At 44.7% G+C, this 114,014-nt stretch overlaps 1 protein-coding gene across 1 annotated transcript; it reads right to left on the reverse strand.

Annotated features, from left to right (window-relative positions):
• Positions 1-4,152: 4,152 nt before the first annotated feature.
• On the reverse strand, positions 4,153-96,945 carry TCTN1 (tectonic family member 1). The gene is made up of 15 exons (XM_082243690.1): positions 96,597-96,945; positions 92,534-92,654; positions 61,871-62,001; positions 55,363-55,520; positions 50,222-50,309; positions 48,243-48,349; positions 48,125-48,145; positions 47,699-47,824; positions 32,069-32,188; positions 24,578-24,657; positions 24,168-24,305; positions 17,073-17,261; positions 16,809-16,992; positions 14,175-14,300; positions 4,153-4,347 (listed from the first exon to the last, which is right to left on the reverse strand). Exons 1-15 carry the CDS (start codon positions 96,892-96,894, stop codon positions 4,204-4,206), a joined length of 2,031 nt encoding a protein of 676 aa, XP_082099816.1. The 5' UTR covers positions 96,895-96,945; the 3' UTR covers positions 4,153-4,203.
• Positions 96,946-114,014: the final 17,069 nt, after the last annotated feature.

Consider the following 114,014-nt stretch of genomic DNA (forward strand, 5'->3'; position numbering starts at 1 on the left):
TAAATCATCATAACAGAAACTATTCAAATGACCCTGATCAAAAGTTTGCATACCCTGGTGATTTTGGCCTGATAACATGCACACAAGCTGACACAAAGGGGTTTTGAATGGCTATTAAAGGTAACCATCCTCACCTGTGATCTGTTTGACCTTTTATACGCACACACTAATTACAAGCAATGAGTTTCTGGCCTCCTGACAGACCCTTGCATCTTTCATCCAGTGCTGCACTGATGTTTCTGGATTCTGAGTCATGGGGAAAGCAAAAGAATTGTCAAGGATCTGTGGGAAAAGGTAGTTGAACTGTATAAAACAGGAAAGGTATATAAAATGGCATTCTCCATTCCTTGGATACCTATCAGCAGTATTCAAACTCTAATCAAGAAGTGGAAAATGAGGGGTTCTGTTGAAACCAAACCACAGTCAGGTAGACCAACTAAAATTTCAGCCACAACTGCCAGGAAAATTGTTTGGGATGCAAAGAAAAATCCACAAATAACTCTTCAGGTGAAATACAGGACTCTCTGAAAACATGTGGTGTGACCGTTTCAAGATACACTAAGGAGGCACTTGAAGAAAGATGCGCTGCATGATTAAGTCACCAGAAGAAAGCCAGTACAACAAAATGCCACAAAGTATCCCGCTTACAATACCCCAAACAGCACAGAGACAAGCCTTAAACCTTCTGGCACAGTCATTTGGAGTGATGAGACCAAAATTGAGCTTTTTGGCCACAACCATAAACGCTACATTTGGAGAGGAGTCAACCATTCCTACTGGGAAACACGGAGGTGGATCACTGATGTTTTGGGGATGTGTGAGCTACAAAAGGCACAGGGAATTTGGTCAGAATTGATGGCAAGATTAATGCGGTATGTTCTCAAAAAATACTGGAGGAAAATTTGCATTCATCAGCCCGGAAGCTGCGCATGGGACGTACTTGGAAATTCCAACATGACAATGATCCTAAACACACAAGGCCAAGTCGACTTGTCATTGACTACAGGAGAATAAAGTGAAGGCTCTGGAGTGGCCATCTTAGTCTCCGGACCTCCAATACATTGAGCCACTCTGGGGAGATCTCAAACGTGTAGTTCATGCAAGACAGCCCAAGAATTTACAGGAACTGGAGGCTTTTTTAACAAGAAGAATGGGCAGCTTTACAATCTGAGTAGATAAAGAGCCTCATCCACAAATACCACAAACAACTTCAAGCTGTCATTGACGTTAAAGGGGGCAATACACCGTATTAAGAACTGAGGTATGTAAACTTTTGATTAGGGTCATTTGGGTAGTTTCTGTTGTCATTATGATTTAAAAAGAGTAAACACAGTTGATTGATAATAAATGGCTTCAGCCAAATACTAACCATGAGTGAAAGAAAAGTTTTTGTATTATCATTCATATTCTCTGAAAAATGGCCAAGAAATCAAATCCTGCCAGGGTATGTAAACCTATGAGCACAACTGTATATATACACTTTAAAAGAGTGGTAAAGTGAAATGTATACAAATCTCTTCATAAAAATCCATATGGGAACTTTGTGCTTTTTTAAATAGAACATTTCTATATGGATAGTAGAATAGTGGGGCCCCCACCTCTTTTCTATCTTTGAAACCCACAAAGCTCAATGTGCCCAGCATGCCAGGATACTGAAGCGCTCACTGACCATTTGCATAGTTTTGTTTTTCCATTATATTCACCATTATTACCTTCTGATCAAGAACTGCTCAGTCTGTGGGTAACATCCAAAAGTGTGGTCCAGTTACAAATACTGTTCCAGGGTACAGTAATGTAGTAATATATCATCTGTTTAAGTGTTTACTGTAATTCAAATAAAGTTGAACTCTAATTTAGTTCTTAGTTTGTGACCCTTCTAGGACAGGATCCTTCCAATGGAGGACCGATTGCAAAACAGGTTTAACCATTTCCACTATATCTAAAACTAACAAAAGATTAAGCTGGAGTTTCCATCTTAGTGATGTACAAAGACTTCCTCTAACCACAGATGCCAGTACTAATTTCTGAAAATGTGAGAAGTTTTAAACAACAGTAGCTGCTATGGGACACCCCTCCCCTCCTATGACATCAGTTACCTAACTCATCATGCACATGTGATAAGGCAGAAATATATGTACAGTCACAGTGCTTGCTAAACACATGTAGCCCCCATGCTCCTTCCCAGAACCAACAAACTATCATTAATTCATTATATTGTCCCATTTGTGGCGATTACTATTCTACCACTCCATGAAGATAATGCCTGCATACTTAAAGTACTCACCCCGGTAATAGTAGAATCATAAAGCACAATATAAACTTGTGACTACATTAGCTTTGTGAGGAAAAGCAGATTTAGCGGTCTCCTAGCTTAAAGTATTCAATATTAATCTAGGGTCAGTATAAACATGGAAAGACATGCCTACTTTTGTAAAATCCACAGTATAGCTAAACCTGCAGAAGCAGGAATATAAATTATTTATATATTCACTTCCTGGCAGTGGCAGTACTCTCCTCTTGGTTACAGGTTCATCTCAGCACAGCCACCATGAATGTTGAAAAGTAACTTGTGTGGCTACTGAAGAATGAAACAGTGTTGCAATATAGTTCAAACAAAAGCAGACACTCCTTTTTACATTCAGCTACAATGTTATGGCATATTACAACATATTTATTTCATTCTTCCCACCAGCAGACACTTTTTGAAGGCAAGCAGATTACATCCCTTCTTCACAATTATTGACTAAGTTCTATAGCATTATGGTCTATCACACCTGGGCTACATCTGAACAACTGTCTGGGTTTACATATATGTAAGTCCGGTTTCCATTCACTGGGTCAGGTGCGAATTCGACACTTAAATTGCACCTGAACTGGACTGAAAAACGCACAGACAGGGCACCTTAATGAATGCACACCGTAATCGGCTCCATTGAGTCTGGTTCACATGTTATGCAAATCAGATGCGGTTCAAAATGCATCCTATTAGCATATACGTGAACCGAGGACTGGTACTATTGGACCAGCATGACAGCTAGCCAAATCTTTATTCAATCCCTCTACAGCAGGGTTCGCCAAACCCCGTGCCGATGACGGACAGCCAGCCCGGACCACGAAGGCTGCACTGACCGAAGGGTGACGGGCAAGAAGAGAGATGACATAATCTCTCACCATCTGCCCTGCATCACCGCTGTTCCGCCATCACTCTAGGTTAGGCTCAAACCCAGCAACTGTGCATGTGTTGGTTTCCCCGCTCTGAGGCAGTAGTGCTGGGGAGAGGCTCAGAGAAGAGCCTTTTACAGCAGAAAAAAAAACCCTAAAAAATTGCCCTAAATTATTAAAGTGATGCTGCATCTGGTGGCAGGCGAGGGTGGCCAGCGACACGCTGCATCCGGTGGCCAGTGACACGGGAGTTGAACTATTTTATTATATTATACAATGCTATAATAGAAAAATGCACTTTAATAATCCTGACACTATATCAACCATGATGTTGTGATAATTGAAGCGCTAACACCAGCCATTGCCCTGTGGAGACTGCCTCCATCATCGCCATAACCCCTGCCCACCCTAGTTCCCCCTACACCCCCAGGGGTTCTTGGCAAAATTTTCTTACACAGAACCAGTTGCTGGTGATAAAATGGTTGGGGACAGCTTCTCTACAGTCAAACAGTTAGTATTGAAGATAGTTTGTTTGGGCCAGCTTGGCACAAATAAACTAGTTAAGGGATATTAAACCTTGAACTCAACTTTAACTGCAGTTAAGCTCAAGGCTAGATCCTAAAGTATGAATAAATAAGCCCCTGGAATGTCTTTTTAATAATACCTTTTTTCTTTCTAACCATTTCCCACTTCACTTAGATCCCGGATACCCTTTTATTGTTTAAAAATAAAGGGAGTATTCCATTCCATATCATGTTGTTTACATTAAAATAAAACTTTCCTGAATAAAGAAAATCTTTTCCTAATCCCTATATCTACACTACTGAATTATGTTACCAACAAAATGACAGTTCTGCTTCTCAAGATTGTATTATGCAAATAAATTCATCTTTAAAATTTTCAGTTTAAAACAATTTCAGAGTATCATGATTGCAGCAGGCTTACAGTAATGGTTATGCACCCTACTGTCTTATCATTAACAAATCACAATGTTTGTAAAAGCAGAAATAAATAACCAACTAATGAGTTACCTGCTAGTTTTTATGCAAAGGGGAAGAAGAAATCAAAGGGCAACTTGGCATCAATAGTTGGCTGAGCTTTGTAACCAGGGCTCGCAGCCTGAGACACATCAAGGAACGTCACAGCAGTAGAGATCTGCACAGTCCTGTCACTTCCCAAGTTGTTCTACAAACAAAGAACATTATATATCTAGATCTTATTACAACTAATTCACTGACGCTGTTGGAAGATCAACATTTTCAAGAGGTTATTTTAATAATCAATTAGCCAAACAAAAATATTGACTTCAGTTAAAGCATACATACAATTAGGGGATTAAACAATCAAGCTATTATTTATGTGGTCAGTTAAAGCTGTTCTCTGGATACAGTAAAAAAACACCCACCGGCAGCTGTGAGCAAGGTGACCCGATATCCTTACTTTCCCCTCTGAAGGTCTAGAGAGGTGAGTGCTGAGGTCATCTGTAGTGGTGCAGTGCATTCAAACTTCTCTCCCAGCACCTGGCTATGAATAACTCCACCCAGGGCCAGACTGGGAATAAAATTCAGCCCTGGAAATAAATTTCATACCAGCCCCATAGCATTATTATACCAGCCCAATAGCATAACGCCATTAATTTCTTGTTCATAAAAGGGAAAACTATACATTTAAAGCACATTTGAAGAGTGTATTATATATAGATAAGACAGATATGAAAGCGCATAGGGCTTATCTATCTATCTATCTATCTATCTATCTATCTATCTATCTATCTCAGAGCAAATTCAGGTTAAAAGTGCGGACATGGTACAGGAGATGCAGGGGCTGTGTGGGCATGGTACATGAGATGCAGGGGCTGTGTGGGCATGGTACATGAGATGCAGGGGCTGTGTGGGCATGGTGCAGGAGATGCAGGGGCTGTGTGGGGCAGGGGCTGTGTGGGCATGGTGCAGGAGATGCAGGGGCTGCGGACATGGTGCAGGAGATGCAGGGGCTGTGTGGACATGGTGCAGGAGATGCAGGGGCTGTGTGGGCATGGTGCAGGAGATGCAGGGGCTGTGTGGGGCAGGGGCTGTGTGGGCATGGTGCAGGAGATGCAGGGGCTGTGTGGGCATGGTGCAGGGGCTGTGTGGGGCAGGGGCTGTGTGGGCATGGGGCAGGAGATGCAGGGGCTGTGTGGGCATGGTGCAGGAGATGCAGGGGCTGTGTGGGCATGGTGCAGGAGATGCAGGGGCTGTGTGGACATGGTGCAGGAGATGCAGGGGCTGCAGACATGGTGCAGGAGATGCAGGGGCTGTGTGGACATGGTGCAGGAGATGCAGGGGCTGTGTGGGGCAGGGGCTGTGTGGGCATGGTGCAGGAGATGCAGGGGCTGTGTGGGCATGGTGCAGGAGATGCAGGGGCTGTGTGGGCATGGTGCAGGAGATGCAGGGGCTGTGTGGACATGGTGCAGGAGATGCAGGGGCTGTGTGGACATGGTGCAGGAGATGCAGGGGCTGTGTGGACATGGTGCAGGAGATGCAGGGGCTGTGTGGACATGGTGCAGGAGATGCAGGGGCTGTGTGGACATGGTGCAGGAGATGCAGGGGCTGTGTGGACATGGTGCAGGAGATGCAGGGGCTGTGTGGACATGGTGCAGGAGATGCGGACATGGTGCAGGAGATACAGGGGCTGCGGACATGGTGCAGGAGATGCAGGGGCTGTGTGGGCATGGTGCAGGAGATGCAGGGGCTGTGTGGACATGGTGCAGGAGATGCGGACATGGTGCAGGAGATACAGGGGCTGTGGGCATGGTGCAGGAGATGCAGGGGCTGTGTGGGCATGGTGCAGGAGATGCAGGGGCTGTGTGGACATGGTGCAGGAGATGCAGGGGCTGTGTGGACATGGTGCAGGAGATGCAGGGGCTGCAGACATGGTGCAGGAGATACAGGGGCTGCAGACATGGTGCAGGAGATGCAGGGGCTGTGTGGACATGGTGCAGGAGATGCAGGGGCTGTGTGGGCATGGTGCAGGAGATGCAGGGGCTGTGTGGGCATGGTGCAGGAGATGCAGGGGCTGTGTGGGCATGGTGCAGGAGATGCAGGGGCTGCAGACATGGTGCAGGAGATGCAGGGGCTGTGTGGACATGGTGCAGGAGATGCAGGGGCTGTGTGGACATGGTGCAGGAGATGCAGGGGCTGTGTGGACATGGTGCAGGAGATGCAGGGGCTGTGTGGACATGGTGCAGGAGATGCAGGGGCTGTGTGGACATGGTGCAGGAGATGCAGGGGCTGTGTGGACATGGTGCAGGAGATGCAGGGGCTGTGTGGACATGGTGCAGGAGATGCGGACATGGTGCAGGAGATACAGGGGCTGCGGACATGGTGCAGGAGATGCAGGGGCTGTGTGGACATGGTGCAGGGGCTGCAGACATGGTGCAGGAGATGCGGACATGGTGAAGGAGATGCAGGGGCTGTGTGGACATGGTGCAGGGGCTGCAGACATGGTGCAGGAGATGCGGACATGGTGCAGGAGATGCGGACATGGTGCAGGAGATGCAGCGGCTGCGGACATGGTGCAGGAGATGCAGCGGCTGCGGACATGGTGCAGGAGATGCAGCGGGTGCGGACATGGTGCAGGAGATGCAGCGGCTGCGGACATGGTGCAGGAGATGCAGCGGCTGCGGACATGGTGCAGGAGATGCAGCGGCTGCGGACATGGTGCAGGAGATGCAGCGGCTGCGGACATGGTGCAGGAGATGCAGCGGCTGCGGACATGGTGCAGGAGATGCAGCGGCTGCGGACATGGTGCAGGAGATGCAGCGGCTGCGGACATGGTGCAGGAGATGCAGCGGCTGCGGACATGGTGCAGGAGATGCAGCGGCTGCGGACATGGTGCAGGAGATGCAGCGGCTGCGGACATGGTGCAGGAGATGCAGCGGCTGCGGACATGGTGCAGGAGATGCAGCGGCTGCGGACATGGTGCAGGAGATGCAGCGGCTGCGGACATGGTGCAGGAGATGCAGCGGCTGCGGACATGGTGCAGGAGATGCAGCGGCTGCGGACATGGTGCAGGAGATGCAGCGGCTGCGGACATGGTGCAGGAGATGCAGCGGCTGCGGACATGGTGCAGGAGATGCAGCGGCTGCGGACATGGTGCAGGAGATGCAGCGGCTGCGGACATGGTGCAGGAGATTCAGCGGCTGCGGACATGGTGCAGGAGATGCAGCGGTTGCGGACATGGTGCAGGAGATGCAGCGGCTGCGGACATGGTGCAGGAGGACATGTCAGAGGCTGCGGACTTGGTACAGGAGGACATGTCAGAGGCTGCGGACATGGTACAGGAGAACATGTCAGAGGCTGCGGACATGGTACAGGAGAACATGTCAGAGGCTGCGGGCATGGTGCAGGAGATGCAGGGGCTGCGGACATGGTGCAGGAGATGCAGCGGCTGCGGACATGGTGCAGGAGATGCAGCGGCTGCGGACATGGTGCAGGAGATGCAGCGGCTGCGGACATGGTGCAGGAGATGCAGCGGCTGCGGACATGGTGCAGGAGATGCAGCGGCTGCGGACATGGTGCAGGAGATGCAGCGGCTGCGGACATGGTGCAGGAGATGCAGCGGCTGCGGACATGGTGCAGGAGATGCAGCGGCTGCGGACATGGTGCAGGAGATGCAGCGGCTGCGGACATGGTGCAGGAGATTCAGCGGCTGCGGACATGGTGCAGGAGATGCAGCGGTTGCGGACATGGTGCAGGAGATGCAGCGGCTGCGGACATGGTGCAGGAGGACATGTCAGAGGCTGCGGACTTGGTACAGGAGGACATGTCAGAGGCTGCGGACATGGTACAGGAGAACATGTCAGAGGCTGCGGGCATGGTGCAGGAGATGCAGGGGCTGCGGGCATGGTGCAGGAGATGCAGGGGCAGCGGGCATGGTGCAGGAGATGCAGGGGCAGCGGGCATGGTGCAGGAGATGCAGGGGCAGCGGGCATGGTGCAGGAGATGCAGGGGCAGCGGGCATGGTGCAGGAGATGCAGGGGCAGCGGGCATGGTGCAGGAGATGCAGGGGCAGCGGGCATGGTGCAGGAGATGCAGGGGCAGCAGGCATGGTGCAGGAGATGCAGGAGCAGCAGGCATGGTGCAGGAGATGCAGGGGCTGCGGGCATGGTACAGGAGATGCAAGGGCTGTGGGCATGGTGCAGGGGCTGCGGGCATGTGCAGTAGATGCAGGGGCTGCGGGTATAGTGCAGGGGCTGCGGACATGGTACAGGAGATGCAGAGCTGTGGGCATGGTACAGGGGCTGCGGGCATGGTGCAGGAGATGCAGGGGCTGCGGGCATGGTGCAGGGGCTGCGGACATGGTACAGGAGATTCAGGGGCTGTGGGCATGTACAGGAGATGCAGGGCTGTGGGCATAGTACAGGAGATGCAGGGCTGTAGGCATAGTACAGGAGATGCAGGGCTGTAAGCATAGTACAGGAGATGCAGGGCTGCAGGCATAGTACAGGAGATGCAGGGCTGCAGGCATAGTACAGGAGATGCAGGGCTGCAGGCATGGTACAGGAGAATCTCTTGTACTATGCCCGCAGCACTGCATCTCCTGAGGAGTCTCCCTTACCTTTTGGTGAGGCACCTTACATTTAAAAATGGCGCCACCTGGCACCAACACGTCACTGGGCATGCGCCGTCTGCCCGGGAATAGCCAAACTTGTACGAAGTACGCATGTCAGGCCGGCCGCAGACATTTTTTTATACAGGTCCTTAGCAGCCCCAGAGCAGGGGGAACTTGCCGACCTACCGGGAAATTTCCCAGGAGGCCAGTCCGGCCCTGACTCCACCCCATCTCCCTGGCATATATTCCCATCATCACCTGTGCCCATTCTAGACTCTAGCAGCTAAAAGATAATTTGAGTCCTTGTGATAACACCATAGGGCAGCCATTCTCAACCAGGGTTCCTCCAGAGGTTGCTAGGAGTTCCTTGGGCCATGACTGACTGACCTCCTATTGGATGTCATCTTCATAGTTGCAAGACCAATGCCACTTGGCAAAGCCAGCAACATGACACCAATGAGCTTTTGAGCTACCTTTAAGGGTGACATTCGGACCACTACTGTAAGGGCTTTATAAATCCTACTGACTACCAATGAATAAGACATTTTTCCATTTTCCCCGGATAAATGTATTTAAGTAAGGGTTTCCTGAGACCTGAAAATTATTTTTGAGGTTCCTCTGTGGTTAAAAAAAAAAAAAAAGGTTGAGAAGGCTGCCATAGGGACTAAGAAGGGAAAATTAACAATGCTAGGACAAGGTAAGGGAAGAGAAAAGGAGGTCCTTCAGCAGGGGTTAAGAGGTGGGGTCCTCGGACCCTGAGGCAGACATGGCTGCCACAGACGTAGCCCACCCTGAGGGGTCGGTGTCTTCGTATTCTGACGTGTCCTCTTCAGCCGCCACGTGGGAATGCGCATTGGTGGAAGCCCTTATAGTTTCAGTGTGGGAAACTTTAAAATTGGCTTATGACTCCACAGTGCCGGGTACGCAGGTGTCTTTTGGCTCTCACAAATCCCATTAATCGGGCAAGGGTTCATAATATTGTGGATGAATAATGGCGGCGCATTAAGCACATGCTGGTGGTGCCTAAGCGTTTTGCACACCGTTACCCCTTTGCGGATGCAGTGTCCACTCGGTGGACTGTACCGCCGAAGGTGGATCAATCAGTATCCTGGTTAAATAAAGCAACTGGTACCAGTGGAAGAGTTTTCAACTTTTGCGACTCCCATGGATAAACGGGTGGAGTCTTTGTCCTGCGATCTACACGTAATAGCGGGTTCCATTTTTAAGACTACCTTCGTGAACAACTACTGCAAGGTATTTTTCAGGCTGCTGTTTAAAGAGAATCTTTTTTTGTTTCTCTTTGAGGGTGTATTTTTGTTCAAAGTAAGCTCCAGTTGTTTCTGGTTTGGCTTCATGTTACCTGGTTGGCTAGGTTTAGCCTTTGGGGAATTACATCTTCTTGCGGTGTCTGCCCACCCCTCATGTTTATACTGCTTTGGGCCATCCCATTGGTCTAAAGATGATGGAGCTGTGTCTGTCGATGAACGATAGAGAAAACTGGATTTTTGTAAGAACTTACCGTAAAATCCTTTTCTCTGAAGTTCATCAACAGACGCAGCACCTGCCCCTCTACTTCTGAGTGAATGGGGTTTTCTTGTCTTCTAAACACTGCTTGCAACTATACTGATTGCTGAGTGTGAGGGGTTATGCCTGCAGGGACAGCCCTATAGGCGTAGTTAAACTTTTTTCCTGCCTAGTGCCTATTCCTGGTAGGAAGAGCATAACCCATTGGTCTAAAGATGGAGCTGCATCTGTCAAACTTCAGAGAAAAGGATTTTACAGTAAGTTTTTACAAAAATCCAGTTTTTTGTGTTTACCATAAAATCTATTTCTTTGCGTTAAAGGACACATTCAGAAACATTTGGGTTATTCCGTCACAACACCTACTGGAGGATTTGGACACTGGCAAAAAGAAAAAAAAAAGTCACCAGTCTAGTATAACCAGTCCCACTCCCAGTATGTCTCAGTTTTTAGAAAAGGAGTATGATCACAAAACAGAGGGGTAGGACCTGTGTCCCATAATGAACTCTAAGAAATGGATTTTACAGCAAGTACAAAAATCACATTTTCTTTTTTGTTCATTAAATGATACAGAATTGAGAGACAATTTGGATGCCCAAACAGCAGTCCAACTGAGAATTGGGCAACAGTAACAAAAACACGAACAGGCCTACATAAAACTGGCGGCTCCCTGCAGAACAAAACACTAATTGAAGTACCTTATGCCCAAAGCTGGCATCAGATGAGGCCTGAACATCTACCTATTAACACTTGTGTACAGAAAATGGAACAGGTGACAGCCTTGCAAATTTGGGAAACAGTTCCTTGATGCTAAAAAGCCTAAGTGGCACTCACAGATGTAATAAAGTGTGCTTAAACAGGAAAGATGGAACAACCCAGCCACGTACGACAAAAAGTAGGTTCCCTTTTATGGGGACCATCAAAAATGTGAGAGAGCGAATCATGAGAAAGAGAGAGAGCGAGAAAGAGAGAGAGAGCGAGAAAGAGAGAGAGAGCGAGAAAGAGAGAGAGAGCGAGAAAGAGAGAGAGAGCGAGAAAGAGAGAGAGAGCGAGAAAGAGAGAGAGAGCGAGAAAGAGAGAGAGAGCGAGAAAGAGAGAGAGAGCGAGAAAGAGAGAGAGAGCGAGAAAGAGAGAGAGCAAGAGCGAGAAAGAGAGCGAGAGCGAGAGCGAGAGAGAGAGCGAGAGCGAGAAAGAGAGAGAGAGAGAGAGAGAGAGAGAGAGAGAGAGAGCGAATCATGAGAGAGAGAGAGAGAGAGAGAGAGAGAGAGAGAGCGAATCATGAGAGAGAGAGAGAGAGAGAGAGAGAGAGCGAATCATGAGAGAGAGAGAGAGAGAGAGAGAGAGAGCGAATCATGAGAGAGAGAGAGAGAGAGAGAGAGAGAGAGAGAGAGAGAGAGAGCGAATCATGAGAGAGAGAGAGAGAGAGAGAGAGAGAGAGAGAGAGAGCGAATCATGAGAGAGAGCGAATCATGAGAGAGAGAGAGAGAGAGAGAGAATCATGAGAGAGAGAGAATCATGAGAGAGAGAGAGAGAGAGAGAGAGAGAGAGAGTGAATCATGAGAGAGAGAGAGCGAATCATGAGAGAGAGAGAGCGAATCATGAGAGAGAGAGAGAGAGAGCGAGAGAGAGAGCGAGAGAGAGAGCGAGAGAGAGCCAGAGAGAGAGCGAGAGAGAGAGCGAGAGAGAGAGCGAGAGCGAGAGAGAGAGCGAGAGAGAGAGAGAGCGAGAGCGAGAGAGAGAGAGAGCGAGAGCGAGAGAGAGAGCGAGAGCGAGAGAGAGAGCGAGAGCGAGAGAGAGAGCGAGAGCGAGAGAGAGAGCGAGAGCGAGAGAGAGAGCGAGAGCGAGAGAGAGAGCGAAAGAGAGCGAGAGAGAGAGCGAGAGAGAGCGAGAGAGAGCGAGAGCGAGAGAGAGAGAGCGAGAGAGAGAGCGAGAGCGAGCGAGCGAGCGAGAGAGAGCGAGAGCGAGAGAGAGAAAAAATCATGAAAGAGAGAGAGAGAGCGAGAGCGAGAGAGAATCATTCTTGAGAGAGAGCGAATCGAGAGAGAGCGAATCGAGAGAGCGAGAGCGAGAGACTGAACAGCCTACTAACAAAGTGAGTCTCCAGAAACAAGGAAGGCGTAGGAGGAAATTCCATCAGGTCTTTACCTGCAAAGTACCAGACACCACCCCCATCACTCCCCCCGCCCCCCCCCCCCCCCCCAAGCTAAGGGATCGGCCAGATACCTACAAGTTAGTGGCTAAAACTGCTATTTGTTTAACTTATTACTTAAAGTGGCACTGAAGGTTTTTTTTTTTACCTTCATGCATTCTACGCATGAAGGTAAAAAACCTTCAGTATGCTGCTTCGCCCGCATCCCCATAATACTTACCTGAGCCAAATCGCAATCCAGCAATGTGCACAAGAGCAGCTGCTCTCCTGGGTCTCTACCATTGGCTCTCACTGCGGTCAATTACAGCCAGGAGGGAGTGGGGGCAGCGCCTAGCCCCATTCTGTGTGTGTTGTGGACACACAGAGTAGGGCTTGGGGCCACTCGGAGAAGAGGAGGAGCCAGGAATGGCAGCAGGGGACCAGAGAAGAGGAGGATCGAAGCTGCTCTGTGCAAAACCATTCCACAGTGCAGGTGAGTATGACATGTTTATTTTATTAAAGTGGAGTTCCACCCATTTTTGGAACTTTAGATCTATGTAATCCCCTTTAAAATGGCTTTTACCAATGGAAACTTTTTTTTTTTTTTGCTAGTAAATACCTTAATTTCTGCTTTATTCCTCCTCTCCTCACTTCCGGGTCCGATCGGCGATGACGTCATTCGGCGATTCGCAGTGTCTGCTGGGATGTATTCTATTCCAGAAATCTCGCAGTAGCTGAGCTGTACTGAGCCATGCCTGCCCCGCCTCCGCCCCGCCTCCTCTCATTGAGTTGTATTGTATGCAATGTATTAAGGCCTCCTCCGCCCCGCCTCCCTCGAGGCGGGGCGGAGGCGGGGCAGAGAACGGCCTTAATACATTGCATACAATACAACTCAATGAGAGGAGGCGGGGCAGAGAACGGCCTTAATACATTCATACAATACAACTCAATGAGAGGAGGCGGGGAGGAGGCGGGGCAGAGAATGGCCTTAATACATTGCATACAATACAACTCAATGAGAGGAGGCGGGGCGGAGGCAGGGCAGAGAACGGCCTTAATACATTCATACAATACAACTCAATGAGAGGAGGCGGGGCGGAGGCGGGGCAGAGAACGGCCTTAATACATTCATACAATACAACTCAATGAGAGGAGGCGGGGCGGAGGCGGGGCAGAGAACGGCCTTAATACATTCATACAATACAACTCAATGAGAGGAGGCGGGGCGGAGGCGGGGCAGAGAACGGCCTTAATACATTCATACAATACAACTCAATGAGAGGAGGCGGGGCAGGCACGGCTCAGTACAGCTCAGCTACTGCGAGATTTCTGGAATAGAATACATCCCAGCAGACACTGCGAATCGCCGAATGACGTCATCGCCGATCGGACCCGGAAGTGAGGAGAGGAGGAATAAAGCAGAAATTAAGGTATTTACTAGCAAAAAAAAAAAAAAAAAAAGTTTCCATTGGTAAAAGCCGTTTTAAAGGGGATTACATAGATCTATGTATTCCAACCTATTAAAAATAGGTGGAACTCCGCTTTAAAAATAAACTTTAAGTCACTATATCAGTAAAGTATCAGTACAGGTATTTGCGGATTGAAAATAATGGTATACATTTGGTGTAAAGACTGCAGAATGCACCACAGCTGCATTTTTGTAATCCTGCCATGTGTATTCTACAGTATAACCCCTTATGAAACCTTTAGGTATATCCCACATTAAATTTGTAAATAAAATTAAATCAATATTAAATAGAAAAACACTTACGGGGATAAATGCGTAAGAAATTGTTTCAGTCACATTTACAATCTGTGCTTGAGGGTTTACTAAAGAACCAAATTTTGTCCACCTGACTTCCAACGCCAAAGAAACTGGGATTTTACACATACTTGCCTTTGAGAAAAAGAAGAAGCAATCAAGAATCGGAAATTTGGCAATAAAAATGAAATATGCATAACAAAGCAGCATCCGTGACATGGCATCCTGTGATGACAACTTTATAAAAACCTTTTTCTTTTCACGTACTTCAGTCAAGCAGAACTAACCAAGAAGAGGTTTTGTTTGCAATCTATAAGCTGCAAGTTCCTGCCCTAAGAAAGAACAGCAGTCCTGGTAAAACACTTAACCATTGTAAAATACTTGCAGAGCCGCTATTTACCAAATTTTGTCTTCTATAAAGGAAGTACTTTTAAACAGATAGCTAGGAACAATGCTAACAGATGAGCACAGGAAGAAAAGTATAGGAAGTTGTCAACCCAAGATTTTAGGTAGGATCAATAGGAAGTTTTCTGCACTTATTCAGATATAATAATTTAAATTATAAATAAATGGTAGGGAGCAAAAAAAAAAAAAAAAAGTATTTTTTCAAAACTTTACATACAGTTAATGTAGATGTAAATCTCAGATAAAACATATCCCTCTATAGTGTGTGCTTGTCTTAATCAAAGTGTCATTTCTGTTTGCTGCCTGGGTCTACTGATATCTGCAGGAATCACTTTTGCTAAGTTTTCTTGACACCAAATAGGTAAAAAGATGAAGTTTGCAGAAACAAAGGCAAAACTATGTATGTACAAACACTTTTTATCACTCTTTGTGACTCAAAAACTGCATATATCTTCAATAACTGAATTGTTATTGTTCATGCATTTCAGACTGGGTGACAAATCTTTGAAAAAGGCTATATTACAGCCGAAACGCGTCAGAAACTGGATGAACTCTGAATTACTACTTTCCTGGAATCCTCTCAGGAAACACAGAGACAACATCCACATATTTGTCACTATAAACCACATATGTCACAGATTCTTTTGAATCTTTTTTCCTACTTCTTCTTCACACTGGGCTTTCAACCCAAGCACTAATTTCACCTCAAAATATGTATATATGTATTATATATGATTAATGGAATAAATCCAAAATTTGTTTTACTCTTTTGTATCTACATTATTACTTGCCCACAAAGTCCCATCCCATTGGCCTGAGACACCAAAAACCACTCTCTTTCAATAGTTAAAAAAATAACAGGGGAGGGAGCTCCAGCACACCATCTGTGATTTACAGCCTTAGCTCTGTTCCTGTGTGCAGTGTGAAAGGGATGTGTGTCCCTTCCCTCCAATTAGCTCTCACTGAGCTCTGCAGAATGAACCTTCAGCTCCTCACCACCTGCTTTCTGAAAGCTCAGACAAGCTTTAAAATTCAGCGCTTTGAATAGATGTAAAGAGAAGAATGCAGATAAACAGGCACAACGTATATAGGATTGGTTTCATCTCTATGTACCATCTGAGGCTTGTCACTTCACTTGGTATATGTAAAACAGGAGTTCCCAAACTGGGTCAGGTGGGTCGCGAGCTGCGTATGAGTGGGTCGCGCTGAGCCGGAAATCACTGAGAGCGGGCCCGCTTAACTTGTGCTGTACGAACCTGCTCAAATTACAGAGAGCCAAAGCAGTAAAATCATGATGGATTCAGGACCCCGCCCACACTGTTTACGGAGGCTGGTCTGCATTTCCCGCAAGGAGGATACTTGCATCAGTGAGTACGTATGTGGGCTGTTCTATACGATATGTTCATGGGGTGCAGAGTCAGCTCCTCAGTCCTGCTGGTGGCAGCGGTGGTGGCTAGACTGGTATCGGGATTCTCTCAGCTATAGCGGACAGAGACAGCAGCCTCTGTGTCATAGAAGGACCAGGTGGCCCGGCGGTGTCAGGAGTTCATGGCAGCTTCTGTGACCCCAGTAGAGGATCTGAAGGAGAAGAGCCAGGACACCAAGACCAGCATAGAGCTCCTGATCATGGAGACTCTGGGTGAGGTGTGCTGGGCCCTGGAGAGGGCAAACAGGGGCTTCACCTTCACTGTGGACCGCTGGGAGAGGAAGGAGGGCGAGTGCCATATAGCATGCTGATCACTGTCCTGGGGTGGTTGATTTCTGTCCTCTGCCTGCCTTATACTGTCTATGAGGGTGCTTCTTACTTACAACTCCGCTTATATGCCACAGGTTTCTGACCCCTCACTTCGAACATCTGGCAAGTGTATTCAAAAATAAATTGAAAAGTAGTAAATTGATATTTTTTATTTGACATCCCCCTCCCCTTTAAAATATGCATTATTATTATTTGCATTTATATAGCGCCAACAAATTCTGTAGCGCTTTACAATATTCAATTACAAGCAAGTGGGCCCCGAAAAATAAATCTATTCAGAAGTGGGTCTAGGCCCAAAAGAGTTTGGGAAGCCTTGATGTAAAGGGTTTACAACCACTTTAAAGGAACATGCTCATTCAACCACACAACAGTAAGGAATCTGCTACTAAACTGATTTAAATGATAGAGAAAAAAAAATATTGACAGACAGGGCAAACTTTGGTGGGTTGTAATTGCATACTTTTAACAAACAAAGAGCATACCTGGGTACTGGCTTGCTGTCCAGGGCTGACCGTATTGATTGCAACCCAATCTAAAACATTCTCTGGCTGGGAATTTCCAAACTGGGCCACATACTCTGGAACCTGCTGCCCTTTAAGTGCATTCAAAATGGTATCTCCTGCAAGCTGGCAAAATGCAGCTATGGTATAATTTAAACTATTTAAACTGTAAAATACACAAATAGAAAAAAATTAATAAAAGCAGAAACTGCGACATGAAGTAACAAACAAAATGAATCTATTTACCGGAGTTTGCAGCCAGACATCATGTTATATCCAAATAACACAGCAGCCCGATTCCCTTCTTCTGTTAGACAGCTCTGGTCTATGGAGCTCTTGAGCAGGGTGAGTTGTCCAAATCTGTTGGTGCTTTGAACAATGCCAGATTTAAAGAGGTGCATTAAGGAGAAATAAGATGAACGAAGATACGAATCTCTGAATGTATAGAACACACACACACTATATATATATATATAAAGAGATATAGATATATATATATATATACACATATATATATATATATATATATATATATATATATATATATACACACACATATATATATATATATATATATATATATATATATATATATATACACATATACATATATATATATATATATATATATATATATATATATATATATAATCTCTATCCCCTGCATTTTTATAGTGCAAAAGAGATTTTTCAGTTATTTTCAGAACGCATACAACCACTAACCTTAGTCCCTGCAATGTTAAGAAAATTATAAATTAATCTCTATCCCTCAATAATAACTCCTAGCAGGTTTCTGGACCGTGGGCATAAAGCCCCAAAAAACGTAGGCAGGACATACCAACAGTATCTTTGAAACAAATCTCAGATCTCAGGTTTGCAAGGCCACAGTTCCATTTCCAAAACTATTGTGCTCCCCAAAGAATGTTTACATCCTACCCAGTTGGGTAATCATGTTGGAATATGGTCATCAGGAACAAACAATAAAAATGTTTTAGGTGGTCCCATGAGGTCCTAGGGACCCAGATATATTTAAAAATGTGTATTCTGATGCTATGACTTATTAATGTGTCCCCACATGACACCACTAAAGGCTTCACAAAGCTAGTACACTGACCGTGATCTCAACTTCGTGAACTTTGTTCTTTGTGAGACATTTCTACCTCTTCCAGTAAAACCACCCACCTCAATTCATTCATGGCTAAGGAATTCCAGGGCTTTTACTTATTGTTTACTAAAGACAAAACAGTACAGGTGTGTATGTGTACAGAAAGCATACTGACCATCCATTACAACATGGCTTGGAAAAATTAGGACAGTTGAAGGGAACATACAGAACAAATCATGTCTCCAAAGATTTAATTAAAGACACCTTAAAACTGAAGTTTCATTAACATTTTTTTTTGGGGGGGGGGGGGGCAGATACAGCACCATACACTATAGTGACTCAACAGTGTGGGTAAAAAAAATCAAGTTGGTGAACTTGAGATTTGGAATCAGTATAGCCCAAACATATGCAGGAGCAAGAAATGTGCAACGCCCTGCTGAACTTATCCACAGATATCCCTATGTATAGAAATATCATGACATCATTATGCATGTTACATCTTCCATGCTCAGCTGATCAGGAATTGTCTGAAACCCAAACTGTGGATGCCCAGTAAATAAATAATATTTGTTCATGGGAGCTGGCCACAATTTCCCAAGAGCAAACACAATCAGGTAGAACCCGCCCCCCCCTTTTTTTTTTTTAACAAACTGTTGGCAACCCTGCACACCCTTAAAAGGGATGTTTTTTAGGCTGTGAGTAGAGGTCTCAGACTTTAGAATATATAGGAGTGTAACCAGCCCATTTCCTGAGGCGACACATGCTCTCTGTGCTTCAGAGACCTCAGACCTGATTCTAAATTGTCAGGAGCAGTAAGAAAGAGATTTTTAGGCAAACACATCATTTAACAATATTTTGGGGTTTTCGAGTTGAGCGGGTAAGAATTAAAATGTTTGCCTTATTTCGGTCTGTGACCCTAAAGACGAGAAATAGCCACTTTAGGACTGGGAGATTTTCCCCCTTCATGACCAGGCCCTATTATGCGATTCGGCACTGCGTTAATTTAATGGACAATTGCGTGGTCGTGCGACGCTTTACCCAAATAAAATTGACATCCTTTTTTTCCCACAAATAGAGCTTTCTTTTGGTGGTATTTGATCACCTGTGCAATTTATATCAATTTTTTTTTAACATTTTAGGCCAATTTGTTTTCTGCTACATATTTTTGGTAAAAAAATAAATAAAATCGCAATAAATAAAATCGCAAAAAGCGTATTTTGATTGGTTTGCGCAAAAGTTATTGCATCTACTAACTACTGAAAAGATTTAGGTCGTTTTTATGGGGTTTTTTTATTTTTTTACTAGTAATGGTGGTGATCTGTGATTTTTAGCGGGATTGCGACATTGCGGCCGACAGATCAGACCCTTAACTGATATTTTTGACACTTTTGGGGGTACCAGTGACATTTCAGAAAATAGCCAAAGACTATCTGCAGCGCTTGCTAGTAGCCCAATACAACGTATAAGTGTATAACCCCTATTATTGGCCTGGAAGGCCTTCAAGCGTATTTGGTCTTAGTGCTATACAGCACAGAAGACCCACTACCTCTGGTAAGTGATCCACTTTTTACCATACGCCACTGGAAAAAGGAACCCACGCCACGAAAGTCACAAACTTTTGGAATATTGAGCACGAAGCACCTGCACTTTGATATAGATCCTGGCAAAGACTGTTTATTTGTCACTTTGTTGGACTATAATTTGGACTAATATTTGCACTATTTGTCATATACTATAATATTTGCCACCATTTATTTATTATTCATCATATATGTATTTTGAATTCACTGAATTTTAATCTATTTTATCTTAACTATTATTATTCATATTTATTTAAATAATTTAATAATCATACACTTATACGTTGTATTAGGCTACTAGCAAGCGCTGCAGATAGTCTTTGGCTATTTTCTGACATTCACTACAATCCTACAGCTGCTGCTATTCACACTTAATTTTGTTAATTTATTAATTTGCAAATTTTGAGCACAGCAATCCACCTAGGCGCGGGGAGATACACCCCAGTGTATCAGAGTTCAGTGTTCTCTTCTTTCTACCAGTGACATTACTACAGTAATCAGTGCTAAAAATATGCACTGTTACTGTAATAATGCCATTGGCAGGGAAGGGGTTAACAGTATAGGTGATCAAGGGATTAAAGCGGTTGTAAACCCTATAAAAAAAAAAATAAAAAAAAAAACCTGCAAGACAAAGGCATAATGAGCTAGTATGCATCGCATACTAGCCCATTATGTGTAACTTACCTTAAAACGAAGCCCCGACACGGACCCCCGGACATCGATGCGGGCGCTGCCATGATCCCTCGTCGTCTCTTCCGGGTTCGGCGGCTCCGGCACGCTGATTGGCCGGAAGAGACGGCTCCAGCGCGCTGATTGGCCGGAGCCGCGATGACGTCACTCCCGCGCATGCGCGCGGGAGTGATTTTTCCGGGAAGCTCCCGGCAACTTAATTGAAGGTCCCCCCGGACCTTCAGAGCGCATGCGCCGCTCGCGCAAGCGGCTGCATGCACTGTAAATATCTCCTAAACCATGCCGGTTTAGGAGATATTATTTGTACCTACAGGTAAGCCTTATTATAGGCTTACCTGTAGGTAAAAGTGTCAAAAAGCGGGATACAACCGCTTTAAATGTCACCCTAGGGGAGTGATTCTAACTGTATGGAGGCTGGGCTTCTGAGATGACCATAGAGACATGTGATCCTATATAGCAGGATCACATGAGCTCTGTGACCGTCCCAGGGAGAAGAAGGACGGTCGGCTGTTTTTACAACAGCCGACCGTCCTCTCTCAGCGGGGAACGATCGAGAGTGTCAGGCAGCAATCGGAGCCGCCTGACACACACATCGGCTTCCCTGCTGACGAGCAGGGGCGGGAGCGCGCTGGCGGCGGCGGCGCGCGCTCGCCCCCTAGCTCTTCCCAGGCAAATCAAGCATGCATACGTGGTTTTGCCTGGGAGAGCCACTCTGCCGCCTTATATATACAGTATGCGGTCGGCAAGTGGATAGAAAGAGCAATGTATGTCAGCTGTGAACTCTCTAAAGGTCCCCCTTCGCCTAAGCTTTCTAATCAGGTCTGCCTGTCAGTTTTTCACGTGGACCTGATTGGAAGCTCCATGCAGCTCTATGGACAGGCGGATGTAAACAGACTTGTGTCTGTTTACATCTGCCCACCTCTGTGTCCATCCCTGACTTGAAGAAACATGATGGATTGGAGGTAACTTGAAGTAAACAGACACAAATCCTTTTACATCTGGCAGCCGATAAAGCCATCACATGGTCTGCCAAAGTCCGCTGTCAAAATGCGGGCACAAACTGGATGGAACAGGCATGGATGTCACCAAACTGACATTCATCCCATTTCACTCTAATTTACAGAGGATCCTCATCTAAAGCTGGCCATACTTTAAACAATTTACTTACTCAATTTGCTTCAGATTTACCTTCAACTGTGTAGTTCAGGGGTCTGCCTGATTACATATGTAGCACTGCCCCCTTGAGGACTGCTGAATTCTTCAACTTTTTAGGTCCCTCTGGGTTACCGTTAGCAACTGCATGCACAAACTTAACACTTTAGTTTACGGGTCAGTCAATGATCAGTCTAGGGGTTGTAGTTTTTTTTTTTTTTTAATAGGGATGGGAGAAGGGATAGAGTGGGATACTTCAGAAATGAACTATTCAGAGTTGATGAGGACTCCTGTCTGTACATGCAGCCAAGCTGTGGATTCACCTTGCCACAAAAATAATTTTGGAATGAAGTAGAAGACTTGATTAAGCAACTATCTTCAAGGTACTCGCCTAGCACCCCCTTTCTCTCCACCAGCTGACACCCGTCCTCTGACTACTCTACTCCGGAGTGGCCCCCTTCCTTGTCAGGCCCTTAGACATGATCCCCTGTACTTAAGATACTGTTTTTCTAAAGTCTCCAGTATCTCAACCCCTCTAGTCAGCTCTCCTGGACCTCTGGGTTCAGCTCCTTCATTCTGGTTCCCCAGGCTGACTGCCTGTGACCACGTGCCACCTGCTACAGAGGAGGAGGCAGCCATCACCCTCCTTCCGGGACTCTGCTCACCAGCCAAAGACCCCAAGCACATGTGCTCCTGGGTTTTATACCAAACCCCAGAATGCACCAAGACAACCAGTCTGTGGCAATCACTAAGGCTGTATCAAAGCATGTGTATCCATTGGTCAGGTTTTCTCCACTGTCCAATATGCCTCCCTATTGGACCAGCATGAAACACTCCCCTAGACCACATGAATCACACACTGAGCACCATGAGCAGACCTAACTCACAGATCCTGCTCTCTGTTAAGCAGAAAGCAATATAGAATTTGCCTGCTGCTCCTCTGACAGGCAGACAGAGCAAAACTACACTCACTCTCTAGCACCTACCTAGGAGGGTGCTACACATACAAATTGAAAGTGTGCTCTTTGGTAAACTTCAGGTGTGCAGCAATGTTGTTTTTTGGGAGAGCAGAGGCTTTCTATGTGGTTTTCTGCCGTGAACGGTGCCAGTTCAAAGACTTGCATATGGAAGACTCAAACAGGATGTTTTCCAGTTCCCGTGATATCTTCAAGCCTTTAGTGGTTACTCGTGGGTTCTTCTTTACCTCATTGAGGATTCCGAGTTGTGCCTTGGGAGTCATCTTGGCTGGGCACCCACTGCAAGAAAAGGTAGTCCTAGTACTAAACTGTCTCCATTCATACACAATTTGTCTAACAGTTGATTGATGGATGCCTAAACACTTTGAGATTGCCTTGTATCCCCGTCCAGCTGTCACGTACCTTGAGATGGTGCCTGACGTGGACAGGAAGGCGATCTCTTACACCTCTGGCCAGGCACGAGTGACTAGAAGTTAAGATGGTGAAGGCTGCAGATGTGAGGTCTGTGCGTACTTGGATGCAGACTGAATCGTGACGCAGGGCAGCAGGTACTTGGCAGGCTGGCGGGTGGCAGAAAGCAGGTACTTGGCAGACTGGCTGGTCACAGGCAGCAGATGCTTAGCAGGCTGGCAGGTCACAGGCAGTAGGCACTTGGCAGGCTGGCAGGAAGCAGACAGCAGATGTCAGGATGACTGAACACACAGCAGGGTCAGGCAAGCCAGGTCGGTAACTAGCAGGCACGTCAGGAACAAAGTGGTAGGCAGCAGAGTAGTCAGGTTCAGGCTGGAGTTGGAAACAGAAAACAGGCAGACAGAGGGATCAAGCAGAGACGTGGTCGAGCAGCAAGCCAGGGGTGGGTTCAGGCAGAGTACAAGCGTGGTCAGATGGATCAGGACGGGAACAGAGTTTAAACACCAGGAACAGGTAGCAGAATGCTGTAGACCATAAGACAAGGTCCTAGTGCAGCAGAGGTGTTTATATAGCCCACTTGGCGCCACTTTATTGGCAGGCGTGAACGCTGGTGCGCATAGGAGCATGCATGTTTGCGAGTCATGTGAACAGGAATTCACTGTCCATGGGTTTGGCTAATAGGTTTTCTCTGTCTGTGGATTTGGCTAACAGACATTCTCCGTCTGCACATAAATATGTGCCTGGGCTTATTTTTTTTTTCCCCGACACCAGCCTTATGCAGATCAACTACTCTTAAATGTATGTCTTCAGAGAGCTCCTTTTTGTGAGGCAAGTTGCGCATCAGCAAATGCTTCTTGTGAACAGCAATCTTAAAATGTTTGAGTGTCTTTTGTCAATCAACATAGCTCTAAACCACACCTCCAAACTAATTTCTTTAATTGGACACAAAGTGTGCACACTACTGACTCCAATCAGCTTTCATAGAAGCAATTAAACTGTGGGTTCACTTATTTTTTCCTCCAGCACTGTGAATGTTTAATGAGTGTTTAATCAAGACACGAGAAATTAGAATTGTGTGTGTGATCAGCTTAAGCACATTGTGTCTGTATATTGTTGTGACTTAGATGAGGATCAGACACATTTTATGGCAAATTACTGCAGAAAACGAGTTAACTCCAAAGGATTCACATAGTTTTTCTTGCTGCCTTATGCGGTTAAATCCAAGGCGTGTGCTTTTTTCACCTTGCAAAACAGACCCAGTTTACAGAGCAATTCTAGGCAACAAAATGAATTACCCCTGCTAAAGAAACTACATTTTACCTAAATGTGAGTTCTGTGTAATCCACTACAGCCAGATTACAGGAAGTTCCTCAATTGAGGGCTCAGTGGGTCTGCTGCCAAAAAGTATTTTGTAAGATCCTCTCACTCTGCTTTATGTATCACCAATCTGATTAATCTTTCCATAGTAGATTTGAATCTGACTGGTGGCTGTACAAAATTCTGTTCTGACATTTGTACACATATGGCTTTCTGTAGGTGAGGAACAGCAATGGGGATACCTGTTCTGCAATACAAACAAAACAAGTAAAGATCACCATATTACTGACAAAAGGCACTGGAACAGCAAATGCTTATCATGGATGAAAATCTGGAAGCCTACATAGGTGGGCGGAGCCCTATATACAATTTCTACAGGAAAGTACCTTCATTGCAAACATAACAAACAATACTGTAATGTGTTAATGCTATGTACAATGTTAAGCAGTCATTGTATGCCTAAATATAATTTAGGGTTATATACGGTTTTATGAAATATAAAAAAAAAAAGGATATTGTGGCAACTTATAGCCAGCAATTAGAGGCATCCCAAATACATAGCCTGGGTTTCCGCTGAGAGCGCCTGGTGTTGTGCCTTCCTATAATGGAACAGAAAGTTACAGCTGCGGTTAGATATAGATTGAGATAATGCTTCTATCAACAAAACACTGTTGACTATTCAGCATTAATATTTCTTATTCCTTTTCAACGTACAAAATGGTATTTACATGAGAAGCACAATCTGCGCTGGCTGTGGTGAGCAATCAGCAACAGTAACTAGGATAAGTTAATGATTTCACACATGAAACTTGCATAAACGTTGATCCCTTCTTCAATTAATCACATTATCTTACATGGGATGACAGGATCTGGATAAGTATGTGTCCTGTAACTATTACTTTTACAGCTTCTGCACCAAGGTTCAATTGTATGGTGTCCAAGACGGTAGCACAGGATAACAAATTTATAATAAAGGAAAATGTGCCGATGGAGGAGGCATTTTCAATCAAAACTGCCATTCCACGGTTATAGTCATTTCTCCTAAAACTTTTAAGGCAAAACAGCACTTACCTGTCCTGGGATCCGATGTCATCCTCACCTGGGCTAGTTCTTCATTAAGGCCCGTACACACGATAAGAAAATCTGAAGGGAAAATTCGTCCGATCTGCCGATTTTCGGATTGTTAGTATGGTGCTTTCGACAGCCGACTGACTTTTCGGCTGACAAAATCCTGATGTGCAGGCTATATAATTTTTGTCATCCGTCAAAACAACGTCCGATTTTCGTCTCATTAGTACAGATTTCGACAGAAAAAAATCTTAAGCGCAAGACTAGGCATGCTCAGAGACGAAAGAACGCATACAAAATAATCCAGCACATGACATCACTTCTGAAGTAGAATTCTGTCGTACGGGAAAATTTGTATAAAAATAACCTCTTCACTTTCCACATCAGACTAGCATGCCACAAAAAACGGACGACAGATCGTTTGATAATCTGATCGTGTGTACATGGCTTTAGTCTATAAAACCCAAGCGCTCACCTAGTTAGGAACCATAGGTGTGCTGCTCTCCTCAAGTGGGGAAACTCCAGAATACTGCAAACAAAAAAGGAGGCGCAAAACGCCTAGTGCATTACCTTTTGACACCTTTAAAAAAATGTTATTGAAAAGCCAAAAACATACTCACAAAACATGAAGAATAAAATCGCATATTGACTCCAGATTGCCAGAAGTCTGCCAAGCAAAATAGGTTGGGCTAGCAGAAGCCAGCAGTGGGATTAGCAGAGAGGGGCAGCAGCCACTGAACAGTTAAAGTGGATCCAAGCACAGGGACGAATCCTCCCCCACATAGGAGGCCAAGCACAGGGACGTGTCCTACTCCACATAGGAGTCGATATGTGATATGCGATTTTATTCTTCATGTTTTGGGAGTATGTTTTAGGCTTTTCAATAAAAATGTTTAAAGGTGTCAAAAGATAATGCACTAGGCGTTTGCGCCTCCTTTTTTGTTTGTTTGAGGTAGTTCTTCATTAGCCTTCAGTTACCCCCCGGCGCCAGCATCCTAACTGTGGGCAGCCGGCTATGTTGCTTTTGGCTTCACAGCCTGCTGTCCACTGTGCATGCGCGAGCCACGCTTTGTGAATGGTCCCTCAGTCTTCTGGGACCCGTGATGTGCCCCAAAAGACTGCGAGGAGGAAGGGGGGAGGAGAACTTCCGCTCAGATCACCTAGACGATCCAAGTGGAAGTGGGAGCAGGTTACCTGTCAAAACTAGGTACCCGCTCCCCCACCCCCACAAATGCCATGCAAAATATGGGAGGGGGGGGAGGAATTTTGGTTGAAGTTCCACTTTAAGGAATACAGTGGTGTCCCCTCCCCAGCTGCAGCCTGCCAGATGGATAATTGACGAGCAGCAATACACTGACAAAGCAGAAACTCTTCGCCCCCTGTTAGCATGTTCCCTGTAAACCAGGCATGTCCAACCTGCGGCCCGGAACCGCAGGCAATGGGGCCCACTGCCCCCTGACCATTTTTTTTTTTTGCTGGGGAGGAAGGAATTTTAGTCGGGGGTACGGCCACAGCCGCTTCCAACTGTAGGCAGAGGCTGCCTCGGAGGGGAGGGGAGGGGGGGCAGCCGCTGTCATACGAAGCCCCGCCTCCTGGACCAGCTCCTATGGTAGACAGCACATTGGTGACATCTATCATAGGAGTCGGTCCAGGAGGCAGGACTTCGTTAGACAGCGGTCGGCGGGTACACGGGAGATCCCCGCTCTGTGTAATCCAGCGGCTCTCCTCTCTCTTCATTGCAGACTGCATTGGATGGGCATGCACTGGTGAGGCTGCATTGATGGGCACTGATCAGGCTGCACTGGATGGGCATGCACTGGTGAGGCTGCATTGATGGGCACTGATCAGGCTGCACTGGATGGGCATGCACTGGTGAGGCTGCATTGGATGACCACTGTTTAGGCTGCAAGTGCCATGCGATCTCCTGTCTGCCGTGGGAGACTTAGGATGTCTGCAGTCAGTGACAGAGCCACTGCTTCCTGTATAGTTCCGGCTCTGTCACAGGCGGGGTAATATGAAATGCACTCCGCCTGTGACAGGAGCCATACATGAAGCAGCAGCTCTGCTCTCTACTGCAGCCGCTGCTTCCTCCAGCAGTACGCAATGTCATGACCAGCAGTACCCGCATGACCAGCAGTACCTGCCAGCAGTAACTGCCCCAGTAGTACCCGCCAGCAGTAACTGCCAGCAGTCTGCAAAATAAGTAGAAAAGGTATGTGCATTAGCGTGTGTAAATTGTTGCAATATGTTTTTTAATAACTAGTTGTGTTTTGTCATAATATGTCATGTCCTATGTCATATTTGATATGTGATAGGGGTGCGAAGGGTGTGAAGTCATATGTGATAGGGGTGCAACTAGACCCCAGCACATAACTAAATATCCCAGCACATGCAGTGTTTCTGACTCCTACCACCATGACCACTTCAAATCACTAAAGTGGTCATGGTGGTTAGAGTGTTCCTTTAATATCCCTCAGAAGAAGTAAACCTCTGTATACCGATTCCATTTCATTTGATCATCCTCTAGTCGTGTTAAACTAGTGTGTGTGTGTGGGGGGGGGTTGCGCGGCGGCGTTTTATTACTTAGATACCTTAACTATAGTATATATTTTATATGCGGCCCGAGAAAATTTCTCTACACTTAATGTGGCCGGAGAAGCCAAAAGGTTGGACACCCATGCAACAAATGCACAAGCAGCAGAGCTTTACAGGGTTCTATTACATCCCCTTCTTCTCATAGCGCAAATTCAGCTAACAGGAGATCAATATAAAGATAGGCCAAGTTATTTATTTTGAAAGAATTCAAAAATGCATTGAATGGTGTTTTAACAAGTGATCGACCGATATCGTTTTTTTTTTCATTGCTGATACCGATATTTTAGTCATCGCATATTGGTAACGGCCGATATTTTCGTACATTAAAACACTTTTTATTTATTAATTTTTTACAAGTACTCTCGTCTCCTCCTGCTCCTTGTAATGAGAGCCGAGTGGCTTTTCAGCCGCATCAGTTGTCATTACAAGACAGTCGACTATGGATGCTCTAGCTGCAGGCATCACTCCAGTATATGCACTTTCCCGAAATATCTGCAATATCGGTAACCTCAGGGGCCGATTCCGATATATCGGGGAAAGTGCAGATCGGCCCTCGATATATCGGCTTTGCCGATAATCGGTCAATCTCTAGTTTTAACATCTGCCTGAAGTTCAATGTTAATGCAAACATGTGCTTTAGCCATTTAGGGGAGTGCATAGCCCTGAAAAAGCTGCAACTCTGGCAAACTGTAGTGTACACAGGAATTTCCTTTGCTCTTGCATACAAAATCAGAACAAGGGATTGAAAAGAAGGTAACCATTAAAAGCTAGAGGGATTGTGGTCCCTTTGCGCCATCTTCACAATTGGAGGAGGTGTGAATCTTTAAAAAGCCTGAGGCACTGCTGCTTTAGAGTCATCTGAAATTCACTATTACACCCCTCTAGGGGTGATGGGTTTTGCTGCAGGGCAACTGCCAGGTTGTGGCCCTCATACAAACCTATTTAAATGGAAGCTGACCAGGGAAAGAACCCGAACAAAAGTAAAAAAGGGACAGGCAGCAGTCAAGCATGATCAAATACAAGGATAAAGTCCATAACCAAATAAACAGGAATTTAGGCACACTGGATTTGAAGGCACTTGAGGACACAGGGTCATTGAAGGCACAGACTGCATTGGCTACTGGAGACAGTGGGGTAAGAGAAATGTACAGTGTTAAATGGGAGCACTGAGATGCTAAAAAACACAGGAACACTGAGGTTAGGGTTTCTTGCAGCACAAGGGTGCTGGGAACACAGGAGTGAGAAAATAACAGTCACTGGAGACCCCAAGGTGCAGAGATCACTGGAGGCTCCAAGGTGCAGGGATCACTGGAAGCACTGGGGTTACAGAAATGCTTGGAATAAAGGAACTGGAAGCCATTGCCACTCTGAACCATTGAACCAGGGGTCTTCAGCTAGGCACACAACATGTTGCTCCAGCACCGAAAGACGGTCTGAGCACATTTTAAATAGAGAATAAGATAGTGGCTAAACAGGAAGTGGCCTTACACCAAGCTAAATTAATCAGCAGGTGAAATGCAGACACACCATTCCAGTGCAAGACCAGACCTTATGTTTGTAGAACTACAAGTGACAGAATAGCCTTGCTGTTGATCTGTGGACCCACAAGTATTAGATCAGCTGCAAAGCTGATTTGTGACAGTGACTATATGCTGCCAGAGAGCTGAATTAAAGTGAACCCTGCATGAGAAAAGCATAGATGCTTTTTCAAATAATCTTAAAAAGGTAAATACCTCTGCATGTTAAAATACATGTACCTGTGAATGTCATTAAAAAACTGAAGCCTAATTGAGCAGTAGGACATTTTTTGTAATAAGAAGCTGTGGAAATGTGACATTCATAATATGAAAGTTCTACTTCTGTTCAAAATACTTAAAGTGAAATGAAGTGTGCCACCAGTCACCTGAACAACATTAGTTCGGAACGCACACAAATCTGCAACAGAATAAATTCAATGGAAGAAAGAATATATGCTCCTCTGGGGACAACTATACAAGGTAACATTCACATGGGTCAATAGTTTGTTGTGTTCAGAGTTGCCTAAAGGACTCCTGAATTTAACTGCTCTCTGTATTATGGCCACAAACTGGCTGGTTAGCTGCAGACAGCTCATATGAGGCCAGAAACTTTGAAGAAATGTCATCCCTGGACTGCTCGAATGAGAGGTTACGTGCAAAAAGCTGTGGCCCGGCCATTGATTTGTAGAGTCCAAATCTGAAAGGCCACATTTGGGCGGAACTTTGCATACAGAAACAAAACTATGCCTCACCGCGTGAAATGCCGAGTTGCGCATGCGCGGTGATGTGACACACGCAACGACATGACGTCACTGGACGGCTCCAATCACAAAGCTGTTTGGCACCAGTGGCGATCATGGGGGGATAAACACCAGCTCACAGGCAGTGTCTATCTGTGGTGGAGGACAAGAGAACACACATGCAGGGAGACATCTTCAGGTTAGGAAGCAATCATTTAGACATAGAGGAGAATATTGAAGCTCTGAGGGAGTTATGTTGCAGGCGATTCAAGCATACGTTTCTGTTATACAGGGACACATGCATGTAGCTGTAAACCTTGGGATCCAAACAAATCTATGGGGGATTGGCCTATCGATACCCGAGTAAACACATTGGATGGGATCTGTATTGAGATGTACCCTAAGGTAGGTACAGTGATTGCATCAATATAGACAGGTTAATTGGCATAGAGCAGTGATGGCAAACCTTGGCACCCCAGATGTTTTGGAACTACATTTCTTATGATGCTTTTGCACTCTGCAGTATAAAAGAGTATCATGGGAAATGTAGTTCGAAAACATCTGGGGTGCCAAGGTTTGCCATCACTGGCATAGAGGCATTCAGGATTAATACATTCAGGACTAACAAGGGGACACTTTGTCTATTTGCCCCCCCCCCCCTCACCTTTTTCCCCTCCATATATAGGGGAATTTGAAGTACATACCGAGTAGAACTGCGGTTCATAGACTCCCTCCTGCATATCATGCTGTATTACGACCAAGCCATTAAAACAATACTCCAAATAAAGGAGAACCTTAAGGTATGTAAAGTGGTTAAACATATGGGTCATTGGGATCAAATATACTATAAAAAACATATTTTAGCATTAATAAAATTTCACTTAATATAGGTGAAGAAGGCACGAGTGTGCAGTAACAAGTGTCCTTACTCTATTTCTTCACAAAAATACCAGGTAAAATAGCTTATATCATAACATGTATATATAAAAACACATGTGAACATGAGTGAGATATTGAACTGGATAACATGTCTAATTAGGGGAACGCTTATGCAGGTCCAGCCATATAACTAATGGACAGGAGTGAGGCGCTAGACCTCTGTGTCCACCCCAGACATAGGCGACACCTTGTGCATGCAAGTGCTGACTGTGATAAAACTCATAGAAATTGTTGGAAAAAAAAAAAGTTGTACATTGTACGAACATATTTGTTTAAGATTACTAGATTGTGATACACCTGCTGTTGATCCTGAAGAAGCATATCGCGAAACGCGTCGACCAGCAACAAGGAAAATTCACCTCAATCATTGGATATAATGAGTATAGGTGTTCACAGTGATATTATTAGCAATATCATATGAGCTTGATATGCATTTTAAATAGTTTTCCTAGGGCGCTTATTGTTGTTTTTTACATCTAATAAAAGATAATATTTTACAAATAGATTAAGTCTGTCTCATGTTAGTGCCACTAAAATCCACCATAGCAGGATTGTGTATTGCATTTTTTTGTTAGTATATTATTCACATAGGTCAATAGCCTGTTCAGAGTTTGCTAAAGGACTCCTCTGGATGTAGCTGCTCTCTGTATTATGGACACAAACTGGCTGGTTAGCTGCAGAGAGCTTGTATGAGGCCAAAAACTTTGAAGAAATGTCATTCCTGGACTGCTCACATGAGAGGTTACGTGCAAAAAGCTGTGGCCCCTGCCATTGATTTGTAGAGTCCAAATCGGACAGGCGATACTGACAGCTTCTGCTTCCAGCACACACTGTGTGCATGCAGCTTTGAGATTCACCGGAAATAATCCGAATTCTTGCCAGTCGCTGCCCAATTGAATGTAGCCTAAAGGTGTAATTTCCCTTAACTCTCTGTCCAGCTGACACCCAGGGTAACCAGAGCAAATAGAAAATGTGAATCTCCACATTGGGAACACAGCAATGAAAACCCAACAAGGGTTGTAACCATTCCCTACTATATCCAAATCCTAAATCCATCTGTTGGTTATAGATACACTTTACACGGTACATGGTGTGAAAAGCAAAAAGCCTTCCTGGAAAGTAAGGGCTGTATGTATTGCAGAATTTCATACCTCTTTGAAACTGATCTGGAAGGATTGCTGAAAAGGGTTCCCGCTGATTGTTCCAAGGGTGAAAGATGCCAGGACACTTGTTATCTCCCCCTGAGCTGTGTAAATTATGGAGTAACTTCCCTACAGAGAAGAAAATGTCAAAGTGATCAGACCAAAATGAAAATCAGATAACACATTTCAACACTACTTCACTGAGCAAGAATCAGAATTTACTATGTATTAGAGTTGTGGGCCAGATCAAAACAGAACTATGTGTTTTAGGTTATCGAAAAAGGAAATATGCATACAAATGTAAATTTTATGAAATTTAAACACATAAATGTAATTTACTACTCCATTAACCACTTTACCTCCGCTCACATGGAGGCTACTGTGGCAAAGTGCCGCGATCCCGTCCAGCGACGTAGACCTACGTCGCTGGACTCCGCCCCTTGTGGGCGGCGCTCGCGCGCCGCCGGAGGCTCGCTCCCGCTGTGTTCATTCACAGCGGGAGTCGGGCCAGCGGAGGAGCAGCGGCGATTGCCGCTGCTCTGCCCCGATCGTCGGGGATCGAGTCTGGAGATCCGCCCGCTGTGTGTAAACACAGCGGGCGGATCTCCATAGTGACACGGACTGACAGATCGGAGTGTTCAGCATAGCTGGACATCCGATCTGTCCTTCTGTCACACAGTCACCCCCCCCCCCACACGTCAGTAAGCACCAGGTATACATTAACCCCTCCCTCTCCAATAAAATTAACCCCTTCCCTGCCAGTGTCATTTTTACAGTAACAGTGCATATATATAGCACTGATTACTGTAGAAATGTCACTGGTACCCCCAAAAGTGTCAAAAATGTCAGTCAAGGGTCCGATCTGTCCGCCGCAATGTCGCAGTCCCGCAAAAAAAAAAAAAAAAAAAAATCGCAGATCACCGCCATTACGCGTTAAAAAAAAAAAACACCAAAAATGACAGAAATCTTTCCCTTAGTTAGTAAACGCAATAACTTTTGCGCAAACCAATCAAAATACGCTTATTGCGATTTTTTTTACTAAACATAGGTAGCAGAAAACAAATTGGCCAAAAATGTAAAAAAAATTTGATTTTTACATTTTTTTTGGGGGGAATTTCATATAAAAAAAATGTGAAAAATATTGTTATTTTTTCAAAATAAACGCTCTTTTTTTGTTTATAGCGCAAAAAGTAAAAATCGCACAGGTGATCAAATACCACCAAAAGAAAGCTCTGTTTGTGGGAAAAAAAGGACGTAAATTTCGTTTGGGTACGGCGTCGCACGACCGCGCAATTGTCAGTTAAAGTCGCACAGCGCCGAATCGCAAAAAGTGGCCTGGACGGAAGACAGCAAAATCCTCCGGTGGTAAAGTGGTTAAAAGGTGCAGAGGTTCAATTAATATTGCATGCTCGAATATCTAAAAAAAAAAACTTTAATATGGTTTTAGAGTGGAAATAAAGTGTTACTAAACCCACAACAGTAAAATCAGTGTTTATGCAGTAAAGCAGGCTTGTCATACTTACTGTGGAACCTAAGGGGTTAATCCTCTTCATTGTACACTGCTCAAAAAAAATTAAAGGAACGCTTTTTATTCAGAGCATAGCAAGTCAATTAAACTCCCGGGGTATTGATCTGGTCAGGTGATTAGCAAAGGGGGTTGTTAATCAGTTTCAGCTGGTTTGGTGTTCATTTAATTTACAGGTGCACTAGATGGGCAACAATGAGACAACATGGTTTTACAGGTGACATTTCTTTTACTACTCATCTTTTCTGACTGTTTTTCACTAGTTTTGCATTTGGCTAGGGCAAGTGTCACCACTGGTAGCATGAGGTAATACCTGGACCCTATAGAGGTTGCACAGGCAGTCAAACTCCTCTAGGATGGCATATCAATATGTGCCATTGCCATAATGTTTCCTGTATCTCCCAGCACAGTCTCAAGAGCATGGAGGAGATTCCAGGAGATAGGCAGTTACTCTAGAGCTAGACAGGGCCATAGAAGGTCCATAACCCATTAGCAGGACCGGTATCTGCTCCTTTGGGCAAGGAGGAACAGAATGAGCACTGCCAGAGCCCTACAAAATTACCTCCAGCAGGCCACTAGTGTGAATGTCTCTGACAAAACAATCAGAAACAGACTTTATGAGGGTGACATAAGGGCCCGACGTCCTCTAATGGGTCCTGTGCTCACTGCCCAATTGGCATTTGCCATTGAACACCAGAATTGGTAGGTCCGCCACTGGCAACCTGTGCTTTTCACAGAGGAGATCAGATTCACCCTGAGCACATGTGACAGACGCGAAAGGGTCTGGAGAAGCCATGGAGAACGTTATGCTGCCTATAACATTGTTCAACATGACCGGTTTGGTGGTGGATCAGTGATGGTCTGGGGAGGCAAATCCATGGAGAGTTGCACAGACCTCTACAGGCTAGATAATGGCACCCTGTCTGCCTTTGAGACATTATGTTTTAGTCCATCTGACACCGCCAGGTTGCACCTCTGTCTGTTCAGGAGCTCAGTGATACTCTGGTCCAGATCTGGGAGAAAATACCCCAGGACACCATCCGTCATCTCATTAGGAGCATGCCCGGACATTGTCAGGCATGCATACAAGCATTTGGGGGCAATATAAACTACGGAGTACCATTTTGAGTTGCTGCAATGAAATTTCAGCACAATGGACTAGCCTGCTGCATCACTTTTTCACTGATTTTCGGGGTGTCTTTGAATTCAGCCCTCTGTAGGTTAATAATTTTCATTTTCATCAAAGGATGTGACATCCTTTCCTTCCTAACACATTACCCAGTTCATATCAGTATATTTTCCCCATTGAGATCGGATATGTTCCTTTAATTTTTTGGAGCAGTGTATATAAAGGCTGTGTGATCCGGTCTCTCTGATCCTCCTTCTTTAAATGACTCCAAACCACCTCGATAGAACAGAGCCTAAGGAGTCAGGCTGCACACGCTCAGTTTGGTGTGTATTGCTAGAGAGTTTTTCTTTTTTCTTGGGAGAGTGCATGTGATCAGAAAAGGGCCAATCAGCACTGTCCAGACAGAGGATCAGGGGAGAATGAAAACTCCTCCTACAAGCTTTACTAGAAACTGATACAAGTCACAAGACTGCTATTTACTGATGATGAGAAAAAGGTATTTAGCAGTTTATATTTACTAAAATAATTGCATTTCCATGTTCTGTGTACTGTGGGAGACCAGATCTAGTAAATGCAGATTATGGGTTTAGTAACACTTTAAATTCTCTCAGTCAACATTAAACTATTTTAATCCTTTTGCTGCTAACATTAGCAAATAGATAGGAAGGTATATTATATTTGTTGGTTTTACTTTTTTTTTTTTTACAGTCCTTTCTGGTTTCTGGCCTAAGCCAAAATTAGATCATATATCCCAGGAGTCTTCATGGGCATTTTCTTTTCTTTCATTTGGAGGAGGGGCTCTCAGCTAAGCAAGTCCTCTTGCATGCATGCCTAAACTAAATGCAGAGAGATTCCAGGAAGTAAATTCTACATGAATCATCTGCCCTTACTCAAGATGGCCACAGCTAAAAATACTAGGTGGATGGGTGTTGGGGGAGGGAGATTCAAAGTGATTTCTCAACAAATAATACATAGAGACATAGATGGATGGGTAATTTTGTTCTGAATATTTAAGATGAATTAAATAGCTTTTCAGTTTGTGTTGCTCAAGTATTAAGTTCTGCTTTAAGGATGGAAACCAGGGACAACCTTAGGAACGAATGACTGACAAGGGCAAAGCACCACTTTATCTCGGTGAATCATCAACTAAGGTGAATGACAAGACAAAGCTGCCAGCTCTGACACCCTGCGTGCAGAAGTAATCACCACCAAGAAGGCTACCTTCTGGGACAATGTAAGCAGAGGAATCTCGCAAATATTTTTGAAAGGCTGAAAGGCTGTTTCTGAAGAACCGACAACACCAAATTGAGATCCCACGGGGGTAACGGATACCGCACAGGGGGAGCCAAGTGGCGAACGCCCTGAACAAAGGTGCGAACCAATGAATGCGTACAATGAATGCGTAGCCAAAGGACATTGAAAGAAAAAATCGCCAGGTTATTGATGGTACCAAAGGCCAGGCACTGTTCCACACCTCTTTAGAGGAATGCCAAAATTCGAGCCACCGAAAAGGAACAGGGAGAAACCCTCACGCCACGCAATGTACGACTTCCAAACACGATGGCAAATCTCCCTAGAGGTAGATTTTCTGGCTTTTAACAGCGTGGGGATCACAGAGTCAGACAACCACCTATCCTCCAGCACCTGGCTTTCAAAAGCCAAGCCGTTAAACCAGGGACTGTAAAGCAGGATGGAAGATCAGCCCTTGAGCCAATAGGTCTTCTTTGAGAGGGAGTCACCAAGGGACATTGGCGACCAGCCATACTAGATCTGCTTACCAAGACTAGCGAGGCCAGTCTGGGGCCACTAAGATGACCAGAATTACTTCTGCCTCGATCCTTCGCAGAAGTCTTGGCAGAGGTTTTAGAGGGGGAAAGAGGTATACAAGATGGTACTGGCCCCAAGGAGCCACCAGTGCATTTGTGGCAACGACCAGAGGATCCAGAGACCTTGCCACGAATTTCTGCACTTTCCTGTTGAGACAAGAGGCCAACAGGTTCATCTCAGGCGACATAGCTGATGAAACCTCTCCGGATGAAGTGACCATTCTCCCTGGTCCAACGTCTGTCGACTGCACAGCAGAGAGGACTGGAACAAAACATTCCGCCCATCTTAGAATACCGGCTACTTCCCGAGCCACAAGGACACTATTTGTGCCCCCTTGGTGATTGACATATGCCACGGCCATGGCATTGTCCGATTGAATCCGTGCCAGACACCCCTGAAGACGAACTGTAAAATGGGTCAGACAGTCTGTTTGCCAGAAGTTCCAGTACATTGATCAGTAAAGTCTGGGACTCCTCCAGAGTCCAAACCCCCTGAGCACAATTCATGCCCAAGACACCTCCCCACCCAGAAAGGTTGGCATCTGTAGTGACCACTGTCCAGTACAGGGGGAGAATGGATTTTCCCTGTCGAAGAACCGAAGAGTGAAGCCACCAAATCAGGAACGCCCTTGTACCTGGGCTCAGCAGAATCAGATTGTCTAGAGACTGTGGATTCTTGTCCCACTTGGCAAGAATCTCTCTCTGCAGAGGTTTCTTGTGGAACTGTGCAAACGAAACCGCTTAGAAGGTAGGACACCAACAGGCCCAGCACCCGCATGCCAGTCCTGAGAGATGACAAACTGCTGGAAAACGAAAGTCGAATGGCATCCTGCAGCTTCTGGAGCTTGTCCAGCAGAAGAAACACCATGGCTGAAGCAGAGTCCAGAGTCAAACCCAGATAGTCCAACTTGGTGGGCGGAATCAGAACAGACTTTTGAAAATTCAATGTCCAACCGAACTCCTGCAGAGTCCGTACGGTGATGTCCAGGTTGCCCTTTAGAGCAGTCACAGACTCTGCTCGCAGAAGAAGATTGTCCAGGTACCCCAGTACTACAATCCCCCACTATTGCAATAATAACACCAGGGCTAACACTTTCGCAAATACCCGAGGAGCTGAGGCGAGACCAAAGGGTAACGCTACAAATTGATAATGCTCCTCACCCACAGCAAAGCGGAGGAAGCGCTAATGCCCGACATAGAGGCCAGAAGATCCCCTTGATGAAGGGATGCCACTACTGTACGAATGGACTATCCATTTGTGGCTTGAGGTCCAGGATTGGATGAACTTTGCATTCCTTCCTGGGAACTATAAACTGGTTAAAATAAAAACCGTGAAAACGTTCTGAGTTTGGAACCGGTACAACCACCCTTTGCAGTAGCAAATCTTGTACCGCCCTGAAGAGACCACAGAAGAGGTCTGGGGACAAACGCAGGTTAGAAGGAAAAAACCTCTGAAGTATAAGACCGAAATTCGATCTTGGAGCCAGACCGAATCAGCTCGTGGACCCAACGGTTTTGAATCAGGCAAAAAAAGCAAAGACGTCCCCCCACTCCAGATACGAGTGAGGGTGCCCCTTCAGGCAGAAGAGTGCTTATCTGCAGGTCTGGAAGGACCTACTCTTGGCTTACCTTTCCAGGACCTCTTGGAACCTCCCGAAACAGTCCTAACAGATTTGGATCCTTTGTCTTGAGACCTGGGGAATGAAAAAGCCTCTTATGAGCCAAGGAAACAGGACCACGTCTGCGACGAGACTCCTTGTCCCTGGAAGCCTGTGGGAGAAGAGCACTCTTCCCTCCGGTCTTCCCTGGATGAAATCATTAAGGGACTTACAGAACAGGCGATCCCCCACAAAGGGGAAATCCGATAAGGCCTTCTTGGAAGCCTGGTCTGTAGAACAGCATTTCAGCCATATCACGCGTCGAAGGACCATTGTTGCCACAGACAGCCTAGAAACAAGGAGAGCCGCATCCAGAGAGGGCAGCACAAATAAACTGTAACCCCTGGACCAACTGGTCCGCCAGCCCCGCAAAGGCAGGGGGAAGCTGTTCCCCCTCCAGATCCTGGCGCAAAAGCTAAGCCCACTCCATCAAGGTCTGGGACACCAAGACAATGGCAAACACCAGCCTAAAGAACTGAACCGGCCATAGCAAACGTGCCAGGAAAAGGTCTCTGCTTTGCTATCAAACGGGTCCTTAAAAGCTGCAGACTCCTGCACCGGAATTAGAGTGGATTTGTTTAGCCTGGAAACCTGAGAATCCACCACAGGTGGGACTGTCCACTTTAACAGGGACTCGTCAAAGGGGTACCGTCTAGCGAAAGGCTTAGGTACCGCCATATTGCGTTTAGGGCAAGCCCACTGACTCGCAACAATTTTGTCAAAATAGGCGGGAAAAAGTAAAACCTTTGCCACTTTTGAGAAAATTCGGGTACCGAAGTTGACCGGCGCCTCCGACGCAGCCGCATCCTCCATTTTTAAAGTTTCCCACACTGATACAATCAATGCATCCACCAGCGCTTACTCATGCGCGGCTGTAGTAGACCAGGAATCATCCTGCCGATCAGAGCACTCGGGGTGAGAGGACGCAGACCCAGCAGGGTGACTCACTTCCGCAGTGGCCAGATCAGTCTCAGAATCTGATTAGATGCTTTTTGCTGGTCCGTTTTTTGCAGGATCATATCAACCTTGGACACCAAGGACACCAGAGCCATTGCAGACAGGGTGGACTGGGACCCAGAAGGGCCGCCGTCTCTGCAAAGGGGATCAGGTGGTTTAATTTGCTCCAGGGACTCCATGGTTAACTAGGGAACCACACAGGCAAAGTGAGAAAAAAAACACTGTTAAGTGAAACACAGCCCCACAGGTCCCAGCAACAGAAGCCGCTGCTATAGCAGAGAGATTAGGTGAAAAAATATCCTATAGCTTTTTTTTTTTTTTTTTTTTTTTTTAATTCATTTAAAAAGAAAATAGAAGGATTTACAACTGTTTGATAATCGGACAAGCTTAAAAGATACCAACACATAAGCACATATAAATGTCTACTGATTTACAATCTGAGTATGCAATGTCCATAGTGATTCAGCAAACTGTCAGGTCAAATGTCCATAGACATACATTAGCTCAGTGCTATAACTCCAGTTGGGTAGGTAAGGAAAAGCTATGACCTATGTTAAAACTGTTCTCTTTCTTTTGGGAGGGTAGGGGGAACAGATTGTAAAGATGGGAAAGGGGGGGGGGGCAATAAAGAAAGAACTAAAAGACAATATATGGGATAGTCACGTGAGAGTCACGTGAGGGGCACATCGGTGGTGTCTCCAATGCAATCCATCTGTCTAGGTATTGGTATGCAGGAGTTATGAGACTGTATGGTTGTGATTTTCTGGTTGACTCCGGGTTGCAGTATCCTTGAAAAAGGTCAAGGGCATCCAAGTGCAGAAGTATTTTTTTTCTTGATTTCTCAAAGCCAATCCTGATATTCTGATGCATCACTGTGTCTTAGCTCTTTTTTTTCCCTACATTACTGGTAAACATGCTATAGCTGCAGTTAGAAGATGTTTGAGTGTTAGAGAAGGGGCTTTTTGTAATTCTTTAATGGTAAAGATGTATAGTAAATTAGGTAGTTTGATGTTTTGTCCACAAGGGAAACCCCTATCTAGGTTTCAGTAGTGGTTTTTATTGTATTCCACAACTTCTGCAGTTTGGGACAGTCCCAGGATATTTGAAGGAATGCGCCCTCTGCTCACAGCAGTGCCAGCTTAGTTGGTAGACCTGAGGGTATAGCCAATGTAGCCTCGATGGCGTTCTATTCCAATATGTCAAAAATTTGTATCCACTCCCTTGATATTTGTGAAAAGAATGAAAGGACATTTCTCAGTGGAAGAGTAGAATGGAAGATGTGGGTCCACTCCTTATTAGGAACTTTTTCATAGAAGACCCAAAACTATTAACCCCCACAGCACTGGAAGTCCAGACAGGAGAAGAGGAAGGGGCCTTGTGGTGAAGATTTCTCCAAGATCCACCTGCCTGCACGATGTGGAACATCCTTCATTTACAGGTAAGTTTTCTCACTAAATCTATAGAGAATGTTCTTTGGCTTTAAGAAGTAGCAGTTTTAATAAGCAGCATACAGCTGCACCTTGCAAGTTATGACACAAAATTAGAGTACTGTGTAATCATGTGAGAAGGATTGCTATTGCATGCAACTACAAGCTCCTGGTGTAGCTTTTTTCATAGGAAGTCACGTTTTCCATCTGTCTACCAATTAGTTACTACTACTCCTAATGATTAATCACTAGCAATTTTGGTGCTTCGATTTAGCGGCTTAAAATCTCCTGTGTACCTCCAGTCTAATGATGAGACATTTTATCACTTAACTTACGTTTCTTAAACTTAAGATTTCACATCTAAACCCTTCATCTCCCCTACTGAATAAGAACTGAATGGAACAGATGTCAGTGTCTCAACATCTGTGCCTGTTCAGTTTGTGCCTACTCTTACACAGCGGAGAGATGATGGCACTAGGGGCAGTCAGTTTACATCGGGCTATCTCCAATCCATAACGTTTAGGTCTGGAAAAACAGAAAAGGACCCATTCCAGATTCAGAAGTAAAATGGCGTAAATGGACATGCACCTTTCAATGGACCTTGCAATCAGGTCAACCCGAAAAAACAGCCAGGCGGCCCTAATATGAATGTCATAGCTGGTTAAAATTTAGTAATAATTGATATATTAGCAGAGCAGAAAGCAATGAAAGACAGAAATTATGATAAAGAAAAAAAAAAGAAAAAAAAAAAAAGGAGTACTAGCCATGAAATATTCATGTAGCAGTTTTCCTAATCCAAAAGCTAACTCTAGTTCTTTACCATGTATAATGCTATCATGTCAATACATGAAGAGAAATATAAATATGAATTGTTAGGTTTCTGGGCGGCAGCAAGGGCACTGTGTACCACATATGGTAGACATGCCCAAGAACACATTGATTCTCAATTCGGATTTTTAATCTCATCTACTAAGTAACAGGGGGGTCAATATTGTAAAAATTGCTTAGATAGCATTGTTTAAACGGTCTTTCGGACAAGATACCCAAATACTTATGCACCCTCATTCTTATTATCCTCTTAGCCGCAAAAATGACGATATCCTGGGTGTGGAAATCATGAATGTTAGACTGTGTTGTCACTAAAAACATATATCATGGATCATGCTCCATGAAAAATGGGTAAGCAGAAATTTACCAATTTTCTGAACAATTTTCTTGTTCTTTCTGGGTAATGTAGTCCTACATAGACTCGTTTGTATTTATATGGCTCTCCTAAACCCATTAGTTAGCTGGAAAAAGGAGTGCCCAAGCCCATAATTGACATTGGGCATGTTCTGAAAAACGTCACGCATCCCCGCCCCCCCCCCCCCTCCTCCAGGTTACATCATCTTGCTGGCACTCTGTCAGATTGTTTACTTCTGCTGCAAATTTGGATGAGAGTGGCCGGCTTCCTCTCTCCTTGCAGCAGTAGAAATGGTTTGGCAGGTTATCCAGTGGATGTTTCCCATGTAGATGACCCTGTATCTTTTATTTATGCGAGTGGTCAATTTGGATTTTGTTTAATAAATGTTTTATAAATACCTCACCTAGAGGCGCTTTTCTCCTTTCTCTTAAAAATTGTTAAGCATCCTGAGGGACAAGCAAGCTAAAATTTAATAGGTTGGGGTCTTCCTTGGCTTAAATATTCAGTAGCCCACATAGCGATGGAGTGTGGGTGGGTACGGGTCAACGGGAGTGATGCCAGACACTTCTCTTTCCTTCACTTTCTTTCATGAGATCGATTGCTATTGCATGCAACTACTTTTTACTCGATGTCTCCGCTGACATCCGCTGCCCCATAGGGGTGCATGGAGCATCCGATCAGGTCCGCCTAAAAAACTGACAGGCGGATCTAATCGGATCGCACATGTGAAAAGGACCATTAGAGTTAACAGAATGGTATAAAACCAGTGATTGCCAGCTCTTGAGAAAGTCTGTTTAAACAAAACATGTTGAGTATATGTACAGTATGTGATGAAATCACATTGGGCAAGTGAAATGTGGAAATGTTCAGGAGATTGCGCAGTGGAAAGAGGCACCAGACAAAACTCTGAACTTGTGTGCACCACACAATAGGAGTTTTATTAATGTTTTCATACATTTTCAATAAAGAGGTAGTTTTACACAATGGAGAAGTGTTTTAGGTTTGTGACGTTATATGGCATTGGTATTGGAAGAACAAATACCCCCAATCCTCAAATTAGGAAACTGACAGTAAGACCAATATTGAGCTGGCGTACAGACATATGCCACTACTCAGAGCGGGCCATGCCTGTGCTGGGATCTGTTATGTATGTGACAGCTTCCAGCACAGAGCGGTTTCACTGGCCCTTTTCAGCTGTTGGCCAGGAAGTGTGGGGGCCTTAGAAACCACTAAAACCATAGTTTCAGGTTCTTTTTTTTTTATACATATTTAATCTTGTTTCTTTAAGTTTTCAACGTAAGAAAGTACAAAAAGAACACTGTACATGATAGACCATAAAGACATAAGTAGGTCAATATAAAAAGTTAACAGAGACCTACCAACGCATGTTAATAGTGTACAATTAGGTAACTGACAACAGCAGTTGTCACACATGACCAGATCCCGGAGGTATTTTCACTCTGAAATAGGGCTGCAACTAACAATTATATTCATAATTGATTAGTTGTCTGATTATTGATTCGATTAATGGGATAAAAATAAAAAATAAAAAACTCAAAAGTGTGGCGTTAAATTTAGTTAAGTAAAGTTTAAAAAAAAAAAAAAAAAAAAAACACAATTTATTTGTGAATATCTCTATGCAGTATAAATGCAAATAACCAGCTAAATAATTAGAAAAAGATATACCTGTGCTTAAATCCCAATAGCTTTTACACGTATTCAAACTATCAGGTGCTAAAGGAGTGTGACCACATATTAACAATACAAATTCTGGAAGGACCCTCTGCACACGGCTTTACAACCTTTCCAGCAAACTATGCAATGAAAAATAGGAATATTTAGTTCACATATATTGCAATACATGTTTGAGCTGACCAACTGCGTCAAAGTAATACCTCTTATGGCCAGTCCTACACTGCTTTGCCACTGCAAATGGTACGATGGACACCATGCCAACCGGGGGCATAGAGACACAAGGTTAGGGAGAGCTACTAGGTTCAGGTCTGGTCACTGACCTGCATTACAACAGAGAAAAGATATTCCTGTACTCAGATCCCAATAGCTTGTACATGCATTTAAACTATCAGGTGCTAAAGGCGTGTGACCACATATTACCACAAAAAAATTCTGGATGGAATATATGTGGACTAAATATCCCTTTTTTTATTGCATAGTTTGCTGGAAAGGGTGTAGCAGTGTGCAGGGGATTTCTTTCAGAATTTGTAGCTATGTGGTGGGGGAACACAATATCTAATCTATTCTAATAACAGACGGAATATTAGATAGATAGAGTATCTCATGGTCTTGGACAAGGTGCTGCAGCTCAGTTTCGGGGTCTTGGAAACCTTCTTATAGCCTAGGCCACCTTTATGTAGAGCAACAATTCTTTTTTTCAGATCCTCAGAGAGTTCTTTGCCATGAGGTGCCATATTGAACTTCCAGTGACCAGTATGAGAGAGTGAGAGCGATAACACCAAATTTAAACACACCTGCTCACCATTCACACCGGAGACCTTGTAACACTAATGAGTCATATGACACCAGGGAAGGAAAATAGATAATAGGGCCTCAGTTTGGACATTTTCACTTAGGGGTGTACGTGTACTCACTTTTATTGCCAGCGGTTTAGACAATAATGACTGTGTGTTGAGTTATTTTGAGGGGACAGCAAATTTACACTGTTATAAAAGCTGTACACGTACTACTACTTTACATTGTAGCAAAGTGTCATTCCTTCAGTGTGGTCACATGAAAAGATATAACAAAATATTTACAAAAATGTGATGGGTGTACTCACTTTTCTGAGATACTGTATGTGTATATATAAATGAAGTCGCAAGCCACAAAGAATTTAGAGAGGTCCAAATTGCACTGATCTGCAGGTTTGAAATCAGGCTGAAGTAGCGCAATTTCAAAGCCACAGAAAACCGGTTCTTCATAATTGTAAAGAAACGATGATAATTTTTCATTAGTCAAAAAAAAAAAAAAAAACTGTCATGACAATAAAAATAAGTATCGGTAATGGATATCGGGGAGTACTTGAGACAAGCACTCATACTTCCTGTTCTGGGGTGCCCTGTCGCCACTTCTTGCTCCTCCTGTATTAAGAGTGCCCCTATAGCAAGCAGCAAAGTATAATATAGAGTTCCCCTATAGCAAGGTATGGGACTACATGTCCCATGAGGCATTGCTCCTCACACATTCACAAGCTTACTGACATATATGGAGGATGTACTGAGCTGTATGTGTGCTGCACTGTGTATACTGACATGTATAGAGGGTGTACTGAGCTGTATTTGTGCTGCACTATCATGTATGGAGGGTGTACTGAGCTGTATGTGTGCTGCACTGTGTATACTGACATGTATGGAGGGTAGGAATGGGCTCGGGCGTGTTCAGGATCCTGCCAACACAGAGACAGGCAGTGAGACAGATCCCGATCTGCAGCTGCACAGATTGGGAAATGTCTCACTGCCTGTGATTGGCTGTCTGCAGTGTCGGCTTCCTGGTGGGATCGGGCAGGTGGGATCCCAAACACGCCCAAACCCATCTCTAATGGAGGGTTACTGAGCAGCATGTGTGCTGCACTGTGTATACTGACATGTATGGAGGGTGTACTGAGCTGTAGGTGTGCTGCACTATGTATACAGACCTTTGTAGAGGGTGTAGTGAGCTGTATGTGTGCCGCACTTTGTATACTGACATGTATTGGGGGGGGGGGGGGGGTACTGAGCTGTATGTGTTTTGCACTCTGTATACTGACATATATGGGGCATAAACTAAGCTGTATGTTTGCTCCGAGTGTATACCGACATGTATGGAGGGTGTGCTGAGCTGTATGTGTGCTGCGCTGTGTATACTGACATGTGTAGGGGATAAACTGTGCTGTATGTGTGCTCCGAGTGTATACTGACATGTATGGATGGTGTGCAGACCTGTATGTGTGCTGCACTGTATTTCCTGATATGTAAACAAATAATGCATTCTGTATGCAGGCCAACTAATCGGCTAACCAACGAATCGATTATGAAAATAGTCATAATCGATTAGTTGTCGATTAATCGATTTGTTGTTTTAGCCCTATTCTGCAACCTTAGTGGAGATAAAAGGCACAAAACTGGAAGAGTAACGAAAATGGTTCCAAACAGACCAGGTAAGGCAGTGGGCCTGAGATTTAGCCTGCTCACAAGCAAGCATAATTTTCCATATATTCAATATAGTTCACTTCACAAGCCCAGGCAACGAGTGACGGGGGCTCAGGCTGGAGTCAGCTTCTGGCAATAACAGAGTGAGCTGCTGTCAAAAAGTGTCTGAATAAACTTTTCGTAATTTGTTTGTAGGATCATCACAGCAAGGAGAGTACCACAATTTGAGGTTGATTAGGGTATTTGTCTCCCACCCAAGAGGCACTAAGCGCCCGAGTAGAAATGTACCTTAGAGGAAAAGAAGGAACCTGACCCCTAATAGAACAGGCCTGCACCACCGTCTGTCTGATCCATTTGGAAAATTGTCGCGGCAGACGCGGCCAACCCTTTTCAGGGTCCATCCGTAAGAACAAAAAGGTGAGTCTGATTTCCAAAACGACTCGATAGCCACCAGGTACATCCTGATTGTCCAGACCATATCCAGAGAATGCCAGGCAATCTCCTAAGGATGTTTAGGCTTGGGACACAGGGAAGACAAGACTGTGTCTTCATGCAGATGGAAGCCAAAAAAAACCTTAGATAGGAAAGACTGACAGGGGCGAAGCACCACTTTATCTCTGTGAATATCTAGTCCGTCACACAGTCCAACGGTGTATTGTAGTTCTCACAGAAACAGAAAATAACAAAAGAGGAAAAAAATCAGTTTAAAATAGAAAAAAAATGCTAGGACCAGAGAAATCCCAGCAAGGAACTAGATCCTTACTCCTGACTAGGCAGAAAAAAAAACTGAATGCCTATAGCAGGAAGTGGGAGTATACCCTCTGGGACTGCCCCATAGGCGTGGTAAAGCTTATTCCTGCCTAGTGTCCTACTCCTGTAGTGGGCAGCATAACCCAATGGTTAAGAAGATTCTGGAGCGGTGTCCATCAATGAACGAAAGAGAAATTACAGTTTCTACGACAATGGTAGTACTCTGTCCCAGTCCATTTCATCTGCCGATATATTCAAATCCCGCTCCCACTTGAAAAGAAATGAAGGCGAGTTCGGATTAGATTCTAGCAGCAACATTTTGTATATCAGAGAGCGAACAATCAGGCCTGGTGTCTTTGTTGTGATTTTTGAAGAGGATTAACTATTTTACAGTACATGCAGCTAGAGAAGTCAGTGATGGCTTGTTTTAAACGTCTTTCAAAGCTAGTTAAGAATATGTAAATACTATGTTCATAGTTTGGGTACAAGCAGTCTTTAAAGATCTACTATCTTTATAGAGCTCATTCTAAAGACGGAATATCTTTCTAATGGGAGTGCACAGGTGGAAAGATACACCAAAGTGCATTATGCATAGCACGGAAATCGAGATACGAAAAACACTGGGACTGTTTTTGAAACGAAGGGTGTTTTTTTTTCCCCTCACATGGTGCTTGTAGAATACTACCAAATTGAGGTTTGTTATTTGACTATATATTCTAGATTGTAAGCTCTAACGAGCAGGGCCCTCTAAATCCTCCTGTATTGAATTGTATTGTAACTGAATTGTCTTCCCTCATATTGTAAAGCGCTGCGCAAACTGACGGCGCTATATAAATCCTGTATAATAATATATATGACACTGTTTATTTATAGATTCCAGATTTTTTATCTTGGATCTAGCTTTAAGGGGGTGGCTGCGCTATTTTGTGGATTAGACGATTTATGACATACGCCTGTTCATGAACAGTCTAGGACTAACGTTTCACAGATATTTAAATCATGTAAGAAGAAAAAAAAAAAAAAAAAAAAAAAAACTTACCCCCAGAACCACATTGGTACAGATCTGTGTACTACTGTTATAGGATGGTGTCTGGTCACTAAAATTTCCTCTAACAAGAGTGCCATCAATAGACTGCATTGTAACAACCTGCACAGTCACATTAATCTGCAGTGAAAAATAACAATGAGGACATAAATGATTATTCCGGAGTACAAGCACAGTATTATTTGATATACTGGTAATTTAGGTAATAAAAAAAGCCGATTCTTTAATAAAAAAAATTATCTGCCTAGATAATTGCCATCAACTGCATTATGTTTTTTAAAGTGTCAACATTTAAACACATTTTTTTTTCTTGTTCATCAAAAATTATATTTATTTTTGCTTTTATTTATTTTTTATACAAGTTTAAATTTGACTAAGAGCACTACAATCAAGATATGCAGTATATGATATAGCACTTACCCCACTTTGTGAATTTGGTACCTGTTAAAAAAAAAAAAAGTCAAGTATCAAATGTTGCAAGGCACCCAAACCAACAGGTTTCCACTTCAAAAATACATATAACATTTTTACCACTTACAGGTAAAATCTGAATGCCTGTATAAGTTCTCAGGGTCAGGACAGGGACTGAACAATTCTCTAGCTGTACATCTTGAGTGCATGTAGAATTCTGTCTCACCAAAAAGCCTATTAAACAAAAATAATTTATTGATGGTTATAAAAAATAAAAAAATAAAAACAGCACAAAGGAACTTGTGATTCATTTTCTGACTACTTAATCCAGAGAAGGCCAATACAGTACTTTTCTGCCTCGCTACAATAATTTTCAATCGGTTTTTAAAAAGGAACACAAGGAATTGACACTCCCTGTTTATGTTGTGGATTCTGGCACGCGGTTTCCTAAAAGGGCTATTTCACACTGCCGGGACAGAATAGGAGTCTATGAAACAGAGTACACTGCGCTGCCCCTGTGCACGCTTCACACTTTACGATTTGGTATTGTGAGCAGAATTGCTAAAATTCTGCCTGGGATTCCATGTTGCGTGGCTATCAGCACAAGACGCGGTGTAAGTTTGGTACCATTAACCTTCAATGGCACCAGAAATGTGATGCAATTGTTGCATGACATGACTATGCTGCAATCACGGCAAACCATGCCTATTAAGGCCCCGTTCACATTATCTGCCCTGTCCATCAGTCCTTCTGCCCTACTGCTGCTCTCCTCCCTTGTAAAATGACAGTTGGGAGTTGCCGTGCAAATCCAGTAGCTGTTGACGTATCTGCTGTCATAAAACTGACTCAAGTGTTAAACACTGTTCAGAAGGGAGATAGAGGGATACACGGCAACCGTGTTACTTTTGTAACTACTGATCATTAATCTTCAGATCAAAAAGGTATGAGAATAATCTGTATATATTGTCAGTAAGGACCCATTTACATTAACACGTAGTGGGAATGAGCGTACCCACTAGGCAATTTTGACAGCACGATTTTCACATGATTCTGCATGTCGCATGGGCTACCCTATGTGCATTTGTCATCCGAAAAGAAGCTCTTGCTCCTTTCCAGGCAAAAAGCTTCATACAATTTAAAAGGCACGGTTTGCCACAATAGCCAATTGATCCTGTTGCAGGTCAATCGCGGCAGAATCACATCATGTTTGGGGTAACATTGTAGGATAATGACACCCAACTGCGCACCAGCGATTGCCATGCAATTTAGAGTCACAGGCAACATTGTGGCATTTCTGCCTGCGATTCCAAATCGCTAAGTATGAATAGAGCCTAAAAATTCCGTGAAGCTTGTCATCCGAAAAGGAGCAGGAGCTTCTTTTCGGGTGACAAACGTGAATAAGGCTGCCCTATCTCGTTCCCGCTACGTGAGATAAGGTGAACAGGACCTTACTGAAAACATATAGAGATTGAAGCTCATGGCTTTGATCTGCAGAATGAATACAAATGATACAAAAGCAACATTGTTCCTGAGTATCTCTCCATCTCTATTCTGAACAGGGTTTATAAACTCTGAATCAGTTTTATGACAGCAGATACTTCAAAAGCAGCTGATAATACACAGCAACTTCCAAATAGGATTTTATAAGGGAGGAGAGCAGCAGAAGGGCAGTAAGACTGGATATATTACACACACCCTGTATAATTCACATTTTTTTTTTTTAAATGTGTAGCATGTCCAAAACTGTTTAATAAAGCAGCAAGCAATGTACAAGCCAATGTACAATTGGCAATAATCTTTAATTATGCTAAGTGCAGTACACAGATCTTTTACCGGATGCTAACATATTCTGCATTATATACATCATCATGGTCCTTGACACTACCATGAAGATGTCCAATCTACCCACAAAAAGCAAAAAGTAGAAGCTATGAGAAGTTTTGACAAAGGCACTTCATGCCAGCAGATTTTCATGGCGGGGTTCAGTAGTCAAATCGAACTGCACATCAGTCTTTCGAAGGAAATCCAACCTACACTAATTTAGACTTGGGACTTCCTTGAAAGTTAATAAAGCCATATTTACCATGCAACATGAAATTAGCTTACCTATAGGGTTACTGCCAACACACGTTTTTGTCCCCAGAGGAGCTGGAAGCTTTAGGTAAGAGTCTTGAGTCAGAATAGGTACACCATACTACAAATAAAAAAGGTTTAATGTTATAATTTGTTTAGCGCAAACAAAATAAGTATCTAGCAAGTTTACTTGTTGGCCTAGAACAGTGGTTCTTAACCACCGGGCCAGAGTCTTCCACTTGCCAGGCCCTGGCTTCCTGTCTGCTCTGACAGTTAGACTTTAGCTAGACTGGGGCCACAGCTCAGGGGGGAGTTCGCTCTCTTGCCAACTCCTGGAGTGGGGGAGGAGATAGGGCTACCCGGGCATCTGACAGTCCTTCAAAGTGCTGCACGCCAGGCTCTGTCTAGTGCAGAGTAGCAGCCAGAGTTAGCTAGAGGGAGACCTGCGGCTTTGCCCTTGTTCCAGGGGCCAATGGGAGTACAGGATGGCACAGATCTTCTGTCATGAAGGATCTCAGCATATATGCTGAAAATGCCTGCCTGTGAAAGCCCAAGCTTGTAACACTGCAGTTGAGCCCCATTTGTAGGGAAAAAAAATCCCATCTGGAGCTGGAGTGGGTAGAGGAACTTGATAATCGTCACATAACTGCTTCAGAAATAAACAGAAGCTTCTTGAAGACTCCAAGTTTGGCTGAACTGCAGTGCACATAGGACCCAGACCTAATCTTTAATTACAGTTACATACAGCTTGGTCCAGGACACACCCACAGCCAATAAGTGCACAATAAATAAACAACTGCAGATTGAGGATATCACTCATTCCAGCATTTTCCTTGACTGCTGGCTATGCTGACCCTCCCAGCTAAATGCTGGCAATATACAGACACATTCTGGCACTCTAATTACGGTAATTGCTTTTAAAAACACATTTCACGTCACTTTTTTTCCTTCACAAGTACATTAACAAATTAATCTGCATTAGTACCTGCACTGTCCAGGGCTCAGCTTTTCACTGATCGAGTCTAGTTCTAGATCGATCTAGTTACTTGGCTTCCAAGCAGAATGTCTAGATTCTACATGGGGACAATAGATAATGCAGCTAAAGGCAGGAGCAGACATTGGACCGCTATATTTACCATTGATGGTTCTTCCATATCCAAACGGGTGATTTTTTTGGGGCAACTGTTTTTACTCTATATGCAGGGAAATTAGCGGCACACAATGTGCCATCCAAAAATGTTTTTTTTTTTTTTTATCATCTCTGCTTTGTTGGCAATCACCCATGGTTCACCTAGCAGAACTGGTCTTAAAGGATGTTGTTCTATGGATTATCAGAGATTTCAGTAAAATTAGAATTATGGAATTGGTTTATTGTTGTGGGTTTTTACCCAGCTCTTTGGAAACTTCTCTCAATAAAATGCCTCATGAGAATAACAGTGCTGATTCAATGCACCTGTGTTTATATGTACTCAGAAAGAGGAACTGAACACATTGTTATAAATAGAACTGCGCCCTTATTATGTATTTAAAATGCAGTACAAAGTTTGCACTTGAGTACATTTTTATATTTCACCATTTAACCCAAAAGAACCAAATGCAAGATTATATCAAACACAAGGTATTCATTTTGTTCAAAGAGAATCAGTCAATAATTGGGTAACTATAAATCTAAACATCTGCTCAAACATTTAAAACTGTACAATTTTACTGGTCAAGTACAATAAATTTGCCCCACTATCTGTCTTTTCTCCATTTGAGGACAACAACTTTTAGACATTTGTCCCATTATCTCTGTTTTCTTTCCTGGAACACATCTGCTCAAGCTCTACAGTGGTTGCTTAGCCTGCTGGTATCAAAGAATGCTCTGGGCTGCAGCAGCAGAAAGAGTCAGTCAATTAACATACAGTAAGTGACAAGGTCATCTAGAGCGGGGAGGTCCCCAACCCCCAGGCCAAGGACCGGTTCCGGTCTGTGGCCTCCTTGCAGCCAGGCCACGAAGGCTCCACTGTAAGAGGTGCGGTGGGAGAGCAGAGAGAGGACTTCATCTCTCCCCACCCGCCCTGCATCACCGCTGATCTGCCGTTACAGCTGGGCCATGAAGGCTGCTCCATCAGAGGTGCAGCAAGTGAGCAGAGAGATTATATCATCTCTCACTGCAACCCCTGTTCGGCCCTCAACTACAAAACTGCACATGTGCTGGTTTACACGCTCGGGTCGGGTGCCATAGCGCTGGCGGCAAGTGACACGCTGCATCCGGTGGCAAATGACACGCTGCAGCCGGTGGCAAGTGACACGCTGCAGCCGGTGGCAAGTGACACGCTGCAGCCGGTGGCAAGTGACACGCTGCAGCCGGTGGCAAGTGACACGCTGCAGCCGGTGACAGGCGACAGGGGAAAGTGACACTCAGGGCTCCAAATGATTCTGAATTATGGTGAGTTGTATGAGTTCATTTTATATTACAATATAATCATAAAAATAATGTGCTTCAATCATCCTGACACCATATCAACCATGGTGTCGTGATGATTGGAGTGCTAACACCAGCCATTTCCCTGGCAAATCCCACCACAAAACCCCCCTTCCCAAAAAAAAGTCCCCCTCCTGGCACAAATCCTCTCCCCTCCACTCCAGATCGCCCCCACCCAGTACAAATTCCCCTCCTCCAATCCCCCCACTCAAATACCACCTAATCATCCCTATTAGTACAAATCCTCATGTAAAAAAAATTTCCCCGCCATTATATCACCTTTCTAACACAACCCCCCCCCAAATTCCCCCTCCTAGCACAAATCCTCTTCCCCCTCCTAATACAAATCCACCCAAATCACCACTCCTAGCACAACTCTCCAAAACCACCTCTATGGCCCACCCTCTGTCCCGGGCCGGGATGTCAGGAGAAAAAGAAACTATCTCTTGGGAATAATGAAAGGGTCAAGAATAGCTTACTACCATTAGGCCATGGGCAAGATTTACATGGATATAAATTAGATACAATGGGACAGGGTCTGTTAATTTAATTCTTTACTGCGCAAAGGCAGTTGCAACAAATCCTGTAAAGTGAAGATGCTTTTATGAACAACCTACAAAGTGTATAAACTTGAAAAAAAAAAAAACTTAAGTCAGTATTTGGTGTATCCACCTTTGTCCTTAAAACAGTATAAATGCTCCCAGGTACATTTGCACACAGTTAAAGCAGAACTAAACTGTATCAAAGCACCACAAACAGAAAATGCTATTTAATTCATTTTTATTACTCAAAGCACACTCACCCATCCATATCTCCAAGCTTTATTTTGAGGAGTAATCACTTTGAAAAACACCCCCTAACATTACTAGGCACGGCCTTCTGCCCTTAGCTCAGGCCTGCAGGTGGGGAGGAGCAGAGCTAATAAAGCCCCACCTCCCATCAAGAATGCTGGGATGTATGACATAATGTTGGCCTAGGCCAGAAACCAGGAAGCAACTGAGAAAGCGTAAAAAGAAAGAGGGTAAAATTAAAGTAAATATAATATACCCTTACCATCTATTTATTAATGCAACAGCATAAGGATTAAAACTAGTTAAAGCGGCAGTAAACTGCGGCCTTTCAAAAAAATAAAAAATCCCCTGCCAAGTAATAGCGTAATGTGCTAGTATGCATCGCATACTAGTACATTATGAAATACTTCCCTTAAAACAAAGCCCTCCAGTGGTGCGCTGTCACCGCTGATAAGACTTCCATCTTCCCCAGGTCTTTTCGGGGGTTCACTGGCTACGGTCCTTTGAATGGCTGAGCCGCGATGACGTAACTTTTACGCACGGGAGTCACCGTTTACGGCATAGAGCTCTGAAGGGGTGGCACATGTATGCTGTCCCTTCAGAGTGCATGCGCCGGTGACGTCACCAGCTGTATACACTGTGAATTTCTCCAAGTACTTTGGACCCATGAATCCAAATTTGATTTTTTTGGCTGTAACAGAAGGCAGTTTATTCATTGATGGCCTGGACAGTGGGACATGGCAGAGATACTGCAGGGAACAGTGAAGCGTGGTAGAGGTTCCTTGCAGGTTTGGAGCAGCATTTCTGAAAATAAAGTTGGATTTGTTCAGAATGAAGGATTTCCACTTTGCTGAAGATTATAGGCAGATACATATTCATCTTCTAATACCATCTGCATTCTGCAGTAGGACAATGACCTCAATCATACAGTGAATGTCCTAATGAAGAACAAGGAGTCCTGGAAAAGATGGAGTGCCCTCTGGCCCCCCACAAAGCCCTGATTGCAACATCATTGAATTTATCTGGGGTTACACAGAGAGAAAAGCAACTGAGACAGCCTAAACCCACAACGGAATGGTGGTTAGTTCGTCTAGATGAAATAAGCTGTTGCTATTTTAAATGCAAAGGGCGGACCTGGACACACCAAATACAAATTTGATTTAGGTTTTTATGTTTATCCACTTTGTAGGTTTTAATTAATTATTATTAGTATAAATATAGTATTAATATTTTTTTAAATAAATATTATTCATTACATGTAAAAAGCATCCTCGCTAAACAGAATTTTTTCACAGCTGCCTGAAACTTTGCCACTGTACTGGACATACAATGCTAATTTCTGACCAACAGTATAACCGTAGTCCAGCCTTTTTCAAACAGGGTGCCTTCAGGTGTGCCTTGGCAAAATGCCTAGAAACTGCCCAAAAATAATATACAAGCCAGTGGGCAGATCAAGCCTGCCTATTAGTTACATAAAGCCGCAAGTTGTCATTGTGCACCATTACAACCTTCCAGACTCCAGTGTCCTAACAACCAATGATGTCATCGGTTGATAAGGAAGGATGTTGGGCACTTGCACAGCATCCTTGTTTGCCTCACCCCTGCCCAGCTCTGTCAGGATTGGGGTCACATCAGCTGAATGAAGGAAAGAAACTGAGGAAGAAGAGAAACATTGGAATACTAATCAGTACCTGTGTGCAAAGATGTGTTTGCTTTGGAAGAATAATATCCTTGAATGTTGGGTGTCCTACGTGTGTGGATGTTGCTGCGTTATGTAAAACTATTGGCTTAGTTTTTAAACTTTAGAATGGGGTGCCTTCGAGATTGTATGGGATTTTAAAGGGTGCCTTGACTGAAAAAATTTGAGAAACCCTGCTGTAGTCAATCAGCAAAAAAACAAAAAACCTAAATCTTACCTCATATCGGGATCGGTTACGGGCTGCAGCAGAGCCAACAGCATTTAGCACATTTTTATTATTAGCATTAAATTGATTTCCACCAAACTCTCCAAGTAAACTGTCAAAGTTTGCCACGGTTGGTTCATCTGGAGTTATATAGGACAAAGCTGGCTGGTCTATAGAAAGGAAAAACAGAGAGGCATACTATTTAAATACAGCTATATTATAGGAAACTCCAAGTAGTTTGGTTAAAAGGTGAAATAAAAGCAGAGGGATTGAACATAAGAAAAGTCTATAAGCCCCAGTTCACACTATAATCTGCATATAAAATCGCACAGGAACTGCACCACATTCCTGTGCAATTCACATCAATTCAATGTGGTGCGATTTTAGCCCATCCATTTAGAATACGTTCAAATCACACCGCATCGTACCAAACAAGTGCAGGCACCTTTTTTGGAGCCGCATCGCAACCGGATTGCATGGTTGTTTTGTACTATGGGATCTGGTGCAAGCAAACCGCACTGCATTTGCAGTGAGTTTTGGGGTGGGGGGTGGGGTCATTAACTTTGTATTGACACCTGCAGAGGAAGCTTTAAATTAATTCATAGAATACAAAGCTTACTCTGAATGGCTGAGCAGTGCTCAGCCCGACTCGATTTTGTTCCAGGAGCGAGACGGAAGTCCCCGTCCTGCTGCCGGACACACACTGCTGTATACTATATGAAGTTGAGGCTACAAAGTTTACACTGTGCACACACCCGCAACTGTTAGAGAAGTAAATTGTTCATTTGGACTAGGTTGGCCTGACCAAACTAAAGTTAAATGAAATCTAGGGATCAGCTTTAAAGCGTAACTCCACTTTTGTTGAGGAAAAAGGCCAAAGGCCTCCAAAGGCCGGAACTCAAGGCCTGCGCATGTGCCCCCTGCCCCTGTATCCAGAAGCCGGACCAGCGAGGAGGACTCCTCACCGCTGCGGACAGCAGACCTAGCACTTCCCGGGCTCTAGGAGGAGAAGTGCCGGTCACCGGGGGCCCCCACCGCCGATCACCACCATGGTCCTCTGACCAGGACAGGTATCAGCCGAGCTCCACATCTGCCTCCTCCGGGGAGGAAACACAAAAGACTGGGGAAGTCGGAGGGTGTCCACCCCTTTATTCAACTGATCCTTTGTGTTTCCTGTCTCTGGAGGAGGAGCCTATATCTCCTGTGCTGTCCTGGACAGACGACTGGAGAAAAAACAACATTCCCCTCTGGGTGATGTCTGTACATTGCAGAGATTTTACCAAACCTTTGTTGCAGATTCCTACCTTTTGTTATTCTGAAGAAATCATTGTTTGCGTCTCTGTGCTGAGCGGGTCAAATGGGAGTGGTTTCATAATTATCTACAAGCTGTGGCAGCTGCAGGGCTCTAATGAGGAAAGCCGCTGGGCCTGCATCCCTTTAGACGTGTTCCTATTGGGAGTATCTCACCAAAAATGACATTTTTGTTGCAGGGGACGCCAGAAATCTGGCTTGTATCTTAGTGCAGACTTCTTGGAAAATTGGTGAGCCAATCCCACAAGCAGGAAATGATGTTTCTGGGGTGTGTACAGAACAGCTCCCGGTAGCCATATTGCATTGCATTTTCAGAAAATTACAACAACTGCAGATCGAAAAGGAAATAATATTCAATTACAATATAAATTTGTGTCGCAACTGTATATGCTATATTGTTTTTTCTTAATTTGCTGACTTTTTCTCTGCACTAAAGTGGAGTTACCCTTTAAGTAATTTACTATATCCTGTTAAAAATTAAATGTTTCCCGGAGCTTAGCTTTTAGCCCATTTTGGGTGGAGTTTTTATTGTTGTCTATGACCCTGTTGAGCAATTTCAAATTATTTCTGTGTTTGTAAAAACAGAACAGAACTCAGGGGAGTGGTTGGTACTAGGACAGGAAGAATACCATTACAAATGTTTTAAGCCTTTTCAAAGGGGACACAAACCGCAAATAAAAACCATACCAAGGTTCTGCCCCTTGCCCAGTCTGGCAAAAACAGAAGAAAAAACTAAATATTTTGACTGGAGTTGGGCTTTAACAGGAATGATAGTAGAAAGATCAATTGCTAAGGGGCAAGAACTGGGAACAAACTGCAGTAAATTCATGCTACACACGGTATATTACTGTCAAGTCATGAAAAGATAGAACTTTTTGCTTTTGAAGTCCAGTTCTAATACAATATTTCATTTGTGAGACCTTGAATCTAAGACATGGGAATAATATCCAGACCATCTTAGAATGAAATAATATGTAAATACTATTTATTATGGTATTTAAAAAGGTGTGGAAGGCAGCCTGGCTTTTATTTAAAAAAAAAAAAAAAAAAAGGACCAGTGCCATCTCTGTAAATATGATTTATTTGTTGAGTCTTCGATTTAAATCCATGGAATGATCTTTACTTTCTACTTGGTCACGGCACTTACCAAGATAAATAAGGCACTGCACAAAAGATTACAAGAAACAAGCAGCACAATTTTTTCCTGAGGGAATCTAATCCATAACTGGCAAGGTTAATAAAAGTTCATGCCGGAGCACACTATAGGATTGGGAATAACAAAACCATCAACAGCAATGCCCCATCCCTGATGGAATCTTCAATTTTACTGCCCTATGATCCTTAAAAAAAAAAAATCAGACGCAAACAGGGGCATAATAATAGTTTTCCAGTATGGAGTATACCATGCCTAAGCAAAATAATACATAATTAGCAACCTGAACAATGACAACGGTGAGCATGATGATAACAATAATTAAATTGCATGAGGCAGTCTTAATTAAAAACAGGAATGGTTCAAAGACAGGTACTTTAAATGTTTGTTTATAAAAATAAAAATGAAGGAGAGAACATATATCACATTTTAGTAACATTGGGAAAGGATGACATTTGTTTTCTCTACATTTTAAAACATGATAGTACTCAATTTCTGGCAATTTTGATAACAGCTCAGAAAGAAATGGTAAATAATATGCCAACAAATACAGATATTCTATTACCTCTTCTCTAAGAAAATGAACATCTACATATGTATAATCCTGTAAACTGGGGATTCTTCCCTTAAAATAATAGTATGTTTAAAAAAAAAAAAAAACGAATATTAGTTACCTAACCACCAAAACCAAAATAAATTTGGGAAAGGTAATGACCAGTGCAAAAGCTTGAGGACACAAAGGTCTTAGTTAAACAAAGACAATAAGCCATCGTTCACATTGGAGCGACTTGTCATGTGATTTGACAAATCAAATTGACAAGTCGTGCCCTCTTGTCGGCAATGGCACTGTTCAAATCGGTGCGACGCCGCACCATTTTGAAAAAGTAGTTCCTGCACTACTTTTAGGCCCCTTTCACACTATTGCGATGCAATTTCACCGCGATTTTGCCACGATTTTGAAAGCAATGGCAAGGCTATATGCCTCAAAACGCATTAAAATCGTGGCAAAGTAGTGCAGGAACTACTTTGAAGTCAGTGCAACTTCAAAACGCACTGATATGAATGGGGCTCATTGAAAATAATGGAAAACGACTTGTCATGCGATTTTGCGGTCCAAAATCGCGGGACAAGTCGCACTAGTGTGAATGGGGCCTTAGTGATTTTGGGTGCAACTTGCATAGACATCTGTCCATAAAGCCGCACGGATGTCTTCCAAGTCACACTGAAATGTGGCTTTGAAATCGTGCCATTTCAGATTAAGTCGCGCGATTTCAAAGCGGAATTCAATGTGAACGAGGGCTTATAGACAAATATAGAATTTAGGAATCAGTCAAGATAAATCTAGGTGAGACAGGAAGACAAATACACACCCAAAAAAAAAAAAAAAAAAAAAAAGAAGAGCTTTGCTTGGATTTGGGCTGAAATGGGTGTAAATATGTTCAATATGTCAGCAAATCAATATCTACATTTTCTGCCATTACCCCTCTTTTAGGAATTGCATACATGAAAACAAGAAGGTGATAAAAAATAAAAAAAGTGATCAAACGTAGCGTATTTATATGATGTCATTTTAGAAGATAATCTAAAAAAGTACATTAAAAATAATATTTTATATCACTTTTGAGAAATCGGTTTTTCTAATGCTAAATTTTCCACCCTAAATATGGGTGGAACATGCAGCATGCTCCAAAAGGTGAACTTATCCTTTAAATGTATGACAGTCATGTGATGTAGCACTGAAAAGAGTTACAGAATTTCAGCTACAGAGCTTACCTCTAGCATCTCCTCTAGATTGTTTAAAAATGTGAAGTAGCTCCAAGCAATGAAGTCAGTTCCAAGCTCTAGGGCAGCTCTTCTCAACCAGGATCATCCAAGGGTTTGCTAGGGGTTCCATGAGCTGCGAGCAATAGTGGAAATTAATCACCCACTTACACTGTCCATCAATGTAAGGGGGCAATTTTCTACTGACATCCATTGTAACTAGTCACTGCTACACTGACCACCAATGTGAGGGGTCACATTTCAACAGACCATTATTATACTAGGGGGCACTTCTCTGCTGCCCACTACTGTAAGGGTACACTAACATTTTCACACTCTGATTCATTTCTCATTATCACTACTCATTTTTACTCTTCCTGCCTCCCAGCCAGAGATGTATAGTAACTAAGTAGAACTACTTCACTACTGTACTTAAGTACCGAAAGGCGGTATCTGTACTTTCCTAGAGTAGAATTTTTTTCTCATACTTCCACTTTTACTTCACTTCATTTTTTCAATGATTTCAATACTTCTACTCCATTATTTTTTTTTTTTTTGTACTGCATAGTTACTCGTTACAATTATAAAAATTACCACTGCCAGAACAGTAGATGGCAGGTTTCATGAAGCTCAAAACATGTGTTTTATCAGCGCAAACGAAAATAAATGCTACTGTATGTATAAATAAAAGCTGCATTTGAAATAATAAAAAACAATATGATGTTCAAACTTTTTACTTCTTTCTTTAATAACTACATAACCCAGTACTTGTACTTTTACTTTCAGTACTTGAGTAGCAATTTTTTTTTCAAAACTACAGGTACTTTTACTTTCAGTACTTGAGTAGCAACATTTTTAAAAAAACTACTTGCAATACTTAAGTACAAAAAATGTTGAATACTTTAGTACTTCTACTCAAGTCACTTTTTGATCGAGCACTTCCACTTCTACTCAAGTCACTTTTTGATCGAGCACTTGTACTTTTACTCAAGTATGGGTTTTGAGTACTTTATACAACTCTGCTCCCAGCAAACGTAGCCCTGAAGCCCCTGCCCCTCAGAACACCCGACATTGCACCTTTCAGCCAGCTAGCAACTCAGCCGCTGCATATTTCACCACTGCCCCTCCGTCCTACTCCCTCTTGTCACTTTTGCAGAGACATGCAAAGAGGAGAAAAGGCCCAGTTTGGAATTTCTGGGTTCTCTGTCCATTTCCTCCTCTCCTCCGAGCGCAGCCTCAGGAGGCCAGTCAGTCCTCTGGCGGCTCTGTGCGCATTGGGAGTGTTCTCGGGGAAAGAGGAGGTGCACATTTCTGGGCTGAGAGGAAGATGGAAAGCCAAAACGCTCAGAAGCCAACCACTTCCATTACTACAAATACCAGCAGGCATTTTCTAGATGTTCAACATACAAATGTATGCTTCATTTCTTTAACTTTTAAAGGTAAGCATTTTATCTGAAATACAACACCACCATTTATCTGCGCCTCCTTCCTAAACTATTAGGCCTTCTATATTATTATTTCAAAACGTGCAATTTCTTCACAAGACTGAAACTAAGGGGGGGGGGGATTAAAACTCAGTTTTACTTCCTGTATTCTTCATCTACAAAAAGAATAGTCTGCGGCCCAGTCATAATAATAGATAAACCATACTTTGCAAAAAAAAATAAAAAATACATACATCCATTTATTTTTAAATTTGAATGTCCTGCTGCATTGTCTGTAATACATTTTGACTGACACTACAAAATCCATAATAATGCAAGTAACAATTAAGGTTCAGACAGGGAAGTGCAGGGGTCTTTTCGGTCCACTGGCCTTTCCCAGTACACTTTATATGCATATGGTTCTAGAGCCAAGGGAAGGACCACCATACTTATGGTGATCACTGTGGCACTATATCAAAAATTCTCAAGTTAGACCTACCCCTGTTTTTTTCCAAATCCATAATAAATCTGACTTCTAAATTCTGTAGTTTTGTCCTCCAATATAGGTACCTAATAACAGCAATAAAGGACGCACCAATTAAAAAAGATCTTTGAAGAGCAACCAGCTTCAATGTGCCGATTCACTCAATCTCTGGCGAATGATGCGTTATCAACATGCATATGTAAGACGACTGGGAATATCAAAACTTGAAAGTGCAATATTAGATCAATTCGTCCCAAAAATCAACATGGGCATATATAACCGAGACAATCAATTTATAATAAATAAAATAAACAGGCAAGTCATTAAAAATCACAACCAGGTAACAAAATAATGTATTCCCTTTGATTGTACATAGGAAGTACTTACAGTTGGTTGTTTGAATACAGAACACATTGGGGTTAACCAATTGCACCGTTTCTGTTACCATCTGAGGGACATTTGTAGAGGTATTGATTGAGTAGAGAACAGATTCCTGTACGCATAACTGTCTATCACCCCTGTAGAGAAAAAAAAAAACATTTTGAGAGATCAAACAGTTTGCATGCTGGTAAATATGGTTACGGTCTATAAAATACTTTAAATATCTGGCACACACACACACACACTCTATATTACAAATAAAACATTGTCAAGATGATTTAACAAGATCTCAAAATGTTGCAGCTCTAAAATGGAATTTGCTATTCTAGGAAACTTACAGTTACGTAATGCTCACTAGATTTCTATGTATATTTAAAGCCAAACTCACAGTTTTAGTCTTGGACAGAGCAGACAATGCTTACAAACACACTTTTTTCTGCCTGTGTCCCATTTGGGAAATGCCCCTTTACTTTCCATCCTGAAGACACAACAGGAAGCGAGAGGAAATATTTCCAGGTAATCTTGTCACCAGGACAGGTGTCTCTAATGGAAGAATTCTCATCTCATGCTATGGTGACAAACCGTAACATTTTGGAATTTCAGTATAACAGAGAAAATAGAACAGTACAGCAACAATGAGTGCGTTTAAAATGACAATAAAGGTTGTATTTGGTTTTCTACCCAAGCGCTAAAGGATAAGAGACAACAGTCCGATACTGAAATAAAATATAAGAGGTATAAAAATCATAGGATATCGATTTGTGATAGTAAGACTACAAGGGCTGTAGAGACATATATACACTAGAAGATGCCAAAGAAGTGGGGAACAGTTTTCGGACTATCCAGGTAATATCACATAGTAAACACCTATTGTCTCTAGGATTCCATGGCACAAAAGGGAGATGTAGTGGAGGGCCTGGCGAGAAGTAGAGAAAAAAAAAATATTTATTGAAATATGTTCTTGTGGCCATAGCCTAACCTACACGAAGTAGACATCAGCACAATACTATATTATGTTATCCGTGTTAGATGTGCCGTATTGATAGTATATACCAATGCTACATAGGGAGAAAAAGAAAAGGAAAAAAAAAAGGAAGAGAAACCCCCTCACACCTGGCATTACTGGAGAGAAAAAAGACTCTCGCTGCCATGTTTGAGGCAATGAGGAGGCAAAGCCGAGAAAATCTCTGCTCTTGTGAACATCGTTGGTTTAAGATCGGGCTCAGCCAAGTAGGGGAAGCTGCATGCAGTAGGTTGTTTACCTTAAATGCAGATAAGCCCCCGTTCACACTGGGGCGACCTGTGAGGCGACCTGGTCGCCTCACAGGTCGCCGCAGGTCACCTCCCATAGGGAAGCTGCGGACCCGTTCCGATAGGAGCGACACAAGTCGCTCCAACTCAGAGAAAGGGTCCGGAGCTTCTTTGGGGCGACCAGGAGGCGACCGCCATAGACTTCAATGTTATGAAGTCCGTGGCGGCCGCTCCGAGGTCGCGGCGCGCTGCTCGCACCGCGACCTCGGAGGTCGCGGTGCGAAGTAGCGTCGCCCCAGTGTGAACGGGGGCTAATGCCTTTAAAAAGGTAAAAAATAAATAAAAATCCTTCTGCCTTTAGGACCACTTTAAATACAATACCTACATATTCGCAGTTGCTCTTGTAAACAAGTGAATCTCATTATAATCAGTGTAGTAGTTCAAAGGCATGTGTATATACAAAACATGCATACAGCATGTGCTCTAAAAAAAAATGTAAATCTATTAGCGCCACCTTGTGGTTCTAGAATCGGATACAGTTGCTTACTAATGGATCAAAAAAATAAAAAAATAAAAATTCCACGCTCCTTTAGGAGCAGTAAGGCATCATGTTACATCCCTGGCATATCACCTATAATAAACTACAATTATTTTAAAAGTGCATAGCATTATGAAATGTCTCATCTGAGTATCTGCAGAATAGAAGGCATAAAATACAATGCTGTTATAAGGTACTATAGACCAGTGGTCCTCAACTCCGGTCCTCTGGGCCCACTAACAGGCCAGATTTTAAGTATTACTTTGGGGAGATGCAGACTAGAATACTGCAATCACTAAGCATCAAATGAGATCACCTGTGATGTAATTTAGTTATCTTGCAAACCTGGCCTGTTAGTGGGCCCCGAGGACCGGAGTTGAGGACCACTGCTATAGACTAACAATTTTGTCCCCTGCTACACATGGTCTTAAAGAGTAACTATGCTTCTGTTGAGTTGAAAAAAAAATCCTCTCTTGGTTATCAATGCATATTGCAAGGATTTTAACAAACCTCGATGCAGATTCCTAGCTGTTTATGTTCTAAGCCCCTTTTCACACCAGGAATCGCACAGGAATGCATGATTATTGATGGGAAAAATAGTGATTCCAAGCTCCATCTTGTGGTGAAGAAAATGGCAAGGCTAGAATATTAATAAATTTGACTAAAATTTATCAAGGTGAAATTATTATTAAAAAGATACATTTGAGGCTCGGTTCACACTTATGCGATGCGGGAAGGCTGCGAATTTGAAGCCTGTTCCCGCATCGCAAACCCACCCTTGGCAGTTCACACTGCCATATGCGATACGCTGGGGGTGTCAATGTAATCTTAACGACACCCCCAGTTTGATCGCATATCGCAGTGCGATCTTACAGTTCGCACAGGATCGGATCGCACAAGTGTGAACCACTGTGCGATCCGATCCAGATGCGGCTCAAAAAAAGGGTCATGTGCGACTTTACTGCGGGTGCAGTGCAAATTTAGCCATACAGAGTGTATGGCTGAATTCGCACCGCACAGCCGATCGCATGTAATGAAGGAGCAGTGCGCTCCGATATTACATGCGATCGCCGCAGCCGCACATATGTGAACCGGCACTAAGCGCCGGTTCACACTGGCGCGACGCTACTTTCAGGGGCGACCTCCGAGATCGCGGTGCGAGCAGCGCGCCGCGACCTCGGAGCGGCCGCCATGGACTTCATAACATTGAAGTCTATGGCGGTCGCCTCCTGGTCGCCCCAAAGAAGCTCCGGACCCTTTTTCTAGGTCGGAGCGACTTGTGTCGCTCCTATTAGAACGGGTCCGTAGCTTCCCTATGGGAGGCGACCTGCGGCGACCTGTGAGGCGACCAGGTCGCCTCACAGGTCGCCCCAGTGTGAACCGGGGCTAATACAGGGAGTGGATTGATTGTTTACAAAATTCTGCACAACAAAACCTCAGCTGCTGTTAAACAATTATATTGTTACAATTCAGATTATAAATTCATTTGGTCTCCAACCTAGAGACTCCTCTGTTATTACTACCTTGCCAATGTGGGGAAAATCCATTAGCTCCAATTAGACCTAAACCATTAGGGTTCTTATTGTGAACTTCAGCAAAATATCCAGCAAGGCTTTAAGGCCCTTAACCACCTAACCTGCAGAAGGTTTTACCCCTTTCATGATCAGGGCATTTGTTGCTATTCAACACCACACTATCTTAATTGGCAATTGCTCGGTCATGCAACACTAACCAAATCTAATTTTTATCAATATTTTATTTTCATATAAATAGAGCTTTCTTTTGCTGGTAGTTATTCACCACTTTTTTTTTTTATTTTGCTATATTAAACCAAAAAAAAAAAAAAACACCAAACATTTGGGAAAAAACAAAAACACAACACTCTTGTTTCGGTTAGAAAATTTTGCAAATAAATAATCTTTCTCCATAAATTTAGGCCAAAATGTATTTGGCTACATTTCTTTGGTAAAAATAACCCAAATCAGTGAAATTATTCAGTCTGTGCGAAAGCTATAGAGTCTGTGTATATATATATATATATATATATATATATATATATATATATATATATATATATACACATACACATACATACACACACACTGCCTTGTGAAAGTATTCGGCCCCCTTTTGCCACATTTCAGGCTTCAAACATAAAGATATAAAACTGTAGTTTTTTGTGAAGAATCAACAAGTGGGACACAATCATGAAGTGGAACGAAATTTATTGGATATTTCACACTTTTTTAACAAATAAAAAACTGAAAAATTGGGCGTGCAAAATTATTCAGCCCCCTTATGTTAATACTTTGTAGCGCCACCTTTTGCTGCGATTACAGCTGTAAGTCGCTTGGGGTATGTCTCTATCAGTTTTGCACATCGAGAGACTGAAATTTTTGCCCATTCCTCCTTGCAAAACAGCTCGAGCTCAGTGAGGTTGGATGGAGAGCGTATGTGAACAGCAGTTTTCAGTTCTTTCCACAGATTCTCGATTGGATTCAGGTCTGGACTTTGACTTGGCCATTCTAACACCTGGATATGTTTATTTGTGAACCATTCCATTGTAGATTTTGCTTTATGTTTTGGATCATTATCTTGTTGGAAGACAAATCTCCGTCCCAGTCTCCGGTCTTTTGCAGACTCCATCAGGTTTTCTTCCAGAATGGTCCTGTATTTGGCTCCATCCATCTTCCCATTAATTTTAACCATCTTCCCTATCCCTGCTGAAGAAAAGCAGGCCCAAACCATGATGCTGCCACCACCATGTTTGACAGTGGGGATGGTGTGTTCAGGGTGATGAGCTTTTACACCAAACATAAAACGTTTTGCATTGTTGCCAAAAAGTTTGATTTTGGTTTCATCTGACCAGAGCACCTTCTTCCACATGTTTGGTGTGTCTTCCAGGTGGCTTGTGGAAAACTTTAAACGACACTTTTTATAGATATTTTTAAGAAATGGCTTTCTTCTTGCCACTCTTCCATAAATGCCAGATTTGTGCAGTATACGACTGATTGTTGTCCTATGGACAGAGTCTCCCACCTCAGCTGTAGATCTCTGCAGTTCATCCTGAGTGATCATGGGCCTCTTAGCTGCATCTCTGATCAGTATTCTCCTTGTATGAGCTGAAAGTTTAGAGGGACGGCCAGGTCTTCGTAGATTTGCAGTGGTCCGATACTCCTTCCATTTCAATATTATCGCTTGCACAGTGCTCCTTGGGATGTTTAAAGCTTGGGAAATCTTTTTGTATCCAAATCCAGCTTTAAACTTCTCCACAACAGTATCTTGGACCTGCCTGGTGTGTTCCTTGTTATTCATGATGCTCTCTGCGCTTTAAACGGACCTCTGAGACTATCACAGTGCAGTAGCATTTATACGGAGACTTGATTACACACAGGTGGATTCTATTTATCATCATTAGTCATTTAGGTCAACATTGGATCATTCAGAGATCCTCACTGAACTTCTGGAGAGAGTTTGCTGCACTGAAAGTAAAGGGGCTGAATAATTTTGCACGTTTTTTTATTTGTTAACAAAGTTGGAAATATCCAATAAATTTCGTTCCACTTCATGATTGTGTCCCACTTGTTGATTCTTCACAAAAAATTACAGTTTTATATCTTTATGTTTGAAGCCTGAAATGTGGCAAAAGTTTGAAAAGTTCAGTTCAAGGGGGCCGAATACTTTCGCAAGGCACTGTAATATAATATATATATATATATATATATATATATATATACATACACACACATACATACATACATACATACATACACACACACACACACACACACACACACACACACACACCTCAAGAAAATAAAGGAACACTTTTTAAATTAGAATACAGCATCAAGTCATTTAAACTCCTGGTATATTGAGCTGATCATTTAAGTAGCAGAGGGGGTTGTTACTCAGTTTCAGCTTCTTTGGGGTTCATGAAATTAACAACAGGTGCACTAGATGGGCAACAATCAGACAACCCCCAAAACAGGAATGATTTTTACAGGTGGAGGCCACTGAAATGTTTTATCCCTACAATTTTTTTCTGTTTTTTACTAGTTTTGCATTTGGCTAGTGTCAGTGTCACTACTGATAGCACACAGTGATAACCTGGACCCTATAATGGTTGCACAGGCAGTCCAACTCCTCCAGGATGGCTCATCAATACGTGCTTTTGCCAGAAGGTTTGCCGTGTTTCTCAGCACAGTCTCAAGAGCATGGATGAGGAGATTCCAGGAGACAGGCAAGTACTCTAGGAGAGCTGAACAGGGCTGTAGAAGGTCCTTAACCCATCAACAGGACTGGTATCTGTTCCTTTGTGCAAGAAAGAACAGGATGAGCACTGCCAGAGCCCTACAAAAGGACCTTCAGCAGGCCACTGGTGTGAATGTCTCTGACCAAACAATCAGAAACAGACTTCATGAGGGTGGCCTGAGGGCCCAACATCCTCTAATGGGCCCTGTGCTTACTGCCCAGCACCGTGGCGCTCGATCGGCATTTGCCATTGAACACCAGAATTGGCAGGCCCCCCGACTGGCGCCCTGTGCTTTTCACAGATGAGAGCAGGTTCACCCTGAGCATGAGACAGACATGAAAGGGCCTGGAGAAGCTGCAGAGAATGTTATGCTGCCTGTAATGTTCACCGTGACCGGTTTGGTTGTGGGTCAGTGATGGTCTGGGGTGGCTTATCCATGGAGGGACGCACAGACCTCTACAGGCTAGACAATGGCACCCTGACTGCTATTAAGAATCGGGATGAAATCCTTGGACCCATTGTCAAACCCTATGTGCAGTGGGTGCACGACAATGCCCGGCCTTATGTGGTGAGAGTAGTGAAGGAATTGATACCATTGAATGGCCCCCACGCTCACTTTACCTAAATCCAACAGAACACCTCTGGGACATTATGTTGCAGTCCATCCGACAACTCTGTTTAGGAGCTCAGTGATGCCCTGGTTCAGATCTGGGGGGGGGGGGGGGGGGGGGAAATACCCCAGGACACCATCTGTCGTCTCATTAGGAGCATGCCTTGACGTTGTCAGGCATGCATTCAAGCACGTGGGGGGCCATACAAACTACTGAGTACCATTTTGAGTGGCTGCAATGAAATTTCAGCAGAATGGACTAGCCTCCTGCATCATTTTTTCCACTTTGATTTTTTTTCGGGGGGGGGGGGGGGGTCGGGTGTCTGAGTTCATTTCTCTGTGGGTTGATAATTTTCATTTTCATCAAACGATGTTGCATCCTTTAGTTCCTAACACATTAGCCAGTCCCTATCAGTATAGATATCCAGCATATTCTTCCCCACTGAGACCTGATGTGTTTTCAAAGTGTTCCTTTAATTTTTTTGAGCAGTGTGTATATATTTGAATATTGATCAAAAAATAAAAATATCCCCCAAATGACCCCCTTTTAAGAATACATTTTTATTAGAGTTTGAAAACTTCATTTCTTTTTCTTTTTTAAACATACTTTAATCAGAATAGTTTAGTGTTACTATAGTCCACAGTAAAAGTACTGTGGGCAGGCGGCAAGTGGTTAAAGCCTTTCGTTATGTTGTCTGTGTGCTCCCCTATCCTAGTTTTTAATGCTCCTTATATTCTCCTTATATACTGCAGACCACAAAGGCACTGCAGTAAATACAGAATAAATAGTTATATGATGGCAAGAGAGCCTTCATTCTGTTTTTTTTAAAAATTCGCCATGAAACAAACAAAAAAATATTTATTTTTAGCATGGAGGTAATTTCCTTTTACAAAAAACAGAGTGGCGATGGGCAGTGAATTTGCACCTAGGGAAATGGTTTGGGGCCAAGTGAGAGGAGGATGTCGTCTGGGGGTGCCATGGCCCGGAGCAAATGCTTTGGAGAAGGTACATCAAGGACATAATCCTCCTGTGGAAAGGAGATGAGGATTTTTTGCACAGATTCATGGTTGAGCACAATTCCAATTCGCTGGGTATTTAGTCATATGATTTTAGCAAAATGAAAATACATTTTTTGGACCTGATCATTGAGGTCAAAAACGGCCAATTTAGCACAAGGACATTTTTCAAACGAACCAACAGGATATTCCTGTTGGATGTTGCCAACACCCTCTTTGTCTAAAAGGAATACCAAAGAGGCAATCTCCGATTGTGGAAAAATTGCACTTCTTTGGATGATTGCCATTCTCAGGCGAATGTTTCAAATCAAAGCTTTTTGGAGAAGGATTAGGATGACCTCCAACAGCAAGAGTATATTCAACAAACTTCCTGAAAAAATCTCTTTCAACTAATAAGAATCAGGAACCCCCTGGTGAGAATAAAATAAAACGAGCCTGGATTACCACTTTTTCCTTTCAACATCATAAGGTAAAAAGGCTATTGAGTAGATATTTGCACATTCAAGAAAAAAAAAAAAAAAAAAACACAATAGAACTTTGTGCCTTATCCTACCCGACAGACATGTTTTTTTAATAAGGAAGGCTTTCACATTAAGAGACAAAATAGTTGGATGGGCCATCAAAGTATAAATGCTTGGTGAGTTGTATGATTTTTATCCTTGCAAAAGAGGTGGGGTGTGTATTGAGGTTGGGGCACAACCAGAACAACTTCTTGTAGGTCTACAAGTACAGGATGTACCCATGAAATGCAAGATGTTATTACTTGTTTCTTCCAGAATATTACTGTATGTGCTTACTGCAGTGCCCTTATGGCTTGTGGAATATTGGTAGAACAAGAGCATTCAAAACCAAAATAGGGGGGCACATATACAACAAAGAAAGGCTATGGCCCTTAAAGCCATTCAAGATATTTTGCTCATGTTCACAACAGGAACACAAAAGGTTTAAGTGTAATAGGAATTGATAGATTTTCCCCCACATTGGCAAGGTAGTTTTAACAGAAGTGAAGTCTCTAGGTTGGAGACCAATTGGATTTAGAATTTGAAAACCTTTAATCTATTTGGGTTGAATATCAAGTGGAACATTAATTGTTTATTAACCACTTGTTGACTGGGCCATAGCCAAATGGTGGCTACAGCGTGGTCGGCTTATTCTGGGAGGGCATACAATGGCGTCCTCCCAGAAGCGCGCACACGGAAGTGTTATGGATCATGGTAAAGGACCAATAACTGTGCCCGTTTACCATGTGATCGCTCCATCCAATGACGGAGCGATCAGTTGTCAACAAAAGCGGCTCATGTCCGGTTCAGTTCTCTCCTCTCCTCACACGTTGTACACATCGATCGGTACATTGTGCGAGGAGAGGAGGGAGACTGCATCCATGCCAAATTAGTGTTCATTCTTGCCACATCCACGCCACGTCAGTGCTCGTCCGCGCCACATCCACGCCACGTCAGTGCTCACCCCTTGCCACATCCATGCTACGTCAGTGCTTATCAATGCCCTACAGTGCCTCACAAAAGTGTAATGGGTAGTGCGGAAATGATGCTGCTCCCTGCATGTTGGGCCTCTGTATGTGACCAGGCTGTCTCACACATATGGCATCACCATACTCAGGAGTAGCAGAATGTATTTTTGGGTGTAGTTGAAAGTATGCCTATACCGTGTGTAGGAAATAACTTGGTCATATGACAATTTTGTGGAAAAAATAAAATAAATAATCATTTTGCAAAGAATTGTGGGGAAAAATTACAACTTCAAAAAACTCACCATGCCTCTTACTAAATACCTTGGAATGTCTACTTTCCAAAAAAGTATTTTTTGGGGGGTATTTGTACTTTCCTGGCTTGTTAGTTTCTCAAGAAATGAGATAGGCCATCGGTACATTAGGTGTGATCAATTTTCAATGATTGCCACCATAGCTTGTAGACTATAACCTTCACAAAGACCAAATAATATACACTTACTTGAGTTATTTTTAACCAAAGATATGTAGCAGTATAATTTTTGGCCAAAATTTATGAACAAAAAATTCCTAAATCTGCAAAAGTTTAAAACCGAAACAAAGAAAAAAGCATTTTTTTTTTAAACAAAATTTTCGGTCTTTTTTCATTTATAGCGCAAAAATAAAAAACCCAATGGTGACTAAATACCACCAAAAGAAAGCTTTTTTTTTTTTTTTTTTTTTTTTACACTAAAAGGACAAAAAATGTCATATGGGTACAGAGTTGCATGACTGAGTAATTGTCATTCAAAATGTGAAAGCACTGAAAGCTGAAAAGTGGTCTGGTTAGGAAATGGGTTTACGTACCCAGTGGGTAAGTGGTTTACAATAGCTTAGGTAGAAGAAAATTGTTTATATTAAAAAAAAATTAAATAAATAAAAATCGAAATGCCTGGAGCATCCCTGGCTTCCTTCACCCCCCCCCCCCACTCCCTTTCACTGGAGTCAAGTAACCGATGTGTGGGTATCCATTTATATACTCCCTTTCCCATATGACATCAAAGGGTGAGCTAACATATGACATTAATGTACTATTGTGTGTATATGCTTTTTAAAGCATTTTGCTCAGGATTCTTTTTTTTTTTTTTTTTTTTTTTTTTAAGTGTCCTTTTGATATGTTCCTATTCACCCAAGACACTAATTTATATAATATGCTTTGAGGGTACTTAGCAACGCTGGGTGGGTTGACACCATAGGATTTCACACACCCATCTAGGGGCTTGTTCTGGTTTACACCTCTTTGCAATAAGTCTGGTTCTATAACTATAGAGGCTGAGATACAGCTGGCTCTGAGAGGCAAGACCGTGAAAACGTGTCAGCCAGTCGCTTTAAGGACTTCATATATGTGATGCGACAAACTCAATGCTGTTGATGTGCCTTTGTCAAACCTATGTTTGTGAGTATGAATTGTATGAATGTAGTTTCATTAAATAAAGCCGTTTGTATTGAGGATAATGTGCTAGGCCAGTGCGCCCTCTTACAGAAATAAACAGAGGGCGCACTTTCTTCTGCAGAAATTTGAAAAAAAATAAAAAAAATCCACTCCTTGTATTTAACTTTACTAATTTAAAATATTTCTAATAATTTAATAATTTTGCTTTGATATATTTTAGTAGAATTCACCCTCCCAAATGGCTCTCACAATAAAAAAAAAAAAAAAAAAAATAATAATAATAATAATAATAATAATAATAATAATAATAATAATAATAATAAAATATATGGTTTTTAAATATTTTAATAAAGTATTTTATTGATATTTTAGACTTACCGTATTTTGACCACAAGATGGAGCTCTAAATCACTACCATTACAGGGCGTTATGGTGACTATTTAAGTTTATATTCTAAATATTAGGGTTTGGTTACCTTTTCCTGCATTTAATAAATATATGGATATGAACTGTGGAGAACTTACATTAATATGGATGTGGAGTGGTTTGGTTCTCAGTATTATTTCCATTTAGATTTATATTGCATGAGAGCACCGTCACATCCTATGTTCTGATCCCCTGATGTCAGTTATGACAAAATGCATAGGACAGAGCTAAAAAAAAAAAAAAAACTGATGTCATCATGGACACCAGAGCAATAACTGTGTGTTGAGTTATTTTGGGGGGACAGCAAATTTACAGTGTTCTACAAGCTGTACACTCACTACTTTACATTGCAGCAAAGTGTAATTTCTTCAGTGTTGTCGCATGAAAAGATATAATAAAATATTTACAAAAATGTGAGGGGTGTACTAAATGATATGATAAAAAAAAAAAAAAACAGAGATAGGTACCTGATCACTATTTTTCTAAGAAGTCTTCCAGGGCAGCACCTGAGAGATAGGCTCCTCCCACCTGAAACAGGAAACACATTAGTCCACCATTTTAAAAATGCCAGTCATACCTTCTGCCTCAGTAATATCAAAGCACCCAAGGAACCCTCAAGTAAGATCTTTGAACTCTCAAAGCCCCTTTTATAATGTTGTTTAGGGTGGGAATGGATGCTGTCCTGGAAGACTTCTTAGAAAAAGAGTTACCAGGTACCGAACTCAGTTTTCTCTAATCGTCTATCAGGGCAGCACCTGAGAGGATGTAGCAAGCAATACTTACCAGGGAGGGGAAAAAGTCTGGAGCACTTTGTGATCAAATATCTGGTCCTCACTGGACAGCTGGTCAATACGGTATTGCCTTGCAAAAATATTGAAGCTCGACCATGTCGCTGCCCTGGCTCTTTCTGCACTCGACGATGCCCAAGTTCTCGCTGAGTGGGCCGTGACTCCGCTCAGCGGGGCAAAGTTTAGTGCTTGGTAAGCCGTTTGAAAAGCAAGCTTTATCCATCTGGCTATCGTACTTTTTCGAAGCAGACTTCCCTTTGTCACTCCTGCATGGATAGAGTGGTTGTTTTTCACCACACTTTAGTTCTTTCGAGGTAAGCTATCAGGAAGCTTAAAAGTGACTCTTTTTCTATTATCCATAGAATTTGGAAGGGAAGAAATAACCACCTGAGTTCTGTGGAAAGTTGAAGAGACTTTTGGTAGGAAGGATGGGTCTGGCGTGAGAATAATTTTATCTGATAGAATTAAATAGTAAGGCTCTATCATGGCTAAAGCCTGAATTTCTCTGACTCTTCTTGCTGATACAAGCGCCACCAGGAGTACTGTTTTTAATGTAAGGCATTTATCCCAACTATCCTCAAGTGGTTCGAAGGTTGCAAAGAGGAATCCTTTGAGTACCATCGCAAGGTTCCATGTTGGAGTTTTGCTGCACTACATGGGTGTGGCTTTTTTTTAATGAGAACGAATCTTCCGCCAGCCTAATATCTAGGTGGGAAGATAGGGCTGCCACTTGAATCTTCAAAGTGTTATGAGAAAAGACCTTGTCTGCTCCTTCGAAGATTGCCGAAATAGCACCCTTGTCGGGGTCCCCTTTGTTCTCGTACCAGAAGACAAACTTTCTCCTCACTTTCTCATAAATGGCTCTAGTCACCGGTTTTCTGCTGGCTATAGGGTGTCAATCACCCTGTTAGACAGACCTTTGTTCTGCAACTTTGTCCTTTCGGGCACCAGGCTGAATACTTCATGACCTTGTGGCTCGGGTGGTTAATCAACCCTTGTGACAGGAGATTCGGCATGTCTGGAAGTGTTAGATGAGGCAGTATGCCAAGGTTTCTTAAGTGACTGAAGCAAGGTCCCCTTTGGCTTGAGCCTGCATGGGATCTCCGAGATAGTAGTGGCTTTACACGCTCTGCCCTGAGCCCTGAAAGTAAGATATGTTTTTTGTAGATTGGCATTTTGTTCTTTTGCGGATTCGCAGAATAGTAGCTCGTCTGGACATGGCCCTTGCCCTAGGACTTGCTGTCTTAGGCTTTTTAGGGCTTTGGACCTTAGCTTTGAGCAGATCCTGGGTAATTACGAGATGCCAACCAGCAGAGCTGTGTATAGAAGATGTGGAGAGGAAGCCGGCCCTTGCACCACAAATCTTGGGCACCTTTGATAGCGTTTTGCTATCCGTACATGTGGATGCGCCACCTGCCAATCCACTGTGGCTATGAAGATGCTCAGCTATGAAGATGCTCAGGTACTTGGTTAAGGGGGGGGGGGGGGGGAACGAGAGGAGAAAAAAAAACAAAAAAAAAAAAAAAAAAAAACTATCAAGTAGCCTAGCTACCGAGCCAAGGAAAAACGGAATTTTTGTAAAATCTTACCTGTAAAATTCCTTTCTCTGAGTCCTCCGACAGTCGCCGCCTCTTCATATTCGTCACATATGGGGTATTAGACTTTGCTCCGAAGGAGTAGCTAGGCAACAGAATATGTTAACAATAAAGCTTTAACATATCCCACCCTCAAGGGGTGGTCCCCTCAGTCAATACCCTCCTACTTCCTGCAACCATATCTCAGTTTTAGTGGAATAGCAGTAGAGTATACATTCAAACCCCAAAAGAGGGGCGGGGGCGGCGACTGTCGGAGGACTCAGAGAAAGGAATTTTACAGGTAAGATTTTACAAAAATTCCGTTTTCTCTTACGTCCTCCGACAGTCGCCGCCTCTTCATATTCGTCACATATGGGGACGTCCCAAAGCAGTGCAAACATGAGGGGTGGGAAACGCATCCGCGCCGAAAGGCAACGCAGTCTCCACATCAAAGAAAGGAACCTTACCAAAGGAAGGAAACCAGCTGGGCAACAGCAAAAATAAGTGCTCAACAGGAGCAACAACCCAGGAAAAGACAAAAAAACCAGGGAATACAAAGATATCCCAACAGCCAGGAGTCCCCAACAAGGGACCCTATGGAACAGCCGCACTAAGAACCTTGCGGCCAAAGGAAGCATCCGCCGATGCCTGAACATCTACTTTGTAGAATTTTGTGAAAGTGTGCACGGTCGACCAAGTCGCCGCCTTACACACCTGGGCTACAGAAGCCCCATGACGGCAGGCCCAAGACGTACTCAGTGATCTAGTAGAGTGCGCCTTCACAGGCACAGGGGGAACCTTCCCCTGCAAAGCATAGGCCTGTTCAATGGTCTGCCTGATCCATTTGGCGATGGTAGAGGCCGAAGCCGCCATGCCCTTCCGAGGACCCTCTGGAAGAACAAACAAGGAGTCCGTCTTACGAAAAGACTCAGTCGATTTAAGGTAAACCCTAATCGCCCGAACAACATCCAGAGAGTGCAATCTCACCTCCTTCGGATGTTTAGGCTTCGTGCACAACGAAGGCAAAACAATATCCTCGTTAAGATGGAATTCCGAAACTCGTTTCGGCAGAAAAGAAGGATTAGGTCGCAAGACCACCTTATCCAAATGAACGACCAGGTACGGAGACTTGCAGGACAAAGCCGCCAGTTCCGACACCCTGCGAGCCGAAGTGATCGCCACCAAAAAGGCGACCTTTTTGGACAACAGAGACAACGAGATCTCCCTGATCTGTTCAAAAGGAGCACGTTGTAACACAGAAAGAACTAGATTCAAGTCCCAGGGAGGCAAAGGATCCCTCCTAGGAGGAACCAGATGCCGCACACCCTGAATAAAAGTACCAACCAAGGAGTTGGAAGCCACGGGACGTTGAAACAGAACGGCCAGCGCAGACACCTGACCCTTTATCGTGGCCAGCGCCAAACGCTGATCGACACCCGTCTGAAGGAAAGACAGCACACGGGAAACCGAGTACGTGCGGGGTGAAAACCCCCAGGACTCACACCAGGCGAAATAGGCCTTCCAAGTACGGTAATAAACCTTTCCCGAGGAAGACTTCCTCGCGTTGATCAAGGTATGAACGACCTCTGGAGAGAGACCCTTCTCCTTCAGGACCTCGGTCTCAACAGCCAGGCCGTCAAAGCCAGCGACTGTAAAGCAGGATGGTAAATCGGGCCTTGAGACAGTAGATCGTCTCGAAGAGGCAGACGCCAGGGGGCGTCGACCGCCAGATTCACGAGGTCTGCGTACCAGGACCGGCGAGGCCAGTCCGGTGCCACAAGAATCACCGTGCTGCGTTCCGAGTGTAACCTGCGAAGGAACCTGGACAGCAACTGAATCGGTGGAAAAGCGTACATCAGCCTGTACTGATGCCACGGGGCCACTAACGCGTCCGACGCGTCTGCCCGAGGGTCGCGCGTCCTTGCCACGAACCTCCTCACCTTGTAGTCGAGGCGAGACGCGAACAGGTCCACATCTGGAAGACCCCACTTCGCGCACAACATCTGGAAGACAGCCGGATGGAGAGACCATTCCCCCTGATCCAGGGTCTGGCGACTCAGATAGTCCGCCTGCCAGTTCTCCACTCCCGGAATGTGAACCGCCGTTATCGCCGGGACATGAGCCTCGGCCCAAGACAGAATGTCGGCCACTTCTCGAGCCGCTCGGGCACTCCTGGTGCCCCCTTGGTGGTTGATGTAGGCCACCGCCGTGGCATTGTCCGTCTGCACCCGAACCGGGCAGCCCTGCAGCCGGTCCGTCCAGCGATGAAGACAGAGCCTTATCGCACGCAATTCCAGAATGTTGATCGGGAGGGAAGACTCCCCCTCCGACCAGGTCCCCTGGGCGGACAGAATGCCCAGAACACCACCCCAGCCCGACAGGCTGGCATCCGTGGTGATTATCGTCCACGAGATCGGACGAAACGACTTGCCCCCGGACACCAACGGGGACTGGAGCCACCACAAAAGGTTTGCCCTGGTGCGATGACTCAACGAGATCTGAAGATCCAGAGATTGAGGTCGCCCGTCCCACTTGGACAGGATCTCCGCCTGGAGACCCCGCGTGTGAAACTGAGCGAAAGGAATCGCCTCGAAGGCCGAGACCATCAATCCCAGACATCTCATACACGCCCGCAGAGACGAGTGTGGAACGTCCCTGAGGGACCTGACTTCCTCCTGAAGAGTCCTGAGTTTGTCTTCCGGCAGGAAGACCTTCGCCTGCACCGAGTCCAGTATCATTCCCAGATAGGGAAGACGAACCGACGGACTCAGTGTCGACTTTGGAACATTTATCGTCCAACCGAACTCCTGCAGAGTTTGCATTGTGACAGACAGGTCCTTCTCCAGACCCTGACTGGTCGCAGACCGAATCAGAATGTCGTCCAGATACCCTAGGACAGAAATGCCCTGGGCCCTCAATAATGCCAGAACCGGTGCAAGCACCTTGGTGAAGACCCGCGGAGCCGAGGCGAGCCCAAAGGGCAACGCCACGAACTGGTAGTGATCCTCCGCAATGGCAAATCGAAGGTACCTCTGGTGACCCTCGAATATGGGGATGTGAAGGTACGCATCCTTCAAATCGATGGAGGCCATGAATTCCCCCGGAACCAGGGCAGCCACCACCGAGCGCAGGGACTCCATGCGGAACTTGCGAACCCGCACAGAGCGGTTCAGAGCCTTCAAGTCCAGAATCGGACGAACCTTGCCCTCCTTCCTGGGCACGGTGAACAGATTGGAATAAAACCCCCGAAATCTGTCCCGATGAGGTACCGGAACCACCACACCCTGAGCCCTCAGGTCCCGCACCGCCAGGTGCAGATCCCGCAGGCGCTCTGGAGACAGTTGTAGATTTGAGGGAAAAAATCTGCTCTCCGGCCGAGAGAGAAACTCGATCTTGTAACCAGATCGAACGATTTCCAGAACCCATCTGTCCCGCACACGGGCCAACCAGGGCTGAAGAAAACCGAGCAAGCGTCCCCCCACCCCAAAACTGGGTGAGGGCGCCCCTTCAGGCCGAACTGTTATGGGCCGCAGGTCCGGATTGGCCGGACTTCTGTTTCCCAGACCAGGGCTTCTTCTGAGAGCCTTGGCCTTTGAACGGTTTGCCCTTGTAGTGCGGCCGAAAGGCACGAAAGGACCCTTGAGGGGGCCGAAAAGTTGCATGCTTCTTCCCAGAAGCCCCCTTAGCCTTGGGGAAATGGGGCAAGAGAGTGCTCTTACCCCCGGTGATCCCCTTAATCAACACATCCAGGGACTCCCCAAAAAGGCGAGACCCATCATAAGGCAGATTGGCTAAGGTTTTACGTGAAGATTGGTCCACCGACCAACATTTCAACCAAACCAGGCGGCGAGACAACACCGCCACGCTGTGCACACGTGCAGCCAACGGAATCAGGTCCAGGTCCGCATCACACAGATACATGACACCCTGGTGGATCTGATCCACCATATCCAGGGTCGCCGCCGAGGCCGAATCGGCCACTAGGACGCGCCTAAGCATCTGCGTCCAACTTGCGATCGCCTGGGCCGCCATGAGAGAAGCAAACAGAGCCTTAAGCATAGAACCCGTAACAGAATAAGTATGACGGGCAAGAGACTCCAGTCTCCTATCCGTGGCATCACGGAAAACAGGGGATCCCTCTGCAGGGATCGCAGTGGCTTTGTTCAAAACCGCAATTGCATGATCCACTGGTGGAGGCACACACCACCGTTCATCAGTGGCAGGCGAGAAAGGATAACGCAGCTTAAATTTACTTGGAACCGCAAAAGGCTTGCGCAGATCGCGCCATTGGTCCTTAACAGCGCGCTGAAAATCAGCATTGCAGGGAAAAACCTGCGGCGTCCTGCGTTTTCTCTGCGTCCCATACGCCGCCAAGGCAGCTGGGGGACACACCTCGTCCTGCAAACGCAGCGTCTGCTTAATGGAAGCAATCAACTCATCCATGATTGCAAGCTCTTCAGGCGAGCCAGGGGGAGAATTATCAACCCCCTCAACTTCAGCCTCTACCTCAGACCCCACTAGATCAAGAGAGGAGCGGGACCCCGATAGGGGGGTCCCTGCCAGAACAGCCCCATCACCTTCACCCTCAGAATCAGAGGACAGAGCAACTCTGGGCCGTTTAGTAGATTGAGCAGCCACTAGCATTTGCACCTGGGCAGCAAGGCCAGCCACAATAGTGGCTAAATCCCCCCCTGGGGGGGAAACAGCGGTCCCCTGGCTTTCCACCAATACTGTGGGAAACTTGCCCTCCTGAGAATCCATTGCCCCTGTATGCCAGACAACCAAGGGTTAACTGCCCCCTTACAGCAAGCGCGGCAAGCGCAGCCCACCGCACCACACTCAGGCACAATGAGACCCCCACAGGGAATATACAGACTGAATACAGGCAATGGAACACAGGAATAGAAGGATAAAACCTGAGGAGACTCCGCTGCTGCTGCTGCCTCGATCGGTGCTTCCAGGAAAGAGGAAGTGATGCTGCCAGGGCGCTCTATGTAAGCCTATGGAGGCTACAAGAAAATGGCCGCCGTGCATGTAAACCATGCGGCCGGAGCGGGCGCCGGTAAAATGGCGTCGTTTGGCGCCGAAATCGCCGCTCCACAGTGCATAAAAACACACACAATTTCATCCCATTATATGGATACATGTTAGATCGCCGCAGCGATCGCTGTATATGCCCCAACATGCCATTAAAAACATGCCCCACAGCACACAGCTCCTCACACAGCCCAGTCTGACACACTCAGTGTCATACAGCTCCCCCCCCCCTTGCAGCCCACAGCATGCAGCCGAGAGATAGGGAGACAAGCAGTGTGATTCAAAGGCAGGTTACACAGTCCCAGACTGAGACCCCCCCCAGACAGACAGGTCCCCACATAGATACACTTACCTCATGGCGTGGGGAACCCGCACAGGCGAACAAGCCACTGCACATGAGGCAGGGAGAGTCGCAATTCAAGACGCACACAATGGCGGTTAAGAAACCGCACAGCGTCCGGTGAGGTAGCCACCTCACCAATCATCCCTGCACCGAACAGGGATGGGTCGTTCACTGTGCCAGGAGCGTTACCTGGCTGAACGCTCGATGGCAGACTGGGAAGCCACTGACCCACGACCTGCGACCAGGGGGATCAGCCCGAGACCCAGTCCGCATGATCCTCTTCGTCCGAAGAACTAACTAATGCTGACAAAAATAACAGCTAAGTAAAGGTAGAGAGAAAACTCAAACAAAATATTAAAAAGAAGAAAGAGTCTGGGACAAAAAGTCCCAGCACAGAGAGAGCCAGCCACTCCTGACAAGCTAGACATTAAAACTGAGATATGGTTGCAGGAAGTAGGAGGGTATTGACTGAGGGGACCACCCCTTGAGGGTGGGATATGTTAAAGCTTTATTGTTAACATATTCTGTTGCCTAGCTACTCCTTCGGAGCAAAGTCTAATACCCCATATGTGACGAATATGAAGAGGCGGCGACTGTCGGAGGACGTAAGAGAAAACTGGTTTTCCATGATTTCCTTCCCTGGCGAATGAGGAGCACCCCCCTTCTCCACGCCCGGGGACATCATTGTTTTTTGTCCTTTAGGACAGAAGGCTTGAGAATAAACTACTCTTTGCCTTGTTTGTTTTGCCCAGCACTTTTTTGGACCCGTCTTATCAAGTTTTCTGGATTGGCGAAAGGGTGTTTTCCCCTTGCTCTTTTTGATTTGGGGAAATCCCTTGGTTTTGGCTGCGGTTTTGTCCAATACCGTTACCAGGTCGGATCCAAACAGTAAGGCCCCTTTAACACAGGCGGACCGTTCAGATCCGCCTGTCAGTTTTTTTGGCGGATCAGAACAGACGCCCCATGCATCTCTATGGGGCATCGGATGTCAGCGGAGACATGTCTGTTGACATCCGATCCGATAAATCAGCGGATCGAATCAGATGAGAATGGACAGACGGTCCGTTCCCATCCGATTTCCCCATAGAGAACAGCGGGACCCAACAGCTGTGTCTCCGCACACAGCGGGGAGACAGAGCTGCCATCCACCTGCTCAGCAGGGGATCAGCAGATCGATCCCCCGCTGAGATAAACGGAGTCCGCCGACAGAACAGATTGTGTGAAAGGGGCCTCAATTACCTGTAAAGGGGGATGCCCCATAATCTATTTTTGGAGGGGATGTCTCCTTCCCATGACTTCAGCCACAGGCCTCTCCTAGCTGACTTAATTAGGCCAGTGATCCTGGCTGATATTCTTACAGATTCTGCTGACGCCAGGAGAGCTGCCGCTCTGGTTAGAGTGGGAATGGTTTTTACTAGTTCCTCTCTTGGGGTATGCCCTTCTAGCAGTTCTTGTAACTGTGTCAGCCAGACTAATAAAGGTCCTGGCCGTGCAGGTGGAAGCTATTGCTGGATTAAGATTTGCTGCTGCGGCTTCCCAGGCTCTTAGAAGTGCTTCTATCTTTTTATCCATAGGTTCACTGAGTTCGGGTGTCATCAAAAGCTAGGTCCGCTTTCTTTGCGATTCAGGGGAGTGAAGCATCTACCTTGGGGTATTTAGCCCAGGGTTTAGTATCCTCTTCTGAGAACGGATACCTACGTTTAATTGCAGCTGGGGTAAAGAGTTTTTCTGGTTCTACCCATTCTTTAACTAGGTTTTTTAGAAACTTGTGTACTGGAAATGTTCCAGGTTTTTTGGGTTGTAAAGCTTTGTACATCTTATCATGTAGAGAAAGCTCTGCAATCTTTTGCTCTTTGATACCCAGTGTATCTGCAATGGCTCTGAGTAAATTATCCATGTCCTCCGAGGCAAAAAATGTTCCCTCTGATCCTGGGTCCTCATTATTTGAGCCCAAGCAATAGCCCCCTTCAGATTCTGATTCGGAGCTATTTGCATTAGATCCTTGCTCCACCTGATCCACATCATCCCTGCTGCATGAGGGGATGGGTGATGTGCTGGTAGATGGCATGCTGGCCTGGCTGGAGCCTCCAGTTTTTCTATGGCTGTATGAAGGGGACCCATTGTGCTTTTAATCTCCTTTTTAAAGGAATTAAGCATATATTTGAGGAACCCCTGTGATTCTTTGGTCACTGTTTCATTGATGCATTTCTGACATAGGGTTTTTTTCCATTCTGGAGTAAACTTGTGACTGCAAGAGGTGCATGCCTTGCTACTGGTCGTTGCCTTTTTCTCTTCTGGGGTCTTTAACTGTAAGTAAGCACAAAGGACCCAGTGAGGCAGGCAGTTGTCATACACAACAATGAAAAAAGCAGTTTGTTGGTGAGGTAAAGACAGAGGGAACTCCAAAGTGCTCTGGCTTACCTTGGAGCTGTCCTGACCAGTAGGATCTGCAGGGCAGGGTGGGGAGGCATCTGACATGGTCAGTCTCAGAAAGGGAACCACAACATTAGGGGCCTTTAACTGCTTCCTGCCCAGCTCCAGCCCCGCCCCAAGCTGCCCCCAAAGAGGTTGGTGGACATACCTGTATTGACCCATCTTGGTATCCTATGCTCAGCCACTTGATCCAGCTTTATTCTTGTGAAAGAATGACCCCATCATCTTCTGTTAGTTTTGTGAGTTTGCAGTTTAAAACCTGCGCCTCCGTCCGCAAGTGGTGTCAGCGGAAGTACACCGCTCCATCATCTACTTCCGCCTCCTCCAAGATGGCTGCGGACCGGAATTGAGGCAACTTTTGTCCCTCTGCCATTCTGCTCCTCCAAACCGCGAGAAGCTCCAGGAAGCCAAAGACCCTGTCACCGTGCTGCCAATGCAGTCAGCCTGGACCGGTGGAGGCGCCCGATAGGCGAGGCTGCCGTGTGCAAGGGGGCCCCGCCCATAGTATGAGCGTGGGGCCCTTGGGGCTCTGCCGGAGGGATTGTGGGACCAGCTGGAAGCCAGGGTCATGACCAGGTACGGTCTGGGGGGGGGGGGGGGGAATACCCCTGGTATCCTGACAGCTGGGGGGATGATTACATACCTCTCAGTATGGTGAAACCCGAGGCAGGTGGCCTGCTTGCCCCAATGTGCTGCCCCTGACCCGCACTGCCCAAGGCTCGCTGAGCTGGATGGGAGGCTGGTCAGGGAGCCTCCTGCAAATAGCAGAGACTAAAAAAAAAAAAAAAAAATAAACAAATGGATCCAGCTCCTGTGGGTCTGGACAAAAACAATCAAACTGAGGCTGAAGGTATGACTGGCATTTTTATAAAAGGTAGACCAATGTGTTTCCTGTTTCAGGTGGGAGGAGCCTATCTCTCAGGTGCTGCCCTGGAAGACAATTAGAGAAACAAGCATTAAAGATACCTCATGGTTTAATTACACAGCGAAGGTACGTTACAGGTCCATTGCTTCTTAAAATTAAAATAATTAAAAGCACAGCATAACAGTTGTGATTGGACACATAAACTAAACACTCCCGATCAGCGCGGGTAAACAAAGTCCGGCTGTTTGCATATTTCTGGCTACTAGATGCCCATGTGTGTTTGCTAGCATCCAATTTCACTGCTGGATTCACGCATTTACACTTCAGGCCACTGCGTCAAAGCCCCAAACACAGCGGGCCAGCTGCCGATGTGTGCTATCCAGGGAGGGAGGAAAAAAAAAAAGATGAAAATCTGAAAATATCTCCCTCCCTCTGTCATCAGTCAGGCTCCCTGACTGATCAGTGTTAAGTGGGTAAATCCAATAAGCCTCTTGACGTAAGAGGAGACACTCATGATCACCACCCTTCACAGGTCGACTGACATGTTCGATTATCATGCCTCTTTATTCAAGAGCCTAATGTTTGTGTGTGGCAAAATGTACTGCCACCGGTTTACTTAAGTCCACCTGGTCAACCTTTGCGACTTTGGACAGAGCCATTCTGATATCACTTATCAATTGGTCTTTGAAAACGTCATTTGAAGGGGCCTATCATTGTCTTGACATACACCGGACTGGCTGCATTAGGTATGCTAGTATACAGGGAAGAAATATCCATGTTCGCTTGTCTCCAACTTCTCTCAAATGTTGAGAACCTCCCAAATTTGGCCAGAAAATCAATAGTATCCTTGACATATGCCAATAAATGTTTAACCAAAGGCTGTGAATAAAAGTCAGTCAGTTAATCATTGTGGCAGAGTAATAGATCCTAATTCTGACACAATGGGCCTAAACTTCAAGTGTGCAGTATCCTTATAAATCTTAGGCAGTCCATAGATAATTGGTAGCCATGGATGTTAGTTCATTAGGAACTCAGCTGTCACGCTGGTGATTCAGCCATGCGATCGGCCGATGTTGTTCAGAGTAGTCAAAGCCATTTTTTCGTGCTATGTAAAGGATCTTTGGCAAGTTGTGTGTAGCTTGTGGTGTCCTTTAAAATCAATAGCATGCCTTCCTTATACACAGTATAGACCAACGATAGCCTAATATTTTACACGTCAACACCAATGCAAACCTTATGTATACAGTACATGATTATGTGAATTGTAACATGGTGTATTGTGTCTACATCATGAAATGCCCGTGCACACTACTTTACATCATGAAAATGACAGGAACCTTCAAATGACATTTTCAAAGGCACAGAAGTGATATCAAAATGGCTTTGGCCGAAGCCACAAAGGGGGACCAGGTGTACTTAAGTAAATAATTGGCAGCGGTAAATTTTGCCACAACAAAACATCAGGTTCACAAATTAAAAGGCATAGTAATCAAACATGTCATTCGACCTGTGGTGATCCGTGATGGTCTCCCCCTACATTGAGAGGCTTATTGGATTTACACACTTAACACTGTACAGCCAGGGAGCCTGAACACCAACATGACCTTCTTATACTTCCCTGAAGTGGTATTAACCCTTTCGCTGCTCCACTTTTAAACTCCGCTGGCCCGACCAATCTTGCAATTTTTCCTTTCCTTTTTTATTTTCCACTTTTAGGTTTCAGAGAGTTTGTAAAAATACCCCCAAACCATATATTTTCTGAAAGCACATGACCAGTAGAATAAAAAGAAGGTGCTACTGATTTTTAAGGTCCCACGATATTTGCGCAAATGTTTATCAAAAAAAAAATGCTAATAATCCACTAATTTCATTATTAGCAAATAAAAACACAGCAAATTTTACAAAATTCCTACTAAATATAAAAACGTAATCTGTACTGAGTGAATAACAAATATTTGTAGCTTTTAAATTGCGCCTTAATGCTAAATAGTGAACAGACACAAAAGTGTAAATATCCAAATTTCTACAAAAATCTGAAGGTTTTCATTTTTCCCTTACAGCTTTCAAAATTTGTGAAAGACCCCCAAAGCCATATATTTTCTGAAAGCATATGAAAAAAAAAAAAAAAAAAAAATGAAGGTGCAAATGATTTTGTTGGCCCCATGATTGGACTTTATTTAGACTTACAGTTGGGGGGCAGCAGAAATGCACGATTGAGCTGCATTTCTGCTACCCACCAACCACAGCCCTCAAGCTGCAAAAGGCAGCAGACATGGGTGTTTACATGCTGGACTGCAATCCTTTGCACCGGTGGCAAAGTTGACCTGACTTATAGCGATGCCGCCTGCCAAACGCTACACATTTAAATTATTGAGAGGCGCCGCAAACACCCCGCAACTGCGTGCAATGCCAGCAGTTGCGGCGCATCTGTCGGAAAAAATGGGGTTAAAACAGGCAGTGAGGAGACATTGCATAGTTTCCTCACCGCCTGTCAGTAGTCTCTGGAGCGTAGCCTTGGGCTTAAGAGGCAAGGGCGATTTAGACGCATGTCTAAATCTACATTTAGGGCCCTTTTACATGGGCTGTCCAATCAGGTTTGCCTGTCAGTTTTTCAGGCGGACTTGATCGGACCCTCAAGTCTCCCCTATGGAGCAGCACATCAGCGGTGACATGTCCGCTGGCACCTGCAGCTATCCGATCCTGCCTGCAAAAAAACAGACTGATGGTGGTCCTTTTTTCCATCCTTCTGGCGAATTGGATGAAAATGGACGGGCGGTCCGTTTTCACCCGACATCCCCAAAGAGGAGAGAGGGACTGTGTCCATCCCTGCTCTGCAAGCAGATTCTGTCCCATTGAGTTGCCTGTGTGAAAGGGGCCTTACTGTGATTTTTATTTTATTTTTTTTTTTAGACAGAGAAAGGGACTGAAGAAAGTTCAGTCCCTTTCTCTGCAGGCTCAGCTGTAATACTTATGACTTATGAATGGATGGAAGCCTCTGCATAGCAGCTCCCATTCATTCATACACTGTTGCATAGTAAACAATGTTTACTATGCCACAGTGACAGCTAAACATAGGAGCGATCGGTACCGATCGCTCGCTATGTCCACCTAGGAAAGGAAGGGGGCTGGTAAACACTGCTCTCCATCCTGACAGCCAGCGATTGGGGATCCCTCCCAACCAGCAGCTGCAGCCGGCGGGGCGGGAAAGCCAACCGGCTACAGTGTGGGGAGGGCTCCTGGAAAATCGGTAATCCAAGGCACTACAGGGGGGGGGGTAAGAACAGCGGCGGGGGGAGTTATACATTTTTTTATAGTCCATTTGTGTCTCCCCAGTAGCAAATAAGACCGGCGGGAGGGCAGAGGAGGGAAGCTGCAAGCTGCAGGGGAGGTTCCTGTTGCGAGGGGGGGAGGGGGGGTCAGTATATGCCCGGGGGTGTGAGTGTACATAGTGAGAGGTGTTGTAGGGATTTGTTAGATGGGGGAAGGAGTGTACATTAGGATAAAGCAGGGAGAAACGTCAGTGTAGCGGGGGGGGCACCTTTTTGGGGGTTATAGCTCTGATCAGCGGATTGTAATCCGCTGATCAGAGCTAAGGTTTTGTTCAGTAGAGTCTGCTGAACAATTCTGATATAAACTCATGGTCACTTAAGTGACCATGAGTCTATAACACATGTAGGAATGAGGTCCGTACGCTGTACGGACCTTGCAGTAAAAGGGTTAAACCCAAAAACCAGAAATGTATTATATTTCAGCTTACCAATCATTAGAGGTGGTAGCTGCATTAGATATCTTTTTTTGGCTTTTTTCCCCTGGTGATATGGCCAGTAACAACCCTCCTGTATTAGTGAGACACAACAAAGGTGGTATTAAATGTAATAGCAGATTTAGATAAACTTAAGCCAAACTCCAGCTCATAATCAGTTACAAAGGTTTTTTTTCTCCCCCTTTTAGGATAAGGGTTTTGCATGAATAAATAAAAGCTGGTCATTTTTAAACAGGAAGTAAACCCTCCTCTGACACTTGTACCTATAGGTAAGCCTAGGATAAGGCTTACCTATAGGTACTGTAAATATCTCCTAAACATGCACCGTTTAGGAGATATTTACCTTACATGCAGCCAGTGACGTCACTGGCGCATGCGCTCTGAAGGAACAACTGCTGGTGCCGTTTCTTCAGAGCCCCGTGACCGTCGGCTCCCACGCGCATGCGCGGGAGTGACGTCACCGCGGCTCCGGCCAATCAGATGGCCGGATGCCGCGATCCCGGAAGACGGGCGGCTGGACATGTCACCCGTCATACAGGTAAGCGGGCGGCACGGCGGGGGCTCGTTCTAAGGTAAGCATTTCATAATGAGCTAGTATGCGGTGCATACTAGCTCATTATGTGTTCCTCTTTCAGGTTAAAAAAAAAATATATATATATATATATATATATATATATATATATATATATATATATACCTCTTTAACCATCCCTGTTGGTGTTAAGTGGTTTGTCTCATCCATGTAAACATATATATTGTGCTGGAAAAACAACAGACTTGGTAGCTAGGTCACCAGATGAAAATAGAGGAAATTGCTTATCACCGATTTCATTTTCATGTCTAGTTTCCTTTTCCTTCTTATTCATCTGGGCTCCGATATAAGTTTTTTCCTCACACTCCTTTTATGTTTACCTACACGTTCTCGCTCCCCCCCCCCCCCCCTTCTTTCCTGTTAATTTTACTTTTCCAATTTTTTCTCCTTTTTCTTCCCCAGATTTTGATTTTAATTTTCCATTTTATACTTGGTTTTAATTTCTTTATCTTTGGCAGATTTTTTTTACCCTTTTATTCTTTTTTTCTGTTTTCTATTTTTCACTTTGCGTTTTTTTGATTTGTTAGGTTTTTTTTATTATTATTATTTTTTCCCCCCATTTTTCTCCTCTTTTCTTCTTATCTTTCTTTTTTTAATTCTTTCGTTTTTCCCTTTTGGAGCCTTGAAATGTTGCCATTGTAACTATGACTTGATCGCTAAATAAAGCTTTGAAGCTTTGTACCTGTTCTGGAGATCTTTGGTGTGCTGGTCACATACTTATCTCTGTAGGCTAAAGACTGATGCTTCATGTGGTGCAGGTGAAAGCTAAATGGTAATTAGATGAGGTTACATCAGGTGCAGCTGAAAGGAAATAAAGTGGATCTAATGGGCCATACACACTATAAGATTTTCTGAAGACTTTTTCCTTTAGACTTACCAAAACCATATAATATGAGGTCAAACCTAAACACATTCAATTTGCATGCAATCTGGAAGGCCCTTGCACTACATAGAAAAGGTAAATCTGAAGGAAATCTAACCACAAAAGTTGGATAGTGTGTATCCAGCTTAAAGCCAGGACATTTTTTACCCTAATGCATTCCCCAAGTCCTCACTCGATCCACTGATGTGTCTGCCTCTAACGCCTCTTTACCTGTATTTACAGAACAGAGAGGTAGCAGTGGTAGCCATTGGCTCCTGATGCTGTCAATCAAATCCCGTGAGCAGAGTGGTAGGCAGGGCTTATGGATGATACCAGCCCAGCCTGGGAGCAAGCCCACACATCACAGCAGTATGTCCTCCACTCCTGCAGCTTCTAGATTTTACTGGCCCAATGCTGCCCTGATTTCAATCTTTTTTTGGCAATCAGAGCCCAGAATAGAATACACTGGAGCGTGGAGACCTATGCTTCTAAGTTGCCAGAGGGAAGTGCACATTCCCCGCACCAGAAGTGTGTCATCATCTGGTACCAGAACAAAGCCATGGCCATTTGGTCCCCCGTTAGCCTACACATACAGGGGACCTGCCCAGAGGCGCTATACTGTAGGTAAAACATGGGGAGAAACACTCTGGGAAGACTGATGACCACCAGCACCATTACTACATTAGAAGGAATAGGCCTAAAAAGCATCAGGCTGCAGGAGATTCCTGCTTCAGTCAAGTGGAAAGGTCCAGCTCGAGTTTTGTGGGAAAAGTCCTCAGGTAAGCAACTTGACCTGAAGCACCTGCAAACCAGAACCTACAAATCTCAGAGCCAGAGGGAACAAAACAAAGTTTACTCCTGGATAGTTAGAACCATAAATCAATGGAGGATGAGGGGCAGTAAGGGGGGGGGGCTTTTTAATCTCTTTCTGGTTTGGGTTTCCTGTTGAAGGTGGAGCCATTCATCTCTTAAGTAGCTGTCCTGGAAAATGACTTGGGAAGGGCTATTTTTAATGCAATTAAAATTACAATATGTCTTGTGTACCAATTGTTTATATTTGCTATATTTTTTTTTCCACACAAGTGGAGTTGCCCTTTACTTGTACATTGTACAAAGTGTAATGTTAGCCTCCATAATCTAATGCCGCAGAGATCCCTTACTACTTACTATGTATTTATAATTGTATGCTTTTATTTAAACAAACTCAATCAAAATATTTTAAAGAAAAATAATACAAATACATAAAAATAAAAACAAAAATTATTTTTACCCAAATATGGGTTTTGAGAAACCAGGACTCAGAGTTGCTACCTAAAAGCACCATTCAACACCTTCAACCATTTATAACCACTGCATCCCTTTAAATCTTAATGCAATTATTTACAACTAAAGGACTAGAGTCTCAATTCTGATATGTGCCCAGTGTATGCCTTGCATCTCCCCAACATTTGTCCCATAATGTAAACGCTGGTGAAGGAGTGTAAAGGAAGATTTACACACACAGTAATTACACAGGGCACAGATTAAAAATACATGCACTGAGAAAAAAAAACAATACATGCACTATTTTTTACTGGAATAAATATGAAGTATATGAAAGATATTTACATTTTTCTGGAGTTTCTATTTAAAATGTATTTTTGTATTTTCTAGTTTTGCACAGAGTGGGAATAGCATAACATCAGTGAGGTTATTATTTGTGGTCTAGGTCCCCAGTGGGGAAAAATGTTAGTGCAGGAAATGGTCAATCTCTACAGTAGGGACACACCCTAACAAAACGTTTACGGTTTTCAGTAAAAAGAAGGATTTAGAACAGGGGTGGGCAAACTTTTTGACTCAAGGGCCGCAATGGGTTCATATATTGGAAACGGGGGCCGGACCAAGAGTAGATGGCAAAAAAACGCTGTAAAAAAATTGCGTGACTTTGAGGTCACAAAAGTGTGAAAGGGGCCTTCAGTAATTAAGGTATAGTGTTCCCCCTTTCAATGCAGAGTGACCAGCGTGCCCCCTTTCAATGCACAGTGACCAGCGTGCCCCCTTTCAATGCACAGTGACCAGCGTGCCCCCTTTTAATGCACAGTGACCAGCGTGCCCCCTTTCAATGCACAGTGACCAGCGTGCCCCCTTTCAATGCACAGTGACCAGCGTGCCCCCTTCAATGCAGAGACCAGCGTGCTTGCCCCCTTCAATGCAATCCCCCCGAGACCAGTGCACTTACCTGCAGCAGCGGCGGCGGCTTCTACCCGAGTCCTCCCGCCTCCTCCTCGGCCAATGGCATGGGGTTTGGCTTGCGGCCAATTAGGAAGCGGGTATTAGACCCGCTGCCTAATTGGCCAGGAGGAGGATCCTTGTGACAATAGCGAATTTTCATTCGCTATTGTCACACAATAGGTGGGCTCGGGGCGCACTGCTCTGCGCCCCGGGTCCACCCTTTGCTGAAGCCTAGGACCAACGGCCACTGTTAGCTAGCGCTCCCCGGGCCGGATTAAAAGGTCCGTCGGGCCATATACGGCCCGCGGGCCGTAGTTTGCCCATTCCTGATTTAGAACTTCTGTCAGGTGATTATTACTGTATGTGCCTTTCTGTTGCAATGACAGAAACACAGGAACAGAAAGTGACATTATTATTCCCCCAGTGGGGTCACAATCAGCTATAAAAACTTAGTCTATCCAAAACTGAAAAAAGGAAAGTCAAATGTCTTCATCTGCATATTACTGAAGCCAGAAGGTCAGAGTGACAGCCAACAATCATCTCTTTTCTATAAGACAATAAAACTGGACTGAGCTCAGAGTTGCTTGACCTTATACAGTAGCAGGAGACTAAGCCCCGGTTCACATTAGTGCGATCACGAAGATTGCATGCAATTCGGAGCGCACTGCTCCTAAATTACATGCGATCTCATGTGCGGTGCAAATTTCAGCCACACACTTTGTATGGCTGAATTCGCACCGCATCCACACTAAACACGCACCTGACCCTTTTTTTATCCGTAGCAGAATCGGATCGCATAGTGGTTCACACTAGTGCAATCCGATTCTGTGCGAACTTGCAGATGGCACTGCGATATGCGATCGCAACTGGGGGTGTCATTAACTTTTAATTGACACCCCCTGCATATCGCATATGGCAGTGTGAACTGCCAGGGGTGCGGATGCGATGCGGGATCACGCTGCATATTTGCAGCGTTCCCGCATCGCACAAATGTGAACCGGGACTAAGTGTGATCCATCTTGTTCTCGTACTAGTTATCCATAGTGTTCTACAGCTGATTGGTGGGTATTGCTACCTAAGAGAACCTCCAAAATTCAAACTCAGTATTCAACAATATCGAATGACTAAAGCTTAAGGCAGCCATTAAAGACTAAAAAGACAGTTGTACTAAATACATCAAATGTTTATTTAATGAACAAAAACTTACGTAACCACCGAAACGGAGCATTCAGAGAAGACACTGAAGTCAGCAGCAGTGCAGTCGGGATCACAACAGCAGTTAACATCACACTGGGCCACCAACAGATCACAAACACACAGGCTGGAAACTAGGAAAAAGAATGTGTAATTAGCTTCAGAGGAGGATAAATGCTGTGTATCACTTTCGGTGCACCAAGAACAAGTGGAGATTATCATACCATACCCCTGTACCCATAAATCAATCAATCATACTGTGTGACAGCATTTGAGAAATGATATTTCAGTCACAGATATTGGGTAGCAATCAGCTAGTGCAGAGAAAAGAGGCTGTGGATAGGCCATACATATACATGCTCCTTTGATATGTGAGGCTGTAGGGAATGCCCCTGTGGCAGATGATTGGCCAGTACAGTGACAGTTTCCTGGTGGGCTCGCTCAGTAGATTCAGACTAGGGTCCAAACACGCCTGAGCTCATCACTATTTCTGATCTTGCTTTTTGTTTAATCTTACTTGTACTTTTGCAAAATAAAAATATAAAAACATTGAACAAGAAAAAAAAAAACTGACAGGCATTTTTTTCCAATGCAGTGCACCACAATGCATACACACTTTAACAAGCTTACAAAATGCTTCTGGATTTTTCACTGTTTTCTGGGTTTAAATTGCCCTGATACAAGGGGCAGGACCTGCACAGGAGGCATGACATGGGGGGGGGGGCATAGGAACTAAATAGGGGCCCTGATACGAAGGTGAGAGAACCACACAGGGGCCCCGATACGGGAGGGAGGGGGAAGAACCACACAGGGGCCACCGATACAGGAGGGAGGGGGGGTACTACACAGGGGCCCCCCGATACAGGAGGGAGGAGGGGGGAAGAACCACACAGGGGCCCCGATACGGGAGGGATGGGGAAGAACCACACAGGGGTCCCCGATACGGGAGGGATGGGGAAGAACCACACAGGGGCCCCGATACGGGAGGGATGGGGAAGAACCACACAGGGGTCCCCGATACGGGAGGGATGGGGAAGAACCACACAGGGGTCCCCGATACGGGAGGGATGGGGAAGAACCACACAGGGGTCCCCGATACGGGAGGGATGGGGAAGAACCACACAGGGGTCCCCGATACGGGAGGGATGGGGAAGAACCACACAGGGGTCCCCGATACGGGAGGGATGGGGAAGAACCACACAGGGGTCCCCGATACGGGAGGGATGGGGAAGAACCACACAGGGGTCCCCGATACGGGAGGGATGGGAAAGAACCACACAGGGGTCCCCGATACGGGAGGGATGGGGAAGAACCACACAGGGGTCCCCGATACGGGAGGGATGGGGAAGAACCACACAGGGGTCCCCGATACGGGAGGGATGGGGAAGAACCACACAGGGGCCCCCGATACGGGAGGGATGGGGAAGAACCACACAGGGACCACCGATATGGGAGATAGGGGGAAGAAGGAGGGAGGGGGGGTGGTATGGCACAGGGGCCCCTGATACTGGAGGGAGGGAGGAGGGGGGAAGAACTACACAAGGGCCCCCGATACGGGAGGGAGGGGGGAGGGAAGAACTACACAGGGGCCCCGATACGGGAGGGAGGGGGGAGGGAAGAACTACACAGGGGCCCCCGATACGGGAGGGAGGGGGGAAGAACTACACAGGGGCCCCCGATACGGGAGGGAGGGGGGAAGAACTACACAGGGGTCCCCGATACGGGAAGGAGGGAGGAAGAACTACACAGGGGTCCCCGATACGGGAAGGAGGGGGGGAAGAACTACACAGGGGTCCCCGATACAGGAGGGAGGGGGGAAGAACTACACAGAGGCCCCCGATACAGGAGGGAGGGGGGAAGAACTACACAGAGGCCCCCGATACAGGAGGGAGGGGGGAAGAACTACACAGAGGCCACCGATACGGGAGGGAGGGGGAAGAACTACACAGAGGCCTCCGATATGGAATGGAGGAGGAAGAACTACATAGGGGCCCCCCGATATGGAATGGAGGGGGAAGAACTACACAGGGGCCCCCGATATGGAATGGAGGGGGAAGAACTACACAGAGGCCTCCGATATGGAATGGAGGGGGAAGAACTACACAGAGGCCTCCGATATGGAATGGAGGGGGAAGAACTACACAGGGGCCCCCGATACAGGAGGGAGGGGGGGGAAGAACTACACAGAGGCCCCCGATACAGGAGGGAGGGGAGAAGAACTACACAGAGGCCACCGATAAGGGAGGGAGGGGAGAAGAACTACACAGAGGCCACCGATACGGGAGGGAGGGGGAAGAACTACACAGAGGTCACCGATATAGGAGCCAGGGGGGAAGAACTACACAGGGGCCCCCGATATAGGAGGGAGGGGGAAGGAACTACACAGGGGCCCCGATACAGGAGGGAGGGGGGGAAGAAATACACAGGGGCCCCCGATACAGGAGGGAGGGGGGGAAGAACTACACAGGGGCCCCCGATACAGGAGGGAGGGGGGGAAGAACTACACAGAGGCCCCCGATACAGGAGGGAGGGGGGAAGAACTACACAGAGGCCACCGATACAGGAGGGAGGGGGGAAGAACTACACAGAGGCCACCGATACAGGAGGGAGGGGGGAAGAACTAAACAGGGGCCCCCGATATAGGAGGGAGGGGGGAAGAACTACACAGGGGCCCCCGATACAGGAGGGAGGGGGGGAAGAACTACACAGGGGCCCCCGATACAGGAGGGAGGGGGGGAAGAACTACACAGGGGCCCCCGATACAGGAGGGAGGGGGGAAGAACTACACAGGGGCCCCCGATATAGGAGGGAGGGGGGAAGAACTACACAGGGGCCCCCGATATAGGAGGGAGGGGGGAAGAACTACACAGGGGCCCCCGATACAGGAGGGAGGGGGGAAGAACTACACAGGGGCCCCCGATACAGGAGGGAGGGGGGAAGAACTACACAGAGGTCACCGATATAGGAGGGAGGGGGGAAGAACTACACAGGGGCCCCCGATACAGGAGGGAGGGGGGAAGAACTACACAGGGGCCCCCGATACAGGAGGGAGGGGGGAAGAACTACACAGGGGCCCCCCATACAGGAGGGAGGGGGGGAAGAACTACACAGGGGCCCCCGATACAGGAGGGAGGGGGGGGGAAGAACTACACAGGGGCCCCCGATACAGGAGGGAGGGGGGAAGAACTACACAGGGGCCCCCGATACAGGAGGGAGGGGGGAAGAACTACACAGGGGCCCCCGATACAGGAGGGAGGGGGGAAGAACTACACAGGGGCCCCCGATACAGGAGGGAGGGGGGGAAGAACTACACAGGGGCCCCCCGATACAGGAGGGAGGGGGGGAAGAACTACACAGGGGCCCCCCGATACAGGAGGGAGGGGGGGAAGAACTACACAGGGGCCCCCGATATAGGAGGGAGGGGGGAAGAACTACACAGGGGCCCCCCATACAGGAGGGAGGGGGAAGAACTACACAGGGGCCCCCGATACAGGAGGGAGGGGGGGAAGAACTACACAGGGGCCCCCGATACAGGAGGGAGGGGGGAAGAACTACACAGGGGCCCCCGATATAGGAGGGAGGGGGGGGGAAGAACTACACAGGGGCCCCCGATACAGGAGGGAGGGGGGAAGAACTACACAGGGGCCCCCGATATAGGAGGGAGGGGGGGGGAAGAACTACACAGGGGCCCCCGATACAGGAGGGAGGGGGGAAGAACTACACAGGGGCCCCCCAATACAGGAGGGAGGGGGAAGAACTACACAGGGGCCCCCGATACAGGAGGGAAGAACTACACAGAGGCCCCCCGACACAGGAAGGAGGGGGAAGAACTACACAGGGGCCCTGATAGGGGTGATGAAGGTAGAACTGCATTGGGTCCCCGGTAAGGGAGGGAACAGAAATGCATAGGGGTTGGCCTGGTACAAGGAAGGGAGGGGGTAAAATTGCACAGGGACCCCTTACAGTCTACACCCGGGACTGGCAGGATGACACGTGGAGCAGTGAAGATCTGTCTATGTTCCCAGCTCCTCCTCTCTCTCAGTCTTGTGAGCCGCAGTAGCAGGTACTGAACTTACCACTGCTCACCAGCACGGGGACGGAGCGAGTCTGAACTCCATCGAAAGACTCGGGTTCTCTGACCAGTACAGGGGGCTGACTGACAGGTGGCACTGTCGGGGTGACAGCCTGCAGTGTGGTAGAGGGCCCCTCTGTCCCCTGGTGGGTCTCATTCTCCAGCAGCTCCCACACCTCCGTCTCATTGTCAGCACTGATCCTCTCTATGGTGTGCCCGCTGTCAGGCTGTTCAGTCCCAGGGAAATCAGTACTGCCTACATCCAGCACACAGAGAACCAACAACAACCAGAGAAGAGACATGGCAGCTTCCTGTCAGACGTTGCTATAAACATCCAGCTTCAAGCCGGACTCCAGGAAGTAGCGTCACATAACCTCCCATACTACTCATGATAACTTCCGGGGCGTGGATGGAGCACACTGCATGGACAGACAGTGCAGGAATCCCTACAGCGCCCCCTGGTGAGCCCAGCTTACAATGCCTTGCTAATGAAATGCTGTGCCAGCAGGAAGTGGATGTAACCTATAACAATGTAATTCCCTTATTTGGTTTCTTTAAGCCTGTTAGCATGCCATTGGACGTGTGTTATTATATCTGTTACCTGCAAGAATTACCTGTTGATCTTGTCAGCTGATAACCTTCTGTGCTCCCTGCCTTTCTCACTGTTATTCATCACATTGTTCTCAGCTAATGCTACTACAGAACCATGTCTCTCAATGTTTTGGAGAAGAACAGAGGTGGCAGAGTCCTCAGGTCCTGTCCTATTTCTGTTGGGCCTATATAGTAGGATGATTGAGCATTGTCACCCTAGGACAGAAAGTGTGTTACTGGCAGCATCACCAGGTCAAGATAAAAGAAAAGAGAGCTTAAAAAAGTAAACCAATGCAGCCACCCCATCTAAGAATTGATAAGCTTTAATATTTTACGTTTTTGTACTTGGGATTAGAGAAGTTTAAAAATAGCTGCACGTATGCAAGCTCCTGCCTTTAGAGAAGTATGGAGGCTGCTGTTCATGATCTCTCCTTATAAACATACTAGTTGCCTGGTTGTAGTGCTAATTCACTGGCTTTAGTATCTATGAAAAGGCATTGAGGCTTTGAAGTGTTTTGATCTGCATGATTGTTTCAGGTAAGTCACTGTAGAAAAACAGGAGGCTCAACATAACAGCCAGGCATCCAGCATTTTCAGGTAAACAGTAGAAACCCCCATATTGTTCTCATGTTTACAATCGAGGAAAGAAAATGTTCAGAATATATATGTGTAGCACCCTACAGGTAGGTGCTAGGTAAAGGTATAGTGGGCCTTGTCTGCCTAACAGGGCTGTGATTTATTAGTCAGGGTGTCATGGTTTACAGGTGTGCCTGCTGAAAGGTGAGTCTCTCCACTGGCTCCTGTGAGAGGCTTCTCATAGGGCGGTGGAGGAAACCCAATCAGAGGACACATCCAGGCTTGTAACTACCCCAGAAGGCAGATTGTGCTGCAAAGGATTCTGGGACTGTGTATGAGTTTGGGGTGGCGCAGGACACAATGTCTTTGGCGGGAGCAGAGTCCCAGGAGGGAGAGAACGGCTGTCTCTCCTCCTGTCTGAGGAGGAGGATCTCGGGGTGCTGCCTGAAGATCCAGAGAGTGCTGAGCTAAGCTGAGGGGATCCGGTGGGCCGAGAACCTGCGGAGAGTCAGAGGGGTCCAGTCCCAGGAAAGACTACACAGGTTGTGAGTACTGAGGATTGCCGCTGGGGATCTGCCTGAAGTTAGAGGGGACCACTCCAGGAAGAGGTTCTGGGATCCAGTGCCAGCTAGTGGTGAAAGGGGGTACCTAGGTTGAGGACCCTGAAGTGACAGAGGGGGTACATAGTCAGTGGACTCTGAAGAGCTTACAGTGTAAAGGAGGCGCCTGTGGTTTGAGCCCTGAAGTGATAGTGCACAGTGTGAAGTGTGCCAGTTGAGAGTTGCAGCAGTACAGGAACTTAAAAGGAGTTTCTCAGCCAGTGCAGTGCTGGAGGGAGCCATCCAGTGACTCTGAGCTATTGTAGTGTTACAAGTCAAGCGGTTCTACAGTTCTGGATCTTCTTGACTAAAGTCGAGGATCCAGCACAGTTTCAGTGATCACACAGTGTTCAAGCATCAGGAGGCGTTGGCTAGCGTCGGCTGGCGTCAAGACAGCGCTAAAAGGCATTTTTGCCAGAAAAGTCCCACAATTGTATCTAGTTGAGCCGGTACCGATGACAGACCCACATCAGGCCACAGGCCTGGAAAACCTGCTACATATGTCAACGCAGAGTGGTACTACGGACATATGTGGATTGTCTCTGCCTCTTCCCAAGCAATATAGTATTTTGTGAAGAAAAAAGAAATTGGACTTTAATGGCACCACACACTACAGTATATCTCAAAATAGATTTTTATTTCCATATAGCAAAACATTAAAAGATTCATTGTATAAACACAGTTTCTCAATGGACCGATATACAAATGACTGGTGTCACCATCAACCCTCCTAGATTGATTGGGAGCCCCTAATAATAAACACAATACTAATGAATATAAGGAACATAAAGAGCAAATAAAGTATCCTGATTCCTAAATGTCTAAAGGTGGATACTTAGAGGGGTGGTGAAGTCCAGTTTTTGTTTCTGCTCAAAATGTTTCACATTAAGCACGCTTCTTCAGAAGCTCAAAGGGTTAAAAATACTTTTTCTATAATAAAAGGTAAAAATAACATAGTCAAACAATCTTGAAGTACAAGCTGTATATTGTTCTGCCACGGAATTGTGGAAGAAAAACAGTTTTTAACCCTTTAAGCTCATGAAGAAGCGTGCTTAACATGAAACATGTTGAGCAGGAACTGGACATCACCACCCCACCAGTGGACATTTAGGAACCAGGATACTTTATTTGCTCTTTATGTACCTTATATTCATTATTATTGTGTTTATTATTAGGGGCTCCCAATCAATCTAGGAGGGTTGATGGTGACACCAGTCATTTGTATAACGGTCCACTGAGAAACTGTGTTTATACAATGAATCTTTTAACATTTTGCTATATGGAAATAAAAATCTGTTTTAAGATATACTGTAGTGTGTGGTGCCATTAAAGTCCAATTTCTTTTTTCTTCATAAAATATTGGAGGAAAGCAGTCAGCATAATAAAATTGGCACTGTCAGTTCTGACTCATATTTGGAAATGCAAGCTTTGGGCTGTTATTTTTATTCCTTCTCCATCACTCAATGGTCTTCTGACACAGAATAAGCATAGAAAACTAGTTTTTATGTTAGTCTATATCATGGCCTACATTTTATATGCCAGTGTGGAGTATGTGGTATGCCATGGAGTACTCTCTGCCTAAAGCCAACCTTCCACCCTAGTGGCAAGGTCCGCGTAATCAAGTTGCCCCCCCCAAAAAAAAAAGCTGCATAAAAGTACATGTGGTAGTAAAAAATGTTGGATAATGTACTTTCTCCCTGGTTTCCTCCCCCAGTCCCTAAAGCAGGTAATGTCACCCTTCTTCAAGCCAGATTTAGAGAATGCTGAGAAGCCAAAATCTCACAAGAAAACTATCATACGCTGAGCTGCAGCATCTTCTCATGAAATTTGGCCCACTCAGCATTCCCAGGGATCTTGTTGGTTGGAAGATGACCTCACTCCCTGCACTATAGAAGTTTGGGAAAGGTGAGTATATTATCTAGCTCCTCCCCCCCCCCCCCCCCACAGGTTCTTTTATGCTGCATTTTTGGAATGCCCATTCACACCTGAGCTTTGTTGCTAATTGCATGAAGCTCAAAGATGTATGGAAGCTTCTTTGAGGATAGAATTGTGCATTTTTGACTCTATAGACTTTGAGGCCGGGTTCACACTGGTGCGAATTGGATGCGGATTGCCCCGCATCCAATTTGCATGTCAGGAGACTGTGACCGGTTCTCAATGGAGCCAGTTCACACAGCTTAGGGCCAGGGACGAGGCACAGACAATCCACATATGTCCGTAGTACCACTCTGCGTTGACATATATTCTGAAGCTTTTCTTTCCTCTAATGTAAACATGAGAACAATATGGCGGTTGCTACTGTTTACCTGAAAATGCTGGATGCCTGGCTGTTATGTTGAGCCTCCTGATTTTCTACAGTGACTGACCTAAAACAATTGTGCAGATCAAAAAACTTCAAAGCCTGAATGCCTTTTCATAGATAATGAAGCCAGTGAATCAGCATTACAACCAGGCAACTAGCATTTTTATAAGGAGAGATCATGAACAGCAGCCTCCATACTTCTCTAAAGGCAGGAGTTTGCATAAGTGCAGCTGTTTTTAAACTTCTCTAATCCCAAATACAAAAACGTAAAATATTAAAGCTTATCAATTCTTAGATGGGGTGGCTGCATTAGTTTAATTTTTTTAAGCTTTCTTTTCTTTTATCTTGACCTGGTGATGCTGCCAGTAACACACTTCCTGTCCTAGGGTGACAATGCGCAATCATCCTACTATATAGGCCCAACAGAAATAGGACAGGACCTGAGGACTCTGCCCCCTCTGTTCTTCTCCAAAACATTGAGAAACATGGTTCTGTAGTCCTCAGCATTAGCTGAGAAAAATGTAACTGTCATGGGTCTGCAACCTAAGGGTTAACTAAGTGCAGACTAATTTCAGTAATTGACAACAGGCTGCCTTAGTTAAACACCTCAGCAGCACTTTGCTGCCTGATCTGCAGCTTTACCTTGAGTTCTGTTCCTGTGTTTGTATTGATTCCTGTATTGACCTGGCTTGTCTGAATTCGTTGCCATCTCCAGTCCTGACCCCGGCTTGCCTTGACTCTGCTATACCTGCTTCCTGCCTGATATCCTGCTGCCAACCCCTGCCTGTACACAACTATTCTCTGCCTGCTGCTTGAACTGTATGTGATTACCTGTGTCTGAAACTGGCTTGTCTGTCCCTGCTCCAGTCTTTGCCCATCCAGCTCCTTCCAGTGCCTGGAGACGCTGCCCTGCATTCGCTGTGCATCCGCACCTCCTGTACCTGCTTCTTCCGGCTGCTCAGCAATCCAGCCATGTTCAGTGACTTATCGACTACTCTTCTCAACTGCCAACAGAAGACCAGTGCAGACACTCTTACCTCACTGCGCTCTCACATCCACTGTTGCAACTCCAGTGCTGTACGAGAGCCAGGGCTGTACGAGAGGTCTCCCTCTGCATGTCAGGCTCTGCTACAAGGTACGTGACAGTAACTAATAACAATGAGCAAAGGCAGGGAGCACAGAAGGTTATCAGCTGACAAGATCAACAGGTAATCCTTGCAGGTAACAGATATACTAACACACGTCCAATGGCATGCTAACAGGCTTAAAGAAACCAAATAAGGGAATTACATTGTTATAGGTTACATCCACTTCCTGCTGGCACAGCATTTCATTAGATAAGGAAGAGGCAGGAAAGAGCAAGTGCCCCATTTCCTGTAAATATTGGTTGAGGCGTATGGAAGGAGTGGAAGACTGGACGAGCCAACGCTACTGGGGTATAGTCAAAATCTGGTATACAGAGGCTCAGTCCGTCCAAACGCCACACCAATCCAAAAAATATATGATCTTTCGAAACACGTTGGGTTCATATCTCTGTCATCATAGTTGATCTGAGGTTACGTTCACACAACAGTATCATATATGTCAACCGCTGTGCTATTTCTATAGCTGTAATACAAATTGTGAGTTGTACCAAATGCCTGTGTAGCATTTTTATGTGCGTTAACAATCCAGGTGTTTTTCACTACTCTGGTAGGGGGGTTCTCCATGCTAGAATCTTGGTTCCCCCCCCCCTCTGTCACCATTACTATATATTTCAGTCTCAGGTTGACCAGCACTGTTTCACCGTCTGCTCATTTGCAACTTGGTTTTAGGTCAGTACGTCTGCCCTGGTGGCTGAGCTAGAAACTCCATTGGGTACATCTGTTACTTGCTGTTCAGGGTCAAATACAATGCTGCCTTGCTACAGATACTGGAAACTTGACTGCAGTTACTGGTGACTTGGGAAGGTTTCAATTGCATGAGGTTTGATACTTCCGGTAATTTATAGGAACTAAGAGATGCATTTTAAATGCAAAGCGGTATCAAATGACTTCACATCAGTTCTGACTCTTTAGGTTTTTAATAATGAAAGAACCTACTGCTGAAATATTCAAATTCTGACTAACTGGTCTTGCAGTGCTACCATGTAATTGGACTCATACGGTTGTTCCAGAGGTGATAGTTACATTTTATTTTGGCTAGAAACATTGTAAAATAGTTTCCATTGTACCTCTAGTTCCTCCTGTTTTCAATTGTATTGTAACTGTATTGTCTTCCCTCACATTGTAAAGCGCTGCACAAACTGTTGGCGCTATATAAATCCTGTATTATAATAATAATTGTAGACAGCTTTTCAAAAATGTTCTCATGCTTCACCTAACTAGTAAAGACCAGGAACTACTTCTGCAAACATGCAAATGTTGCTATTCGTAGGGGAGTTGCCTGTATTGCATGTATACTGAAGTGTATATACACAAGGAAGCTACATTAGGGCTTGTTTGACAGTGACCTTTAGTGAACAGTACTGTATGGGCAGTGTCATAAAAAGCTTACCCTATGAAGGATTCCAGACAATATTATCTGCTCTCCAATATATTTAGTAGTAGATAGTCACATTCAACTGGACTTCTGCAATGTGGAAGATGTTTTGTAGCTTATTCAAGCCATGTCTTCAGCTCTAATGAGCATACCTGGGAATTGACTGGATCCGACATGGCAATACCAGAATTTAGCTCTGGTTGCTAGGTCATTATCGCAATAGTTACATCTGCGGAATTTCATTTCCAGAAATGTTAACAAAGTGCAGGGTGCATGATGTTTCTGGCTGCCCCCATTGTTTTTTCTTTAGTGCGGGGGGGGGGGGGGGGAGGGGGCATGGGAAACTATGTATGTAGTGTGTATGTATGATGTACTGGATGTGGTGTTTATGTACTGTATATTCTATGCATGTACAGGTATGTACTGTGTATGTAGCATATGCTATGTGTGTATGTTACCGTATACAGTATATGTGCATATGTTATACTGTGCTAAGTATAGGAGGGTGGTGGTGAAAAGAATCAAAGGGATTTTGTTTGCTGGACTGTATATACTTCTTACTCCAGAACTATGTACATTACATACAGCTCACCCCTGCACTTGTGCATTACCCTCTCCTGACACAAACATTCCTCACATGTTCGTTACTCACCCCATACCCCTGCACTAGGTATTTTACCCACCCCATACCCCTGCACTAGGTATTTTACCCACCCCATACCCCTGCACTAGGTATTTTGCCCATCCCAAACCCCTGCACTAGGTATTTTACCCACCCCATATCCCTGCACTATGTAGTTTACCCACCCTGGACCCCTGCACTAGGTATTTTACCCACCCCATACCCCTGCACTAGGTATTTTACCCACCCCATACCCCTGCACTAGGTATTTTACCCATCCTAGACCCCTGCACTAGGTATTTTACCCACCCCAGACCACTGCACTTTACCCACCCCACCAGTGGGTGTCACTGCCAAAATATAATGTCCCTGCAGGAAAGGGGGACGATTCTTTCATTCACCTAATTTGTGTGGCTAAAGGGGAAAAAAAATAACAGTGTATGGCCAGTTTAACAGATTTACTTTAATCCTATCACCATGGAATGTGTCCAGGCTGATTCTGAATGTCCCAAGTACAGAAGAGGAGGTTTGGAACCACCATGCTCTGATAACATAATCCCATTCTTGGAATCAGGAATTCTGAATGTGCTAATCCTTTACATGGTTAAAGGGATGAATTGTTTTCAAATCATCAGCGTGGAGATGCTAAAATTAAATGATGTGGCAGACTGAAGGTGCTGAAGGCCCCCACCCCTGTTTAGAGATGGTTCTTCCAATCTTGCGAACCAGTTGACCTCTCTGTTCAAAATGTGCACCTCACTGTTCTCAAAGGAATATTCCTGCTCCCTTAACTGTTGGAAAACTGCTGAGTCCTAACCTGATGTATTTACCCTCCTATGCTAAGCCATTAGTTTGTTGAGGGGTTGCTTCATCACCCCAATGTACGGGTTTTGTATTCCTTACTATACTGTGGTTTATCTATCAATAAAATCGTATGTGGACTTTAGCATGTTAATGACAGTTCAAAGTAATTTTCATTAAAATAATTATTAGTTTATCCTAACAAATGTACAGAGACTGTATTAGTGCCGGTTCACACATATGCGTTCATAGACACTGCTCCTAAAATCACATGCGATGTCTGTGCGTTGCGAATTCAGCCATACTGTTTGTATGGCTGAATTTGCACTGCAATTGCAGTGAATACGCACAGGACCCTTTTTTTGGTCCGCAGCAGAATCGGATCGCATGGTGGTTCACACCAGTGCGATCCGATTCCTGTGCGAACTGTCAGATATCACTGCGATATGCGATCTAATCTGGGGATGTCGTTAACTTTGAATTTACACCCCCAGCGTATCGCATATGGCAATGTGAACTGCCTGTGCCATGGATGCGATGCGGGAACACGCAGTAGATTTGCAGTGTTCCCGCATCGCACTAATGTGAACCAGGACACAGTGTATTGGAGATTGTGATGTTATGAACAAAAGACAAGACACGATAACCGGGCTCACACTGATGCAATCTACCGCATCGCATGTCATTTGTACAGGAATCGCACCAGATTCCTGTACAAGTGACATGCGGATTCAGTGCAGTGCAAATTGAGCCATACATTATGTATGGCTCAATTTGCATCGGATCCGCACCAAAAATGTGCAAGACCCTTTTTTTTGTCCTCACTGGAATTAGATTGCATGGGTGTTCAGACTCGATTCCACAGTTTGCACTGTGTTCTGCGAATCGATTTGGGGGTGTCATTAACTTTATATTGACACCTGCAGCAGTTCGCAAAGCACGGTGTGAACTGCCTGCAATTCTGATGCGGTGCGAGAACCGCACAGGAATCAATGCTGTTCCCGCACCGCATCAGTGTGAACCAGGGCTTATTGCACTGGAGTTATGGACTTTGTATCAACCCGCTTTGCAGACAACTGCTATTTCCACAGTAACCCTGTACTTTTTTTTTTATATCCTTTTTGATTTTACTCTATAAAAATACATATCAACATAAGTCCTGGTAATCCTGCAATGAAGATTAATTGCTCAGGTATTTCCTGTTCTAGGATGACAAACTGTCCCTGTCTTCCAGTTGTGCTTCTGCGTTGTTGCCCTGGTTCACCAGCTTCCAATGGACACTACAAGGGGTTCTTTCAACACATGGGCATTAGGGTTGCCACCTCATCCCTTTAAACCAGGACACATTTTAATTACACAGGTGCTGTGGCTGATTAAGGTGGTAATTAAATTTACTTAGTGCCTTATGTGCATTATTTAGCCTCAGAACCCGTGTGACAAATGTGTCCTGGTTTAAAGGGATGAGGTGGCAACACTAATGGGCATAGTGTACTTGTGTCATTATCTGGAACCTACTCTAAGAAAAGCCATTTGGCTATCACTGAAGTGTTCACATGCAGACAGGAAGTGGCTGCAAATAGGCTGCAGGAGATCATCATTACTGGGATGTAACAAAGAATTGAAAAAAACATTGAAAACAGTAAAATAGTCTTTTATTTTAAAACTGTAATTGTTTATGATTACAAAGTTCTTTAGCAAACAAAATGTCTTTCAATTAGAGTTTATATCTGCATCTACAATAATTATTTAATTTGTTTATTGGTGCATGTCCAAAAAACAAATGTATCCTTATCCTTGAAATGTTGTCAAGCCATTATCATTTTCCAAGCAGGAGCAAGAATAAATATTTTATTCTTCAATGCAGAGATTATACTACCCACTTTTGTACTTTTGCAACATCATCACTAAGCTATAGGAGTTTGAAATTTATCTTGGTCTTTTTTTTTTTTATGCGCCCCAGTATCAAGATTCCAATTACATAATAATTCTCAAGAGTAGGTATGTAATTTTGTGCCACTGCAGCAAAACAGTTATATCTTTCGAAGCTTTACTAGGAATTGATACAAGTCACAAGACTGCTATATACTGCTGTGTGTGACACCGCTGTCCTTTCCTTCTATGTTTAAACAGGGATGTGGTGAAAGCTTGCTGGGTACATTGGCTATTTAGGCTTGGCGTTCTCCTTCATACATGCTATATACTGCTGATGAGAAAAAGTATTTATCTATTTATATTTACTAAAATATATGATTTCCATGTTCTCTGTACTGTGGGAGACGACCAGATATAGTGAATGCAGGTTCTGGGTTTAGTAACACTTTAAAAGTAGATTTATTTTTTAAAATAGCAAACATGTTATACTTTGTAAAATGGTTTTGGACAGAGCAGCCCCAATCCTTCTCTTCTCAGGTTCCCCACTGGCACTTCCGGCTTTTCCTCCTCTCCAAGTGTCCCAATAGCTGCTTGCTATGGGGGGTGCATTAATGCATGCTCACTTCCAAGCCCTGCTCCGTGTGTCCACAAGACACACAGTACAGGTCTTGGCGCTACTCACAGATACCACCCCCCCCCAGGATTTCTACGCATACGCGAAATTCCACAAATTACCCTTGGAAGTGTAATGCAAATCACTGAATCTTTCACATGTGAAGAAGTGTACATGCTGGGAGGTTATTTTTAAAATGATTTATCAAAAAAAAAAAAATGTAGTGTAGCAAGGTTTCCAGGCCTATGGCCTGATGTAGGTCTGCCATTAGTACCGGTGATCTCTCCAGCCCATGTGAGCTGTGACCCCGGGTGTGACAACTGAAGCAGCGACAACTCCGGCATCTTTGTTTGTGGTTTTTATTGGAATAAAGAGGATGGGAGAAGGGAATAAGTGGGATACTCCTTGAGGCTTAACTAATTACAATTTGGACTTAACTTCCAAAATGCTCATTGGCGCTTCCTTGACGCCAATGCTCACTGACACTGAGAACACTTTGTAGAACAGAAGAAGTGCTGAATCATCGACTTATAGTCCAGAAGATCCAAGACTGAGAACTGTAGAACTCCAGACACTGTTATACTGTGAAAGTCACTGAATACTTTCCCCCGCCTGGCACAGCTTGAGGTAGTATATAGTAGAACTCTGTATAGCTGTCGCTTTGACTGGCACGCTCTGTGCAATTATGGGCCCAAACTGTAGGTGCCCCCTTTGGCCTTGAACTCTTCAGGGTCCACTGACTATGTACCCCCTCTGTAGCTTCAGGGTCCTCAACCCAGGTACCCCCTTTACAGCTAGCTGACACTGGATCCCAGAACCTCTTTCGGAGTGGTCCCCTCTAACTTCAGGCAGACCCCCAGGGGTAGGCTTTCCTGGGACTGGACCTCTCTCTCTCTCTCTCTCTGCAGGCTCTTGGCACACCGGATCCCCTCAGCTCAACTCAGCACTTTCTGGACACATCCACCTTCCTCAGACAGGAGGAGAGAAAGCCGCACTCTCCTTCCTGGGACTCTGCTCCCGCCAAAGACACCGTGCCATGCACTTCCCCCAAACTTATACCCACTCCCAGAATCCTTTGCAGCATAATCTGCCTTTTGGGGTAGTTACAAGCTGGGATGTGTCGCCTAAATTGGGCTTCCCACACTGCCCTATGAGAATCCTCTCACAGGAGCCAGTGGGGATACTTCTCCCCTCAGCAGGCACATCTGAAAGCCCTGACACCCTAGCTAAATAAATCACAGCCCTACTGTTAGGCAGACAAGGCCCACTATACATTTACCTACCACCTACCTGTAGGGTGCTACACCAGACATAGACAGAGAGCTGAGTTTGCATTTGAATGATTTGTGTAGTATGTTCAGTTCATTCTCTGCTATGGTGGAAGCTTGGAGATCCCCATGGTCATTCTCCATGCTGTTACATGGTATTTATTGCATTACTGCTTTCTAATTATATCCTAACGCAAGGCCTCTATGCACCCCCTAGTTGGTAGTTGAAGTACCTTACTTTAGTCTGTATATTGCTATACTTATGTTTTTGTGTAATTTTTCTTTTTGGGTTGCTTTTTTTTTTTTTTTTTTTGTCGGTGGCTATGGCACTGCCTTTTATTGTAAAATTGGAAATTCAATAAAAACAGAATTTTACCAAAAAAAAAAAGTATTTTCAGTTTGTGGTGCTTAGACGCAGTTTGTTTCCACTTTAATGTAGTAGAAAACACTGTTTTATTTTATTCTTTTACCTACAGGTAATCCTAAATTTAAAGCTTAGCTGTAGGTAACATTCAGGAGATATTCTAGCCAGTAGCAGCCAGTGATGTCACCAGAGCATACGCTGTGAAGGAACAGCATACCCTTGCGTATCGCAGCGACGTCATCCTAGCTTAGCTAATTAGACAGCCGAAGTCTGCAAACCTGGAAGGAAGACCGGGTAAAGATGGAAGCCTCTGACGCGGTAAAAGTGTGCCGCTGGAGGGCTTCGTTTTAAGGTAAGTCATAATGTGCTAGTATGATACCACTGCTTATAAAAGGAGTGAAGGTTTGCTTTAAGTTACCTGAATTGTATTTTCTTATGTGACCTCCACATATTTGTCAGTATATGAAACCAGGAAAAAGTACTGCAAAAATACAGTCCATAACATAATGACCACATTAGGGTATAGAACTGAGACATAATTAACTGATGTTGCTTCACTAGACATAACATAGATCATCTTTTTCCTAGATCTAGGTCAAAGTTCCTGGCTTAGTAAGGAACACTAGAAGGGTTTCTATTTTAGACTGAGCTGTGTAGGTCATGGTTACATTAGACCATGCGTGACCTTGGAATTTAGCAAGGTGTCAGGCTAGAAGCACTTGACCAGCGATCTTTCCATTTCTCCGCCGTCACTGCTACATGGCTGAGTGTCAAAATGTTTATTTCTAAATCACTTCCTTATTTCTATAACATATTGTACTTCATGTTACTTAAAACACAATATTCTGTAGCTGAACTGTTATTACTGGAGCACACCGATGTGACCATATCATGACTTTAGGTAATTAAGCTCTTGGTTTACGATATTTTTGGCTAACATCGGGGCTTACACTGTCTTTGTGGCTTACCATCTTACCATCTAAAAATTTAATAAAAATTTATGAAAACAGAAATTTTATTCCTGAGTATTACATTCAGGTATGGCGAAAACTTCAGAGTTTGCAATACTATAAATGAAGACTTGACAACGAACTACCCAGTTCAAATAAATACAGTAATGTCCAAGTTATGGGATTTTTCGCCTGAGATGATGTGTTATGAACACACAATATCTGATAGCTCAGATTTTTTCCATTATAAAATGCACTCTATTCCCCAGACTTACCTAAACTTCCTCATATTTATTGTACACATTAACTTTCTACAAAGACTCACGTTTTAAGCCAGCTTTTAAAAGGTGTGTCACAGATGAGCCAAGTCAGCTTGCATATTTGCCACCAAACATTATTTCCTTTAAAATTGGAGGTCATTGTGTCTATACAAGGATGACTTGGCCTGCAAAGAAATACATCCGTGGTAAGATTTTGTATAATTTAACACATGTGCGCATGATGCCTACTACTATATGGATGAGGCCAACATGTAGTTACAATACACCTAAATATTCTCATCAGTTCATGTGACATCATTAGTGATTCTCTATAAAGATATGGTAATATTGTAGCTGTATACCACTAATGCTAGCAGGAAAGTCTGTACATCTAGCAAAGGGGTCCCAATGTGTGCTTTCCTCCTGTCACTATTTCGGACATAAATGGCACATATCACAAGCCACCTAATGTCCTCTTGCCACCATGGCTTTGCTTGTGAGCCACCTCTACAGTATGTGTCCTTAAGACACACAGAGCACGGCTTAACCCTGCCCCCGCTCCCTCCTCACTGGCTGTGATTGACAGCAGCAGGAGCCAATGGCACCTGCTACTGTCTATAAGCCAATAGGAAGTGAGAGAGCCTCAGTTCTCATGCACAAGTGAGTATGGGGGGGGGGAGCTGCACTCAGAAAGTTTTTTACCTTGATGCATAGAATGTTTAAACCAAAATGGTTGCCCACGCAGGGGATTTTCACCATTGAAACTGGAAACGGAAAAATGCCAAGCCATCTTGTTCTCTCTCTCCAGCAGTGCTGCTGCTTAGGCCTTAAAGTGAAGCTCCAGGCTCCTTCAGAAGAAAAAAGTCAGCAGCTACAAATACTGTAGCTGCTGACTTTTAATATTAGAACATATACCTGTCCAGGAATCCAGCGGTGTCCTCACCTGAGCCGATTTTTCAATTGGCGATCGGGTGCTGTGAAAAGGTTCCAAATGTGGCAGCAGAAGGGGAGGCAGGCACACAAGCGGAAGTGCAAGAGCTTAGCTCTTGGCAGGTTCCTCTGACCACCTTACACAGTACCTCATTGTTTCCAGTTGCAGCCCTCTCTTAGTACTCCTGGCTCTCCCAACTGATTCAGTTACAGCACCTTGCTGTCTGAGCCCACTCTCTGGCCTCTTGGTATGGGTTCTCCTGACACCCTGGGCTGTTTCACTCCTCTGAGGCTTCCAGATTCCTTCAGTCCCCTGGACTTGCCTAGTCGGCTTTGCTCTCTCAGTCTCCCAGACTCGCTTAGCTGTCTTGACCCTCTCAGCCTTATAGAAACGGAATCTCTCCTATCCAGCTTGGCGTACTCTCTCTTTAGTGGAGCATACCTGTCTCCTAAAGGGAGCCCTTACTTGCTGTCAGGCCTTTCATTATAAGAGCTATGTGCACTTGCACTCGCAGCCTGCTGGTCTCCTGCAAGGCCTGGGCACTGGTTTTGAGATTTCTTCCCTCCCAAAATTCTTTGAAATCTTCGAAATCTGGAGCCCAACCTGGGAAAAACAGGTTGAAAAACCACCTTTCTCTGTTCGGAATCAATATTTCAGCCCCTGCATATGTGCGAACGCTGTGTTATATCTACTTCCTTTTTCACATGGGGCAGGGCCTCGCCCTGCCACAGGGGTCACATACAGCAATTAAAAACCTGAAAGGTGTTCTAATCTCTCTGTACTTTTATCCAAAACTAAGAAAAAAAAAGTGCCTCCCATTTTATTTTACATCTATCCTAATTTGTCCTGTATAGGACTCTTGTGATGCATAAAATATTATGTTGGACTTAATAGGCGCATCTGGTTTGGATGTTTATAAGGGTTAATGAACACGGGTGTATGAGGCTGTGTATGGTGTAAAATCAGACATATTCTCACTCCAGGGAAGCCATCCCATTGACATGAATGGTGCACAGCTATATATGGGCATTTGCCAGTACTCACAGAAACAATTATGATAAAAGATGCTGAGCTACCTCATACCACCTATACAGGTACATATGCATTAAATTTCAGTTTAACCACAATTTATATAACAAAAAATAAATCAAGTTCAAGTGCATAAATCTCTGTATCTTATTCACATGTGTCAAAATTGAAGTAAATGCAATTGAACTCACAATGCTACTTTGTGTTTTGCCTCAAAGGCTACTGCCATGTGTATCAATTACATACATGCAATATATACAATCAAAGTTCCAGTATATATACAAAAATCATATACTGTATATACACTGCTTAAAAAAATTTAGAGAACGTTTTTTAATCAGAGTATAGCATCAAGTCAATTAAACTCCTGGGGTATTGATCTGGTCAGCTAAGTAGCAGAGGAGGTTGTTAATCAGTTTCAGTTGGTTTGGTGTTAATTAAATTAACAACAGGGGTGCTAGATGAGCAGCAATGAAACAACATCCAACACAGAATGGTTTTACATGTGGAAGCCACTGACATTTGTTTCCCTGCTCATCTTTTCTGACTGTTTTTCACTAGTTGTGCATTTGGCTAGGGTTAGTGTCACTACTAGTAGCATGAGGTGAAACCTTGACCCTATAGCGTTTGCAAAGGCATTCCAACTCCTCCAGGATGGCATATCAATACGTGCCATTGCAAGAAGATTTGTTTTGTCTCCCACTACAGTCTCCTATGCATAAAGTCATACCACACCGGGTCCCGATTGAGGCAGGGGCACTGTCCAAGGTAGAGAAGTCAGATTGAGGATATCCAATATTCCAAATGCCATGGTTGCCAGAGATGGTGACTATAGGAAAGCCTTGCTGGGTCCACTTGACTTGATAAAGCGCATGCACGTGAAACACATAGTCACGGCAATGGGGATGCTTTCGTTCCACACTAGTTCCTGCTAGGTGAGTGGCTCTTCTTCCATACACCGCACAAGTGTCTTGTGCGCCACAGTAATGATTTATCTTCACACCGGCTGGGCCCAGCGAGGCTCTCCTACAGTCACAATCTCTGGCAACCGTGGCATTTGGAGTATTTGATCCTCCATCTGGCTTCTCCACCTCGGACAGTGCCCCTGCCTCAATCGGGACACGGTGTGGTATGTGCTTATACGTTCCTGAATTTAATCAAATAACTAAGTTTCCATTTACCAATTGCTGTATCTGAATCCTCCTTAAATCATCAATTTTTCCATGCGCTGCCTATGAATGTTGTATACTTTCTCAGCACCTTATCCCATGCTTTTTGGTGGGCAGCAAGGAGACACTGACTTCGGCATATTGGAGAGCAATTGCATTCACCCTCCCGCATAAGGGGAACACAGGGAGCGCCTGGAACATCTTGTTTTAATATCTGTCTGGGTTTAGAGCCGGTTCACACTGGGGCGACTTGGTCGCCTGACAAGTCGCCGTGGGTCGCTTGCCATAGATTAGCACAGGACCCGTTCTAATAGGAGCGACACAAGTCGCTCCGACTTAGAAAAAGGGTTCTGTACTACTTTGGGGCGACCTGGAGCGACCTGCATTGACTTCAATGATATGAAGTCCGTGCATGTCGCTCCGAGGTCGCGGTGCGCGCTGTGCACAGCGACTTCACAGGTCGCCCCGGCAATTCGGATCGCCTCAGTGTGAACCGGCTCTTAATGTTTGTTACATAGGTACATAGTATCGTAGTTAGTCAGGTTGAAAAAAGACACAAGTCCATCTAGTTCAACCAATAAAAGGAAAAAAGAAAAAAAAATCATACAATCCCATATACACAATCCTATACTAAAAATGTTGGAAAATTACTTATGTAGAAAATTTTAATAAAGCTGTGGGCTTTTCCAACTTAACCTGTCTGAGTGTATATTGTTACTTATGACTCTTACCTGTCCTTTCAGCCCTTAATCCAACCGTTGTCAAAAGCTTGTAGACATCACCTCTGTAACATCTCTAAAATTTGCCCATTTTTAACTAATGAAACCACCAAGCTACTCATTCACCCCCTTGGTATCTTTTGCCTTGACTATTGTAAATCCCTTCTCTAAGGCCTAACTCTCCATAGGCTATCCCCTCTTCAGTCTATCATGAATGCTACTGCCAGACTCGTCTA

The sequence above is a fragment of the Pelophylax lessonae genome (assembly GCF_965119305.1).
Source record: "Pelophylax lessonae genome assembly, chromosome: 1".
Classification (NCBI taxonomy): Eukaryota; Metazoa; Chordata; class Amphibia; order Anura; family Ranidae; genus Pelophylax; species Pelophylax lessonae.

Bases quoted from the DNA above. Each gene is read 5' to 3' on its own strand.
- TCTN1 (XM_082243690.1), bottom strand. From the start codon at position 96,894: ATGTCTCTTCTCTGGTTGTTGTTGGTTCTCTGTGTGCTGGATGTAGGC. The intron at 47,825-48,124 runs GTAAGTGCTATA...TTTTCACTGCAG, and splicing joins TACCAAATTCACAAAGTGGG to ATTAATGTGACTGTGCAGGT. The intron at 17,262-24,167 runs GTGAGAGGATCT...CTATACATTCAG, and splicing joins TTGGTGATACATAAAGCAGA to AGATTCGTATCTTCGTTCAT.